Source organism: Rhinichthys klamathensis, unplaced genomic scaffold, assembly GCF_029890125.1.
Source record: "Rhinichthys klamathensis goyatoka isolate OS25496 unplaced genomic scaffold, OSU_Roscu_1.1 h1tg000015l_1, whole genome shotgun sequence".
Lineage (NCBI taxonomy): Eukaryota > Metazoa > Chordata > Actinopteri > Cypriniformes > Leuciscidae > Rhinichthys > Rhinichthys klamathensis.
The window spans coordinates 2,863,719-2,971,944 of record NW_026606567.1 but is presented as its reverse complement, the minus strand read 5'-3'; the positions used below and the strand labels follow the sequence as shown (position 1 = coordinate 2,971,944).

The window sequence follows — 108,226 nt, the reverse complement described above, 5'->3', positions numbered from 1 at the left end:
TAAAGGTACAATATGTAGGATTTTTGCAATAAAATATCCAAAAACCACTAGGCCAATGTTATATATTTTGTTTAGTTGATTACTTTACAACTATTTGTAAATCGTGAGAAAATTAAGATTTTAATCAAGGACACGGGACGTGTGAGCAGGGGTGAGGAGTCGCCAGTCAATGGTGTCATATCCGCGTTACCCTCAGTTTCCGCTGGTACTGCCATAGTTTTGGCATGGTGACAGACGTGGACAACTGGCTTAGCAGGACGCTCACGCTGTTGTTGTTTTGTTCAAACATTATGGACCATGGCAAGCAGACTTTAAGACAAAAAGAGGACTAAAACGAAGACCAACATCTTTCGAGATGCCGAGAGCTCCACGTCCGTGACTAACTTAGACGCGAGTGTTGCATGTACTTTATTAGACAGGTGAGCAAATGTACATAAAACTAATCTTATTTAGTTCAACATGATGAAATGTTAGAATATGATCTGTATGTTATTCTAATGTTGATCTAGCTTACTGCTAGTCTCATACAGCCAACAAACAACCTAACTAACAACATTCAACACACTCAAATGCCGTTTAGTTTGATAGTGTAACTGTTAGAGCAAGTGAAACAGCGCTGCATTACCTCAAGTTTAATTCATCTAATAAACTGACCTGTGTGAGTATTAATTCAGCACTTGCGTGTAGTTCGGTAGAATGAAATGTCCTTATTCCTTTATATCCGCGGGACTCGCGTTGCGTGTGGCGCTGGTATACGTCTCTCATTAGCAATCGCGCCCTGCTTCACACCACAGTCATAATAAAAACATCAAAGTATTCCCTTATCCATAAAAGATCCATCAGCTTGACGACAAGATCCATAAATCCGCTTAATGCGGAATAGTCATCATTATACGCTTTTGTTATTGTAAGAGGTAGCGACCCCTGGTGGCGAAAATTCCTGCTTATACTACAGGGCTGTTGAATGCTTGATTCTGATTGGTTGAGAACGTTCTAAGGTGTGCAATTATTTTCAGGGAAACGCACGGCTAAAGTAGTTCCAGGCAGGTTTGACCGCATTACAGTTCCATATCACTGCGCGTAATAACGGAAAATAGGATACAATTCATAACAAGAAAAAACATGCAGCCCCATGCACTTGATCTGCAATTTTCTATGTCTAACTTCACAATCAATGGACACATACAGTTTAATTTTAATAAATAAAGTATGTAGTCCTATCTATAGGCTAAATAGAAAATTAAATTGAATAGGCTATATAAATAAATTGATAGTCCTGCTGGGTTTTCGTAATTATTCCAGATAATATAACAAATAAATAATTATTGATAGGCCTACTTGTTAAAAGGGCTTTGTGTGTTTCATTTATTGGGTTATCTACTGTCAATTATAGAAAACAAGAATGAACGAATTAATTAAAACAAATTTAATTAATAAATAAATAATAATATTGACGCACATGCTTTTCTGTCTCATTATTGCAACATCTCTCTCTCTCTCTCTCTCTCTCTCTCTCTCTCTCTCTCTCTCTCTCTCTCTCTCTCTCTCTCTCTCTCTCTCTCTAAAAACGGCATTAATAACTGCATAAAGCCGGGACACACTGATTATAAGGCCAGTTATAAATGTAATTTGATACTTATTACATGCCCAAACAGGTGTTCAGCGCGTTCAGTCTGTTCACAGTCTGTGTGTAACAGCTGCTACAGTCGATGGAAACAGTCAGTCTTCGAATGTTTCAGCAAGTCGTAAGTGTGTCCCCATCATTAGTCTGCTATCAGTGGCTCAAACCTCCGTTACTAACTCTAAAATGACGTTTTGGAATTAGCAACGGAGGCATGGGATTAGATGCGTAAGAAATTAGTCCTACATTCAAGAGCGTTTTAATGACAAAAACTTGACAAACGTCTTGAAATGCATCATCTGAACAATGTTTTGAGGTGTGGTAACTGTAGTATAAGCGAAATAATTGACTTCAGGCCGTTGAATTATTAGAAAAATAATGCACACCGAGGTGTAACGGCCACTCCGCTTCGCGTCGTGACCGCATTACCACCTCGGGTGTGCATTATTTTTCTAATAATTCAACGGCCTGTCGTCAATTATTCCTTACATATTGTACCTTCAAGGACAACCTTAAAAAGAAAGATAAGAACATTCTTAAGAAAAGTTTTTGGGAATGCAAAAAAATCTTATCTTTTTTTCTTAAGTTAAAAAACAAGAAGAAAATGGCAGTTAATAAGAATTTTTTTCTTAAGAATGTTTCATGAACCCGGCCCCTGTTTGTAACAGAATTACACAATTGTGATGAAATGTATGAATCAAATTCACTCACCTTGAGTGTGGCCAGACTGGATGTTTGCAATCAGCACTAAAAACACAAAGTAAACAACCAATGATATATTATATGTATTTTAAATGTTCCTTGTAAAGATCATCAAACTCATCCATTGATTATCCAGATTTTTTATTTCTGTGGGATCTTCTTTGCAAAGTTCTTCTCGTGAAGTAACCGGCTGTGTTTCTCTTAGTTGTCCCTATGATGTCTTTTGTTTGTAAATAAGCTTTAGGTATAAAGGTCTGTCCCATAAACAGATATTTGGGTTCAGACTCTCTGAAGACAGACTAACATCATTGCTGAAGAATCTGCTGCTCTGATACCTTCAGTAAATTATTCTCTCCACAAGAACTTATTTTATGTATAAGAGAAATCTACTACACTGGCAAGCCACCAAAGTGACAGTTCAGCCAAATACAGGAACATCTCAAAACGATTACACTGTGAACATGGAGCTGATTAACTTTGTATTTTTCTTTCTTTGCTTGTGAAACAACATAATTTCACTCGTTTCTCAGCTTCACAACACAGAAATGTTTAATTTCTCTTTAAAGGGTTAGTTCACCCAAAACTGAAAATTATGTCATTAATGACTCACCCTCATGTCGTTCCAAGCCCGTAAGACCTCCGTTCATCTTCGGAACACAGTTTAAGATATTTTAGATTTAGTCCGAGAGCTTTCTGTCCCTCCATTGAAAATGTATGTACGGTATACTGTCCTTGTCCAGAAAGGAAATAAAGACATCATCAAAGTAGTCCATGTGACATCAGTGGGTTAGTTAGAATGTTTTGAAGCATCGAAAATATATTTTGGTCCAAAAATAACAAAAACTACGACTTTATTCACGATTGTATTGTCTGTTGTCGATCCGCTTCAGTGCCGCTGATGACGTAAGGCGCTGCTGATGTGTGTCTGGTGCGCCCGAGCTTCGTTTACAGTCTGAGGGAGACGCACGCTGTAAACAAAACAATCTTCGCAAACATGTCTAAGGATTTCGACACAGAGGAAGACTTGCATTCTTTTGCCCAGCCATATTTATTTGAACCCGAATACACGAACGCACCAGATACACGTCAGGAGCGTCACTGAACGCGGATCGACAACAGAACCGGAAGACAATACAATGCTGAATAAAGTCGTAGTTTTTGTTATTTTTGGACCAAAATGTATTTTCGATGTTTCAAAGATTTCTAACTAACCCACTGATGTCACATGGACTACTTTGATGATGTCTTTATTTCCTTTCTGGACAAGGACAGTATACCGTACATACATTTCCAATGGAGGGACAGAAAGCTCTCGGACTAAATCTAAAATATCTTAAACTGTGTTCCGAAGATGAACGGAGGTCTTACGGGCTTGGAACGACATGAGGGTGAGTCATTAATGACATAATTTTCATTTTTGGGTGAACTAACCCTTTAAGTCTTTCTTCTAATTGTCTAGATCTAGTGGCACCTGGATGAGTGTTTCTGTAAAAACCCTTTAGAGTCTGAAAACAGTGACAGTTATAACAATTAACTCATATAAACTCTTACTAAATGAATACTAGTGAACATCTACTGAAGAATAACAAGTGAATATCTACCTAGTGCATCTCGACAGCAAACTGTACAAAACTAACCAACAGATATGATTCAGCAAACTGCATTACAAAGCATTAAACCGAGTGAGTGACCAAACAGACTGACCCAAACACAACAGAGTGCATTTCTCTTTCACAAACAGCACTAACTGCTCAGACTCGTCTTTCACTCATATATCATGAACTAGAGCTGGATTTTAAGCTCTCAGAGCATGAAAATAAAAAAATCCAGGAACACAATCCTATTCATAATAAAAGTGCAACTATTTTCTGAGGAAATAATACTCACAGAGCAGAAGAGGAAGTTGACTGAGCTCCATACTGACTGAATAATGACTGACGGTTAAAGACAGACTGAGTTACTCGAGACTTCCTGATACATAGTCAGATCTTTAGGAACATAATGACAGATTAAAGAAGACATACAAATGTACCTCATGTGTTACAGAAAATCTTTAGATGAAGTTGATAATCTTGTAACACATTTTCAAAAATGTCACGCAAGTTTCCTACTGAAATGTTGTCAGGACTCATTTAATATCAAAGTGTATCCCTGTAATAATGTTATTCGATGTATTTATAACTTTATAAGTTAAGAAGCAGAAACTGGTGAACATCCGCTGTTCCTCCCACACTGGTTAATTCCACTGATCTGAAAGAGAAGAAACCAAACCACAACTATGAGCTCATCTCGATCTATTTCTAATCTACAAGGCCTCTAACAATAAAGGTGTCGAAGTGTGGCACTAATATATATTAGTACCTGTGACAAGTTTAGTATTCATACACCAAGACAAGGGATGTAACAATATTTATGCCTGTTCCTCTTTACACTAGAACTCCCAAGGCAGTCATTTTGACTGTTTTAAAATTTTGCAATGTAATAACTTTGTTGAAATAAAATAAAACCCATGTAACTATAGAACCCTGACTTTTCCTAAATGTGTCTATATTTTATTCTATCATTGTTATTTTATTAAAATTACAAGACACAAAAGAGTTTTGAGTATTTCTACCTTGAATGGCCATAACAGTCATACGGACCGTATGCATTACAGACCGTGTGTCGGTTGCTCCTTTTTCCCGCTCTTGAAGATGCATCACCGTTATAGCAACAATTTCTCTTGTTGTTTGTTTAGTCTATTGCAAAGCTGAGATCTAGCTTTAGCTTCGAGCTAAAACCAAATTGAAATATTGAAAACTAAGAGAATATCAGAACAATGTCAGCAAGAAGAATGACTGCCACAGAGGCTTTAGCCATGCTTCAGAGCCTTGATGAGGCTGAGTGGTTGTTGGTTAACTAATACATTTTTACATACATCATAATTAAAAGTGTTCTGATGTTTATTATTACCTATCCTAACATTACAGATCCATTTATTCTTAGATTTGATATAGCTTATTGAAATTATATGCAAATAATGTATGAGCAGTCAGAATGACTGCTATGGCCATTATAGTAGTTATAGAATTCCGGGAGTCCTAGTGTTAATATAGTGAATTCAGCTACAGTACAATTCAAATAACAAATTTGTTTGTACTTTTGAGAAAGTAACGTTTGAAAATTAAATCAGTCTAGTAGTTTGGATTCAGTTCTGTGTCGGAATTCAGACACTCATGCTCCGCGTGTTTGTATCTCTGTTGTGAGCGCACAGGATGAGCCTTCACTCATTCTTGTGCTCTCTGTCATGTCACGTGAGCGTGCGGTTTCGAATTCGCTCGGGTCGTATACACTCTTCTGTCTGCGTGTGTTGTTGTGTCCTGTGTAGGTGTCATGACAAGCACAAGACAAAAGGTGTCATGAAAGCACGCGGCTGATGTAAACACGAACCGCATGCTTTCATGACACCTTTTGTCTTGTGCTGTGTAGCACACAGCTTGTGTTTTACACTAGCTGTGTGATTTCATGTTGGCATGTTCTCATTAGCTACGTGTTAATGTCTCGTTTTGTGTGAGCACATGGCTGGCGATTTGTTTTACTATCCATGTGCTTGTTTTCTAGTCCCATTTGTTGTGAGCACATGGCTTGTCATGTGTGTTTCCTTGTGCCATGTGCTCTCCTGTCGATTGTCTAACCCTGCCCATCTTGTTACCTGATTATTGGTTAATTTGCCCCATCTCTCCTCCCTCGTTGCCTGCCTTGTTTGCTCCCTATTTATAAATGAAGGATTGAGTCCGCGGTGCCATGGATGACGGCCTGTACTAGGAAATATCAGATATTCTAGAGCACCATGTAAGAAGGTAGTATATTTGTCACGATGTGGTTGAAGCAAGGAGGAAGCAGGATCCACATGCAGCACACTTTATTCAATAAACTGAAAACTTCACAAAGACTCAGACTAGGAACAGGGCATCCAACATCGACAGTAACAACACAAGAACTCACAAGGACTGGACTAAAACACAGGGCTTAAATACAAGGCCAAACAAGCTAAACAAGATAACAAGGGGGCGTGGTATACATGAACACAAACGAGGAGCGGGAACACTGTGAACAGGACTGAACCAAAAGCACAAAGACAGGGGGAACACAGACAGACATTACAACATAGCCCCCCCTCTATGGGCGGCTCCCGACGCCCATCAAAACTGGAAACACAGTTCGGGCGGGAGGTGGAGCGGAGGCAGTCCCGGGGGAGGGATGGAGGGCCAGGTCCGTGCAGGGAACGGGACCAGGGTCTTACAATGGCGGGCCTGGGCCATGGAACGTGGGCGGACCCGGGCCATGGAACGTGGGCGGAGCAGGTTGCGCTGGAGACCAGGGCGGAGCAGGATGTGCAGGGACCCAGGGCGGAGCAGGATGTACAGGCGGCCGAGGTGAAGACCCTTCGGGCAGCCATGGCGGAGAAGACCCTTCGGGCGGCCATGGCGGTGAAGACCCCTCGGGCAGCCATGGCGAGGACCTACTGACCCCAACCCCTAAAATTATCTTGGGGGTAGCTACGGGGTCATAGGCTGAAGCAGGCACAGGATCGAACACCGGCTCGGGAACAGACAACGGCTCGGGAACAGACACCGGCTCGGGAACAGACACCGGCTCGGGAACAGACACCGGCTCGGGAACAGACACCGGCTCGGTCTCGGCAGACGCGACGCGAGCAGCCTCCGGCTCGGCAGACGTGACGCGAACCGTCTCCAGCTGGGCAGACGTGACGCGAACCGTCTCTGGCTCGGCGTGCACGAAGAGTTCAGTCTCTGGCTCGGCGGGCATGACGTGAACAGTCGCTGATTTGGCGGGACTGACGTGAAGGGCAGGCTCGGCGTGGCTGACGTGAAGCGCAGGGCTCTGGACTGGACGGGACCAGTGGTGAAGGCTCTGTGCTGGACGGGACCAGCGGTGAAGGCTCTGGTCTGGACGGGACCAGCGGTGAAGGCTCTGGGCTGGACGGGACTAGCGGTGAAGGCTCTGGCTCGTCGAGGCTGTCGTGAAGCTCAGGTTCGTCGAGGCTGACGTGGATCGCGGGCTCGGCTGGGCAGACGCGAAGCGCGGGCTCTGTGCTGGACGGGACCAGCGGTGAGGGCTCTGGGGGTACTGTGGGCTTGCGGGGTGTCTCTGCAGCCAAGCTTACAGTAAATGATGAACCGCTCCTGAAGAGGGCCAGGTTGACATACCCCTCTAGGGTCCAGCCGGTACAGTCATCCGGCATCAACTGGGCAACGTCCTCGTCCAACCCACTCTAAAACAAGTCCATGATCTCGAGGTCGTCTAAAGCCCCCAGACGACAGCACGACATAAAGTCCCTCACGTACCTCTCGATGGACTGGCCTTCCTGAAATATCGAGGCAAGGAAACTTCTGAGGGCCTGGTTGCTGACAACTGCTGGATCCATTTTCTTGGTGAGTTCTTCTGTCACGATGTGGTTGAAGCAAGGAGGAAGCAGGATCCACATGCAGTACACTTTATTCAATAAACTGAAAACTTCACAAAGACTCAGACTAGGAACAGGGTATCCAACATCGACAGTAACAACACAAGAACTCACAAGGACTGGACTAAAACACAGGGCTTAAATACAAGGCCAAACAAGCTAAACAAGATAACAAGGGGGCGTGGTATACATGAACACAAACTTGGAGCGGGAACACTGTGAACAGGACTGAACCAAAAGCACAAAGACAGGGGGAACACAGACAGACATTTTAACAATATTATTGATTCATCCGTTTTTTTAACAGGTCTCGCTGGCCTTAAGGTAAGTAGGCTTCAGTAGTGCTGTTTCAAAGCAGCTTTACAGTGATAATAGGAAATTAAAGTAACAGAGATTGTTTTGGCTTTACAGCAGCTCTAGAATAAAGTTATTGTCCAGCTAAAGTTAGTTTTGGATTGATTAATTTCCGTTGTAAAAAATTCTTAGTTATTAACTTTGGGGCTGCTTACATAACATATTTCAATTGAAAGCAGAACACTTTTAATGCGTTCTGGCTGTTCATTTACACGACAACAGCATTTTGGTGGCCTGAGAACGCAATCTTTGAAGTAGGTTTCAAAGTGCAAGTTTTTGAATGCAATTAGCAGTTCAGCAATTCCTCCTCATTTCAGTAATTGTTCATATACTTATTCATAAATGTTTTTGATTCACTTAAAAGAACCGACACGTAAGAGTCACTCATTCAGAAATCAGTCTACACTGGTCACTTTATGTTTCGCAGTGTAGCGACACTGTCAGTAGACTCTGGCAATTTTAGAAGTTATATTAGGTTTTTTCTCGGAAAAATAGAAACAGGTATACTACATCAGACATGAGTCAATTTGACACTGAGAGACTGGGGGTGAAAGAGGAAATACAGCAGGAAATTACTAAATTGGTGGCGTCACGATGCAATATAATCCAGAATGACAGAATGTGTAAAAGAATCACATGTGAATTGCTGTTGGTACAAAGGAGCTCCTCCGCTCATCATCAATCACGCCACCGGCCTCGCGCCGTTCTCCCACGGCCCTTGGCCTCGTCCTGCTCGCCACAATTATCTTACAGCGCCCTTGGTGACACTGCAAGATTTTAAACAAAGCATCAACTCTAGAATATTTTTAAAAAGGCATTGTTTGTTTATTGTATAAAATGAACCTTTAAAAAAAAAAGACAAATCTACCGAGTAGGAACCAGGTCATTACAGTTATTCATTCGGAAAGTATTCTACACTGGTCGCGCTGTATTATATCAATTCATTAAAAAAAAAAACTTCTCAAAAGAGTCGTTTGGAGAATCGGACTACACTGGTCGCCTGTATGTTTCACACTGCAGATTGAGTAGCATCACACTCTGTAAAAACCATAACTGTAACAAAAAAGGATAGAAAAATACATTAAAAAAAATCAACAGGAAGTCAATATTTAGCCGAGAGCCTGATGGTAAAAAAAATGCATTAAAGCTGAAGTCGGAAAGTCTGGCAGATTGAGTGGATTTACACAATTTTGAATGTTTACAACTCTCATGGCCCTCCCCCACTATCAACTAATACCCTCCCACCGTGACCGAGTTCATTTTCGTCAGTGCGTGTGCACCAGATTTTCAGTGAACCCGCCCGTCTCATCAGCATCCATCAACACCATGGAGTATTTGGAGGTATGCTGTCCTGGCTAATCTACCAATAGATTGCAATTGCTAACGTCATACTCTAAATGAGCTTACTTGATTTTCCGCCATCACTCTTCGTTACTGCGCGAACTTCCGCGAACTTCAGGCGTGTGCATGTGATTGTAACGTGCGTGAGGGGTGGCGTGTGCCCGATCTGTGATTGACAGTCAGATCTCACACCCCCCTGCGCTGATTGGACATGATGAACCGGGAGCTGTGGATTTTTGCAAAACAAATAACACGCTCCAGGTGGAGTTAGAAGCTCGGGTTTTTTTCTAAAACCACTTTATTTATGTTGTTCTGTCGGATTATAGTGTCGATTTCACTGAATATGATAAAAAAAATGTTGCCGACGGCAGCTTTAACTAAGCATAATGCTGGATGTACACTGTGTGAGTTTAAGTTGAAGCTGCAGTTTTTCCTCTTTGTCGCCATCTCTGTTTGAAATCTGCAATTGCAGTTATTCGCGGAATTATCAACTTTACGTGAGTTGTACTTTGACACGGCACAGCGCAGATGAACACAATGTTTTGAGGAGAGTGTGCGACTGTCAGTCACCGCGCCGGTGGGGATACTGGCATTCAGAATCACAGATTATTCTTTTTGGAAGTATGACCAACATAATAATTTCCCCCCGGAAAAATGTCATCTGAACAAGTAACATCCACGTTTGTTCTGGTTCTGACATTGCAGTAAAAACGCGCTGATTAAATCTAACAATCGCTTACCATATCACGCAAAACCGTGCAAATTATACTTTGTTCTCAGATTGTTAATGTCAACACCGTCAGCATTGCGTGACTACATGTAATGTCCTTCCGATATGTATCCTTGTTTTCACATGTGTCCGGTTGCAGTCTCTTTTTTTCTGTAGCCACTCCGAAGTCCGAACGAAGTCTTTTGCATTTTACAACGTGTGAATCTCTAGTTGTCACTGGTGATTGTCATTTTAACCTTTCTGGATCCGCCATCAAATTGATAAGTTTAATTATATCAAGTGCTGTGAGAAAAGGCTATAAATCTCCACCTCCCGCATCCTCACACGCAATATCATGTTTTATTAACAAAGTTCGGGAGGAGCACGCGCAGACAATTAACACGACTGGAGTGCACTCAGCAATCTACGATAAGAGGTATAGACTCAGCAGTCTCATCTCTTTCATCGACAGTTTTAGCAGCATCCCTCCACCACCCCTTCTCCACACTTTTTGTCCTAACCATTTACATACCGGGGGAGTACTCTGGGTTTGGGCCGATTTCCGAGCTCGAAGCCCTTCCCCCGGACAGCACGCCAAATATGCATTAAACTTTCTCTCTCTAATTGTATGTAAGTGTGAACTAGTGAAATAGCCTACTAGCCGAGACTCCTTCTTTATGTGTACAGATGTGACGTAATGACGCAAAGACGCTCGAATCTCCCGCGGAAATCCACCAGTACCACTGGAATTAAAAACATTATTACAAGCTTACCGCTTTGAATCGAGCTAAGGCAAGCAGATAGTTTTGAACACTGGCTGGTTATGTATTTTCTCAAATATGTATTTTGGATCATTTTTAACCCCAAAAAAGCTACAGACTGCAGCTTTAACCTGATAAACATGTGAAAGCCATTGGTACACGATAAAACCATAGACAGTAAAAGAAAGGATAAAACTGTTGGCTAATGCATAGCTAGCCACCATCAATCACGTGAGCTTTGGCGCTTAAACAGATATTGTTGTTTTCAATGTTGCTGCTATAGCTTCTGATAGAAAAAGAAAAAACAAATAAATAAAAACACAGCTGTGCAAGTGATAAGGTGAACAGCAGAGGATAGCATGGTCATTCTGTTCAACAAAAACAACTAGAGAGTGTAGGCTATTTGTGTGTGTATGTGCATACCAAAAGGTTGCTAGTAGTGGTTGTGATACATGATTTGGTAATAGGGAGCCTATACACTAGTCAAATTCGAGCTGTTAGGGGGGTAACAGTTATAAGACCCAAGACCAGATATGATGAAAGAAGACCAGGAGTCGTGAGGTTCAATCAAATAGATAAAAATTTACTGAGGAATACTTGGTGATTCATCTGAAACACCAATTATACCATTTTGCAAGGGCATGTATTACATCAGTGTCACTCCTGATTGGCTAAGAGAACATATAAACCTAAGCAATTTCACACATATGAGCAGATAAGGGTGGCTATCGCCATTAGTAAAGATAGTTGTCAAGATAGTCGTCGTCCGATCCTGGATTTAGGTCTGTGGTGACCTCGTAGGTTAGAGAAGGGCGCCTATGTGTTGTTCATCCCAACGTCCAGAATCTACATAGAGTGTCAAACGCACACACACAGAAAACCACCAAATAGCAGCTCACATCAAGGCTGAAGAGAACCTGAGCTCATTATTATCAATCCAGTCAACCAAAACAAGATGATAAAACATTCACTCCTTAGGAAGAAAGGCAGATAATGGACAACTTGCTCCCTAGAGAAATATGCTGGAGAAAATACATTTATGACAACAGGTAGAATTATGTAGAGCTTGATCATCCGACTGTCCAGCGAAGGGCCATATATGTCCACACCACTTTTAGGATTCCTCCGTGACCTTTTCTACTGATCCCAGAGAAAGAGACAAGCGGCCTCTATCCAACGTGCCGGGTGTCACGGTTGGTAAATCCAATGTCTTCTTCTTGTCTCCTGTTTCTGTTGTTGTATGTGTGTGTGCTGATTAGAGGGGCGTGGCCGCTCATCAGCTCTCGTTCAGCAATCACTCATTACCTCTTCACCAGCTGCAGTCTATCCATTCCTGTGTATATAATCTCATCAACTTCTCATCTCCATTGTCAGATCGTTGTTTGTTGGTGTCCGGTGTCTGATCCCTCGTTCGTTCCAGTTATCCTTCATTGTTCCTGTCTGTTTCCTGTGGATGTTCTGGATTCGTCTCGTTGATCGTCACCTCTCATCACTTCATGCACCTGTTACATCTGACCATCGAGTCCCTGCGTCACTAGCCTGTTGCCCTTTGGACAGAGTCATTTATCTTTCAATAAACTGTGTACTTGCACTTGCTTCTGAAGTTTATTCGTTACAGAACGATCTGACCCAAGATGGAAGCAGCGAGTGCCACTTCAGAAAGCTTGGAGGATTTTGTCAACCACAGCAGACAGCGAATGGAGAATCAAGAAAGAAACATCAACGACACAGCCCGTGCTGTTCAGACGTTAGTGACGCAGGTGTCCAGGCTCACCCAGCAAGTCCAACAGCTGCGCATTCCCACTGCGCCGGTCCCACCCCCGATTCCCCAAATACCACCAGTGGACCCCTCCCAGTCGGAGCCCCGCTTACCAGCTCCGGAGACATACTCAGGTGAACCCAATTTTTGTCGAGCTTTTCTAACTAGATGTTCCATGCATTTCTCTCTACAACCTAGAACCTTCCACGAGGAAAGAACCAAGGTGGCCTTTGTATTGACGCTGTTGACTGGGAGAGCGGCGCTATGGGGAACGGTGGTGTGGGAGAACCAGGACGACTGCTGCACCTCGTTCCAAGCGCTCTCCGCCGAATGAAACGTGTCTTCGACCGGGCATTGGCGGGCAGAGAAGCAGCCAGAATGCTGGCAGATTTACGGCAAGGACAACGATCCGTATCGGACTTCTCCATTGAGTTTCGGACTCTAGCGGCGGAGAGCCAATGGAACGAGGAGGCGCAGTGGGATATGTTCCTGCAATGGTTGGATCGGAGAGTACCCAATTATCATTCTTTGGCGGTATCCGTTGGTCAACGCGCTGGAGGTGGGGACGCGGTCAGCCCCGTCTACGATCCCGAGCCCATGCAGGTGGGTCGAGCCCGGCTTTCCCGGGAGGAGAAGGAAAGGTGAGGTTCCCGGGCCTTTGCATGTACTGTGGAGGAACGGGACACTTCGCCTATAACTGCCCATTAAAAGGCCCAGCCCGATAGTAAGTATGAGGCTACTATCGGGTGGGATCTCCGCCGAGAAGACCTCATCGACATCGACTCTCCTTCCGGGTAGACTCCGATGGTCCAACTACTGTCACGACTGTCACGCACTTCTGGACTCGGGCGCTGAAGGTAACTTCATGGATCACACCTTTGCACTCAACCACCAAGTTCCCCTCAAAGTTCCCATCAGATTGCAGTACACGCCCTCAATGGTCAAGAACTCCCCACTATATCTTTGGTCACTGAAGACATCACCCTCATCACGTCAGGCAACCACTCAGAAACCATCTCCTTTTACATCCTGGACACTCCGCTTGCACCCATCGTTCTTGGTCACCCATGGCTCACTCGTCACAACCCCAAAATAGACTGGCAGCTCAAATCAGTAGCGGCGTGGAGTAGTTTTTGTCATAAGTCCTGTCTTGTGTCTGCCTGTCCGTCTGTTTCTGTTCATGTGTTGCAGGAGGAGACAGTGGATTTATCTAACGTGCCCACGGAGTATCGGGATCTGAAGGAGGTGTTCAGTAAGTCTCGGGCTGATTCTCTTCCTCCACATCGTCCCTATGACTGTGCTATAGAGTTACTGCCAGGTACGTCTCCGCCTAAGGGCAAATTATATTCACTCTCCAGATGGGTTACTTCAACCACTGTCGACACCTTCGAGACCCTGGTCCCATATCGCACTGGATTTTATCACCGCCCTCCCACCCTCCCAGGGTCACACGGTAGTTTTGACCGTGGTGGACCGGTTCTCGAAGGCTGCCCATTTCATTCCCTTGCCCAAATTACCTTCAGCCAAGGAGACAGCGTTGATTGTCGTTGACCACGTCTTTCGGATTCATGGCCTCCCGACAGACGTGGTTTCTGACAGGGGACCCCAATTTGTGTCCAAATTTTGGCGAGAGTTTTGTAAACTTCTGGGGGCGACTGTCAGTCTGTCCTCTGGGTTCCATCCCCAGAGCAATGGTCAGACTGAGCGAGCCAACCAGGATTTGGAGCGAACGTTGCGATGTTTAGTGTCCAAGAATCCTTCCTCTTGGAGTCAGCAACTGTCTGTGGTGGAGTACGCCCACAACACGTTGCCAGTGTCATCCACGGGCCTATCACCATTTGAGTGTAGCGCAGGTTACCAGCCACCTATTTTTCCTAGTCTGGAATCCGAAGTCGCGGTCCCCTCCGCTCACGCCTTCGTCCAGAGGTGTCACCGCACTTGGACTAGAGCCCGTGAGACTCTACTCCAGGTGGGGGCGCGCACCAAGGCCAAAGCCGATCGCCACCGGCGGAGGCCTCCCGTATATGTCGTCGGTTCTAAAATGTGGCTTTCTACCAAGGACATTCCTCTCCGCTCCGTTTCGAATAAGCTCGCACCTAAATTCATTGGCCCGTTTTCTGTCACCAAGATCACCGGGTCCCAAGGGCAAGCTTGGAATGCACCTAAAAGAAGTGGTTAATTTACATCAACATGCATTAAGAGTATAATTTCACTAGCACAAAGAATATAGAAATGATTATGTGATAATGCATATATTTGATTATTGACTTTTATAGGAGTAATATATAAGCACTCAAAAGGATATGAATATAGATATATATTGAAGAGACAAGGGATTTTGACCAACCCTTTAGAGCTAACTCCCCGAATTTTTTTAACATGTTTAAAAATGATTGGTAGCTCGGGAGATGCCCGTAAGGTACTCAGTAAAAGTTTCTTTTGCATGATGCGATCCACAACCATATACGAACATCAACGATTTCACGATTTCTCCCAACGGGGAAAAAAAAAGAAATCACTGAAATTGAGCTTCTACAATGGCAAAGATTGCAACGTGTACACCTGGCAAATTTCTAGTTTATGGTGCCTTGATGCAAAATTAACCTCATGCAGTGTGAAAAGAAACATACACCAGTGGTCTTCAGATTTTGTTTTATTCATTCTTAATGCAGAACGAGACTTAACACATAACACATAAGAAATTGAATTAGTGGTGCTTGCTGTTTTCCCAATCACACCATATACCCTCACTCACTATTCCCTACATTCCCTACATAATATAGTCCACTTGACAGAGTGAATGAAAAGAAGTGAGTGAATTGAGACACTGATGAACACCCGATAAGCAGAATCACTGAAGGACAGAGAAACAAGAACAGAAAAAAGAGAAACACAAGAACTACAACTGACTTCCAGCCACTGTGTGTGTACATAGTTTACAAACCAGTTAACGATTATTTCTTTCATACATGTACAAAAGTTCTTGTAGATATTTAACAGATATTTAGTTGTTGATGTTTTATTGAATATAAGTTAGTCACCATGATGTACAGGTCCTTCTCAAAAAATTAGCACATTGTGATAAAGTTCATTATTTTTCATAATGTAATGATAAAAATTAAACTTTCATATATTTTAGATTCATTGCACACCAACTGAAATATTTCAGGTCTTTTATTGTTTTAATACTGATGATTTTGGCATACAGCTCATGAAAACCCAAAATTCCTGTCTCAAAAAATTAGCATATCATGAAAAGGGTCTCTAAACGAGCTATTAACCTAATCATCTGAATCAACTAATTAACTCTAAACACCTGCAAAAGATTCCTGAGGCTTTTAAAAACTCCCAGCCTGTTTCATTACTCAAAACCGCAATCATGGGTAAGACTGCCGACCTGACTGCTGTCCAGAAGGCCATCATTGACACCCTCAAGCAAGAGGGTAAGACAGAAAGAAATTTCTGAACAAATAGGCTGTTCCCAGAGTGCTGTATCAAGGCACCTCAGTGGGAAGTCTGTGGGAAGGATAAAGTGTGGCAAAAAACGCTGCACAACGAGAAGAGGTGACCGGACCCTGAGGAAGATTGTGGAGAAGGACCGATTCCAGACCCTTGGGGGACCTGCGGAAGCAGTGGACTGAGTCTGGAGTAGAAACATCCAGAGCCACCGTGCACAGGCGTGTGCAGGAAATGGGCTACAGGTGCCGCATTCTCCAGGTCAAGCCACCTTTGAACCAGAAACAGCGGCAGAAGCGCCTGACCTGGGCTACAGAGAAGCAGCACTGGACTGTTGCTCAGTTTTGCATGTCATTCGGAAATCAAGGTGCCAGAGTCTGGAGGAAGACTGGGGAGAAGGAAATGCCAAAATGCCTGAAGTCCAGTGTCAAGTACCCACAGTCAGTGATGGTCTGGGGTGCCATGTCAGCTGCTGGTGTTGGTGCACTGTGTTTTATCAAGGGCAGGGTCAATGCAGCTAGCTATCAGGAGATTTTGGAGCACTTCATGCTTCCATCTGCTGAAAAGCTTTATGGAGATGAAGATTTCATTTTTCAGCACGACCTGGCACCTGCTCACAGTGCCAAAACCACTGGTAAATGGTTTACTGACCATGGTATTACTGTGCTCAATTGGACTGCCAGCTCTCCTGACCTGAATCCCATAGAGAATCTGTGGGATATTGTGAAGAGAAAGTTGAGAGACGCAAGACCCAACACTCTGGATGAGCTTAAGGCCGCTATCGAAGCATCCTGGGCCTCCATAACACCTCAGCAGTGCCACAGGCTGATTGCCTCCATGCCACGCCGCATTGAAGCAGTCATTTCTGCAAAAGGATTCCTGACCAAGTATTGACTATTGAGTGCATAACTGAACATAATTATTTGAAGGTTGACTTTTTTTTTTTTTTATTAAAAACACTTCTTTTATTGGTCGGATGAAATGTGCTAATTTTTTTCGACAGGAATTTTGGGTTTTCATGAGCTGTATGCCAAAATCATCAGTATTAAAACAATAAAAGACCTGAAATATTTCAGTTGGTGTGCAATGAATCTAAAATATATGAAAGTTTAATTTTTATCATTACATTATGGAAAATAATGAACTTTATCACAATATGCTAATTTTTTGAGAAGGACCTGTAGATCAGTATTTGCTTAAGGTTGGCTCTTGACTTTTTACTATGAGTTGCTCTCTGGCTGCTGTAACTGTGAGTTTATAAAGCACATTTGTTATTGCAAGAAAAAGTCAAGAAAAAGTTGATCAGGTGTATTTGGCTGTTGTGATGATGCCGTGATCATCATGGACATGTCTGATTCACTGTACTCTTCCTGTGTATAATCTTTGAATTTAATATTTAATAATTTTATCTGTGAATCTACAACATGAAATTGTTTATTACATTTATTATGAAGGATATTGAAATAATATAGTGTATTAAAACATTTCGAACTCCTCCTTGACTTAGACACAGACATCAACAATCAGCATATGAATCTCAACAATGGTGAGGTGACAATCAAAAGTTTCATGTCGCAATGCATGCTGGGTTTCAGGATAGTACAAAACTCCCAGCATGCACTGCAGTATGAATTAAAAAAAATTAAAAATATTGCCACCATTGTTTAGAGACGTGCTGATTTTTGATATCTCTGTGTTTCTGCAAGTCAGTTTAGCTCTGTTTCTTTGGTTGTGCATGAGGTGTTAAAAAAATCATCATTTTAACTGATTGCTGTAGTTTCACAGTGGTGGTAATGTAACACTTTTGATACAGAATTAAACTCTGAATGAGATTAGTGAATGAATGGGCTATATGATGATTTTGTCATCATAATCATTATAACAAACTGCATTCACAAACCAAGTGTGGCTTGCAAAACACAGTTCAAGCAAGATAAAAACGTCTCGGTTACATATGGTAACCCTCGTTCCCTGAGGGAGGGAACGGAGACGTAGGTCAGACTGACCAATAGGAATCTCGCTAGAGAGGCCAATCTACTTCGAGTGAAACTAAAACAAGCCAATGCACATTGGCATGCAATCATTTGCATCAGCTGCGCGTCCTCGTCAGCGCGGGTATTTAACAGCAGCTGTTATGATTGCACGCTAGTTTTTTGCTGAGGAGCCAAACCTGAAAAAGCTGGCCGCCCCAGCGGGCGGCAGCAGATGTGGCGACGGGACCTACGTCTCCGTTCCCTCCCTCAGGGAACGAGGGTTACCATATGTAACCGAGACGTTCCCTATCGGTCAGTCACTACAACGTAGGTCAGACTGACCAATAGGAATCCCTACCAAAGCGCCACAGCTGCTGCACCCCATCCAGCGCCCCATGCAAGCCTCTACACCTTCTTGCCTAGAAGGACGATAGGAGGAGGCTACACACAGAGTGTATCTGTCACTGTTGTTCCGTAATAACCCATACAGTGAGATTATTGGATAACACTGAGAAAGCGTGCCCTTCAGTTAGGAAGGAGGACGCTGCGGAAGCCACTTACTTCAAGGAGTTATGTGGGGAATACATATGGACTAGCCCGAAGGCTGTACTACATATGAGATAGTGGGTGACTTAGCCCAAGGGAAAGACACGGGCTTCCGTTAGGAGCAGCCGTGGAAAATATACACATATGGGATCCCCGTAGGGTCACACATATGGAACCCAGCCCAGATCCGGTTCTCAAGGATTCAGCGGATAAAGGCCTGGCACCTGGACGCTCCGCCATGTCCGGGCCGAGGGGTTTTTGGAGGACTTAACAGGTTTTTCACTCTGGAGCAATAAGGGTGCACAGTAGGGTGCAGCAAGCCGACAGAGCCGGGCCTCTCGGTGCTTCTACCCGTTTAGGGTGAGAACACGGGAGGAGACCGGCTCTACACGTAGGCTATAATATCTAGCGAACGTGTTAGGTGTCGCCCAGCCCGCAGCTCTACAGATATCTGTTAGCGAGGAGCCACGTGCCAGCGCCCAGGAGGATGCGACGCCTCTCGTGGAGTGTGCATGCAACCTGAGCGGGCAGGGCACGCCTTGAGCTTGGTAAGCCAAGGCGATGGCATCCACTATCCAGTGGGCCATCCTCTGCTTGGAGACAGCCTTTCCCCTCTGCTGGCCTCCGTAACAGACAAAGAGCTGGTCTGAGGTCCTGATGCTTTGAGTTCTGTCAGCGTACATACGCAGAGCGCGAACGGGACAGAGCAAAGCCAGGGCTGGGTCTGCCTCCTCCAAAGGCAGCGCTTGCAGGTTCACTACCTGGTCTTTGAAGGGAGTGGTAGGAACCTTGGGTACATAGCCAGGCCGGGGTCTTAGTACCACATGGTTGTCACCCGGCCCGAACTCTAGGCACGATTCGTCGACCGAAAATGCGTGCAGGTCTCCTACCCTCTTGACAGAGGCCAGTGCAACCAGTAGCAAAGTCTTCATGGAATGAAGCTTTAAGTCTACTGACTGCAGAGGCTCAAAGGGAACATCCTGAAGTGCTCGAAGCACCAGGGAAAGATCCCAAGAGGGTATGGAGGGGGGTCGAGGAGGATTTAATCGTCTCGCCCCCCTAAGAAACCTGACGACCAGGTCGTGCTTCCCCACTGTTTTGCCATCTAAGTGGTCGTGATAAGCTGAAATAGCGGCAGCATGTACTTTGAGGGTGGAGGGAGACAGCCTTCGCTCCAACCCTTGCTGCAAGAAGGAAAGCACAGACCCTATCGAACATCTCCGGGGGTCTTCTCGGCGAGAAGAACACCACTCGACGAACAGGTTCCACTTCAGGGCGTAAACACGTCTCGTGGACGGCGCCCGTGCTGAAGTGATGGTGTTAAGTACCTCAGGGGGTAAGTCACCTAGAACCTCCGCGTCCCGTCCAGGGACCAGACATGGAGTTTCCAGAGGTCTGGACGCGGGTGCCATAGGGTGCCCCGTCTCTGAGTCAGAAGATCCTTCCTCAGAGGAATGGGCCAGGGAGGGACTGTCCCAAGGAGCATGAGTTCTGGGAACCAAGTCCGGGTGGGCCAATAGGGAGCCACCAGAAGGACCTGCTCCTCGTCCTCCCTGACTTTGCACAGTGTCTGTGCAAGTAGGCTCACTGGGGGAAACGCATATTTGCGTAGGCCCCGGGGCCAGCTGTGTGCCAGTGCGTCCGTGCCGAGTGTTCCCTCGGTCAGGGAGTAAAACAGCTGGCAGTGGGAGGTCTCTGAAGAGGCAAACAGGTCTACCTGAGCCTCTCCGAACTCTCTCCAGATCAGCTGAACCACCTGGGGGTGGAGTCGCCATTCTCCCGGAAGCACAGCTCGTGATAGCTCGTCGGCCACACGGTTGAGCACGCCAGGGACATACATGGCTCGAAGCGACCTCAGACGCTTCTGACTCCAGAGGAGGAGATGGCGGGCGAGTTGCGACATGCGACGGGAGCGTAGACCACTTTGTCGGTTGATGTACGCCATGGTCGCAGTGTTGTCCGTACGGACCAGCACGTCCCTGCCCCGTAGCGGCCTTTTCAGGCGGCTCAGAGCGAGATGTACTGCTAGCAACTCGAGGCAATTGATGTGCCAATGCAGTTGGGGAGCCGTCCACACCCCTGACACTGCATGCCCGTTGTACGTGGCACCCCAGCCGGTGGCAGAGGCATCTGTGAAAACCACAGCATGCCTGGAGACCTGTTCCAAGGGGACTCCTGCCCGAAGGAACGAGAGGTCTGACCACGGGCTGAAGGTCTGGCGGCAGGCCGGTGTGATTGCCACCCGGTGAGTGCCATGATGCCACGCCCATCTCGGGACTCGGCCGTGAAGCCAGTGCTGAAGCGGTCTCATATGAAGCAAGCCGAGCGGAGTTACCGCTGCTGCCGCTGCCATATGCCCCAGGAGCCTCTGAAAAAATTTCAGTGGGACCGCTGTCCTGCCTTTGAACGTGTTCGAGCAGTTCAGCACCGACTGAGCGCGCTGCTCTGTGAGGCGCGCTGTCTGTGCGACCGAATCCAACTCCATACCGAGAAAAGAGATCCTCTGCACAGGGGCGAGTTTGCTCTTTTCCCAGTTGACCTGAAGGCCCAACTGGCTGAGGTGCGTGAGCACGAGGTCCCTGTGTTCGCATAACTGATCTCGAGAGTGTGCTAGTATAAGCCAGTCGTCGAGATAGTTGAGGAGGCGAACGCCCTGTTCTCTCATGGGAACAAGGGCCCCCTCCGTGACTTTCGTGAAGACACGGGGAGACAGGGACAGCCCGAAGGGCAGGACCTTGTACTGATATGCTCGACCCTCGAACGCAAAGCGCAGAAACGGCCTGTGTCGAGGAAGAATCGAGACATGAAAGTACGCGTCCTTCAGGTCGATCGCTGCAAACCAATCTTGGGGACGGATGCATCCGAAAATGCGTCTCTGCGTGAGCATTTTGAACGGTAGCTTGTGGAGGCTCCGATTCAAAACTCGCAGATCCAAGATCGGTCGTAACCCACCACCTTTCTTGGGTACAATGAAGTAGGGACTGTAGTGCCCTGACCTCATATCGGCTGGAGGGACCGGCTCTATCGCGTCCTTCGCCAGTAGGACTGCGATCTCCGCACGCAAGACATGGGCATCGGCTGCTCTCACTGTAGTGGAGTGGATGGCCCGAAACTTGGGGGGACGCCGGGCGAACTGAATCGCATAGCCGAGCCTGATGGTCCGAATGAGCCAGCGAGACGGACTGGGGAGCGCTAACCAGGCTCTCAGAGACCGTGCAAGCGGGACCAAAGGGACTGTAGGCGTACCCGGAGTGGGGCAGCGAGGTGGAATACAGGGACGCGGCTCGGGAGGCTCTCTCTGGGAGGCGGCCCGTAGCAGGGTCTGTGTGTGCTGTGCAGCACTTACCTGGTTCCACGGGGCAGGAGGTGCAGGAGGCGGCTCGGTGGCGTTCTCGAACTGCACACTGCTGCTCACTGGCGACAGAGGAGGCGGATGAGAGTGGTGAGGATTCTGTCCCCCCACTGCTCTCCGGGTCCTCTTCGGACCCAGAGATGGTAGAAACTGCTCTTTTATTGAAATTTTGGGTACCGCTGGTTTTAAGGCCAGCGGCGGAACACAAACAAAACGAAACACAGGATTTTCCACCCGGCCCTCTTCCGGGGGAGGGAGCGATGCAGTCATCGTCTCCTGGAGAGCAGTCCCTTCCATCTCCGGGTCGCCCGTCCTAGGGCCGCTTACCCCTGGCTTTGCCGCCCCTCTTGGCGGGAGCCTGGACGGGCGGGGCGCCCTGCCTGCGACTGGCTCCACGGCGCCGCTTAGGTGGAGGCTGCTGCTGCGGCACGGGAGCAGGGGCAGACGCAGGCGGACGCCCTCGGCGACGAGCAGACTGAGGTGCCGCGGGCGCTGGGGTGGAGGCAGCAGCTGGCCGCCGCGGCAGGATGTGTTTGATGGCCTCCGTCTGCTTTTGTACAGCCGAGAACTGCTGGGCGAAGTTCTCGACCGCGTCGCCGAAGAGGCCGGTCTGGGACACAGGGGAGTTGAGAAACCGGAGTTTGTCAGACTCCCTCATGTCAGCCAGACACAGCCAGAGATGGCGTTCCTGGACCACCATGGTGGACATCGCACGACCCACCGACCGCGCGGTCACCTTCGTCGCACGAAGCGCGAGGTCCGTCGCGATGCGAAGTTCCTGAAGAACTTGGGGATCATGACCACCCTCGTGCAGGTCCTTCAGTGCCTTGGCCTGATGGACCTGCAGCAACGCCATGGCGTGCATGGCAGAGGCAGCTTCCCCACAGGCCTTGTAAGCCTTGGCGGTTAAATCCGACGAGTACTTACAGGCCCGGGAAGGGAGACACGGTTCTCCACGCCAAGTGGAGTTAGGGCACAGCTGCATAGCAACGGCCCGTTCCACTGGCGGGATGCGCGTGTATCCCTTAGCTGCCCCGCCATCAAGGGTGGTGAGGGAGGAGGAGCCACCGGAACGGTTTCTGGCAGTAAAAGGTGCCGTCCACGTTCCCGTAAGCTCCTCATGCACTTCCGGGAAGAAAGGCACTGGGGTGGGTTGCTGAGAACCAGCGCGCGCCACCCCGAGATACCAATCATCCAACCTCGAGGGTTCGGGACACGGTGGAGGATTCCACACGAGCCCGACCCCGTTGGCGGCCCGGGAGAGCATGGCCATCATCTCCGGGTCCGTCTCAGGCACCGCTGGCACCCCCGAAGGAGGCAGCGGTGCCGAGTCGTCGTCCGCAGAGAAGTCTGACCCACCCTCCGATGCAGCGATCGACATCTGGTCACTGGGAGCCCCAAAGAAGACAACCGGTACACACCTCGAGGATGGTCCAGCTTTCTCCAATGGAAGCTCAACTGGCTGCGGAGCATGAGAGGGGTGAGGGCTCCTAGGGGGTTGGTTCCCCGAAGGAGACGCGCTCACCGTGATCCTCAGGTCACCCGCGCCCCCGCCCGAAGCAACCCTCTGAGGAGGATTGGAACGAGGCAGAGGCACGGGGACTCCGCCCCTTTGCAGGAACAGGAGTCTCGACCGTAGCTCCGCGATGGTCATCTTCCCACAATGGGTACATGACTCATCCACAAACGCTGCCTCAGCGTGTTCAATGCCCAGACACACGAGGCAGCGTTTGTGACCATCCTGTGAGCCCAGGTAACGACCGCATCCAGAAACACACAAATAGAAAGTCATCTTTTTCTTTTTAAAAGACGCTCTCTATTTGTGTAAGCTCTTTTAGGGACTGCTCTCACTGGTGCTGAAACACGCAGGGGAACAGTCACTGCGAACACAGACAGGAATGTGCACCTGTCTGTGCGCGATCTCTCTCTCTCTCTCTCGCTGTCTTACCAGCTGTGAAAACAGCTTTTGAGCGCTCGTACGGCGCACCTTACCAGCTGTTACAACAGCTTTTTGGTTTTGCTCAATACCACAGACAGGAGAGAGAAAAAGACGACTGTTCGCGCTGCCGTGCTGTAACGCCCGCACCGGGAAGGAGAGGTCCAAAGAAGAGGCTCGTAGTCACACTCTGTAGGATTAAACATGAAGGGTTTGGCTCCGAAGCAAAAAGCTAGCGTGCAATCATAACAGCTGCTGTTAAATACCCGCGCTGACGAGGACGCGCAGCTGATGCAAATGATTGCATGCCAATGTGCATTGGCTTGTTTTAGTTTCACTCGAAGTAGATTGGCCTCTCTAGCGAGATTCCTATTGGTCAGTCTGACCTACGTTGTAGTGACTGACCGATAGGGAACTGATGTTAAAAAAAGTCAAGGGTCAGTGTAAGCCCGGTTCAATCGGCCCAATGGTGGCGTCCGATCAGCTGGTGAAGGAATGCGCGTTACTGTCTTTCCTCGTGGCAAAGTATTTTGATTAAATGAGATACATTTGCTCATATGTTATTACCTCGTTATTTCATCTGACTCCATAAATGAAAAGGTTTTAACCTGTTAACTGTAACCCCCCTTTTTTTTTGCATAGACATAAAAATTACTATCCAAACTTAAATGGTTGTAATTCAGGAATGCTTTGGAATATAGACCTATGGCTGGCCTTGTTGTAAAGAAGACATTTTCCACATTATTGTAGAAGTCTAGAAATTATAAAAAATGTAACAGAAAAAAAGTTGTATAAGTTTGAGTTTATGAAATTGTGTAATGTAAAAATATAATGATTAATATTTTATATAAAATATTTATATTACAAAATATATTTTACTCTAAAACTGCAAGAAAATTAAAGACAAAAATCCGAACAAGTTGTATTCCAAATTTTAGGTTGATATCTCAAAAAATGAGCTTTCAGTAAGATTTTATTCGGGCACAGTACCCAACTTTTTCACTAGGTGAACACCAGACTCCATTACTGCCCATATAAGGGCGCCTCCATTTTCATATGTTTTGAGTGATCTGAACCATGTATTTCCATAATTCTCATACAATTTATGAAGTAGACATCCTATTCAGAAGTAGTATGGGTGGTTTGGCAGTATTTGATTTGAATTAAACCTCTAATAAATGCATAAAAACTACGTTATAGCGTTATAGCTTGCAGCCGCATCACAAATCGAGAATCCATACATTTTTCTTTATATTTAAAACATTTTCAGACCTTTTTTCTCATAAAATGGAATTGGTGTTATCTTTTGAACTCATGGCATGAAAACAAACTGAGGTTTCTACCAATCTTTCATGATTTTTCATGTTTATTGTTATTTCAAAATAAAGGCCTAAATACTCCTAATGAATATGAAATATTCTTGTTGCAAATTGATAAATTTCTGCTCCTCTGTAATTTATTTTAGATAACAGCCACCAAATATGAAAACTAGAGATTTTAAGCTTTCAAATGATATATAGTTTGGCAATATTACTTTAGGTTTTTACTAAGATATTATTGTTTTAAACATGAAAAGGCAAATGGCAGATGACAGATCAGTGCATTATTAAAGGTGGCAGATAGTTCAGGATCACACACTGCAGATGTTGAGGTGAGAGAGTAATTATTTTTTTAAAATTAAAAATACATAATTCCCCATTGGCCTTTACTACATTTAGTACAGTTTTTTTTTACTCTGTGCTTGTGCCATCTCTTCTTGATCCTGTGCAGACCATGTCTCCATCTGGCGATCTTCGTCTTCAGCTGGATCCAGATGAAACGGCCAACATGGTGAGCTCTTCTACCAACCACACCTGCAGGCTTGTGTCACGTCGCTGTTGAAATTGTTGTCTAAACGTTACTCCTGGTTGTTCAGGCTTTGGCTTTCACCGGTGACCAGTGGGTTTTGATTAGCTTTGTTACTAAAGGGGCTAACATATGGTGTGATAAACTGATTTATACCATGGCTTGGTTAAATTTCCTGTTGTAACGTATTCTTTAGAACATCAATCTCAACGTTTTTCTATCGTCAAACGATATATATCGCCATATCGCACAGCCCTAGGCAGATGTAACATATCACACAATAAATAATAACCTCAATAGATAATGAGAAGTTGCATGTATCACAATCAAGCATTTGCAAGCATTTAAATGTAAAAAGCAGAATTCAGAGTCCTTATAGCAGCAGGAAAAAAGCTGTTCTTAAACTGGTTTGTTATGGTGGACAAAAACATGAAGTGTCTCCCAGAGGGCAGAGGCATGTGCATCCTCATGCATGTGGATAACACAAACAAAACAGGGTCCCACTCACTCATAAAAATATTCCATATCACAATTATATGTCAAAAACTCCACCAAGTACCCTTTTAAATCAAGCTTGAATTAGTCTGATCAAGGGTAACTCTTGCCAAAATTGAACCTAGGCTCTTTTTGTTAATCTACCTGAGTCAAACTTTTGTGTAAAAGCATAATTAGAATGGAAACACCACTTTTAAGATTGACCGTATTTTCGTTTTAGGTCAAATTGCCTTTTGAATGGGAGTGCATGGGGCACTTCTATGATAGCATCAAAATATATTTTTAAAACACTAAGAAGGCTCGACACAACATACAACTGTGCTCGAATCACCAGGGGCTCTACACGTTTGTGTACACAAAGTTTACTAAAAAGAAAGGTTTTGAACTCACTGTAGCTGTTGTTCGCCGACATTTTGTCAGTCAAAAATAGTCGATCTGTATTACTGAATCATTTCATTATATGAGGATCCTTTTTCAAATACAAGGGCAATATTGATTTTCACTAACGACAAAACAAATTATCCGTGAATTTATATGGAACTAAGCTTCAGAAGCTTTCCATCTTTACTCTCCTCCCTGTAGGCCTACATGTGACTGACACAGAATATCCTGACAGAGAAGCGAAGAAAATGCTGGCAGAGCAAGCAGTAGGACAAAACAGAGTTCAAGTTCTTTTCACATACATATTGTTACGGTTGGTGTAGGCAGAGGAAGACGAGGAGAACAGGATTTCCAAAGACAGACACTTTTACTAATAAATCAAAACAACAAACAGATACTGGCAGGCAGAAGGGCAAAGTATACACACTGGTAACATAGACAATAACCGACCAGGAGTGAGGGAGAACACTGGGTTTACATACACAGAGAACAGATTGGGGAACAAGGCACAGCTGGGGCAAATTAACTAGACACAGGTGAAGGAACTGAACAGAAACGAGGAGCGGGAAAACTGGAACACAGGACTAAACCAAATACACAATGAACGGGGGGAAACTCAGGACACACATGTAACATAACGCCCCCTCCAAAAAGGCGCGTCCTCGCGCCGTATAACTTCAATAGGGGTGGGGGGGCGGGCGCCCTGGAGGCTGACGAGGGCGTGGCCTACCCTGAGCAGGAAGCCTCCAGGGCGGAGCAGGCTGGTCAGGGGGCCATGGCGGAGTAGGAGACCACCCCTCGGGCGGTCCTGGCGGAGCAAGCTGGTCAGGGGGCCATGGCGGAGACGCCCCTTCAGGTGGCCAGGGTGGAGACGCCTCTTCCGGTGGCCATGGCGGAGACGCACCATCAGGTGGCCTATATCCCCCCCCCAAAATTTTCTTGGGGAGAGTGCCAGGCTCAGGGACGTGCATCAGGTCAGGCTTGGGAGGGCTGGATGGGACCCGTAGAGAAGGCTCTGTAGGGCTGGCTTGAAGCTCAGGCTCTGGCGGGCAGGCGACGGGCTCAGGCTCTGGCGGGCAGGCGACGGGCTCAGGCTCTGGCGGGCAGGCGACGGGCTCAGGCTCTGGCGGGCAGGCGACGGGCTCGGCAGGCGTGCGGGGAAGCTCTGGCTCGGCAGGCGTGCGGGGAAGCTCTGGCTCGGCAGGCGTGCGGGGAAGCTCTGGCTCGGCAGGCGTGCGGGGAAGCTCTGGCTCGGCAGGCGTGCGGGGAAGCTCTGGCTCGGCAGGCGTGCGGGGAAGCTCTGGCTCGGCAGGCGTGCGGGGAAGCTCTGGCTCGGCAGGCGTGCGGGGAAGCTCTGGCTCGGCAGGCGTGCGGGGAAGCTCTGGCTCGGCAGGCGTGCGGGGAAGCTCTGGCTCGGCAGGCGTGCGGGGAAGCTCTGGCTCGGCAGGCGTGCGGGGAAGCTCTGGCTCGGCAGGCGTGCGGGGAAGCTCTGGCTCGGCAGGCGTGCGGGGAAGCTCTGGCTCGGCAGGCGTGCGGGGAAGCTCTGGCTCGGCAGGCGTGCGGGGAAGCTCTGGCTCGGCAGGCGTGCGGGGAAGCTCTGGCTCGGCAGGCGTGCGGGGAAGCTCTGGCTCGGCAGGCGTGCGGGGAAGCTCTAGGCTGGGTTCATGGGCTGTAGTTGATGTGTGTGCTGCCCACACACACAAAACAGCCACGGACACCACAATAAGCGCTGTGTCTTCCAGAGCAGACTCAAGTGCAGCATGAATGGGCTCCGGCGCAGGATCAGCGGGCTCCGGCGCAGGATCAGCGGGCTCCGGCGCAGGATCAGCGGGCTCTGGCTCGGATTGGCTGGACAGAACCAGCGGTGCAGGCTTGGCTGGGCTGGACGGAACCAGCGGCGAATAGGGCTTGGTGCTGGACGGAACTAGCAGCGAAGAGGGCTTGGTGCTGGACAGAACCAGCGGTGAAGAGGGCTTGGTGCTGGACAGAACCAGCGGTGAAGAGGGCCTGGTGCTGGATGGAACCAGCGGCGAAGAGGGCTTGGTGCTGGACGGAACCAGCGGCGAAGAGGGCTTGGTGCTGGACGGAACCAGCGGTGAAGAGGGCCTGGTGCTGGATGGAACCAGCGGTGAAGAGGGCCTGGTGCTGGACGGAACCAGCGGCGAAGAGGGCTTGGTGCTGGACGGAACCAGCGGTGAAGAGGGCCTGGTGCTGGACGGAACCAGCGGTGAAGAGGGCTTGGTGCTGGACGGAACCAGCGGCGAAGAGGGCCTGGTGCTGGACGGAACCAGCGGTGAAGAGGGCCTGGTGCTGGACGGAACCAGCGGTGAAGAGGGCTTGGTGCTGGACGGAACCAGCGGTGAAGAGGGCTTGGTGCTGGACGGAACCAGCGGTGAAGAGGGCTTGGTGCTGGACGGAACCAGCGGTGTAGAAGGCCTGGTGCTGGATGGAACCAGCGGCGAAGGCTTGGCTGAACTGGACACCACCAACCCAGGATCGAAGAGAGGCCAGAGTGGAGAGTTGTGTCGGGACTCCTCTCGACCACCGCCTCCACTGCGGCCTCCACGGGTCCCACGGAACACAGCTTGGCGGGTTCCCACAAAGGCCTGCTTCCAGCTCTCCATCTTCCCTCTTTTCTTTACTTTTTGGTCGGTTATTCTGTTACGGTTGGTGTAGGCAGAGGAAGACGAGGAGAACAGGATTTCCAAAGACAGACACTTTTACTAATAAATCAAAACAACAAACAGATACTGGCAGGCAGAAGGGCAAAGTATACACACTGGTAACATAGACAATAACCGACCAGGAGTGAGGGAGAACACTGGGTTTACATACACAGAGAACAGATTGGGGAACAAGGCACAGCTGGGGCAAATTAACTAGACACAGGTGAAGGAACTGAACAGAAACGAGGAGCGGGAAAACTGGAACACAGGACTAAACCAAATACACAATGAACGGGGGGAAACTCAGGACACACATGTAACACATATATTATACACAACAATATTTATACACATACTACAAATTATTCAATATAAGCTCAGGTTATTATTAGCACTGTGTTTCTTTGTACCTCTGAAATATAATTTCTTTGCACATCTTTTTAAAATGGAATGTGTTTGGACATTGCTTTAACTCATTATTTAATTTATTCCACAATTTAACGCCACTGACAGATAGACAGAAACGTTTCCTAGTAGTTCGAAAACTGGGAGTCTTAAAATTTGACATTCCTCTTAAGTCGTAGCCCCCCTCTCTTTCAGAAAACCTTTTCTGTATATTTCTAGGCAATAAATTGTTTCTAGCCTTGAACATAATTACTGCTGTTTGAAATTCAACTAGATCAAGTAGTTTTAGTGAACTATTGTAAATTCTGACCAGAACCAAAGATGTTTGTGTTGTCTGCAAATAATACAAATTTCAGTAGTTCAGATACTTTACATATTATCGTTTATGTAGAGAATAAATAATTTTGGTTCCAATACTGACCCCTGGGGGACACCACACGGAATGTCCAAACATTCAGATGTATAATCTCCTAACTTCACAAATAGTTTCCTGTCTTTTAAATAACTGCTTAACCAATTCAGTTCTATCCCCCTCATCCCGAGCCTTTCCAGTTTATTGATTAATATTTCATGATTAATTGTATCAAATGCTTTTTTTCAAAATCAATGAATACCCCAACTCCATATTTCTTTTTGTCTGTGGAATTTGTAATTTCTTCAATGAGTTCAATTAAAGCTAGTGATGTTGACCCACTTTTTCTGAATCCATATTAGCTGTCAGTAAGTAATTTGTATTTATCAATGAATTTGTCCAATCTGTCATTGAAGAGTTTTTCTAGAATTTTTGAAAATCATGACAGTAGAGAGACAGGCCTGTAATTTGTGAAGTGGTGTTTATCTCCAGTTTTATACAGAGGTATGACTTTTGCTGTTTTCATTTTTGTTGGAAATTGACCAGTTTGGAACGACAAATTAAAAATGTAAGTTAATTTAATTGAGATCCCCTCAATTACATTTTTTACTATCTTCATATCTATTTCGTTACAATCAGTAGATGCTGTAGTTTTTGCATTTAACAATATCTATTATTTCTTTTTCTTCTACTGCTTTAAGAAACATCGAACATTGACTTATTTCAATAAGATGATTATATCTGTTATCGATTATCTGTGGAATCGGTATTTTTCCAGCTAAATCTGATCCAACATTTACAAAATGTTTATTAAAGTTATTGACCACATCCTCCATGTTATTAATGTTCTTTTCATTACCAATGAAATACTGGGGATAATTAGACTGTCTCGTGCCCCTAGCTTCTTATAATACTGTTTAGTATGTTCCATGTACCCTTCATAGTATTTTTATTATTATCTCATAGTTTACTATAGTATTCTCTCTTACAAGTTCTCATAATCTTAATTAACTTATTTTTATATTTCTTATATTTATTTTCTGCTTCTATAGTTCTGTGTTTAATAAATTCTCTATAAAGTGTATTGTTCTTTTTACAGGCATTTTGTAATCCTTTTGAAATCCACGGTATATCACTATATTTTTGTTTTCTGCAATATTGTTTTATCTGACTATTCTTATCATATAATAATTTAAATATTCTTAGGAATTCACCATATAGGGACATCCTGCGTGACGTCACGCCATTTGGCGCAGCCATCTTGATGGAATAGAAAATGCTAAACCGCCGGTGATAATACAGCTCGTCGCGAAATATTCCTATCATGCCCGAGCGATGCTGTGTTGTATTGCAGGTTCAAGTTTTTACAATATATTAATGTACTTCCCTTAAAGAACTCCTTGACGTTGCTAGCCTAATTTCTATTTAATTGTCTTCTATTTCAGTAATTTAAACGTAGAAATAAACAAGTAACTTCTTAAATGGACATTGTAAGGACTGGCTGCATAAATGTGTACAAAATAATGAGCTAAAATAAATCAAACAAAGACCTTGCTGGTAGACCAGCATCATTAATAATGAGACCTTGCTGGTAGACCAACATCACCAGCAAGACCATGCTGGTAGACCAACATCATTAATGAGACCTTGCTGGTAGACCAAAATCATTAATGATACCTTGCTGGTAGACCAACATCATTAATGAGACCTTGCTGGTAGACCAACATCATTAATGAGACCTTGCTGGTAAACCAACATCATTAATGATACCTTGCTGGTAGACCAACATCATTAATGAGACCTTGCTGGTAAACCAACATCATTAATGAGACCTTGCTGGTAAACCAACATCATTAATGATACCTTGCTGGTAGACTAACATCATTAATGATACCTTGGTGGTAGACCAACATCATTAATGAGACCTTGCTGGTAGACCAACATCATTAATGAGACCTTGCTGGTAAACCAACATCATTAATGATACCTTGCTGGTAGACCAACATCATTAATGATACCTTGGTGATAGACCAACATCATTAATGAGACCTTGCTGGTAGACCAACATCATTAATGAGACCTTGCTGGTAGACCAACATCATTAATGAGACCTTGCTGGTAAACCAACATCATTAATGATACCTTGCTGGTAGACCAACATCATTAATGAGACCTTGCTGGTAGACCAACATCATTAATGAGACCTTGCTGGTTGACCAACATCACCAGCAAGACCATGCTGGTAAACCAACATCATTAATGATACCTTGCTGGTAAACCAACATCATTAAAGATACCTTGCTGGTAGACTAACATCATTAATGATAACTTGCTGGTAGACCAACATCATTAAAGATACCTTGCTGGTAGACTAACATCATTAATGATACCTTGCTGGTAGACCAACATCATTAATGATACCTTGCTGGTAGACCAACATCATTAATGAGACCTTGCTGGTAGACCAACATCATTAATGAGACCTTGCTGGTTGACCAACATCACCAGCAAGACCATGCTGGTAAACCAACATCATTAATGATACCTTGCTGGTAAACCAACATCATTAATGAGACCTTGCTGGTAGACTAACATCATTAATGAGACCTTGCTGGTAGACCAACATCATTAATGAGACCTTGCTGGTAGACCAACATCATTAATGAGACCTTGCTGGTAAACCAGCATCATTAATGAGACCTTGCTGGTAGACCAACATCATTAATGAGACCTTGCTGGTAGACCAACATCATTAATGATACCTTGCTGGTAGACCAACATCATTATTGAGACCTTGCTGGTAGACCAACATCATTAATGAGACCTTGCTGGTAGACCAACATCATTAATGAGACCTTGCTGGTAGACCAACATCATTAATGAGACCTTGCTGGTAGACCAACATCATTAATGAGACCTTGCTGGTAGACCAACATCATTAATGAGACCTTGCTGGTAGACCAACATCATTAATGATACCTTGCTGGTAGACCAACATCATTAATGAGACCTTGCTGGTAGACCAACATCATTAATGATACCTTGCTGGTAGACCAACATCATTAATGATACTTTGCTGGTAGACCAACATCATTAATGAGACCTTGCTGGTAGACCAACATCATTAATGAGACCTTGCTGGTTGACCAACATCACCAGCAAGACCATGCTGGTAAACCAACATCATTAATGATACCTTGCTGGTAAACCAACATCATTAATGAGACCTAGCTGGTAGACCAACATCATTAATGAGACCTAGCTGGTAGACCAACATCATTAATGATACCTTGCTGGTAGACCAACATCATTATTGAGACCTTGCTGGTAGACCAACCTCATTAATGATACCTTGCTGGTAGACCAACATCATTCATGAGACCTAGCTGGTAGACCAACATCATTAATGAGACCATGCTGGTAGACCAACATCATTAATGAGACCTTGCTGGTAGACCAACATCATTAATGAGACCTTGCTGGTAGACCAACATCATTAATGAGACCTTGCTGGTAGACCAACATCATTAATGAGACCTTGCTGGTAAACCAACATCATTAATGATACCTTGCTGGTAAACCAACATCATTAATGAGACCTTGCTGGTAGACCAACATCATTAATGAGACCATGCTGGTAGACCAACATAATTAATGAGACCTTGCTGGTAGACCAACATCATTAATGAGACCATGCTGGTAGACCAACATCATTAATGAGACCTTGCTGGTAGACCAACATCATTAATGAGACCTTGCTGGTAGACCAACATCATTAATGAGACCTTGCTGGTAGACCAACATCATTAATGAGACCTTGCTGGTAAACCAGCATCACCAGCAAGACCATGCTGGTAGACCAACATCATTAATGATACCTTGCTGGTAAACCAACATCATTAATGATACCTTGCTGGTAAACCAACATCATTAATGATACCTTGCTGGTAGACCAACATCATTAATGAGACCTTGCTGGTAGACCAACATCATTAATGAGACCTTGCTGGTAGACCAACATCATTAATGAGACCTTGCTGGTAGACCAACATCATTCATGATACCTTGCTGGTAGACCAACATCATTAATGAGACCTTGCTGGTAGACCAACATCATTAATGATACCTTGCTGGTAGACCAACATCATTAATGATACCTTGCTGGTAGACCAACATCATTAATGAGACCTTGCTGGTAGACCAACATCATTAATGAGACCTTGCTGGTTGACCAACATCACCAGCAAGACCATGCTGGTAAACCAACATCATTAATGATACCTTGCTGGTAAACCAACATCATTAATGAGACCTTGCTGGTAGACCAACATCATTAATGAGACCTAGCTGGTAGACCAACATCATTAATGAGACCATGCTGGTAGACCAACATCATTAATGAGACCTTGCTGGTAGACCAACATCATTAATGAGACCTTGCTGGTAGACCAACATCATTAATGAGACCTTGCTGGTAAACCAACATCATTAATGAGACCTTGCTGGTAAACCAACATCATTAATGATACCTTGCTGGTAAACCAACATCATTAACGAGACCTTGCTGGTAGACCAACATCATTAATGAGACCATGCTGGTAGACCAACATCATTAATGAGACCTTGCTGGTAGACCAACATCATTAATGAGACCATGCTGGTAGACCAACATCATTAATGAGACCTTGCTGGTAGACCAACATCATTAATGAGACCTTGCTGGTAGACCAACATCATTAATGAGACCTTGCTGGTAGACCAACATCATTAATGAGACCTTGCTGGTAAACCAGCATCACCAGCAAGACCATGCTGGTAGACCAACATCATTAATGATACCTTGCTGGTAAACCAACATCATTAATGATACCTTGCTGGTAAACCAACATCATTAATGATACCTTGCTGGTAGACCAACATCATTAATGAGACCTTGCTGGTAGACCAGCATCACCAGCAAGACCATGCTGGTAGACCAACATCATTAATGATACCTTGCTGGTAGACCAACATCATTAATGATACCATGCTGGTAGACCAACATCATTAATGATACCTTGCTGGTAGACCAACATCATTAATGAGACCTAGCTGGTAGACCAGCATCACCAGCAAGACCATGCTGGTAGACCACACTGTTAAAAAAAACTGTGAAATTTACGTTAAAATACCGGCAGCTGTGGTTGCCAGTATTTTACCGTAAAAAATATGGTGGCAACCTTTTATGTTTTACGAGACTTAAATTTAAGGGCAAAAAAAACACAATGTAAAGAAAACCTGTGAAGTTTACGGTAACGAAAGCTTGGATGCCAGTATTTTACCGTTAAAAATATTGTAGCAACCTTACTTTGGACTTAAATTTACAGCAAAAAATAAACAAAACATCAGCTGTGGTTCCCAGTAATTTACCATTAAAATACAGTGTTTCATTAGCCGACAAATATTATTATTATTTTTCACTGAAATATAAAATTCTGCTTTATATCTTTGCAATACTGATAACCACCTAAATAATACAGGCGGTAAAAAAAACACACAAAAAAAAACACATTATGATTTAAAGTTCACCATTAGTTTTCCACAAGCTGGGGACACATTAATTTGTATATAAGGTGCACAGTCTCATACACATAAATACAAAACACCATCATGGTGACACACAGGACTCCAAATAATGCCATAAACATTTATTAAACAATATATAATGTAATATAAACCCCAAATAACTGATAACAAAAACAAGTTAGAAACATAATTGTTTAAATGAAATAACATCAAATGTGAAGTGGCACGCAGGGAATTCTGGGAATGTCAATATAGAGACACAACAAGAACTACAACTGACTTCAGCCACAGCCTTAGATGAAATCAACTGAAGAAGAGAAAAGAAGACATTAAATCTGTGAAGATCTCATCAGAGGATTAAACAACTCCACAAACAGCATTACCAGCTTCACTTATTACCAACCAGACTGACTTTATTTCTGTCAGATTTTAACAGTGTATAAAGAATATTAAAATCCAGCAGGAAAAAGAATAACTGTTGCTTTTGTATTTGTATGAAATAAAGATGACCGAATAAATTGTGAATAATTTGTGTGTATTTAACAGCTGTGGTGGTTACGGCACATATCGGACTATCCTTCCATCTGGCATCCTTCCATACAGTAATCTGTTTCATTTCGGAAGGTGCGATGATGGGAATATGCACGTCATCAATGCATCCAGCCACATTGGAAATCCTTAAGGAAATTCTAATTATTAGGTCACTTTCAGAGGTCACAGAAAGGGATTTTATCAAATGAATGTCATTTATCAGATTAGCCTCATTTAAACCGAATTCTCTCCACTGTCCTGCAATCCGAAACTCCTCTTTGATGGATCTGATGGGATTGTGTCCAGGAAACAACACAAAAACTCTCAGAAAGAGCGTGAGAGCGAGGCACACTTTCCTTCCCGCTACAGCAGCCTTGCTAACGTGCTCTCTCCGATGTTATATAGAAAAATGTGCAATGAATGATACTGCACTGCAAAAAAATGGCATGTTTGTCTTGTTGTTGTCAAAATATCAAAAGATTCTTAAATCAAGATGCATTTACTAAAAGAAAAACTCTGGGTTTCCATAAGAAAACCTGCTCCCGACCAGGTTAGGTTCACTTCACAGAGCAAGTTACCATGGTAACTGACTCTGAGTATAAGTTACCTCTCTTTCAGAAACGGGCTTGACTTACTCTGCTTTCTCGGGTTTGACATACCTCCCATTCTGAAACGAAAAACCCAGAGTTTCCCTCATTTCAGGGTTAACATACTCAGAGTTTTCACGGTTAACCTCCTTTCTGAAACAGGCCCTTGTGCTGTTTGTTGTACTTTAGCAATGAATGATTATGATGCCAGTCGGAGGACTCGTCTATTTAACAGCTGTCACTGTCGTCCAATCAGCGTCCGCAAATCCCGGAACCTTTGGTGTACTGACAAACCAATCCGCTTCCCCCAACGCGTCACTACTAGAGCTGTCTGAACAGTCTGGCGGGAGAGAGCCCGGCTCGTGTTGTCAGTCAGTTTATGAACGGTGTTCGCGAAATAATATTTGTTTTTACATCTACACGGTACTCTAGATCATATCTTGCGTTCTTTTTTTCTTTTAATTTGGGAGGAGAGACAACATAGAATTCTCTATTCTCCTGCTTTAACAGTATCATTGGACTTTCACAAGATAAAATAGCTCGCAAGCTAACAAGTGAACCCAAGGATTCGAGCGTTTACTTTAAAACGTCTGTTGAGTATTTAAATTGGTTTTCGGTCTATTGAGTTGTTTTGGGGGTCAATTGTGACGATTTCCTTTTTACTACAGTAACGTTAGAGCAATGGCAAAAGTACAAGTGCTAAATGTAGCTGTCCTGGACAACCCAAGTCCATTTGGAAACCCGTTTCAATTCGAAATAACGTTTGAGTGCATGGAGGACCTTCCCGAGGGTGAGTGTTTAAGTTTAATTTGATTTTGATGCATTTTCTCGATGTCCTTTATTGGCTAGCTAGCTAACGCGCTAACTCCCCCTGATGACGTCATTCGGAATGGCGGGTGATTGAAGCGTGCGAGGAAGCTGCTGTAACTTATCCTTTATTCTTCTACTCATCTCAATAAAGACAAGCTCACCATCACTCTTCATCTGACCCTGCGTCTTGCCATGTCGATAGAAGAAAGCTGTGTGTACTACTTAGAAAAACACCGTGTTAGTGTGCGTGGATATAATTATGTTATGATAAACCTGTCTAAATAACTAAAATATCATATGCAAGAATGATCCAAATTAAATCCAGTCCAAATGTCAGTAGTTTGAAAAGAGCATGTTTTTTGGTTATTTTAATAAGTGCTCTTTTAATTCCAATAATGGCATCACACACTACCGGTCAAAAGTTAGAAATAATTACGATTTTTTTATAAACATTGATTTTTTTTTTGTCTATTATGTTCAAAAAGTCTGCATTTATTTGATGAAAAATCCAAAAAAATATTAATATTGTGAAAAATTATTGCAATTTAAAAGAACTATTTTATATTTTAAAATATTATTTAACCCTGTGATGCAAAGCTGAATTTTCAGTATCATTACTCCAGTCTTCAGTGTCACATGATCCTTCAGAAATCAGTCTAATATGAATATTTGCTGCTCAATAAATATTTCTGATTATTATCAATGTCGAAAACAGTTATGCTGCTTAATATTTTTGTGAAATACTTTTCTGATTTTTTTTTTCCAAGATTCTTTTGATGATTCGTTTAAAAGAACAGCATTTGCTTAAAATAGAAATCTTTTGTAACATTATAATTTTCTTTACTGTCATTTTTGAATGGTAGTGTATCATGGTTTCCACAAAAATGTAAAGCAGCAAAACTGATTTCTGAAGGATCATGTGATGCTGAAGACTGGAGGAATGGCTGCTGAAAATTCGGCTTTATAATCACAAAATATATTAAACTATTAGCTTCTTTTTGTCTGAATAGTTAATTAATTGAGCATTAACATGTAATTAATTGTGTTTCTGTGTTCTAGATCTCGAATGGAAGATTATTTACGTTGGCTCAGCAGAAAGTGAGGAGTATGATCAGACTCTTGACTCTGTCCTGGTTGGTCCAGTTCCTGCAGGCCGACACATGTTTGTTTTTCAGGTGAGTTGATAACATTGTCATTATGAGCCACAAATAATCTTTTAGAAGTTTAACAGCCATTTTTGTAAAACTCAATTTCATTTATTCGATTGCTTTGCATTATATTTAAATGTATTGTAGCAAAAATTTTCTTAACAAACACAAATTCTTAACAAAAAGCTCATACGTGCTGCGTAACACGATAATGAAAACCTCATTGGTTCTTGTGGAAACTCAAACGTGCTGCGTAACATCCAAAAATTAACCTCATTGGTAGGGTTGGGTACCAAAACATATATTACCGATATATACCGGACCGAATCAGAGCGCAGATTTCAGTGCCTCGTTTTGATGCCGCTTAAATGCCTGAGCTGTCGAGGTCTTTGAGTGAGTCAATAAACCGTTCATTAAACTAACAAGCTCAAAAACGGAGATTAATTCAAAGATAGATGTAATGAAACAAGGTGTTGAAATTATTTTAACTTTGAGCGCCGCTTTACAAGGCTCGGCTGAGAAGCAATTAGAGGTGTAACGGTTCACAAAATTCACAGTTCGGTTCGATACGACTGTGGTGTCACGGTTCGGTATGTTTTCGATACAGCAAAAAGAAAGAAATGCCAGAGAAATTTCCTTGATTTTTTTCTTTATTTATTAAAACTAACATCATATAAAGTATGATCTTTTTTACTTTGAACAGCTGGAGCTATACTTCACCTGTCTTCTTTGCAGCATATAAAACAAAAACAGCTCCTTATAAAAAATGAAATGTAATATTTTAGTAGTTATAAACAAAGAAAAATAACAATTTTGTTTTTATATGGAACTCAGTGTGCTTTTACTCCTTTTAAGTGTTTTTTTTTTTTTACTGAAATATTTAGTGTCCACTAAATGCTGTGGGGATAGTTTGTAGCGTGTCTGTATCTCCTTGTTTTCGTCTTGTTCCAGTTAATGACCCACTGGGGCAATGTCGGCGTAAATGACTTGTTTGAAGTATTCCTACTGGTGTAGCCTATTGTCATGTACAGGGCTCCACACTTTTGAAAATTTTAGGCGCGCAAGCAGAAAATTTAGGGGCACACCTTAAATCAACCTGCAGCGTAGTTACTCACATTTCTCCTCATTTTGACTTTATTACTGACAAATGCCTTGGTAATAAATAGACTTAACTTACAGAAATTACAACGTGCAGGTTTATTTTAAGTTTGCAAGGCTCCAGATTAACATTTGAGGGCAGCATTTTTATTCATAATGTCGAAATAAGTCAAAACAAAACGATTCATTTTAATTTTTTATTTTTAAATAAGTGTGAGTTTTCCTACATCTTGAAACTTTCAGTTTTATAAACAGGGGTATTTGTAGAAGGATGAACAAAAAATTTTTTGGTCATCACATTAAAAATAACATTTAAATATGATAATATTTGAGTTTTGAAGTGCTGGAAAAAGATGTGAGACGTACTTGAAAGCATATTACTATTCCTGCCAAACGTCCATGGTTACAGTTAGTGCTACAACGTTACACGTGAACATGAGCTTTCCGTTTACCATAACTGTTGTGTGCGTTGATGAATGTTTATTTGTGAATAAAAGCCTAAATTTAATTGTTTGATCATTTAAAATGTAGGGCTGTAGGCCTACTCAACCAAAGAAAATCTTGGTCGACTGAAGTCCTGAAATTTTCGACTAAAAATCGACTATAATGACGTTAGAAAAAAAACATTAAATTAATTAGCTGGTAGCCTTGTTGTCAGCCTAAATTAATTATAAATAAACATAAACTAGTAGGCTTGCAGTATATTAAATTGTTTTTGACCTAATTATTTTGCACTGAAATGAGTCTGACACTCGAGTCTGTCGGCTCTGACAGCGTTGCATCACGTGCACCTGTGCAATATCATAGCCTATGATTTCCGAAAATAGTACTATGTTGTCAACTAGTGATATCATCACAAGAACTGTTGAGGAATATGCAACATCATTTAGACAATTATTTTTGTCATATATGTTATAATAAGTTATAACTGTCAGACACTATCATTTCAGCCGCTCTGTGCATGTCCTCGCACCGAGCGAGGCTGAACATCAGCTTTGCGGCTGAGACACGAATAGACTATTAACTTAAAGCTTTTACTCTTAATAAACACAAAAGGCACGTCCACTTTAACAAAAAAAAAATATCTATTAAACAAACCAGATCAAGAGCAGAAACGAAGTAAAGTGCATAACTGAAAAATAAAGCATCTTAGGCTCAAAACTCACAAACAGTGGGCACAGCGCAATTGCGCATTAGGCTCCAAATAAAAAAGTTAGGTTATCACACTAAAACATTGAAATATGCTAATTCTGATATGTTCATAGCCTACTCAAAACAGCCTGGGCAAGCTAACGCAGACAAGTGAGCTTACCACTTTTAGATGATATGTCATGTTTGTCGTCGAGCTGTGGAAAACTGTTGCTTGCAAACTTTGCATTCGACCTTTTTCCCGTTATCAGTTTTAACAAAATGCTGCCACACTGTCAATTTCTTTGTTGTTCACATGTTAGAAGAGGACTGACTATTAAACCCTCTTACAATTAAATAAATAATATTCAGCATCAAACCTTCTATAGCCTACTTATCTTTCTCTCTTGGGTTGGGCTAATCCAAAAAAGGTGAAAACAAGGGGGGTGTTCTGAAGACATACTGTTACCTGTGAAACAAGGGTACTCTGAAAACACCCCCATTAGCAGTTAGTGCTTTCCACCTGATGAAATGAACGCAGCAAAAAAATCGACCAATCAGAATTTTGGTCGAACCAGAATGTATCGACCAATTAATCGACTAATCGACTGGGACAGTACAGCCCTATTAAAATGATCGACCCTTTTCAGAAGATTTTTACTAAACCACTCAATTAATATGGATTAGTTTTACAATATCTTTGATCTTTATGAAGTGTCAAAGTGGTAGTGGTGTGGACTGTCAATAGAGGGACATAAATATTTTAAAAGCGATTTTTATCTGTAAAAGGGCTTTAAATGTAGTCACGCAATGCTGACGGTGTTAACATTAACAATTTGAGAACAAAGTATAATTTGCACGGTTTTACGTGATATAAGTGATCGTTCGATTTAATCAGCGCGATTTACTGCAATGATTTTTTTCCCTTAGTTGGTCAGTAGAACAAATGTGGATGTTACTTACTTGTTCAGATGACATTTTCCGGTGAAAATTATTACCGTATTTTCCGCACTATAAGGCGCACTTAAAAGCCTTTAATTTTCTCAAAAAACGACAGTGCGCCTTATAATCCGGAGCGCCTTATATATGGATTAATTGGATCAATTGGTTAATAACGCTCTGCGTTATTAAATTCGCCCGCGAACTCGAGCTCGTGTCCATCTTATGCCCGCTCTTTCACACGGCCAGTTCAACCTCGTATAAATCAGGTTATGTGTGTAAGTCACGTGCCCGCTCACGAGCGCTCACTCTTACTAACAGACACACGAACAGACACACTGTCCCCGGCGCTGCTCGCGCGTCACAGAATGTTCATAAAGCGCTCCCCGTTCACAGTAACCGGGTTGTCTCATTCAAAACAGCCAGCTGTTGCTGTCAGCGAGCCGCCGCACATGAATACTCATATGAGTCAGGCTGCGAATGTAAGTTACGTGCCCGCCCCAGCGCGCTCATGCTTACTAATAAACGCCTCGCCTCCGGCGCCGCGCACTCGGACCCCCGGGTTCGGCTGGAGCGCTGGTGAGGGTGGAGGCCAGGGCTGTGCTTGAGCTCTGGTTCTCTGAGTCGGGCAGAGGGTGGACCTCGTTGGGGGTCCACGCCCAGAGCTCTGGTTCTCTGAGTCGGGCAGAGGGTGGACCTCGTTGGGGGTCCACGCCCAGAGCTCTGGTTCTCTGAGTCGGGCGGAGGGTGGACCGAGTTGGGGGTCCATGCCCAGAGCTCTGGTTCCCCGAGGCGGGCCGAGGCCGGAGACACTCGGCCCTAGGGAACCGGGGAAAAAAAATACCCGGCCAAAACCTAAGTCGATTGTGGGTTACCAGTGGCGCGGTTCTTTGGAGGCGCGGGTTGGCTGGGAAATAGTACCCGGGCTTAAGAGTGGGACCCCCGGGTTCGGCTGGTGCTCGGGTGAGGGTGGAGGCCAGGGCTGTGCGCTACATTCCCTTTAGCACATCTAGTGTATGCATAACGCAAACCCAGTCAAACGTTTGACTGCAGTATCTTATGCGCTTTATAATCCGGTGCGCCCTATATATGAAAAATGTTCTAAAATAGGTCATTCATTGAAGGTGCGCCTTATAGTGCGGAAAATACGGTATGTTGGTCATACTTCCAAAAAGAATAATCTGTGATTGTGAATGCCAGTATCGACACCGGCGCAGTGATTGACAGCTGCACACTCTCCTCAAACATTGTGTTCATCCGCGCTGTGCCGTGTGCCCGTGTCGAGGTACAACTCACGTAAAGTTGATAATTCAGCGAATGACTGCAATTGCAGATTTCAAACAGAGATGGCGACAAAGAGGAAAAACTGCGCACTGCAGCGTTAAATGGTTTATTCAAAGCAATAAAGTAACATGACTGTAAAAAAAAAAAAGTTTAAACTAACATTTATAAATAAAATTTTATTGCGTAAATTGCATGAACAATTATGAACGAAACTGCATCTTGCATAGTTTAATACAAAGAGCTGAAGCGCCAATTACAGAGTAGCTAGCTACTGTTTTTGCGTTTATAAACATGAGATGCAGCGAAATAGGGAAAAAAAAGTTGAACTACTTTTAAGTTTACATGGGTTTCTAAACATGCGGCCCTCTTGTGTGAGACGCGAGTGCAATAGTCAAAGATTTTTTTTGTACGGTTTTGACGTAGCCAAGATTTTCTCCCCATTAAGCTTCTCGAATTTTGTAATGTTTTGAATGAGCAGCGCAGCATCTAGTAGATTCAACTGGATAGGCTAACAAAAACATTAAAGGGGTAATATGACGGTTCTAAAAAGAACATTATTTTGTGCATTTGGTTTAATGCAATGCGTTTATGTGGTTTTAGGTTAAAAAAAGTCATTATTTTACACATACTGTACATTATTGTTGCTCCTCTATGTCCCGCCTTTCTGAAACGCTTCTGTTCTGAAAAGCGCGGTGTGCTCTGATTGGTCAGCGATCTAGTGCATTGTGATTGGCCCACAAACCTAAAGCTTGTGACGGAAATGTCACGCCCCTTAATAATGTTGGCACTACCTTATCAATTCGAGCCCGAATCTGAATCTGAAAATGCAGATGTCTGAGCTGATTGATCAACTTTGCCAGCGCGACTGGACCAGAAAGTATCAGATTGGTAAGGTTTTATTTAATTGGCGACATAATTACTGATTATAATGACTTATACTGTCTTTTTACGCGTCGCGCCACACCGTGCTACGGGTGTGAGAACAACACTATGTAAACATAAAACCATGTCTGCATTTGTGAACGTAGAAACGACAAGCAAGCGCTACTCTATACTGCTCAAAATTCGCGTTTGAATAGTCAGAAAATTCTTAAAATATGAAAACATACTTACAGGCTGTGTGAGTCAGAAGCACCAATATGTACATGCAAAGATGGAATTGCCCCACTGTTTTCTAATTGTGTCCTCTTTAGGAAGGCCAAACAAAGTAATTTGGCTTTCGCAACGAATAAAACAGCGTCTCCAGACATGGCAGCAACAATAACACAGCAAGAAAAAAAGTTACGCCGCCTTTCTTTGCGTATACATTTGGGCGGTGTTATGAAACTGCCCCCACAACACTGACGTACATGTAGATTTGTGGGGGCGTGTTTTTGGAAGACGTGGCTTAGCCTTAACTTTTATAAAGAATATCTCTTTAGGTTTGACACTTTGAGCTATGTAACTCTGCAGATCTTATACTTGCACTAACAGCTACATAACACACTAAAGAAAAAGGAAAACAATAAATCCCACCATATGACCCCTTTAACATATTTAACACACATGCCACTGCTTGACACTAGGCCTGTAGCGGCGCGTCGATGACGTCGACGCTTCGACGTCAAAAATTCGTCGACGTCATATTTTTTTGTCGACGCTTCTTTATTTATTTATGTATTTATTTTTTTGCACCGTTCCCGGCGGTACAGCTCGCCACACACACGTGGGAGACCGAAACATTGCAGAATCGAGGACGAAACAGCAACCTCTTCACAGAATTCACAACAAAGCCATGCAAAAGTCCCAACAAAAGAAAAAGTCCTAAAAAAACCCAGCTCGCACTAAATCATCGAAGGTATGGGAATACTTCAAATTTAGTCCCAAACGTAAAGGTGTCGTTATTTGCGCTCTTTGTCAAATGGAGTTGACATCCCAAGTCTCCCGCATAGTGATAGACCCTCCCTGATGACCGCAAATTAGTTAAAATCTCCCGGAATCTAGAGCTCGCGAGCTCCAAACCGTGTAGCGCGCGCAGCGAGGGAGAGAGCGAGAGACCTTGCGCGTGTGTGTGCAAATGTGCGTGTGTGCCTTATGAAGCGCATGTAAACCCCACCCCCGTCAACAAAACCGAAAAATCAGTCCGGATGTTTTTTATGAGCACTGAAAACATTAAAATGAGCACCACATCCAAGTGTGATAGGGCTCTACCAAACATTTTACAGTGTAGATACTCTGTAAGAACCAGATCAAAATTGTTGTGCATTGAATGTGCACTCCTGCAATTTCCATGTTACAAAAAAGAATCGTTCAATTAGTCGTTAGATTAGTCGACTAATCGATAAAATAATCGACAGACTAATCGTTTAATTAATAATCGTTTACCCCAGCCCTACTTGACACACACCTAAGGTCCGTCGAGGTCGAAAGTGAAAAGCGAAAGTGATGAAAGCGTACAACAAAGTCAAGACGGCACAGGCAGAAGGCTGTTCTAAATTTTATGTCATCTTAGCTTTCCAATACGTGAATTGTTTCATAACATGAGCCGCCTGGAATGAAGAAAGTGATCAGCATTCAAAATGCTAAACAAGCGCTGCTTTAATGTTTTGTATATGGTTTGTATGCGGTTTCCCTGTTTGAATTTCCTTACACTCAGGCACTGAATGCACATGCTAGTTGACAGTCTCCTTTAGTCCTTTTGGTGTGTTCAAGCGCAGCTTTTGTCTGAGACGCAGCCGACGCAAGGCGACAACACAGCTTTCGTCGCCGCTAGTTCCTTTACATCAAATACGGTTCCTTTACATCAAACTCCTTTACGGTGGTTCAGGAGAGATCCTCTGAAATGATTATGTAGCGCTTTTAGGCCGCTGTCGGTAGCCTAAAAGAGGCCTAGAAATAGGGTTTCGTTCCACCACGTGGGGCACTACCTACTTTTTTTATATTTAACATCAGAAATATATAGAGATTCCTTAGGAAAAAGTTCTCCGCACACAACCTTGCAGTTTTTGAGAAAAATGATGCTAAAGGTGCCCATTTTGAAATAAAGGGAAAACATAGGGAATTTTGCACTTTCAAACCGGTTTATCATATAAACCCAAAAATGCTGAATTACCACTTGAGGTAAAAAATAAACCAGTTTAAAATATGTGATATACCTGAAGTTGCAATCTAGGCACAGTAAACATAAGATTATCAAGAAAACTTCTACTGTAGCATTAACATCCCAATTACTTCTCATTATGTTGTTCCAATTCAAAGGTAATATTTGAGGTAAAATCTGAATTACAAATAGAATTCAGCCAAAATATAATATATATATATATATATATATATATATATATATATATATAGGCTATATATATATTAAAAAAACACTTTTCAAAATAACGCATTTAATGGTGAATTGTCAATTCGCATACACGAGCAGTAACTGCACTGCATGTACACATTTTTTACATGCTATACTTAAAACAATTATGGTAACAATATTACACGTATTATATTTGAGTAGATTTTGAGGTTTTTTTTTGTGTGAAATCTACCCAAATAAATTAAGTAAAATTTCCTAAATTATTTAGTCTATGGCACATGATGCATTTAATATTATTAGTGAGGAATGTGCTTTTTTAATATAAGTTGTCTCAATAATAAATTAAGCAGAATTTACTCGTTTGTATTAATGAAATTGACTTAATTATAACATTTACTGCATTTTTCAGGTTAAGATAATAATGACTTCATAATGCACTTTTTGTAATCAAACATGCTTTTATTCTGTATTTTTTTGCACAAATAAAACAAATCTATATAAAATGTAAGACAGCAGTTTTAAGATATGAAAAATAAAAGCAAAAAAACAAACATTTTCCATGTCATTGAGAAAAATAATTTTGTTACACAAAAACATGTGCATACAAATTTCTGTTGGAAAAGTCACATTCTTGACTAAAACTTGTGAATAACTTGTAGCAAAACAAATCATTTGTACTTGCTGAAAGCTTGTAGAACAATATTAAACGTTCATCAATCAATGCAGTTTTTTTTCCACCAGAACTTGGTCATAATGCATTGTCTCAATCTAAGTCATGAGTTTGTTTTTAAGTGTTAGTAATTTCGGGGAAAACTTGCAAACATCCAGTTCGAAGAAGAGCTTCTGAAAGGCCTCAAAAGTGTGCCTCAGTTCTTTCGGGTAGGTGAGGTTTAGTGCATACGTGAGTCCAAGAAGAACAGCACAGGCTCTTGCCAGATTTTCCAAGCCAGCCATGACTTGCATCCCCTCTAAGATGATGCTGAAATCCTCCTGAGAATCCCTCTTGGAGATGGCAATTTTCATTATGTGCTACAGGATATCTCCATTGTCACACTGTAAAACAAACATTAAAGAAGTATTTTTATCTCGTCTGTCTCATAAGTCTGTCCATAATTATAAACTTGATTTGTGTACGGTTGTAAAAATTTCTTATAACAGCTTAAAATGCTAAGACACCATTATAGTTTATTTTCTTTGTAATCACTGAAACCACAAAGACCACCACTTTGCGGACCACAAAGACTGTCACAATAACATAAGTACAGTTTCACCAATGACAGAGGGTGTATTCAGGAAGAAAAAATTAAATAAATGTAAAATTACATTTGGTGACACTATTGTAGAGGGGGAAATTAAATTTCGCTGGTCCTCTATAGACATTCTACTAACTGTATAGTAACATGTCAACTAACACAGAGTATTAGTAGACTGCTAGGTTAGGGTTAATAGAGTAAGTTAACATGTAGTTGCAGTTACTTATAGTCAGTAGAATGTCTAAAGTGGACCATCAAAATAAAGTGTTACCTTTTTTCATATAAGTGGCTGACAAAAATCTATTTTGTGTTAAATATTTTCACATTAGCTTTATATAATTTAATTAGAAAAAAGATTATTGTTTAAGTTGCATTTCTATTTTTATAAATAAAAACGATGTACAAATACATTTCTCAAAACACCATAAATATATAGAATAATTCTTGTCACTTACATTGTACTCATGGATGAGGTTATCCTATTTTTCACCCAGATAACAGATCAAGCAACGGAGGACAACGTCTCTCATCGTGTCGATGTTTTTATCGGGATTCTGATCGGGAAGTTTGTAAATTAGCATCACCCAAAGATAATGAACAAATATTGATATGTTATGTAACTTACCTGCAGCATGGGATAGCTAGCTCCGTAGTGTCCGACGTTTTGAGCCATTCCTTCGCACATTGCTTGATTTGTTCCCATCGGAGTTCAGTAAAGGGCTGCAGTAAACCTTCCCGCCATCTTTTCCGACATGAAGAATACACTTTACGGGTGTTAATCGAGCTTGATCGCCGCCATCAGATGAAGATGCGCTGCTTACGTCCTCCTCAATGTTTACATGTGCGTAGTGATATTAGCTTGATTTTGGCTGTGACCTACTTACATTTTCGATGCTGATTGGTTGAAAATCTAGCTAAACAGTTTTATATGTCTCAATACGCAGTCAATATAGTGCGCCAATAAATTACACTTTTCTCATTAACTGCAGGATAATGCGTGGAGAACTTTTTGCTTGGATACCTTTTATTAACGTTGAACATATTGAGCAAAAGAAAATGTAGTGCCCCGTTTGTCGGAACGAAACTGAACGATACAGCTCACGTACAGCGGCCTATTTGGGTGTACAGTAGTACATAGTAAAGCGTTATTTGAATGCCTCATTTAATTTTAAATGGAAATTCACTCTTTTACTCACTCTCATGTCGTAACTTTCTTCACTGGAACACAGAGTTTTTTGTGTTGTGTATTTGAAACTACATGAGAGGTGTTTTAATGGGTAAACTGTTCATGTAATGTTGTTCTCTATTATAAAAAGTACACATGAAAAGACAATTAGTGCACTTATCCTGTAGTTACACACCCAGTTTGAGTCATGCTATTGTTCTAAGTAATATTTGTCTTTTTTTTTGCAACAGGCAGAAGCTCCAAACCCTGCCCTCATACCTGAGAGTGATGCTGTGGGTGTTACTGTTGCTCTGATCACATGCACATACAGAGGACAGGAGTTCATACGCATCGGCTACTATGTTAACAATGAGTATACGGACGCGGAGCTTCGTGAGAACCCGCCCATTAAACCCAACTATGGACAGGTGAGAGATTCATTTCTTACAGACCCTGTGAAATTAAAACTGCAGTTTTGCAGCTTTCAGTCCATGCGTGTTCTATATCTGTCTATAGAAAATGTACAGTTTTTCTTTTGGAGAAACAAATTGAGAAAAATATTGTTGACTCATCTTGCACTCACATGTTTAATACAAATTGTTTTCCAATGAAGTGCTCTCTAGAAGAACAATGTCCTCCCCCTAAAGTCACCATAAAATAAAAATGGACAAATTAAAAATAAAAATGGACAAGTATTTAAATGATTCCTGTGTGCACATCCTTTTTTGTTTTTTATTCGTGTGCCCTTGTAATTTAAGTAAGGTTAAATTTTCAGATCTGCCTCTGTTTAGTTTACAATGCCCACTTTTCTACGATCCAATCAATTCCTAATGGACAAAATGAAGTCCTGTCCTTCTTTTTTTATTTTGTTTGTTTAGCAGTTTCGCTTGGATGTACGTCACAAAAGGGAAGAAGTCTGTCTTGGACTAGCAATATCCAAGTAGCAAACCTTAATTTATGGCTGTCACTTTTTTCACTGTTTTAAAATTGTTGAGCCCTTCAATATGTCCTGTAGCCTGGTTAAAACCAGACCATTCTCAGTTGTAACTGAGTTATGGTCTGGCAAAGCGTCATAGACAAATCATTTCCAGAGGGGCGTCACCAACGGACGTCGCGGATAGACCTAAACCCAATCAGAGCGATGAAGGAGATGACGTATGCAGAGCGGCGGAGATACATCTCCGAGTGTTGTTCTTTGCTCGGTTTTAACAAAAAGGAAACGTTCAGATCGCTTAAAACAGACGCGATAGCAGATTCGAACGAGTGATGTTCGACGGCGGCATCCATCTTTGTAATGTAGGCTACAAAATCTGCTTCAAAATCCCAGCGCTGTCGTCATCGTGTAAAGCCCGCCCCAACGTTGGAAATGGGCTTGAATGAGCTCTTTGCCATACTAACTTTCAGAGCAAATCTAAATTTGCCGGAAGTTGTCTGGGTTTTCCCAGGTTATATGTCCTGCCTCATCTTTTCTGTTTCATAGGAAGTACGACACCACAGGAAAGAACACCTGTACTAGTAAAGTTTCATCAGGTCTTTAATAGTTTTGTTAACAGCCATCTTTAGTGTTAATTGAATTTGTCATATACAACATACAACGATCAGACTTCAGTAATAGTTCAGGTGCTAATAAAGTTAAAGCAAAAAAGTATTTCTAATATTAGGGTCACCATAGCTAGCAGTGATTTGGAATTTCAATCAAATAAAATTGTCAAATTATTATTATTTTTATTGCTAAATACTCAATTCTCAAAAGAAATGACAGAGCAATAGAGAAATAGTGATAGATTCCCTATTTGTGTATGTGGGTTTTTGAGGTTGAATTCAAATAAAATCTTAACATTACTACTGATTAATGTCTACTTCATTAAAAAAAAAAAAAAATATATATATATATATATATATATATATATATATATGAAAATATATGATTCAAACCATATATGGAAATGGATGTGTCCTTATATGGTCACCAGTGGAGCCTGGATGTCATCTAGTGGAAAGATTTGGTAGTGCGCACAAACATTTTTTTTTTTTATATCGTCTAAAATTGGGCACACAACTGTTCAAATGTTTGGCTTTGATTAAAAAAAAAAGTTTTAGTTGAACATCTTTTGTAAAATATAAAATATTTTTATAAACTTAAACTTCTATAAAAAATAAAATGTTACTTAAATTACTTCTACAATAATCTGCCACGTGTCCCCTTTAAAAAGACACAAAACGTATCTCTGTGGTTCGAAATATTCAAGATTTATAACAAATTATATTTGTAAAATGTAATCTATGCTCAAAAAGCAGGATAGACAGTTAACGGGTTAAACAACTATTTTCACAAACTTTGAAAAAATGTGTTTGTTAAACTCAGCAAGAGACTGGCGCTTCAGGACTAGAGTTGAAGAGCTCTGACATACAGCAAAGAAATGTTTTGTATTTTGGGTTTGTACAGTTGCTTTTGAACAGCTCAAGATCATATAAAAATCCTATATCCAGATTTCACAACACATCAGCGTGTTGAAACTTTGCATGCATGTTCAGGACCCTAAATGAGAAAGTCACAACATTTCAAGAAAAACAACATAGGTTTAATAGTATTTCAGACAGCTTGAAAAAATGTATTATAGCTCATTTTTATCTGTGGCTGACACAATATTTTTCAGTATTGAAATAAGTGGGGAAAAGCTGCTTTTTACCTTCACAGGTTAGTAAAAAACCAACATAACAAAATATAACCAGAAAAGTTATTATTTTGGGGCTGTACATTAACCCAAAAACGTAATAGAAATGAGGTGTGTGTATGTCAAAACACATCAGCGTCAGCGTGTTGAAACTTTGCATGTATGTTTGAGAAAGTCACAATGTCAAGGGGGAAAAAAAACAGGCATTTCAGTCAACTCAAAACTCGAAACGGGTCAAATTAAAGTGCCTTTCTTCGTGTGCTTTTCTCTCAGCTTCAGAGGAACATTCTGGCTTCCAATCCTCGTGTAACCAGATTTCACATCAACTGGGAGGGATGTGCTGAGAAAATGGAGGATTCGGAGAACGTGGACCCCGCACCTAACGCCATGCTGCCGCCGTCCTGCACCCCAGGAAAAGCCCCTCCGCTGGGACTGGTGCCAGACAACTCAATGGACTGTTTGTAGTGACGCAGGCTCCTGTGAATAATCCTCACATCTCAAGGCTCATCCATGAGCTCAGGTCAATCTGGACACTGTGGAGGAGAGGCGGGAAATAACACATCAGAGGGGGTTATCTCATTTTGTTACAGTTGTCACGCCTGAAACAAATCAGTGGTGTGACTGTGCACAATATCCTCCGGTACGCAATAAACATACTTGCTTTTCCGTTTGAAACCTGAATGGAGAGCTGGTGAGTCATGTCTCTGAGACATGATTTAGGTATTAGGATGTGCTGCATCTAATGCCGTTTGATCCAAACCCGATCCATTCTCAAACTGAAAGGCATGGAAGATCAGCTCAGTTGATAAGATGTCAGATGCATAATTCATTTAACAGACACAATCAGCAATACTTGTGTGAAAGGTTGCAGCTACTCTGGATGATTTTTTTGTGGGTGGGACTGTATTATATTGTGTATAAATATATATATATCTGTCTTTTTGTATGCCAGTTCTCCTTGAAATAAATGTTTTGATACGTGACAATGCTCATTGAAGCCGTTTTACTTTGATTTGTGATGTGCTCAGAGTGGATGCAACTGTGCAGTCTTTTCATTCATAAAAAAGCTGTTGTGTTGCATTATGCAGGAGTGACAGAAGCTTGCTTGTTGTTGCTTGGCAACATGGATTATTGCAGCATCTGTGTCAAGACCTCAGAGTTTGGGGATGCACTGATATGTACATTTTGGTCAATATCGATAACCGATAATAATTTACATTTGAATGTCGATAACCGATATATTGGCCGATAAATAGAAATCCCTTTTTATATATATATATCATTTTTGAGAGCCTGAATACAAAAACAAAAGTCTCACCATTAAAAGCCATGTCCCAAGCACAGAATTATAATCTTCTCATAATTTTATGTAGTCTGTATGACAGACTTGCGGTGCACTTAACTGCATTTTCATTTTTGAAGTGATTTCAATCATATTTCAAGCAATTTAAAACCATCATGGCAAACATGAAGGAAATACATTATTGATCGGCTTTAATATATCGGCCAAAATTTCTTATCGGGGTGATAACATTAAAAATTATCATATATCAGCCGATACCTATAATATGGTGGCCGATATATTGTGCATCCCTACTCAAAGTATCATTTTTTCATCGGTGTTCAATAATATCAGTGTCCCCTTATGGGGTTTACTCCTTTATTTTATTGCACAGCGTTATTAATGCAGTTGCTATGCCCGTTAAAGCACGCACAGGTTTCCATCTCTTGCATGCCGAATCCCTTCCTTGCAACTGATCGCGCAAATTTGTTGCCGAAATGCAATACCTGCGTAAATGACCTCAGTGTGGTTGTTTTGCAGAAGACAGACCTCGTTTTAATATTCCATAGACGTAGGGTGTTCGCGCGTGCCTCAAATTCTGACCAACTTTCTAAAAATAGACCATCTTGACGTCATACAGCCTATCACGGATTAGTCTAGCGGGAGGGGTCTGCGCGGCCATTTCGCTAACAAACACAACCGCAGAGGATCATCAAAGGATTGTGAATGAAACCGAATCCGTATTGAGAGACCAAAATACCGCAGCCGCTTACAAAGACGAAAAGCGAACAGAGAAACTTGTGTTATTACAATGAAAATAGATGACGTTATTTGTCAGTTTGCGGGGGTGGGATAAAATTCTACAGATAGATATAAGTTGGCCAATCATCGCTCTCCCTGCGCTGGATTGATGACCTCTTGTCCAATCAGCTTCTGACTCTGCTAGCGCGTCATAAGCATAGCGGCCAATAGGCATCGCGTTGGGGCGGGTCTCATTGAAGCAGGAGTTCCCTCTAGCTGTGGATAGAGGATTAATGGAGGGGGTCTGACTGTCGAATTATGCGAACTACATAGTGCACAAGACGGAATTGCTTTATCAACATAAACAAGCAAACGTTCACGCTACCGAAAAGGTACGGAGAAGTGGGCGTGCTGCGACAGGAATCGCGCACGGACGGTGAAAACAAGGGCTTGTGTCGCTCAAGTCGAGGGCCTCGCTGGGGGTTAGCAGAGCGAGGAAGAGGAGCGAGAGAAGGAGACGAAGACGGGCTCTTAGTACTATTTCAACGGACTGGACCCGACCCAGAACAACTGAGAGACATTACCGAACCCGAAGCACAGCAATCGGACAGCTAATTACTGTTAGCTAGCTAGCGCTCGCTCGCTAGCTAGCTAACCAACGAACCAGCCACTATCAACCTCCAGACTTTATGTGATCTGACAGCATACTGTGATCCAGTGAGTTATGACCAGACATAGCTAGTGCAACGGCCGCAGAAATCGTATGATCATAAAGGGGACGGAGTCTGAAGACAGTTGGCGTAAAGAAAAGTCGATTTAGATCTGCTATACCTGGCCTGCAATCATGGGCAACGCGCCCACCGCCAAGAACAAGGGCAATGAGATGGAGAGCGGTAAGTGCTTGTGTGTGTTTACTTGAATCAGTCGCACTCGGGTTGTGTTTCAATGCAGAACGTTAGTGTTCCTGGACTCATCTTTTCCATTCATTTCCATTAAATGAATGACTGACATGATCTGACTGACATCATGGTTAAAGGGATAGTTCACCCATAAATGACCAATCTGTCCTCCATGTTCTTATAACTTTCTTATGTGGAGCACAAAAGGAGAGTTGCATTCACTTTTAAAGTATATATAAAAAGATACAATTAAAGTCAATTGTGACCGCGGCTGTCAGTTCATGATAACATATCTTTGGGTTGAGAGCAACATGATGGTTAATAAACTATAGTATGTTTTCGGGCCACACTTTACATTAGGTGTCTTTAACTACTGTGGGCCTACATATAAAATGTACTTATTGTGTTGATGTTGTATTCCAAACACTTGTGCTGCTATTGAAGTGGGGTATGGTAAAGGTTAGGGACAGGTTTGGTGGGTAAGGGAAGAGTAATTGTAGATGATTCATTACAGCTGTAATTACATGCAGGTATTTTTCAAATATAGTACCATGTAAAAACATGTAAACAATGCAAAAATGTAAAAATATGCATATTCCCCATGTAAACTGGGACCATTTTTTCCATTTTTCATTAAAGTCATGAAACAGATGTTACGATAGTCTATTCTTCCCTATTGTAACGTACATCCTAGTGAAATGGCTGCGTGAACAAGAATAAAAGTAGGGCGGGGCTTGATTTTGTCCATTTGGAATTGATTAGATGGTTGTGGTTTGCTATTGGTTGATCTCATGTGAGTGACAGGTTGATCCCGCCCTCACGCCAGTAAACGCATCATCAGAGAAGTCACTGCAAGAGGGAGGTGAAGTTATTTTGATTCAAGATTACAAGGATATGAATTAAAAAAACTATATATGTGCACAGAGATTTTATAACAAAAACTGTAATGTTTCATAAAGACAAGAATTGTCAATTTTGACTGTTAGCTAGGATCCTATATGATCTTCTAATAAAGTCACTTTCACTGACTGCTTTGAGATGTTACAGTTAAGTGTGATTGTCAAACCCGGCTTGTCCTTGATTATGACACTGAGAGTGTCTAAAAAAATTAAACAAATTACAAAACACTGCCTATTTTTCACATTCAGATTGTGCACTTCCTTTGAATCTAGTCATAACCATTTAATAACTTCTTTATAAACATCACTACCTTTGGATTTATAGGTGCTAGCGGTTATTATAGTGCTCAAGATTTTCACTCAGTTTAGCATTACATTTGATACTGCAGAAATATAATAATGGATTTACATTTTCTGCCTGAGAAATGGCTTGTAAGAGTGCATTTAGGGAAGTGTTTTCAAGGATTCTTTGTGTAAACACTTGAGATTGTCAGGAAGTTTTGGTGAATCTCTCTTGTAGTAATGTTGCACAAGTCAAGAACCTTTTAGGACACATTTGTTGGTTGCAATGCTTGGCAAATGCTATATTATGCTATATGTCTAGAAATGTTAAAGCTGTAGGTTTATTTCTTTAGTTCACCCAAATAGTTACAGTTTTGCCATAATTAACTCGCCCTCATTATTCCGAAGTTCGAACCTGTTTCTTTCGTTGAACACAACAAAAGATATATTTGAAAGTATATCCAAGTTGCACTTTTCCATACCATGAAATGGAGACTAGGGTTGTTGATCTCAATAAATGTCAAAAAGAAACATTAATCTAGTCCATAAGATTTGTGGGCTTCTTTATTCACTGATAATCTTCCCTTCTGTCACAGATCTCATTTCCCATTTCACATGGGCTTGTCTTCAAATATACCAGTGAAGACACTGTGTATTATGCCAAGCACTATCGGTTTTACGTGTCGCATTATGGCGCCTAGCCTGAATATTTGGAAATGTGTTATGAACCGTGATAGAAGGAAAGATTTTGTGCAAATAATCACTTAAATTTGTGTCTGTTTATCATACAAAGCTACCCTATGGCTTCAAAATACTTGGACTATTGTGCACAAGTCTATTTGATTGTGCTTTTTTGGATACATCTTTCAATGTATTGAAAACATAGGCTTGAAATGTTTGTGTGTGTGTGTGTGTTCCACAAAAGACACAAATTAAACCGTTTCAAAACAAAACTGAGGCGCGTTTGTTGACTGGTCTTTTTTCTTAGTCTACAAGAAGGTCATGTTTGTGCTGTTCTTTGGGAAAGTATCGTAAATTGAAATCAGATATGCAAGAAGATTTTGTGTATTGTTTACCTGTAAATGTCCTATTTATAGAGAGCAATAGCTGTGAAGGTGTGGTCACATTAGCAAAAATGTCATGTGCGAATGGAATCCATTGTCAATAATGTAAAGATGTACGAAGCACTACTCGCACAGAAGTCAATTTCAAACCAAGAAGCTTTCTGTTGGTTAATGCGGTAAATTCATAAAACTCCCCGATTGCATGTGTTATTAGAATGACTGGATTTCAACTGCAAATCTGTTTTTGTCATGACCGTGTGAACGGCACAAACCACATGAAATCTGATCTTTTCAATTCTGATTTGGGCCACTTCCATATGTGTTATTAAATCCGATGTTTTGAATGCGACCTCAGTCTAAACAGTCATATCGGAATTAATGCGACTTTTACGTCACTCGTCTAGAGCAACATTCATCACAATTCTGCGCTCATTGGAGTCACTTCAAAGATGTTACATACTCGATGTTATCAAGACCGTTGTGAAGGACAGTGATGTGTCAGAACTCACAAGTATTACAGCGACATGTACAAGCAAAACACGAGCGCTTCATAAATGTTTACAAACTCTGCTAGGGCTGGGCGATACAACGATAACGATAATTATCGCGATATATTTTTTCTCGATAAAACGATATCAAGAGGTCGATAAATGTTCGATAATGTGTATGCGCCAAAAGCGGAACGAAACTCATTTGAACCGCGCGCCACACGGACCGTTTATCCGCTCGGCTCAAAGTCCAAATGGCAGCGCAAGCTCACTAGAGCAGACGCTTTTACTCTGATCGGCCTCGGTCACGAGATCCAGTGAGAAGCGCTAAAGTTCAGCGAAGAACACAAATGTCCAGTTTAAATCAGTTTAAAGGCAGATGAAACACCGCTGACAAACAGGAGAAACACTACGCAGCGAAACAGTCAGAATCTGAATTGATACTGAATCCATTTAGCCTACCATGGATTTACTGTAAGGTTAGCCTAGTAATATTAACTGCACCATGAAATGTGGGATATACATATTGAATTGTATAATAGTATTAATGTAGACAATGTATTAAATGACTAATGGAATATAATTACAGTATTTAATGTATTTAACTGTTAGGCTACTGTTTTTCATACAAATACCATAGATACCATAAAGTTACATTTTGCCATGATAGTGAGGTGCTATAGGCTATGCCTGGTTTTATCTGTGGTTATCATGATCTAAATGCATGATACTGGATGACCAATGGTTAATTTTAATAAAACTTAAACAGTCAGAATATTACATTTTACAAAATAAAAATGTGGTCCTTAAATTTAAAAAAACAAACAAACAGATGTTACTGTTTTTGTTAATGAACATAAATTTAACATAGTAGCATTAGCTTGAGTTAGGATGTAGATTTACTGTCAACTCACTGTCAAATATACATTTCGAGACAAAACATGTAATTTGAATATTGCAGCCTGCACTGCAAACTGCTGAAGAAATATTTTTCTTTTCAGATATTTATTTTGTTAAGGAAAAATGACAAATGTTTGAATGTTCTACCTCAGATTTTTAAAACCACAACGCTCTGGTTTATACAACTTTCACTTAGGAGCAAAAATCTGCCTTTAAACTTGAAAGAAATAAAGATTTGACATTTATCGTGATAATTATCGATATCGACTGATATAAAAAAAAATATCGTGATACATTTTTTTGGCCATATCGCCCAGCCCTAAACTCTGCTCTCTTTTTCGCATCCTCGTCTTTTTTTTATTTATTGCCTGCGCATAAATTCGCTGGCTTACGCGGCGGATCACACTATAGATAAACGCGTAATCACTTACTTTAATGTCATCCGTGTTTACTTCCGTATGACAGTGTACTGCGTGACGTCTTTTTATCGTTCTTTTGCACATGTGGGTCAGTTCAGGACCGTGATCTGTTCGCACTGGAATCTGATATTGGCCACGTTTAAAACAACAAAGTGAGCAGCTGTACAAAAAAAATAAATCAATGCAATAAATCAGAATTGAGCAGTAAGGCTCGCAGTGTATCTCTTGGAACTTGGTGTTAGTTTATTTGGCAGTTGAAACAATGCTTAAACTATAATAAAGTCACAGGCAGTCCTCATAGGTGCAGTTCTCTTCTTGCATATCAGTTGAACACATCCCTCAATAAATTGAATTTATCTCTAAGTGTCCTCGCCCATTTTAACTTCATAGCGTGGCGATGATTGCATATCATCGTAAATGGAAGCTTGTTCCAGGAACAGCTGAGGAAAGGGGCCCTAATTCAGCAGCCACACTGGATTTCATGAGAAAGGAATCTCTGACCCCAGGGGTCAAACCAGCAATAATTGTTTTTATGAGGGGGATGTGAGTGAAGAGGACCCGAAACATAAACACAGGCCTGGCGCGGGTCTTCAGAGAGCACTTGGGAACCGTTGCGAGGAGGAGGTCTGGGCTGGTGAAGCCGTGGAGGCGGGGTCATATGATGCAGTCTGTGTGATCTAGCCAGCCGGGAGTGTTGATGCTGAACAGTCTCTTGAACATCATGTGATGACCACTGTCATGAACAAGACCACTTTGTGTGTGGCCTTCTGTCTGCATCTTCAGGCGATGTAATCTCTCTGCTTTGTCTTTTTCTTGTTGGAAAACTTGTTGGAAATCAGATGTCTCCAAGATATTCCTTTATTTTATAAGTGCTTTTTGCCTGCTAGGGATGGGTGGTATGATTATATTTGTATACACTGTGACAGTAGACCTGTGTTACCTGGTAGAGAATTTGCAATGCAGTTTTACCCCGGTACTGAACATATCAAGCAAGTCTGCTTGACTTATTTACATGTGAGAATAATCGGGTAACATAAAGTAATCCTAAAATACACACTGTGACGCGAGGAATTACTTAAGGTATTTGTTGGATGTAGCTGTTTAGTTGTTTATGGCTGTTGAAAAACGTTGCAATTTGCGGCATCAATGTACAATTCATCTGATGTCACCAAGTTCAATTTGTTTTTGAACCCGATTCATCCAATCAGAATTTAGTCTGAATTTTCTGTTTTATGATATTAGTTTTGTCTTTTTTATTATATTAGTTTGACTCTATTTTCTCTTATGCTGATTTAATATTCTATGAATAATCGCTTGACTTGAATTCAGTGCATGTATTATCCAATAATAGGCATTATCTGCTTAAATGTTTTCATAGGATAATGTGAAGCTCTATAAAGAAGAACCTTATTGAAGGAGTGTAATTTGGTGGTTTAGTGGGATATGCTGTACTTCACCTAAAACTATTTTAAAAAACAGCTTTTTTTGTTATATTTTAACAATGTTATAATTATTGTGTATGCAGCTTTTATGAACTCCTATTAATTATGAGTAGCCTACTTTTATGATGAATTTGTCGTGATGCCTTGAATTGCAAAAAAAAAGGGAATTCAAAATGGTGAAAAACTTAAAACAATCGATGTTCAATTACAGCATCTAAAATCTGTACGTTATACATTAATGGAATTATATACCCAAAAATGAAAATTTTCCTAATTTTCTCATCTTTTCTGCGGAGCTCAAAAGGATTTTTTTTCTCCTCTTCAAAGAAAGTGAAGGTTGAATATGCTAAACGTAAACAATAATTTCGACCTGTTCATCACATGTGTAGAAAAAAAAGAGCAGCATGATGGCATTTGGGATGGGGCCAATTTACTCTTTTATATATATATATTTATAAATATTTTTTGCTTTTTAGTGCATTATTCATATTTTTTTTAAACCTAAAGTTTGATGTCGGAAAAAGTTCAAGTACATGTTATTGGTCTACTACACAGTATACAATTTCTCTGCCATATATTTGATGCACAGTTTCATCCAAAGTCAAAGAACCTTTCGAGCCGAGCATGCAGCAGGCATAGTTAGTGTCGTCGGTGAAACAGATATGTGTGAAATGGATCTCAGTGGCATGCTGCTGCTAGAATCTATGTGTGAAGACTGGATTTCTATTTGCATGTGACTGCATGTCATTTGAATATGCTTGATACATTCAGTTGCAAAAATGGAGTGGGTTCTTTTTTTTTGGTGGGCTTTTGCACTCCCTCCCCTGGTTGGAATGGGGGACTTTGTTCACGCCGTGCTTCACATCCCTGTCTGCCCCATCACCGGTGGACTGCCTTGATCCCCAGAGACAGGTGCTGGCTGCCATCCGGGGCCATGAGCCAAGGAGGTCCATATTTTACTGTCTGGACGGACAACAGAGGACGACATGGCAGACAACGCTGTGGATCAGATCAAGGTACAACAGTAAGGGTTAACGCTAAGGTGGGCTGTGGTGGAAACAGAAGTCCCTGACTGTTCAAGGAAGCCCACGGGAGGAAACGGGGTGTGTGAGCCCGGCACAGGAAGGCAAGGAAACGGAGAAGGTTCAGCCCTGAGTCCCGAATCCGAGAGGTCAAGACAGAAGAGTCTCGTACAAGTAGGGACACTAACTTCTATTTTGTAAAAACAGTTTTGAAACGCCGCTGTATAAAGCCGGATGCCTCTGCGCCACGCTTGCTTTAACGGCTGTCTACGATGTCAGTGCTGCAGAGGTTGGCAGAGAGGCTGTTCCAGCGAGCCGGTCCCTGTCTCGGAGACTCTAGCCATGGGGAGGGAGGCTACTACCAGTCCCAGGAGGAGTCAGAGGCCTCTTGCTGGAGTGAGTGACTGACCTGAGGCATTATGGTAGTTAAGGCTGCTGGCACAGTGAGGGTTTGGATATAGCTGTGGAAGGTGGGGCTTGGCAAAGGGGCGGAGAAACCTGCATGTCTAAAGGTCTTAACTCCCCGTCTGAAGTGCTGGCCTGACTGTGTGTGTGTGTAAGATTAACTGATAATCATTTTAAATATCTCGCCTTTGATTATGGATAGTGATAGACTGGGGTATCGACCAGACTATTTGAGGTCAATTGAGGATAAACGGTTTCTTTTTACATTTAAGTAAGTGTTGTTTAAAATAAGTCTTACAGTTTATTTCTGAAAATTGCTTTCATAACCATTATATAATGTATGTGTTATTGTTCTGATTACCCTTATCTCTGGATGTTAGTATTACCCTTTGAAAACCCATATTGACTGACCAATAACTACAGATGTTTTTCATAATGGGATGTTGTAAACTTAAGTCATGGGTGATATGGAGATTGAGTTTAAATAAGCGCCTCTCTGTGTGCTTCGTGGATTGATGTGGGACTGCCGACACGCACATTCTGGGTACAAAGCCTTTTTTAATTCATCTCCTAATGTTTGTGCTGTTGCCTGGCGTTGGATGCGTCATACCGGAGTTCCAGGGAAGCTGGCTGTCTGTCTCCTGGAAACCTGTCAGTGAATCCCGCTTTTTTGGGGTCCCAGTGTTCTGCTGTTCATTCCTGCCAGTCTGAATTATGAACTAATGCTAACAGCTTTATCCATTCATATGATGCTTATAGGGGTGTAATGGTTCTTGTTTAAAAATCGAATCTTTGTTGAACTTTGTTCATCAGGAGTGCTGTATGCTCTAATATGATTATGACCAGTCATTTACGCCGTCATCACCCAGGTGTTGATAGCGCGCGAGCGCAGGTGAGACCTGAACAGCACACATTGCTATCTGTGTTTAAACTAAACTCATTTAAAGGTGCCCTATGTAAAAATCGAGGTAAAATTATCCAAAAAATGAGCTACACGCATCAAAAGAATGAGAAGAAATAAGTGCAATGATGTCATTAAAAAATTGACAAGTTATAGTGCTGCCGAGATATAAACCTAAATTAGCATGCTAAATTACTAGCGCCGGCCCGACTGGTGTCGTAATACCAGTTTCGGCCATGGGAGGCGGTATGCGGGCAAAATACATAACCACCAGCCAAACTGCAGTACACGAATAACTCGCACGGCTTGTGGGCGTACTTGAACCTGATGTCAATCGCGTCTATATGAGACCGGCCTTTAAAATTTAGTGTTGAGATGTTGTTCATTGAGTCTCTAATCTCTAAAAATCTCCAAATGAACTGCGGTCTTACTATCGTGTCAATTGATTTGATTAATATGCGCGAGGGAGAGAGAGAGAGCAGGAGGACTGCGCTCGTGTTGTTTGAAGACGTGAGAGTGCGCGCGCGCGGCCGGGGCTCTCTCTCTCTCTCTGCTCGTTATAAGCCCTGTCAAGCGCACCAGTCATTATATTCTACATCACTCACCGATCAAATTAGGCTTTGGCGGGACAAAGCGGACGATTTGACGGTTTTAGAAGATTAACAACCCGAAACTAAAAAACAGACTAGAGTAGGCCAACTTTCTGGAGGTATACTGCTCCCATCTGGTATGGAATATGTGGAGTATGAATTTCTTTTTTGGCAGACATTCCACATGGCACCTTTAAGCCTTGTCAATTTAAACATTCAAGCGCAAGAAGACGCGAAAGAGAGCTCGCACGCCGTAAGAAGATTTGTGTGTGCACTCATCTAAAGGGCGCACACGGAGAGAGCCACGTCTCAGACAGCGCGCAAATATTGAGTTCTTTTTTAAGTCTTGTGCTTGAACGGACAAATTCACAAAAAAATTCTCAACATGCCCGTTTTGGCGAGTATCCTAGCAAACATAGTAGGTTATGTCGTGAGTGAATGTAAACCGTTGAGAAAGACAAGGCATGTGTATCAGTGTACTGGATCCGTGTAGGGCTGCAACAAACGATTATTTTGATAATCGATTAATCTAACGATTATTAGAACAATTAATCGACTAATCGTCGATTATTTCGCAGACTAATCAGTAAGTTTGGAACGATTATTCAGCTTTTCCAATTAGTTAAAACATTGAGTTATACATATTCTAACTATAATATAAAAAAAGAAAATCACTTCAGCTTTTGAAATAGTTGTTTTAATGAACTTTGAGCCAACTAAACAGGTCATTCTCTTTAAGTTTTCAGATTTCGGTCCAACTCAAATCACACACAAATGCTCTCTAAGCATTGTTTAATAGGCCCACTGCTTTTCTTAGAACTGAAACAGAAAAAGGGACATTTACTTCAGGACACAAAGAATGGTAAAATATTAATCTGCAAACAATTATTATAAGTATAAAATTACAATATTTTTTTTACATGACAATTGAGCTGACAGAGACGTTCTCATTCACCTTTTAATTTATAGTATGATAAAGTAACTGCCATGATATTATTCCTATATCATATGAAGGATATAACATCTCGTTTTGTAAGTCTTCATGATTATTGAACAAAATACAGGCAAGTGATAAGACTATAATAATACCTAATATACTAATAGTGTTACAATAATAAAAACAGCCCTGACTCCTAAGCTCGATCAAGCTTTATTCTATGCAAAATAAGTCATCACATTACTGTAATTATATTACTATTGATAATATTATTACTATTATTAGTAGTATTGCATTCTCTAATAAAGAGAGATTTACCGCTGGTTAGTAAGCTCCAGCTGGAGAACACTCACTTCTCACCGGCTCCACTTTTGCCGGGATGTTTCCTCTTGCACTCCAACATGCATGTTGTGCTTTTTCACGGGAGAAAAGCAAGTTCCGCCTTGCATGTATTGCACACGACAGCATTCTTGATTTGAAGTTTTGTGAAACTTTCCCAAACCTAAACCTTGCTAGTTCGGATTCGTTTGCACTGTCATAATTCGCGCTGTGTTTTCTTCTACCGCAATAGCATTTGTAAGGGCTGCACTACACTCTAGCGCTACAGCGCCGTAGCGGTCAAATCGCGATATTGCAGGCCCTTACATTAGGTCACGTGAGATCAAACGACTACTCGACAACAAAGATATTTGTCGACAAATTTTTATTGTCGACGTTGTCGACAACGTCGACTAATCGTTGCAGCCCTAGATCCGTGCATTATTATTAAAGTGACAGCAGCCTAATATTCCTGCTGACTGTGCTTTTGAATGTTAATCAAATGACAAAAGACAAGGAAATCACTCACTGCTCTTGACTGAATAGCTTTTGTAACTTTAATAACGATGAATCTTTATTTAATTTATACAGTGAAGATTATATGCAGTGTTAGGACCCGATCAGACAGAATGCGTTATTTGCAATGAGAGGTGCCTTTTTTAATTGTATTCTATTGGCAGTGAGTGTTTTGCGCGCTGTTTCTGCGCCCCGGGCGCCTCGCGTTTTAGCCACCCGTTGCGCCTCGCGTTTTTGTAGGAGCACTCCGAGTGCCTGAAGTTGAAAATAAAATCAACTCTGAGCAGAAAAGCACCCGACGTAATTCGTGGGGGTGTTTTTTTCCTCATTGTCCAATCAAATGAATGGAGAGGCCGGCCTTCCATTGTGGTGAAGTTTACAGATTATATGTTTGTACACACCTCACCCTCGATCAAGGTCAGAGCCAGCACTCTGCTTTTCCATTTTTTTTTATGTTTCTGCTAATATGACAGTTTACCCTACTTAACAGCAAACCAATGATTCTAGAGCGCTCGCGCTATAATCCGTGATTTGACTGACAGGATGATTTGGTGGTTGCCTAGCAACATAAAAAAAAATGCAGCGCACTGCTCTTTTTAAAATTAAAATAAGTCAGTCAAAAAAAAGGCAGTGAGGTGTGCCTCGCATTTTCAAACCTGAAAAACGCGTTCTGTCTGATTGGGCCCTTATTTTACATTTGATTGCTTTATTCGGTGTCTGTAGCTAGAAACTACTGTTAGAGACCTGAAAAGCAGGTATTTTTTTATCTTTGCTCTTGTTTTTATTTGTGCTTTTGCTTGTAGTTTGATTATTTGTTCTTATTTTCCTTATTTTTATTTGGCAGTAGTCCTTTTTCCTTAAACATAGCACATACTGAACTGTACCAAAACCGCGACCCTGAAACCGTGATAAAAACCGAACCGTGAGTAATTTGAACTGTTACACACCTAGCGCTTACCCACTCTCAAAGGACTGTTGGGTGAGACTTTTTGAAAGTCTGCCGATTGCACTACAAGCACTTCATTTGTGGTTTGACATGTTTAACAGGTAGAGTCTGCATAGCTTCTGTTAAATCAGTAATTGTTTTGGTCAACTCTCCTATTTTCAACTGTTTTCTTTGGTTGACTGTTCTCTGCTCCCTGACACTTTAAAAGGCTCAACTTAAAAAAAAAAAAACACTAGAGAACATTGACGTTTACTTAAAATACCTCCTACTTTTACTAACTTTGTATCCACAAAGTCAGCCTGTGGAAGCATGCCAAATATCTGAGAGCTGAAAAGAGATTATACCTAGACCAGAGCAGCACCCATAGTCTTGAGAAATGAGGTCATGTAAGAGACTTACCAAAGGTGTCACTGTCCCTTGAGTCTCCACCTGGCCAGGGTGGCTGGATCTGGCTCAGTCTTTAAATCCATCTGTCCCTGACTCTTCCTGTGCCTCTGCCTCACTCTCGCAGTGCCACTGCATTTAGAGTCTGAAATGCCAGGCCTTGGGCTGCATGGTCTGCAAATGGGTGCTGTTCTCAAATGAGTGTGTGTGTTTTTGTGGACCAGCGGCACTCCTGCAGTCGATGCACCACTAGCCGACCCCCTTTGGTATGCGTCAGAGCGAGCAACAGCAGCCGAGGGCCACACTGATTGATCTGACTAATCAATTGTGGACTCTGTCCACTAGAGGACAATGCCAATGTTTAAGGGGACCAACGGGAGGCACTTTATGCCATACCCTTTACGTCCACTTTATTTCTCCACACGCTAGAGAAATCATAATAGTCTACCATTCCTTTGCTTCTTTAAGTTGATGGGAACTGCCACACTATCTGTGTATTGTCCATGCAACTCATTAGATGCAACATTGCTGTTATAGGTTTGTCCCTCCCCTTTGCGACCAGGTCCCTATTTGGATCAATCTGGTGCGTGTGTTTGTGTATGTGCTTGCATTTTAGGAGTGTGTGTTCCACTTGAGGGTGAGTGGAATGGCACTGTGTACAGAATAAATATTGATACAAACGAAGCATGAGGCCGATTGATTTACCAGGGTGATGTCCGCACAGAAAGCGAGGGCTTCAGTTCAGCATTCGGCGCTCGAGGAAGAGCAGGAGCAGCAGACTGAATCATCAGCCGCGCTTGAAGACAAAAGCAGCGTTGAACACACACACCCGTAGCCTTGTGCTAAAGTGGATGCGAGGGCCAGGTGTGCTGGGACCTCTTAGGAAGAGGCGTAGGGCTATGAGCCTGATGCTGTGAGGAAGAGGAGAAAGGAGGAACAGTCTCAGCAGGGCCCATGTGTGACCGAAAAAGCTCCAGAAGGCATGGTGGGAAGCGGGAATCTCGTTCTTCAGGAGGATCGGTGGAGGGAGGAGGAGGAGCAGGAGGGGGTGGTGGTGGTGGAGCAGTGGAGGGTCCCACGCTCCTAGTGGACGGTAAGGGCACGGCTAACTTTGTGTGGGAATCGGTTATTTCCCTCTAGTCATAGCACCCGTTTGTCAGGGAAACCAGCACTAAGGCAAGGATCATATCCTGAGCCATTTATGAAATTGTAGCTGGGCTATTTTTATGTGTGGTTGATGTAATTCTTTGATTTTTCTTTTGGGTTGTTTATGTGCTGTAGCTGTTGAGGCCTGACCTTTGTTTTGAATCTGTTTCAAGCACCTCTAGTTGTTTTATTGAGTGTTGGATCAACATCGAGTTTAGGTGAACTTTGGACACTGTCCTCTCCCCTGCCTCTCTATCTTCTACTGTAGTTCCTCTACAGATTATCTAAATGAAGTTGAAATATGACCCTGGAGTGTGTGCAGTCCCATCGACCACTGTGTTTGTGAGAAAGAAAACTCCTGAATCTCTCTCAGAGATAATAAGGCAGGGGAATTGACGGGAAGTTGTGGGGTGAGGCTCTCTCTCTCACTGGTTCTGCCTGGGGCATGTGGATCGAAGATAATGGCGGTAACCTCGCTTTACGCCATCTGACTCTTTCACCACTGAGATAGATCGTTTAATGCCCCTGCTTTGGATTTAAAAGCATTGAAAGGTGAGGGTGAATCGTACAGTAGGGTCCTCAATGGCAGGAATCTCACTGCGCTGCAGTTGCAACAGTTGGATCTTCTCAGTGGCAGTGACAGCTTGCGTTTCCCAAGAGAAAGCGCTGGTCGTGTGGAATGAGGAAGAGCCTGTAATCTTAACGTTCCCACACAGCCCCATAAGAAGAGAGAAACATGCTCGAATGCATTTGTGTAACTTCATTGGTGCACTTATCAGATGTCTGACTTGGTTCTTTCTCGCTGTTTCTGAAGCAGACATTATGATTCTGTGATAATTTTTTTCACATACATGCAAGAGATATATGAAGCGAGAAAGAGTCTGTAGATATTGATTTGGGTCTGAGTTCTTGTTCTGTCATGTTGGGCTCAGGAAGTATTAGATAACATGAGCTCAGTCGATGTGGTTTTAACAACAGTGGAAATTAGAACAGGCCTTACCACAGACAGGCAATGAAAGTGATTGCCACAGGCTCTGAACACACAACAAACATGATGAAAAACAGAAGTGCCCAATACGGGGACCAAAGTTTAGAAAGCCAATTTCTATAGATGGTAGTGTAGCTTTGCTCTGAATGTTATGTGTCTTTCCACAACGTCTGTGTAAAGCTCCACAGATATGCGGAATTCCACTGATTTTATACCTTAAATCAACATTAAAACATAATGAAAAGCATGCTGGAATGCCTATTGCGGAGTAAAAATGTAAACACTGTGGTATATTTGATACACTGCTTATGTGTAAAGTACTTTAATACACTGTATTGAATATCACTTTTGAGAATAATGGGAATCATTTTATTTATCTACAGTGAAATCTGACATGTTTTCACAAGATTCACTTTGTGTACATGCAGTGTGACGTGTAGAAAAAGTAGTACTTCTCAGCAGTCTTCAGACCGCACAGCTGGCTGAAATGCTGCAAGTTACTGTCATAAATAAGGGTAGACCAGTAACTCTGGACTTTAATGTGCTTTAGAGGCTGTAAAAGGTTAATGTTGACAGCCATACTGCTATGGTCACCTCTACTGTTTTTACATGTCCTACTTGTGTTGACATTTTAATAAATTCAATAGGCAATGCCCCCTTTAGACATTTGCTTAGGGCATAAGCATGTCCCTGAGTGCAACATGGTACATGTTGATCTGTTGTGCACATAATCTCACACCATTATTTCCCCCTTTCTCCTTGTACAGTTAAGGAGTTTCTCGCTAAAGCCAAAGAAGATTTCCTAAAGAAATGGGAGAACCCAGCACAGGTCAGTTAATCCCATTTTCTGCACTGCACACACTCACTTTGTCAGCCTGTGAGCTAATGTGAGAAGGTGTGCGCCTCCTTCTGGACACAAGGTGAACTGACCAGCTGTTCGTTTGTCTTTTTAAGTCTTTAAAAGAGTTTGAGTTCACATTTTGATGTAAAGTCGTGTGCTGTATTTCATTACATTTCTGAAAGTCCTTCTTTGAAATGTAGATCTTGTTGTTGGTGAACATTCAAATGATATAACAAGTCAAATAATCAGTCACCACATTAATAATCAGTATGTGTTTGACCACACAAGAACAGTCAGGGTTAAATTTGTCTTTGTACATGCAAAATGTATTTACCTAAATTACCATCTTCTTTTCTTCTTTATTTCTCTCAATGAACAGAATACTGCATCTCTGGACCATTTTGAGAGGTTGAAGACTCTGGGCACTGGCTCGTTTGGGCGAGTCATGCTAGTCAAGCACAAAGAATCAGGCCAGCATTTTGCCATGAAGATCCTTGACAAACAGAAGGTAAGGCACTCTAACAGAAATCATCGCTAAAAGGTGTATGTGTGTGTTTACAGGTTTGGCTATACTTGTATAGTTGCCAAATGTCCTCACTTATATAGTGAAATATTATGACCAGTGTTACAAGTAACGCGAACAACATAATCGGATTGCTTTTTCAAGTAACTAGAAAAGTAACGCATTACGTTTAAATTTCCAACAAAATATCTGAGTTACTTTTTCAAATAAGTAACACAAGTTACTTTGTTTCCCTATTTATTGAATGACAGCTCTTCTGTTGAGAGAAATTGGGAGTTATTTTGCGCCGTGTGAACATGATGGTTATTGTAGTTCTAGACTAAATGTGAGCAGGCATTTACTAATCACTTTGCACTTTTACATTTGCCTAAAATATAACTTTGTTTTGTTGTCTGAAGAGGTTAAAAAAGCAAGCAAGCCCATCCCAGGTGGGAAAAAGTAGCGCTAAAGAAACGTAATGCATTACTTTCCATAAAAGTAACATAATTAGTTACTTTTTGTAGGGAGTAAAGACATACTGTGACGCATTACTTTTAAAAGTAACTTTCCCCAACACTGATTATGACAACTGACAATTTGTTGGTACTCACTAGTTAAAAAGGCTTATAAATTGGCCAAAACATGTTTGTATTCAAATCTAGTGTTCTGCACAGGTTTCAGTGATGGGTATGGTTAGGGGTTAGGGGTTGGTTTAGGCCATATATCAACATGATATAAAATCAATGGAAGTCTATGCTATGTCCTTACTAATATAGTGAAACGTGTGTGTGTGTGTGTGTGTGTGTGTGTGTGTTTGTTGAGCTAATTCTCTCCTGTCTTTCAGGTGGTTAAACTGAAACAGATAGAACACACACTGAATGAGAAACGCATCCTGCAGGCTGTCAGCTTCCCATTCCTGGTGCGATTGGAGCACTCGTTCAAGGTATTTGCTGTGTGTGTGTGTGTGTGTGTGTGAGATGACAGTTAGGATTTGGAGAAGCATGAGATAGTCAGTTAATAAGTTGCAAATAATTACATTTTCTAATAAATTTCAACTTATCAAAGAATCCTGAAAAAAATCAAGGTTTCCACAAAAATAAGCTGCACAACTGTTTTCAACATTAATAATAATCAGAAATATTTCTAGAGCATCAAATCAGCATATTAGAAAGATTTCTGAAGGAGCATGTGACACTGAAAACTAGTTTAATGATGCTGAAAATCCAGCTTTGGATCAGAATTTAATTACATTTTACAATATATTAAAATAGAAAACGATATTTCACAATATTACATGGTGAGCAGAAGAGACTTCTTTAAAAACAATCAAAAATCTTTGTGTGTGTGTATCTAAATGTTTTTGTACTTTTTCTTTTGTGTTTTCTCCACTCAGGACAATACTAACCTGTATATGGTAATGGAGTATGTTCCTGGAGGAGAGATGTTCTCCCACTTACGCAGAATCGGCCGGTTCAGGTGTGTTTTCTCTATGCATATCACACTAGCTGCATAAGATTACTCTATCCAACCGTTAATTTGGTTTATCACTACATACGTACTACTACTAATTACTACATATTGCTTTCTTTTATTATAGCTACTTGTTGTTTTCTACTGTTTTTAGTGATGTACTACAAATTGGTCCACGTCATCTTTATGATGACACTCAAAACTGCATCATATTCAAAATACTACTGGATTATCTGCAAAGTTCAAAGACTTATTGGTCAAATGTGCAGTGCTGATGGTGAAATGTGTTGCTACATTTTGCAGTAAATCTTGCGTAACTGCAGACTACATCGACTGAATCCACTGAGTTGATCCACTGTCAGTCTCAGATGGTCGAGGTTAACTTGTTAAACCTTTGTAATGTATTCAGAGTTTCTTTCTGGAGGCACTTTGTAGCAACTAAACTTAAACTGATTCTCATACCTTAATTTTTGTCGGTACAACCTTCCTCAGAAACTGCTGCGCTGACTGATGGTTTGAAATGTGTGATATTGGATATTTTACGCCAGTCTGACTAAATTTCTCTGCCAATACTAATTCCTATTAAACCCCTTAATCTATTCCCTGTTCTCTTACTTTTATTTCTTTGCTCTCAATGCCTGGTCATTTTGCTGTCCAAGATGCTTGCTGAGGATGGCAAAGATTGAATGCTGTTTTTGTTTTCGGACGTGAGTGTGATTTCGGTCGCGATTCTGGTTGAAGAGATGGAATGCGTGGAAACGGATAGATGGCATGCGTTTATAAATAGTCTATTAAGTGTGAAAATTACAGAACATTGTCATAACATAAAGTAATTGCAGTCACATTGCATTCAGTCTTTCTTTTTTTTCTTACTGGGGCTCTCCTACGTTTTCTTTGAAACGTGCCTCTGCACTTTTGCACAGAAGGTAGCTTTCATGACAAATTTGTTCAAACTTACATATAAACAGTAAACAAGCTCATCGCTAGTGTTTTTATTACTAACTAACGAACTGTGAATATTGCCTGAGGTAAATACAACTTTAGGTGACATTGTTCACAAGCTGTTTTAATGACGTCTTTCTGCGGTTTAAATGCTGATTGAGAGACTACATGAGATCAGATACATTTCAGTAAGTTGTACTGTATCTTTCCAGATACCTTTTGATGTTCATGCATGTTTTTTCATGCTGTAACTTGTATTAAAGTGTATTGAACTGAGTCGCTATAGTGATCTGTCACGTCTTCATTTAAGAGCGTCAAAACGCCATTTATTGTTCGGATTTCGTGATAAAATGGCCAGAATTTGAAAGCTGAGACTTTGTTTGTTATCACAAGTAACAAAACACAAAGCTCTTTGTGATTATTGGATAGGAAGTGTGATAAATATATTTTGGTGTACGGAAAACCGCAGACCTGGCAACCCTGGATCGAACTATGGATGATTCATAGGGTCAAAAAGAGCCTGATTTAACGTTGCTGTTTTTAAACCGTTAATACGTTATTGTCGTGTTAACTTTGACAGCCCTAAATTCAACACGAGAGATTTTATACACACAGTGTGAGTCGCAGCTTTTTCCGCCCTCTTGGATATAATCAGCCCTGATCATCGGCTGTTTTTATCAGTAGAAATAATTATAGTGTTTTAATAGTAAATAATAGTGGCCAATAGTGAAAATAATTGCATTTATCAGCTGATATCGGTTATTAGCTAATACATCAGTGCATCCCTACTATTATTATTATTATTATTATTATTATAGAATAACTTGTCATTGTGACTGCAGCATGCAAGTGGATTCTTTTGCGTACTGCCAATTTTTCTGGCTAATTTTTTTTTTTTTTTTGGTGCACATCCATTAAAAAGCTTGCAGTTAAAAGATCTATCTTGATAGTTTTCTGTCTAAGTACATTGTTCTCGACCAGAAAACGTTGATAGTCAAAAGACATAGATAGATTGTATATTATCCTCATATTTGAATCATGAGCACAAGTAATTGCTGCCTGACATGTTGGTTGTGTCTGCTGAATATATGGCGTTAACCAGGCACACAACGTATCATATTATAGCTGTATATTACTGTTATTTTTCAAAAAGAACAAAAACAACGTGCAGTCCAGGTAATGAAATATTTTAGGGTAGTTGACATGACGTGTCAAACAGTGGCAACGGTGTCCTGACACGCTGTTTGCCCCGTTTCATCTGAAAACCATTCAAAATGATGTTTTTCACCTTTTTGAATAGTTACTATGCGTGCAGGTCCCATGACCTCTGTTTGTTTACGTTGTGTCTGTCTGTCTCTGTCCGGTGCAGTGAGCCTCATGCCCGATTCTACGCTGCCCAGATAGTTCTGACCTTTGAATACCTTCACTCGCTTGATCTTATCTACCGAGATCTGAAGCCTGAAAACCTGCTCATAGACCAGCAGGGATACATACAGGTAAACATGCAGATGGCTTTATGTAATGATAGCAACTACAAGACTGCAAACATGCAGGTTCTTTTTTAATGTTGGATTCTGTTCATATACTATTTTTATGGTCATTCTTCTTGCTTTTTCCCCTCAGGTAACAGATTTTGGTTTTGCTAAACGTGTAAAGGGCAGGACCTGGACACTGTGCGGCACGCCCGAGTACCTGGCGCCAGAAATCATCCTCAGTAAAGTTAGTGACAAAGCTGCTTTACTTGTTGATCATTGGCTAGTCCATTCCAGCATAACCTTGCCTCCTCTTGCTCTCTCTGTCTCTTAGGGTTATAATAAGGCAGTGGACTGGTGGGCTCTGGGAGTGCTGATCTACGAGATGGCTGCTGGTTACCCTCCGTTCTTTGCTGACCAGCCCATTCAGATCTACGAGAAGATTGTCTCTGGGAAGGTGAGCACAGAATATTAGGATTTCATTCACTGTGCACTGCACTAGGGTTTCATGAAAAACAAACCAGAATTGTATGTATTATTTAAAGGGGTCATCGGATGCCCATTTTCCACAAGTTCGTATGATTCTTTAGGGTCTTCGTGTAAAGTTTGTAACATACTTTGGTTAAAATTCCTAAATGGTTGTGTAAAACAACACCCTTTTTACCTCCTCAAAAACAGCTCTGTTCACAGCGACCCGTTTCGGTGCATGTCTCTTTAAATGATAATGAGCAAAAAAAAATCCCAAGAAATCCCCAAAAAGTGTCCATGTACTATCTTCCCTGAGATTTATATCTCCGGACCGGAACTCTGTTTGTCTGATGACAGTCAGAAGGTGTATAATCTTCTGGAAGACCCAAGGCCCCGAAATAACAAACAAAACAGTATTTGCAGTGGATCAAGACCTTTTATCAAAGTTATACATGGATTTTGAACAATACCCTTTCTGAAACTGTGTCATCTAGGTTTTTTGTCAACAGTTTCCATTGGTTTTATGGTTTGAGTGTGAGATATGCTGCGCTCTAAATTTAAGTAGTCAGTCACTGTCAGTTAATTAGGATTTGACAGATAAACTGACATGTTGCTTTGACTCGTTTATTAAATATCATTTGTGTCAATTGTGATAAGACTGTCTGGTGTTTCGGAAGTCAATGCGTCATGAATCCCAAGCACTGACGGTGTGTCTCGATCTCCCTGTAGGTCCGCTTCCCCTCGCATTTTAGCTCTGACCTGAAGGACCTGCTGAGGAACCTGCTGCAGGTAGATCTCACGAAGCGCTTCGGGAACCTCAAGAACGGCGTCAACGACATCAAGGGCCACAAGTGGTTTGCAACCACCGACTGGATCGCAATCTACCAGAAGAAGGTACCTGAATCAGACTGGGTTCTTTCAATGTTCTCACCTTTTCCTCAATCTTTAAAGCTGAAGTCGGCAAGTCTGGCAGATTGAGTGGATTTACACAATTTTGAATGTTTACAACTCTCATGGCCCTCCCCCACTATCAACTAATACCCTCCCACCGTGACCGAGTTCATGCTCGTCAGTGCGTGTGCACCAGATTTTCAGTGAACCCGCCCGTCTCATCAGCATCCATCAACACCATGGGTTATTTGGATGTATGCTGTCCTGGCTAATCTACCAATAGATTGCAATTGCTAACGTCATACTCTAAATGAGCTTACTTGATTTTCCGCCATCACTCTTCGTTACTGCGCGAACTTCCGCGAACTTCAGGCGTGTGCATGTGATTGTAACGTGCGTGAGGGGTGGCGTGTGCCCGATCTGTGATTGACAGTCAGATCTCACACCCCCCTGCGCTGATTGGACCCGATGAACCGGGAGCTGTGGATTTTTGCAAAACAAATAACACGCTCCAGGTGGAGTTAGAAGCTCGGGTTTTTTTCTAAAACCACTTTATTTATGTTGTTCTGTCGGATTATAGTGTCGATTTCACTGAATATGATAAAAAAAATGTTGCCGACGGCAGCTTTAAGTCAACCCGATATCAAAATTGGTCCCATTTTGTGAACAATCATCAGTACATGTGGATGCTGCACACTGGTGGTGGTTGAGGAGAGATGATTGTAAAGTGCTTTTGGTGTACAGTAGCATCACTGGAACTGGGAATGATTTTAGTTCTAGGAACGCCTTTTGTGGGGACTGAATTAGGTCCTACTTTAGAATAGTGTCTAACCCAGCACAATTGGAACTACCAGTGACGTAATTGTATGCCAATTGGCTGAACGCATGCGAAAATAGTTAAAAAGCTGTGCAAACACCGAGTTTATAGCCTATATATTTACTCCACGAACATAGAAAACAGCGATAGATAGACCGACGCCGAAGTCCAGACACTAGTCAACCTTTATGTTAAGGAGGAAATCCAACGTGACTTTGAAGGGACCAAGCGAAGCATGATTATGTATTTCTGCTCTGCTAGCGACATTGGCCATCAATCACATGGCGAACGCTATACTTTTACTTGGGGATGCACCGATACCAGTACTCGGTGTCGGTCCAATAATGTGCTCATGTACTCGTAAAATTACCCCGATGCAACCGCACCCCATAACACTTTAAAGGGATAGTTCGGCCAAAAATGATATTTAACACATGCATTACTCACCCTCAAGTAGGCCTATCGACGATCGACGCGCGTTCACGGGTGATGGAAGTCGGCGTACGAGGTATGACGTAGCGTAGGAACCGTCGTGACGTAGACGTTGTTTTGCTCTGCTCTCTGGCTGCGCAGGCGCGTTCGTTCTACGTCACGACGGTTCCTACGCTACTTCCATCACCCGTGAACGCGCGTCGATCGTTGCCGGAAGTCAGATATTTTCATTTATAAAGTTTTAAATATGTATATTTTTACGACAAAACCGCACGGATTACCCTCAGAAGGCCTTCGTTTATCCCCCTGGAGCCGGATGGATTACTTTTGTGAAGGATGTATGCACATTTTGGGACTTGAAGGAGGTGGACCCCATTGCTTCACATTATATCCACTGAAGGGTCTAAGACATTTTCTAAAATAACTGAAAATGTGTTTGTCTGAAACAAGATTGACATATGCATCTCGAACGGCTTGAGGGTGAGTAATGCATGTGTTAAATATCATTTTTGGCCGAACTATCCCTTTAAGGGGCCGCTCACATATTGCGTCTAAAAACGTGTGGAGAGCGCGGCCGCACTGTTTCTGTAAAATGTTTCTCCTTCTTTCAACAAGCACTTGCGCTCCCGTGGTGTCTGTCATTGCTATGCAACCATGAACATAGCGCGCCGGGAAAAACGAGCGAAAAATAGAATCGCTTCTATTATGAGCGGGCTTGCCGCGCGCCTACATTTGAAATGACGAATGTGAACTGCAACGGCCCCTTATGGCAACGAGACATTAGCCTAACCTCTCGTCAGTTGATTAGATAGTCGGAGGAGGAGTAATGTCAGCCGTTTGGAGATATTTTAAGATAAGCGATGATGACTGCAAACCAGGGGCGTTGCTAGACATTAAGCTCTACTGGGGCACAGGCCCCATTGTTTGTCTAAGATAGCAAGCGTAACTAAGGAGGGCGGGGCTTACCGATAGATAAATTAAATTTGTTTGTTTCAAAAACACTATGCTGGGTAGAGTAACTTAGGGGGGTTGGGGGACATGCTCCCCCGAGAAAATTTGGATTTCTCGGACCTACATATGTGCATTTTAAGGTGTTTGAATGCCAACAAATTGGATAACAATAGCTTTAAAATCATGTTACACGAATTTCTATTTTTTTGTGCCATAAAAGGCAACACTGTATGAAAATAGAAAACTTTAGAAAATAGAAAAGGTAGAGAAAACTTTCTTGCACATTTGCATTCTTCTACATTACACAATGTTAACAATGAATAATTAGCCTTTATATTTTTCAAGAATTTACAATTACATCATTTCAATAAATCAATAAAGAGTTAATATATAGGCCTACTATATAAAATAAAGAGCATGTATATTCTAAAAGAAAACAAAGTTCCCCAGCAAAGTCCAAACTAAGTTGATTTATTTGTTGAGCATTAGAACTGTAGGCGACCGCCTATGCTTCATTTTGGCAAAACGGTCAATCACTTGACTCTGACTCAATTTTACTTTTAAGAGTATTTGTATTATTTAGAAACGTTTGTTTCGTCATGTTTTCATAGCCTACCTCGCGTGCCAACACCGGACTTCAGTGTGCTCAGATGTGTGCGCGCTGCTGTTGCTAGGAAACACAGACGCGCGCGGATTTCTGTCGCGTGGGTCAGCTTCTGTTTCGGTTAAACTGCGTTGCTTTTACAAGCATTGATTGGTTTATTACTGCGTTGCAAATAGATCATTTCTATTACCCTATAATATAATTTATATTAAATACACTGACAAATAAAATAAATTGTTAAACTCAAACTTCAGATTTACTGGGGCACAGCACGTGCACGTGCCCCAGTAAAATGGGTCTAGCAACGCCCCTGCTGCAAACTATGCTCTGCTAAATTGTCAAGAGGAGGGGTGAGAAATAGCTCCTTTAACACAAGCAATTTGATTATACAAGTTGTAATTACTTTCTTTCAGTCAGAAAGTGAAAAACATCTGATGAAAATAGAACATTGTTAGAAGAACTGTATGGTATTATTTAGTACTCATATTGGTACTTGGTATCGGCAAGTACCCAAATGTAAGTACTTGTACTTGTACTTGGTCTGAAAAAAGGGGTATCGGTGCGTCCCTACTTTTACTTTATACTTAATACTTTTTCGTTTATGGCTTGCGTCTCATTTCAAAGTTCCAATTGGTGGTGCGTAGGGCTGTCACGATTAAGAAATTTGACTGCCGATTAATTGTCTGAAAAATAAATATGATTTATGCCGATTAATTGTCTGTTTTAAGGCTCTGGCTATTATGCAGATTAATTATAGGGCTTTGTCATACATTTTTTGTGTGCTTTGTTCATTAAATAATTGTTAAGAATTAAATTATTTTGTAAGTTATCATTTTGCAGTGTAAAATTACTATTAACACCTTTAGAGAGAGAGAGGAAGAGAGAGAACAATGTAGGCTTTTAATAATCTTTCAGTGGTCAAAACCACGATAACATGAAACGCTTCAAAACAGAGCAGCACACACTCCTTATGCGCATCGCGGGTGCAGAATAATGCGCTTAAATCAACATGCAGTCACAGCGCTACGCATTGAAAAGTTCACGGCACAAAGAGAAGAGATGTTGAGCGCACAAAATCCTTGTGTATATCTATCCAACAGTTTATTGATCTTTTGTTTCTTCACTGTTTTAAATTCCAGTTATTGTGTGTGTATGTGTGTGTGATGCCAATCAATAGTCCTTATGTTGTGTGATTTAACAGACACCCAGTTGCGATTACAATATCGTTTAGAAACAGCGATAAACTCCAGCAAGATAAAGACATTTTATGCAAATCCACAGTAGAAAACGCTCCCACTCCACTCCCATCTGCACTTTTTTTTAGAATTGCGCTCTCTCTAATTTGCCCTGATTATTAAATCTGGCCCCAAGTATTATAATGGGAATATATTATATTAAAAAGAGTCTCTTTTTGATTTATTGACAGCCGCAGCGAAGGGAAGACGAGTTTCCGTAAACTTTAATTCAACGATGTAAATATTCTTCTGCCCCTCACATTAAGCTATGGATGGTCTTTAGATGACTTTGAATATAGTGCAGAAAACTTAACTGGTGCTTGTCTATGACTCCCCCTTGTGCCGTATAAAAGAGCGTTACATCAAGTTTGTACCATACAACTGCTCTCCAGTGTGTTCATGTTTTCACTCGCGTCTGACCTCGATGGACTTGAGCACAAGAAATGAACCGGAGAACATTTCCATGTCAATTAAAGTGGAGCCTCAAAGCCACACCCACCTAATCTCCACGGACCAATGGAAAGGGTTTAACAGCCGGAGCGAACTTTTCCGGAAAGTTTTGAACTCCCAAGATGAACTTCGTTTTGGCCTTATGAATAACGTTCGTTCTTCGTGTTCGCTTGAAGAATATCGGGGCCTTTGTTAATATTTAATCAAAATGTAATAACCTTTTCCGCTGACTCATCTGTGTATATTTGTGTCTGTTTTCAGGTGGAGGCCCCCTTCATCCCTAAGTGCAAAGGCCCCGGGGACACCAGCAACTTTGACGACTACGAGGAGGAAGAAATCCGGGTGTCTATCACAGAGAAATGTGGAAAGGAGTTTGCTGAATTCTAGAAGCAGCAGGAGTGGAGGAGAGGGATGGAGAGAAATTAGATGTGGGGCAACAGTGAGAAGAAAACGTTTTCCAGGGTGAGATGATGAACTGGACTGAGCCTGTATCTGGTAACAACAACAACGACAACAACAACGTAGAGCCCTCACACACGGATGGAGGGAGAAGAAGATCAGAAAGTCCTGAGAGAGACGCCAGCAGTGTTGCCTTTTCAGATCCTTCGTCACTTGTTACTTGTCCATTTTCATGTTTTCCCTCTTGTTTGGTAGCCAGGGTCCATTGGGCAGAGATTCAGTCACTTCTCTGTGACTGGCTGGCATGGGGATATTTGTGACTTCTTCTTTCTTTTTTGTTTCTTTTTCTTTTTTCAGAGATATAGAGGTTACTTTCTGGTACTGAATTTTGGCTTCTCCAGAGAAAATTACCCCCCTTTTTTTTATCAGCAAAGGTGTCCTTGCTCTGTAGTTCTCCACTCTGTCACATCTTGTTTACTTCCTGTGCACCTATTGGCACCCAATACCAAATCAATCCCACTTACTCCGTTCAAGAGTTCTGGCTTTTTGTTTTAGATATCACACATTTGCCATTTTGAATTTCAAGCATCGCGCCACCATCCTTCAAATTTATCATCACATATTGGTTGGGTACAATTTCCCACAGTGCTCTAAGATCAGGCAGAATCAGCCACTTGGTATGAAGATCGTTGATTTGGATCATCATTCTCTAGATCATGTTATGGCGTTCAACGTGTCCTAAAAGCCCAGCTTGTCATACGAATAGAACTTGTTGGCTTCAAAATGGCCACCGATAAGACCGTAACACTACTTTATGTAACATGAACAAGCATACTTAAAGCTCCAAATCCATGATTTTACACTTTTTCTTAAATGGCTTTGATTCAAAGATGAATTTTCCAGGAGTAAATCAACAGGAAATGGGAAAGTGAAGGAATGCAGTGAATTGGCCGAGCACAAATGCTCCTTGTTTTTAGAATGATGCTTTTAAAGGAAAACGTTCAAGTTTTCTGTGGTTCCACCCGGTTCCTGGATAATGTTTTTTCGTTATTATTCGTTTCTGCCGTGTCACCTGCCAGTGACCAAACCCTTTCTGGCATTTCTCTTTTTTTTTTATCCTTACAGAAGACGGATATTCATTACGTTTTAACTCTCTACGGCTTCACGAATCAATCTCTATTTCTGCTTCAAATAAGCTTGTTGTTCGTGTAGACTTTATCGTGCATTATTAAGACCAGTTAGTGAAGCTCCATTCGGCCTTTTGAAATATCGTCCAACGAATTGATCAACTTTCTCTCTTGCTCTTTAACTCTAGGATGCAAGAGAATCTAAATGCAAACGCATAATTGTTTTGTTGTTTAGTTTGCAGAAGCGTGCAATAGTGCGTAGTGTGTTGCAAAGATTTTATTTCGTTATGCTCGGAAAGCTTCTCGTCAATGAAGATTTAATTAGATGTTAAAGGTGAAGTGCGCCACTAGTGGCACCAAACTGAACTGCAGTCTGTTGAGTAACCAAATGAAAAGGACATAATATATTAGCTTGAATGGATTGATAAGTCGTTATTTTTGCGTTTTTTTGTTTGCTGCCTCTAGTGGCACAAAATGTACTCGCTTCACATTTAAATGTGAGACGCCAATTATCGCTTGTTCTTCAGGAGTCGTCTGCTCATTAGGTGCTCCTCTTTCTCATGCAATTTTTTTTTTGGTTTGTTTTTTTTTTTTTTTATGATGAGAGTAGTGTAACTTAATTTTGCTGAATGTTACAGATCGGTGCCAGGTTAAAATGGTATTTCAAGCAACTCTCCGTGTGTCTTTTAATAATGGTAGCATCAATTGGACACTACAGGATGATGCCATTGATTTTACAGTATAAGATCAAATACCTGTTCATTTGCATTTCCCGCTCAGGAAATGATGTCACTGTAAGCTGCCAGGTGCACCGCCAAAACGGACCGGATTGGGTCCGTTTTTGATCATTCATACTTTTAGAAACGGAGACAAGTAAAAGGCAGATGTTTGTATTTCACACAACATTTGGATAGGTTTAGATTTCCTCTTCCTCACTCTTTTCCCTGCATGCCTAGCTATTGCTGGGACATTTACTCGCCCCATTTCTGGAGACTTCATAAAATGGGTGTACAAACAGGACAAACGGCTCCACCTTTTGGGTTTCAATAGCTGAAAAACAAAACAATCAGTGTTCAAATGATGCTTCTGTACATTTCGATTTGCCAGCAGGCTCTTCTGCACTGGTTTTGTGATGTTAGAAGCAACGTAAGACTATCTTTAACTGGTGCACTGAGTTCTAATGTACAGGTTGGCTTTCTTATTAGCTTTATCCTCGACTTTGAGCTTGATCGTGATATGGAAGGCTTCTGTTTTAAGCAACAGCGGTTTAAATCGGTGAAATTATGGCTCACCTTTTTTTTTTTTTTTTGTCAGAGCATGACATTCTTGGTGGTATTCATGTCATCCCTCCATGTCTGCCTGATTCTTGGGGCCCTGTCCCTCCCTTTCAAATACATGGGTGTCACACATCCTCCAGTCTCTCACTCATCTGTTCATTTACATTGTCAATCATGTGTGTGTGTGTGTGTGTGTGTGTGTGTGTGCGTGTGTGTGCGTGCGTGCATCAGTCCATGATACAGTTTGCCTTTCTACACATCCAGTTTCCTACACTCTTCTATTTGCTTTTTAAAAAAAGAAATCATGAAGAAAACATTTGATTTACTTTTGCATATTTTCTAAGTGTATTTTCAATAACAGGAGTCTCTTTCCTCCCGACATGGGTATGGTGATGGTGTAGTCTATTGTACCTTTTTCGGGAAACAATACTGTATATTCTCTGCCTTTAACAGTCTTAATTATTTTACCTTCTGGAGAAGTTGACGGATACCCGTAGGACACATCGAGTATGTTTAAAAATAAAAAATACACAGAATAATATTTTGCAACATGTATCATTCCAATAAAGTTTTAATTGTTAAAATTACAATGATGTGGTGCCGTCTGAAATGTTATTTTTCTGAAATTTGTCCATAAGTTTATATTTATCAGTTAGATTCAAGACTGCATCATATTTTATCATAGCAAATGTTTTACCATCTGTATGTGTAGCAAGAATTGGATTGTATTTCCCCCCTTTAGATTCATCAGTGTTGGCATGACATCATTTTCTTGCAAGTCTAGTCATTAGTCACATGACATTTTGTCTCAAAATGAGCTGGCAGCAGAGCTGAGCGCCCATGAGCAAAAATGGCGGATCACTTATGAATTTCAGGTGTTCTTGTACCAGACTAGCAAGCTCCCAGATGCATGGAAATGCAGACAGCTTTCTGCAGGAAATATGAATCTCCTTGAGATGCAACGGAGCACAATGCTCTATCCCACAATGCAATGCACATTACTTGACCTTCCATTTCTAGTGTCATCAATAACCTGGAATTTCAAATCCAATCTTCTCTAATTGATTTGGATTTCCAAAATTTGAAGATGTTTAACTCATAAAAAGCAACTTTTTAAATTATTCAATGAAACTGCCAAACGATTCTGGGATTATATTTATGTTTGTTGCCTGATTAAATGTCAGTGTGAAACAGAACTTGCAATATAGTCTTTTCTCCCCAATTGTGGCGTATGAAAAGGACTGTGGAAGGAGAAAAAAACGTTTGGTTTTGTTTATGGGGAATTAATTGGATGACTGCTTTGCTATTGGTGGATCTCATGTGAGTGACAGGTTGCCCCGCCCTCACAACAGTAAACACGTCATCAGAGAAGAGATGTCGCTGCAAGAGGGAGGGGAAGTTATTAAAGATTTTGAGGACACATGAATAAGACAAAAATAATGATGTGCATGGATAAATCATATATGATAAATGCAACATTCCAGAAAAAAATAAGAATTGTCCTTTTTGATTCAATGGTGACTTTAAACATGAAGCACAAAGCTCATCTGACAACAATGTAGCATAAGACTGTTTGAAATCTTTATTGTTGCAAAATGCCTTGTTTTGCTAACTTTAAGTATATAGCTAGTTGTTTTATTGGATTGCTAAACGTTAACAGATTTTTACTGAATAACATTTAAAATTCCAACGTTTTTTTTATTTTTATTTCTGAGATAACTGATTTAATTAAACAAGGAATGAGAAAATAAAACGGGTTTTTACCTACGAATAATGCGGACTTCGCGTATTATTAGCAAAACATGCAACATGCTGATGCTAGTCGCATTCCAAAACAGAACTTTATGCTGCACGTAGAACAACAGAACAGAACAAATCCTCCTTAAATCTCCTAGTGGCGGGACCCGCATCTCGCGCATTCCACCTTAAGCGCTCAATGTGATCAACGCACGCGTACAGTATGTTTCCGTTTTTTTTCTTTTTCTCCAGCGCGCTCGCGCCGCGACTCGAAAGACTGCGAGCGTCACGTCGAAGGCAACACTGACGCACTTCATCCACTCTATCAAGCTTGAAGCCCATTAGGAATAATGTCTAAGCCGTACCGAGAATGGATCCTGGGCTCCATAGACTCGCTGCGGTCGAGAAAAGCGCGACCGGACCTGGACAGAATTTGCAGAATGGTTAAAAGACGATACGGCTCGGACTGGGACCGAACCCGTTCAGAACTAGAGAAACTGATAGAGGAGCAAACGGTGCTGAAAGTCAACTATAAAGGCTCGGTGTCCTATCGCAACGCGGCAAAGGTGCTAAGAGGCAGGAGAAAAACCGAGCAGAGCAAGTGTGCGGTGAAACAGCCTTCTCTCGCGGACTGGAGCGCCGGCGACAGCGCTCTGGGTCCCGTGGATGAGGATCACATGGAGGATATGGAAGTAAGTAAACCTTAACCGAGCGCTGGCGCACTGAAAAGAGCGGCTGCGCTCCGACTAAAACCACACGCGCAATGGCAAGCATTAGTGTTTTATCACTAGTTTAACTGTTCTGGCGCATGAAACATGAAAGCAAGTGCACGCACAAACACACACACGCGCGCGCGGACTGGCGCAGACGGGGAGCGGCACGAACCTTCATGAGCGTCGGAAAATCGCCAACAATGGAAGCGCTTGATCTGATTCTGCGAGGTCGAGATCTTTCGGAGCGAGTTTTTGTTCGAGCGCAGACAGTCCCATAACTCAACTTTAGCGATAAAATCATTGTCCGTTGATCCAAACTAGCGGGGGAAAGTCACCAAAACATCACTGATCAGCCGACTGACGCATTTCGCACAAGGAGCGACACTATGGCACTTGCCATAGCGCATATTTACTACCGCGAGACCGCATTTGTCCACTTGTATGGGTCGTGACAAAGTAAATACGATAATTTATAGGGATCATTGAAGCGCAAGTCATTGCACGGGCTGATCTACATGATCCTTTATGTCCGTGCACGCGAAGTGCGAACCAAGTCGTCATTGCGGCTCGTGAACTTGCGCTACTTATTAATCATGTGCACTACGAAACGTTAGTTTTGGATGTGTTTTAAAGGAGGAAAATGTCGGCTATAGCCACGTTTAACATTGGCTTGCTTTGGGACGCGCTTCTCAGACAGGCAGCGCGCCTCAGAGCGAAGCGGGGCGGGATTATGAATATTAACTAGGCTGCGTGAAGTTCGCCTGTGGCGTGCCTAATTAATATACATAAACTCGCCACGCTTCTCTCTCAGGCCGCTGAGGAACCGCCCGCGCACTTAATATTCATGAGCCCTCTCGCTTCGTTCTATGCGACTAGAGAGCGTTACGTAACTTAATATTCATGAGCCCGCTCGCTTCGTTCTGATATGCTGTTGGAGAAGGTTACGCTAATTAATGTTCATGAGCCCGCCCCATTTCACTCGGAGGGCGCGCGGAGAACCGCGACTCGCGCGAGTTCAGGGCGCCTCCGTTCAGCAATCTCACTCTGTAATGTTCCTCATACTGTATTACTAAGTTATTTCGCTATGCTTACTGCTCTGGTAGCAACGTTCCTAATATCATAGCGTCAATCATCGCCAAAACTGGGGTTCAAAGTGTAGGAAAAGACGGACGACGAGGAATTTCTGTCTGAGTAAACTGCGCGCGGCCTTCAGACACCACTAAAGCTCGATTCGACGGTAATCCAGTTTTGCAGTGGGACGGTTTTGAGCATAATCACAAAGTGCAATAGTCGAAATATATTCGTTTAAATGTAGAAATGCAGGTATTTCTAGTATTGCTAAGCAGCATGGAGTGCTGTTTAAAGCCACTGAATGAATGCTAATAGATGTTTTCTTTATTCCTCCTGCCTGGCTGCTTATGATTTTTAGTGAAAATATTTCTGGGCTATTGAACATTCCACTGTTATTGCCCAGGACGGTTCACTGAACCCTTAGCAGGGCATGTTGGCACATTATATGGGTTAAGTTGACATAATGGGAGACTGCCATTAAATTGTTTATTATAGGCGTTTCAGACATTTTTTTACACAATTATAAAACACAAAAGAATGAATGAAACAAAAACAACTGAAATGGCAAATCCCCCCAATTAAACGGCATAGTATGAACTGCACTCTATGAATTACATATACATATATTCTTAATAAAGCTATGAAAGATATTCAATGAAAAGTAGTGAATGATTTTCTTTTTGTTTTTTGACTAACATTAACGACAGACAGCAGCAGGTAGTCCTATATGGCCGCATTTACTCTGCAGGTCTTGATGCCCAATTTCGATTTGTTGACTATATCTAATTATTTTGACGACCAGCTTACATCTTCTTTTAAAAGTGACCCATATCTGAGATCTGCATTTACACTATAAACTTGGCGAATCAACCCTAGGTAGACGTACTGATCTGGAAGAGCTTAGGCCAAAAAGGAAGTAAAAGCAGCTTGATTTGCATTGGACAAAGACAAAATGATAATAATACAAGCATTTGCTTTCCACAACATCATTAAAGGTCAGCAAAACGTTGGGTTGAGCCTTCGTCCTCCATTGCGCCATTGAAAAGAGTCATGTGATCGCGGTTGGTCTCCACCTGAGTTGACATCATTCGCCACCGTCGGTTTTTCAATGACGTACAATTCGTATTGACAGGAGAGTATCTGATCTGTCCTCTTGCAAATGCAGGTATCCGATTCATATCAGATTTATTTCCACATGAATGAAACCAATCGGAGAATATCGGAATGCCTTTTTCCGGCTTGCACGTTTGTGGGTCATATCCAGGGCTTGACATTAACTTTTTTGCTCACCTGCGACTGTGGCTAGTGGTTTTCCAGTTACCAGCGACTCAGCATTTTCACTGGACACAATTTTGGCATCGATACCATGGGGAAAAACTGCCATATAGATATTTGCCAGCAGGTATATTAAGCTGATGTCACTTTAAGACCTGACGCATGGATCCTTTATACTGTTACAAATTTGTTTTCTTTCTCAACTGTTTACGTTCACTTAAAACATAACTGACTGTGTTTATGTGAATACTCGCCAAGACCAGCATTTTGTCACTATTTTGTGTATATTTGACTGTTTAAGCGCAATAAGCACCGAAAAAAAACTCTATTTAGTATTGAGAGGCTTCTTAATGTGCCGCACATTGGATGTGAGCAGAAAATCTGCTGGAATGACTAAAATTATGCGCAATCTCATGCCAAAATTCAAGCCCTGTAACAGCAACAATATTCATCTGGAGCAAATGAAGCTGGTGAGTGAGGAGAGATGGGTTTGTGTGTAACTCGCTGTCTGAGAGATGAGAGAGAGAGAGAGAGAGAAAGCGCTGCTGGTATCCTATATCTATTCTGTGGAAAATGAGTATTGGAAATGTCTCAGATATTTCAGTATCTGTATGAAAAAAATTATATTTTTGACCACACTACTTAGTTTATTATTTCAGATTCCTTTTTAAAAGACTACAATTGAAAAATGTATATATTATAGTATATATCAATATCAATGTATACGCCAAAGTGGCTAGTAGGAATGACTGCGTTACACTGCTGAAATACACCCACATTTGGCGGGCTGGCGAGTGTTAATGTCAAGCCCTGGTCATATCTGTGCCCCATGGGAGGAAACAATCTGAATTGGGTCACTTGAACCATATAATGCGGCCTATAAGACTTCAGTCACTTTAAGATCTTATGCATTGATCCAATATTACGATAATTATTTAGAATCTATTTGGCCCAACTGTTTATTTTCCCTTTAGACATAACTGACTGTGTTTACGTGAATACTCGCCAAGACCGGCATTTTGACACATAAATGTGTGTATTTGACCGTTCAAGCGCAATAAGCAGCGAAAGTGAACTAAATTCAGCACTCGTGCGCTTCGGATGTGCACCACAGAAAGCCGCCTGTCGGTACCGAATTCTGTTCTCAGTCAAGGTTTATTGTTCTTTTAATAACTCATCATCATCAAGCATGTCCCGCTCTTTCTTCTCATTCATCCATGTTTCTTTGCTGCTCTATCGTGTTTAAGCAGTCCTATACTGCATGGATGTATTTACATACATACAGATAAACTATATCGAAAAATCTCTTATCGACCGTCATGTCGCCCAACCCTACTCCACACCTTGAAAATCCCTGAAAAAATATGCTGATTTGTTGCTCAAGAAACATTATTATTATCAGTGTTGAAAACAGTTGTGCTGCTTCATATTTTTCGTCTTGAAAAAATGCTATGTATTTAGTGTATATATATATATATATATATATATATATATACTTTATATATAAAGGTATGAAAACTGTTAAAAACACAGTTTCAGATGGCACACGTGATGCGTTCTGTTGAAGCCTCATGTTGCACTGGATTGTAGGCAGACTGATCAAGTAAAATCAAATTCTGCAATCTTTTTAGGACGAGATGTCGATGACGGCAGGGATGGACAGCAGTATGGATGAGGAGGGCGATGAGAGCAGTCTGGACGCCATGTGCGCTCAGAGCACCGCTGACTCGGGCATCAGCATGAGTCCCGTCACCAGCAGTAACACCAGTCTGCCTGTTCCTTCACCCACTTCCTCAAAGAACTCTCCTACCCATGATGCTCTGAGGCAGGACGCCGACAGCGCTTACACTCTGCCCGAGCACATACAACCAGCAGCCCAGCAGGACATGGGTATGTACTACTCAAGATAAAATACCAAACTGACCAGCATTTAAACTGAGACGCTAATTCACATACATTAGTTAAAATGATAAAGTCTGCATGAAATGGAAGATCTTTTCTTTCCTGTTGCGATGTACACTCACCTAAAGGATTATTAGGAACACCATACTAATACTGTGTTTGACCCCCTTTCGCCTTCAGAACTGCCTACGTGGCATTGATTCAACAAGGTGCTGAAAGCATTCTCTATGTTGGCCCATATTGATAGGATAGCATCTTGCAGTTGATGGAGATTTGTGGGATGCACATCCAGGGCACGAAACTCCCGTTCCACCACATCCCAAAGATGTTCTATTGGGTTGAGATCTGGTGACTGTGGGGGCCATTTTAGTACAGTGAACTCATTGTCATGTTCAAGAAATCAATTTGAAATGATTCGAGCTTTGTGACATGGTGCATTAACCTGCTGGAAGTAGCCATCAGAGGATGGGTACATGGTGGCCATAAAGGGATGAACATGGTCAGAAACAATGCTCAGGTAGGCTGTGGTATTTAAACGATGCCCAATTGGCACTAAGGGGCCTAAAGTGTGCCAAGAAAACATCCCCCACACCATTACACCACCACCACCAGCCTGCACAGTGGTAACAAGGCATGATGGATCCATGTTCTCATTCTGTTTACGCCAAATTCTGACTCTACCATCTGAATGTCTCAACAGAAATCGAGACTCATCAGACCAGCCAACATTTTTCTAGTCTTCAACTGTCCAATTTTGGTGAGCTCTTGCAAATTGTAGCCTCTTTTTTCCTATTTGTAGTGGAGATGAGTGGTACCCGGTGGGGTCTGTTGTGTGTGTTGTGGCTTCACAAATGCTTTGCTGCATACCTCGGTTGTAACGAGTGGTTATTTCAGTCAAAGTTGCTCTTCTATCAGCTCGAATCAGTCGGCCCATTCTCCTCTGACCTCTAGCATCAACAAGGCATTTTCGCCCACAGGACTGCCGCATACTGGATGTATTTCCCTTTTCACACCATTCTTTGTAAACCCTAGAAATGGTTGTGCGTGAAAATCCCAGTAACTGAGCAGATTGTGAAATACTCAGACCGGCCCGTCTAGCACCAACAACCATGCCACGCTCAAAATTGCTCAAATCACCTTTCTTTCCCATTCTGACATTCAGTTTGGAGTTCAGGAGATTGTCTTGACCAGGACCACACCCCTAAATGCATTGAAGCAACTGCCATGTGATTGGTTGATTAGATAATTGCATTAATGAGAAATTGAACAGGTGTTCCTAATAATTCTTTAGGTGAGTGTATATCCAAATGAAACGACTTCCCGCACAAGAACAAATGTGGGGCGGGGCTTGGTTTTGTCCATCAGTAATTGATTAGATAGTTGTAGTTTGCTATTGGTGGATCTCATGTGAGTGACAGGTTGCTCCGCCCTCATGCCAGTAAACACACCATCAGAGAAGAGAAGAGATGACGCTGCAAGAGGAGGGGAAGTTATTCTGATTAGATATTATGAGGAAATGAATTAAAAAAATAATGATGTTTATAGATGAATCATTTACAATAAACTGCAATATTACATAAAAAAATAAGAATTGTCCATTTTGATTTCATGGTGACTTTAACGTTATGGTTTTCCTGGCAGCCTCAGTTAAAGCTGGCATCCTACTAGCCGAATGTTAGTCGGTAAACTTCATTTATACAATTGTTTGAGAATCAGAGGCCCTGTTTACAGCTGGTATTAAAGGGATACTTCAGGATTTAGCATTAAGCTTTGTATTAGTAGAAAACCTGTAGTATTTTCGAATTACCGTGCTTTCCACCCTCATATCCCCCTGAGACGAGAGATTTATGTATTTTTTGTCTGGAAAAAATCCTCCGATGACGCAAAAGCGTCATTTTGCGTCATCGGAGGATTTTTTGGCCAGAGGCTAAAGACTACAGTCAGTAGTAGGGGCTGTCCCGCATGTTCTCAACCCGCCCATAGAGGGTGGGATCTCACTCACAGAATGTACACATAGTGTCAGACATCTTTTTTTTGGAAGCTAAGCTAGCAGGCTCTTGTTCTGTGGAGAAAGCTGAGTAGTAGGGGTTACTATCCTCTTTTTCCCGGACATGTCCGGCCGTCGATGTTCAATTCAATTCAAATTTATTTGTATAGCGCTTTTCACAATACATATTGTTTCAAAGCAGCTTTACAGAAAGTGCATTTCAGAAATGTACACAGAAGAATACAGTTAGTTAATCATCACGTATTAATTTAGGGCATAACATATCGCCGGCGTCGAGTCGTCTCTTCACAGGTGTTGGGGCATCTGAAGTCTCAGTGAGAGTCCGATGTCCGGGATTCTGCTTTTGCTTTCTGCAGTCGCCATTCATTGTTTACATGCACACCTTTTGTTTCAATCTAACTGAATTCATTCCGATTGGTGAATCTGAATGTAGTGTTTACATGAACGCTAAACAAGTGATCGGTTGATGTGCGTTTTAACATTGCTAAGAAAATTCCCGCTCCTCCGTGAGAGATATGAGACCGGTGCGTCTCACAGGTGTCGCTCATCAGTAATCACGCCACCGGCCTCGCGCCGTTCTAGCCTCGTCCTGCTGGCCACAGTAAACATAATGAATGGCGACTAGAACGCAAAAGCCGAATCCCGGACATTTTGGCCGATCTCGAAACACAGTTTCGGGCAGACTCATCACGGAGACTCACTAGTAGCCTAAACTTGTTGTTTAACTACTGCGGTCTGTTACCGGTAGGCGTGGCCTCCTAGGGCAGCGAAGCAAGTGCATTCTGGGAGTTGTTGTCTTTCATCCACATAAGCCAAAAATACATTTTCTGGCTTTTGTCAGTCTAGAAAGCTCCAAATTCAAAAATAATTTCACATTTCTTCTACATAAATGACCCATTTTAAATACACATTCATCTTCCCAGAGGTGAAGTATCCCTTTAAGATGCTTTTTGGTCGATTGGATCACAAGTAGACAAGAGAAACACATTCCCGTTTACACCTGGTGTTTTAATCTGTCTCTTTTGTCCACTTTCAACCACTTTTGTCCTGATTTCTTCTAGGGGAGGGTCTATGGGTCAGTAAATCTATGGGCTTTTTTCAGATCTTTTGAACTAATAGATGAAATAAGCTTGCGCAATTTACACATGAACACGATCTGAGATGACGGAAAAACATACGGAGAGCAGCAGCTTTTGTTTTAAAACTTTGAAGAAAATTTGAAGTAAAAGTCCAAAGAGACAAACATTCAATCACACATTTTGACGGCGTAAATATTCTACATGAAGCGATTTCAGCTGACGGTATTTGTCATTGTGGCCCACAGGGTCCGTGGAGTCCTTGCAGGAGGCACCGGCCATCTGTCTCTCCGCTCTTAAAGCCGAGGAGGAGCCTAGGGTGGAGGAGAGCGTGGCCACCCCTGATCCAGTCACGCCGGTGAGCACATCCGTCCTGCTTCCAGTCACAGCACATCTGTCATGTTCCTCTGCGTCTCTGTGTCATATTGTGCGTGTCTGTCTTCAGGACGAGGCGGTGTTGGCAGACGGAGGGCCTCACGCTGTCTCTGATCATGCTGAGGAGGGTGAGGATTGTGCCTGTGCTCCTTAACTTCCATAGCGCATCAGGGTCAGAAATTAAGTTTTCCATGAAAGGTGCAGTAAGCAATTTCTGAGAAACACTGTTGAAAGTGGATCGGACCAAGCAGCATAACACACTTGTAGCCAATCAGCAGTAGGGGGCATGTCCACTCATGATGGGGAGGAGAGATAGTGAGCCAATCAGCAGTGGGGGCATGTCCACTCATGATGGGGAGGAGAGAGAGTGAGCCAATCAGCAGGAGGGGGCGTGTCCACACATGATGGGGGAGGAGAGAGAGTGAGCCAATCAGCGGTAGGGGGCGTGTCACTCATGATGGGGAGGAGAGAGAGTGAGCCAATCAGCAGGAGGGGGCGTGTCACTCATGATGGGGAGGAGAGAGTGAGCCAATCAGCAGGAGGGGGCGTGTCACTCATGATGGGGAGGAGAGAGAGTGAGCCAATCAGCAGTAGGGAGCGTGTCCACTCACGATGGGGGAGGAGAGAGAGTGAGCCAATCAGCAGTAGGGGGCGTGTCCACTCATGATGGGGGAGGAGAGAGAGTGAGCCAATCAGCAGGAGGGGGCGTGTCACTCATGATGGGGAGGAGAGAGAGTGAGCCAATCAGCAGGAGGGGGCGTGTCCACACATGATGGGGAGGAGAGAGAGTGAGCCAATCAGCAGGAGGGGGCGTGTCACTCATGATGGGGAGGAGAGAGAGTGAGCCAATCAGCAGGAGGGGGCGTGTCCACATATGATGGGGAGGAGAGATAGTGAGCCAATCGGCAGTTGGGGGCGTGTCACTCATGATGGGGAGGAGAGAGAATGAGCCAATCAGCAGGAGGGGGCGTGTCACTCATGATGGGGAGGAGAGATAGTGAGACAATCAGCAGTAGGGAGCGTGTCCACTCATGATGGGGGAGGAGAGAGAGTGAGCCAATCAGCAGTAGGGAGCGTGTCCACTCATGATGGGGAGGAGAGAGAGTAAGCCAATCAGCAGTAGGGGGCGTGTCCACTCATTATGGGGGAGGAGAGAGAGTGAGCCAATCAGCAGTAGGGAGCGTGTCCACTCATGATGGGGAGGAGAGAGAGTGAGCCAATCAGCAGGAGGGGGCGTGTCCACTCATTATGGGGGAGGAGAGAGAGTGAACCAATCAGCAGTAGGGAGCGTGTCCACTCATGATGGGGAGGAGAGAGAGTGAGCCAATCAGCAGGAGGGGGCGTGTCCACTCATTATGGGGGAGTAGAGAGAGTGAACCAATCAGCAGTAGGGGGCGTGTCCACTCATGATGGGGGAGGAGAGAGAGTGAGCCAATCAGCAGGAGGGGGCGTGTCCACTCATTATGGGGGAGGAGAGAGAGTGAACCAATCAGCAGTAGGGAGCGTGTCCACTCATGATGGGGAGGAGAGAGAGTGAGCCAATCAGCAGGAGGGGGCGTGTCCACTCATTATGGGGGAGGAGAGAGAGTGAACCAATCAGCAGTAGGGGGCGTGTCCACTCATTATGGGGGAGGAGAGAGAGTGAGCAAGAAGTAGATTTGAAGAAAGATTGTAGAATGAGAGATGGCTGAGAGACATTACAAAAGATAAAAGCTCACTCAGAGGAATATCACTGGAAAAAGAAGGGTTATGATCAGGAAAGAGCATTAGGACCCAACTAGGGTTGGGTATCGTTTGGGTTTTATCCGATTCCAGTACCTACTCGGTATTTTTTAAACGGTTCCGGTGCTTAAACGGTTCTTAAATCGGTACTTAAGAAAATGAAACCGCACACACTTTATCAAAAAATAATACCCTTTAATTTACAGGGCCAAACTGGACACAATATTAACTTAAATCTTTAAACAATATAAATACAAGTAACATATGGTAATAATAAATCCAATATAAAATAAAAATTCATATTTACATAATATCAAATGAAACAATATTGTATCAAACAATGTAATAATACTGGAGATTAATAGAGATTACTAGCAGGCAGAGCTGCCAACTCTCACGCATTGACCGTGAGACTCACGCAAATGACCCTTTTCACACAGAAAAATCGCGGACAAAGAGGACACTGACAGACAAGACAGAGAAGGTTACTTTTGATATGGAACAAATCCACAGCTGTCAGATTCTGTCAATATTTTTACGAGATTCACACAATAAATAACGTTTTGGCTCTTTGAAATGTGACAGATCGCTGTAGCGCGTCAGTTCAAACGGCACGTGATACAGCAGCCTACAAATACAAATCCACTGCTTCTTCGCTACGCAGCGGTGAGTGAACCTATGAAAGAGAACATCTCTGGTTGGTGTAACATATCTCTCAATAGGGAACGGGACGCAGCCAAGCTCCTCGCGCTGTCGACCAGCTTCCTTTTTCGGCAGAGAAATCTGAGGAGCAGATGGCGCGCGCGCGCCAACATAGTATGACGACGTAAGTGCGTCGATGCGGCGCCATCAGCCAATGAATTGGCTTGATTCTATATGGGATTCAGACTATCGGCACACCCAGAGGGCGTTCTGACACGTAATTTTACACGTGAAATGCAGCCAAACCTTGCGAGAAAGAGCGCGCATGCGAGACAGAAGAAACTGTGCTCCAAACTGTGTAGCACACGCACGGCGGAGAGAGAGAGAGCGAGAGACCTTGCGTGTGTGTGTGTGCGCGTGTGTGCCTAATGAAGTTAGGCACCGAAATCAGGCACCGAAATTTTCTTTCTTATTCGGTCTGGTTACTACCGTTTACGTCGGAACCGGTTCCCTATTGGCACCGAGTTTCGGTACCCAACCCTAGACCCAACCCATGTTAATATTAGATAAGCTTTCCAGCGCTGGAGAGACTGAATCAGGCTGAGGCCTGAAAACAGACGCAGAGTTGGTTCTGCTCCATACGTGAGTAACATTGGTTTGCTGGCACTCGGTGCTGTAGCATGCATGGAAAGTCACAGAACCAAGATTATTATTATACCAAGCATTATTTTGCTTCGCCTCAGCTATGATAAATATCCACTCTTGCATTGTGTGTTCATGCATTTTGGGGGCGGAGCAATGAAGGGAGGGGTGTGTTTAAATTTCAAATATCAACAGTGTTTCTCACAAATCACTTACTGCACCTTTAAGGACCAATATTTGCCCCTGGAAGTGATTTCCAGAGGCTTTTTTTATTTATTTGTTATATATACCTTTGTAAGGGTAATTTTTATGTTTACGTATCTGTGTTGTCTTTTTTATGTGTATCTTGTTTATGTCAAATACTTACATTTAACCAATTACTACAACTAATTAGAATAATAGACTGTTGAAATAATAAACATCAACAAAAGCCATCATTTCAAAGGTGGAACGGAAGCTGCATAGGAAATGGCATTTATGTTTATTTACACAGACTGTTTAATGCTACTCATAGGTGGCATATGTGTATTTACAATATAAATGCATAATGAATAGCCTAGATGAAGAATATACTACATTATTAATTTAAAAATTATATATTTTATACATTATATATTATATATCTATATACATTATATATTTTAAAAAATAACATTACAGGGTAGGGCTGCAGTTTTATTACAAAAGATTACTGTCGATTTATTGCCTTTGATATTGTAAATGATAATTATTGTCAATTAATAGAATACAGAAAAAATGTTTGTGTTTGGGGAAACAGCGTGTCATATTCCTGTAGTCTGCACAGACAAAACAAAACGAAAACTGTTTATGAATTAGTTTTTATGCATTAGAAAATCAAGACTTCACATTGGTTGTTTTTTAGTAGCATGAAAAACAAACGTTTATTCAAATTAGGAATAAAGTGAGTTAGTGAGCGTTTGTTCTTTCACCTGTGACTAATGTAAACGCCACTGATTGGCCAATGCTTTCATGTGCTCAACAGTGATTGGTTGTAATGCTCAATGCTGCAAAAAAATCGAATCAAAATGCAAAATCTAAATGTATGACCACAATGAATCAACACTATTCAATCATGTTCACATTTCACTTCAATCACAACATGATAGGTTTAGTTTATTTGTGCAGGGGCATTTTTTGCCCCCTATCTTGAATTTGGGGGCCATTTCAGTGGCATTTTTGCCCCAAGTCCCCATTAATTTCTGAACCGGCACCGAATCTATCAACTCATTGTACATATATTTTTTTCAAAATTGTGCTTTCACAGGTGAAATGTGCAATAAGGAGCCCAAGAGCACGACAGAGGAAGAAACGATTAACAATGGAGAGATGAATAATGAAAAGTGAGTGAAAGTTAACATTTTCTTTGTATCTTTGGCAATAAACACTGAAATATTGAGACTTAAAGTTCTAGTGTGGTATTTCTGTGGCATCAAGCACAATTGGACAAATAATAAATGTTTTCAAACCCTTCATCATCCCAGCTAACAGGGAACATTCTCAGAACATTGGCTAACATTCTGGCAAGGTTCTCTCAAAGTTATGAAAAACCTTTCTTCCAGTTACCTGGTCTTCAATAATGCTCTCAGAACGTCATTAATGGAACTTTTTTTTTTTTTTCTGAAACATTTCGATCGTTACATTTTTTTAATGCATTACTACTTGTTTCAAAACATTCAAAATTCAAAAAGTAACATTCCTATGATGTTTGTTAAATCCTCAAATGGAACGTTCGCTAACTCTTTTTAGCTAATCTTCACATAAACACACAAAAAAAAAACATTTTTAAAACATCACAAACTGGACGTTTTGAACGTTCTGAGAACATTCAGAAATAACGTTTCCATAATTTTATCAAAACGTTCTTAGAACGTGCCATTGGTCAGGTAGTACCACCTCAAACTCACACCATTGGTTAATATATTATTGTTGTGATATGGAGAAGCCTAGTCTGTATTGCTCATGAACTTTGAGGTTTGAAGCTGTTTTTGTCCATTCTCAGTGATGCGGTGAAGGAAGAAGTTGTGCAGGACCCTTTGCTTTGGAGCGTGGCCGATGTGGCCCGTTACTTCACGTCCGTGGGTTTCCCTGAGCAGGCGCTGGCTTTCAGGACACAGGTTAGTGCTGTAGTCAAACAAACCGGTCAAGAACATGTGCTTGTTATAGTTAACCCAAAATCTAAAGAAAGAAAAAAGGTCTTAATTTTACAGTGTAAAAGATGCTGTTTTCATGATAATTAAGTACATTTCCCCCCTAATTCATATTACTATTACTATAAATGCCAGAAAAATGCACAAGGCGTTTCTTTAATTTATGATGATTTTAGACTTGCCACCGCCTTGGAAAAACAAATATTAGGACGTTTTTAAATTGCTATTTCCAGACCAGGAAATTAATAAAAATTAATTAAATTTCTGTACTAAATATAAATGCATTGTACTAGTTTCTAGCTCTAAAATATTTCACTACCTTGTTAAGTGCTTAGTCCAGATTTTAAATGATCGAAGCGAAAAAACAATCAAACTGTTTTACAGTATTTCTTTAATGAGAGTTATCATTGGAAAACAACAATGGCAATAGTTATTACAAAACAAAACCTTAGAAGTCAAACATCCTTTTTGTGCACATTGTGATAATGAGAATTAAGGTTGACACAAAAAATCTCTAGTCCGTACCAATTCCACTAAAATTTTACTGTTGTATTATTGTTATTTTCGGTACCATAGCAAAAAGTATGGTAACTATTTTATTTACATACGGTTATTTACAGAAAAGCGGGCAATGAGCGCAGGTTCTGACATCATTCCTTCACCACTCAATGGAATGGATTCTGACTAATTTAAACACCTCTGATTGGCCATTGCATTCACATGCTCAACAGATATGTCTGTGATTGGCTACCATGTTCAACGCTGTAAAAAAAAATTGTGAATAGAAACCTTTGACGCTCTTCACAGCGTGTTCACACAAATATGGAAAGGAGCGTTCAAAGGAGTACCGGATTGACCCGATACTCAATACTACCGGTACTGCAGAAAGGCAGATATTGTTACGTGTAAAAGATTTCTGTATCGACTTGGTAACAAACTTTTGACCGCCCTAATGAATATTTTACTTTTTTTTTCAGAGAATTTGACTATTTTTTACCAAAATTTGTCACTCCAGTAAACAGTGCCATTAAAATCCAACTTTTTGAACTTGTAGAGGTTCAAAAACTAGTTTGACAAAAAGGTTCACTGCGCTTTTTCTTTTCTTTTTGAAAGAAATAGGATCAATAGGAGTTAAATGTGTTTAATACTTTTATCAATCGATATTACAATCAAATGATGATATTGGCCAAGAAAACCTAAAACATGCTACAGTATAAGCTATAGACTACACTCTTAGGTTCACCAAGGCTGTGTTTATTTGATAAAAAATGTAAATTTATACAATATTACTGTAAAAACAGTAATATTGTGAAATATTATTAGTTTAAAATGAGTTTTCTACTTGAATATAATATAAAATGTCATTTATTCCTGTGATCAAAGCTGAATTTTCAGCATCATTACTCCAGTCTTCAGTGTCACATGGTCCTTCAGAAATCAAGAAATATTTCTGATGATTATTATAAGTGTTGAAAACAGTTGTGCTGCTTAATTTGTTTTTCAGGATTCTTTGATGAATAAAGTTCAAAAGAACAGCATTTGTTTGAAATAGAAACATTAGAAATGTCTTTACTCTCACTTTTTATAATTTTAATGTGTCCTTGCTGAATAAAAGTACTAATTTCTTTTTTTTTTTTAACATACTGACCCCAAACCTTTGAACGCTAGTGTAATTTCTTTTTATATTCAGAAATGAAATGTCTTGGATCGGTGCTGCGGATCTCCAGTAACCTTTGTATCTTCCAACAGGAAATAGATGGGAAGTCCTTACTGCTGATGCAGCGCAGTGACGTGTTGACTGGTCTGTCGATCAGACTCGGCCCCGCTCTCAAAATCTATGAGAATCATGTGAAGGTACTGCAGAGAAGCCAGTTTCAGGAGGACAGCCGCCTCTTCTCATAGTGCTGGTTTTCAGCCAAACGGACTGAAATGCTCCTGGTTCAGAGTGCAGGCCATGAAATGAGGGGAAACTTTAACTCTTTAAGACTTGATTTGCACAATCCTCCTCAGCCGATCTTCTCTTCTTCCTGGTGAGGACATGCCGCATGATTCAGCCCTGCAGTCTGTTCTTCTGTTCTGTCCTGTCGGCGTCCGTCTGTCCGTCCCTCACAGGGCTGATGGGACCATTCATCTTAGTAGAAGTGTTATTTGTTTCTATGGTGGAGCTTTTCATTCACCAGTGTTGAATATAATATGTCAGATATCATTTACAGTGTAGCAATATTGTATAAACATTGTTCTTGTCTAATTAAATGTACGATGTTAAGCGATGTTTTACAGCAGTCTTTAAATGGACATGCAAAGTTAGGAAATAAATTCCAGTTTCAGAATCTGAAACTGCACTTGTGGCGTCAATCTTTTCTGTTATGCATCGCGCCTGCCAAGAAGAGACATGGAGCGAGTTTCCAACCACCTATTTTTATGTGAATTTCGGGATATTGCATAAAAACTCGCTGGATGGAAATGCCAAGATATGTATAAATTCTATAAATTCTTTAAAAAAAAAACCGTATGTGCTCAATTGTGGCTGATACAATTTTTATCTGATAAGAAGCCCAGACAGCAACATAGTGTTGGCACAGATCCGGCCCACATCTGGTGTGCGTTGAATCCACGTACCAGATGTGGCCTGGATCTGGGCCGACGCTATAGGGGCTTTTGCACCGGGTACTTCTAGAAACTTAGTTCACCAGGGTGGTTCCCTGAGAACTAATGGTTCCCTCAGGAACATTTTCCTGGTTGCATTCGCAGCACCAGTAGGAACCAGTAGGAAGTGCCGAAGCCGCACTCGTTGTTACTTTTACTTTGACGGCGCTGAGAACGCCACAGCCTGAGCACACAGTCCTCGCATTCTCCGTGTTCATTAGTTTACGATCTAACAGTCCTGTCTAATACATTATTAGATAGAACTGTTATACATAGAAAGACATTATATGTAAAGCTATTAGCTTAAGCCGTGTGGTTGATGTCCAGTGTCACTAGCTAAACAGAAATACATAATCATGTTTGGCTTGGTCCCCTTAAAGGGTCATGAAACCCTAAACCCAATTTTCTGAGATTTTAACAGAAGTATGTGTGTTGAACACCATTGAAGACAATGTTAGCATCTGTTAGATTTAAAGGGTTAGTTCACCCAAAAATGAAAATTCTGTCAGTGATTACTCACCCTCATGTTGTTCCAACCCCGTAAGACTTTCGTTCATCTTCGGAACACAAATTAAGATATTTTTGATTAAATCTGAGAGCTGGATCCCTCCTCCATAGGCTTCGCTTCTTATAGGCTTCATGACACCACGTGGATCTTTCCATTTTCCAATGACAGACATGTCAAACTGTGATATCGTGCAGTAGATGAGCAAAAGTTCCAGTGCGTTGCATATCTTTCCCTGCGATGCTGGGGCTAGACTCTGGGTGCGGGTGGTTGGTTGGCCATCAACCACGGACACATCTATGTGTGTGTAGGAAGCATTTTTGTAGCGAGAGAGCTTCTAGAACTGGAGAATGGTGGACTTCGGCCTTGTTCACCAATCCAAGTTGCGTCTTGCGAGTGATGCGGTACCAAGTCCCGAGGACTTTTCTATCCCTTCAGAGGTGTGTGTGTGTCTAAAATGTAACCCTGACCGTTTTACTTGCCTTAGTTTTGTTAAACCTCTGGGGTCGACAAACGCGCCGGTGGTCAGCGGTGCGTTTTGCTGGATTTCTTTTTACATAGCAGCAAAATAGACTTAAAATACTCCGTTATTTGTGGTCATACAAACTTAAGAAATATGAAAAAATAAACTGTTAAATGTCTCCTTTTTTATGTGTCCACTTACAATCGAAACAAAACAGTGTGCTTTTATAAAATAAAGAAAATAAACAGGGTGTGCTTTCTGCCTCTCCGTCTCCGTGAACTTTTTTTCGGGACCACGTCTTTAAACTTAAACAAAACTCAGCGAATACTATTCACCCAGGCAAGAGCAGTATATCTTTATAATCATTTAAAATTAATTATTTTCAAATATATGCATTTATAGTGTGTATATAAACAAATATATATTTTATAATGACATTATAATTGTACCTGTACATTAATATGTTTTAAATAGAAATTACGATTACTGTAGGCTAATATAGGCAGGGCATTCAGTTACTTTTGAAAGGACAAAAATAAGATGTCACTGTATTTCATTAGACTTTAACTTTGCCAGCTATAAGAAATCTAGCATTTCCTCACGTTTTCCCACTGATTTTTTGTGACAGTTGATATGCATGGGCCGCTGGCCGATGACAGTTATCCTGCCCTCCCCCCTCCCCTGCCGTGCCATACCACACCCACTCCCCTCCCTTCTTCTCACAGCCATCCACGCCCATTTAAGTTGCATTTTTCAAAAAGATTGTGAGCTAGACTTGAGCTGAAAGAGGGGGGTTTCTTGACCCTTTAAAGTTGCGTTGGATTTTCTCTTTAGCGTAAAGGCTATCACTGTTTTCCATGTTTCTAGAGTTAGTTTCTGGAGTAAATATATAGGCTATAAACTGTGTGTTTACATGGCTTTTTTTTTTAAATGGCGGGTGCTGGTGTTTCATGTGCGTTCGGCCAATCAGCATATACTAACGTCACTGGTAGTTCCTATTGTGCTGGGTTAAACCCTACTCTGAAGTAGGAGCTAAATTAGTTCCTCCAAAAAAGGAGTTCCTAGAACTAAAATCGTTCCTAGTTCCTGCGCTGCGAACACGCCGAAATCCAGTACTTCCCGCCAATAGTCTGGTGCGAAAGCCCCTTATGATGTTGCTGTCTGGGTGACATGCATAAACCATGATTGAAATACATTTACCAATTAAATGCTGCATTCACGCCATGTCGTAAAATTTCGTGATGACAATGCGTAAGTTCCACTCTAAGCTGTTCATGTCCTCGGACTAGGAATCAACACCTAAATTCAGGTGCGTTCACGCCATGTTATTACCGTAATTTCCTGATTTTTAAAAAGCTTTCACATCCTCGTAGAGCTCGTAATTAGAGCTTGTAAGATGGGAATTGTCTGAGAGCTTATACCACTTGACTATCCACGTCTAAATGAATCTGCAGCAGAGTTGCCATAGAAACGCATAACTCCCAGTCCGAGGACATAAATAGCTCTGAATATACGTATTGTCATCTCGAGACTACGGTAATTACGACATGGCGTGAATGCAGGATCAATTTGCAGTGGTCAGGTGGTACAAATAGGAGCTCTCCGAAAATTAGCAGTGTTCGCATGTCGTAAGCATGGCGTTCGTAAACATGGCGTAAGATCTTTATTTACGCCATGTCGTAATTGGCGTAAATAAAGATCTGTATGCTTTCGAAACGCTCGCGCGGTACTTTAGTGTCATACACCGATCGGTCTGCACAGCGCCGCGTCAAGTCGAACACACCTTAAATCTGCAGTGGCCACGTAAAGCAAGTCGTAGCTTTAAGAAAATTACGAGTTTACACGTTGTAATTACAAGTTCTACAAGCATGTAAAGGCTTTTTAAAGTTCAGAATCGTTACAATAATTATGACATGGCGTTGAACGCACCTATTGTCAGGTTACAAGTTCTACGAGGACTTGATCGCTTTTTACAAGTTGTAATCTCGTAATTACGGGTATTACGACATGGCATAAACACCTAAATCACTCGATGCGCTACAACAAATTCATGTGATTTTGCCTCAACAGAGGATGTGATTGGATAACTGAACTAACCAGCAGACCAATCACATCACAGCATCTCAAATGTCCTTCTGAAATGCCTGAGCCAAAGTTTGTCATGGTTTAGTTCCCTCCCAGAAGCGTCTAATACAGGGCTGGACTGGCCATCGGGCATACGGACTCTAATATGATTGCGTCAGGCTCTGGATTGCGTTACCAAACATCAGGCATGTGAATGCAAGATAACATTACCGTGTTTATTGCGTTTTGTCTGTGCGCTCTGAGACGCAAGTCATTTATGATAGAGGAAAAAAAGAGCCTCCGTTTCTTCCCCTGATTGCAGCAACTTCCTTTTTTATTACTTATATTTTGTGCCAATTTCCCAGGAAGTGACAATTTTGCTCTTGAACGCATAGGATGGAAACACTGCTTTTATTTGTGAATGTTTTATGTGACATTCCAATTTTGCACACAAGTTAAATTTGCATCTTTGGATGGAAACTTAAATAATGAGGCTTTGATTCCAGCACTGCACAGCAAATTAATTTACTGCGAGAGAAGCGTTCATTATTGGATAAAATAGCTGGAGAGAAAGCATAGTTGATTGTGATTCAGGTGGCCGAATCTCACATAAACAAGTCAGCCCAAAGTCAAAAGAAAAAAGTAAGAAATTACACTACTGTTGTTCAAATTGGGGTCAGTAAGATTTTTTTTTTTAAACTAAATAAATTAACACTTTTATTCAACAATGATGCATTAAAGGTGAACTATGCAGGTTTTTTACCTCAACCGAACAGCTTCGGAGTCATTGGAATGGTTATATTACTCTTTTCGGGTTGAATGGTGGTCGTTTCGCACCCCCCTATCGCATGTGAGCGGAAAAAACACACTTCCAACTTTGAGCCAGCGGGCCGCCGGCCGCAGCATCAGGAAGTGTCGCCTGATTTCAGCAAGGGGGTAATCCATCAGCCGGAAGTTGAAGCTGCCTCCGGGAGCCGCCATTGTAGCTGGCTATCACCTGCTGTTAGCATCCCATTGACTCCCATTCATTTTGGCGTCACTTTGACAGCGAATAACTTTACATCTGAGGCGTCCAAAGACTCCATTTGTCCATTATTTATTTCTCAAGAAACGGGACAATGGATAAAAGGCTCCATTACTTTGTATCTTACGTTATGGCCCCGTAGAAGCCATTCTTGTAAAAATAGGCTAACGATTGCGTCATAACTACGGGACGCTCTGTCGCACAGTAGAGAAATTACCGTATAGACAGAAGGAGAAGCTCGTAGGCAATCGTTTACTGTCTATGAGGCAATCGGGTGGACATGGAGGCATAAAGTCAAGGGAGAAGCCCATAGATAGAGAGTTCATAAAAGCAACGGGACAACATATTTCAACAACAGATTTGTTTCAGATTTCAATTCAGATTTGTCCCGGCACAGCTACTAGGTCAGAACGGTTGCTCACGTGACAACTACGTCGTCAAGCTCAGTTTGAGCCTGCGCAGAACGCTTGGCTATCAGGAAGTGAGTGCCCATGTTGGGCTTCAACTCTCTCCGTTGAAATCAACGGGGTCGCTGTGTCCATTTCTTTTACTGTCTATGGATATCAGGTCTCGCGATGTAACAAATTGCTTTACGGCAAAAAAGATCTGATAAAATTCTGATAAAATAAGCATCAAACAGACATAACTCGGCGCCGTATACATGTGGTGTTCGAGGCACACATACAATACAGGCTGCCGACAGTTAAACAGGGCGCGCAGCTCTTAAAGGGGCCACACCTTATTTCAACTCGTTACAGCTTCCATCCTACTGAACAGGTACCGGTGTACAGGGGGAGGGGATCAGGTCGTGAGTGCAGAGCCATCTCAGCGGAGTAGGGGGAGGCTGCAGACCTGGAGCCGGCAGATATACGCCCCTGGCAGTTTTACGCCCCGGCAGTTTTACGACCCTGTTGTTCCTGATGCGTCCAGTAGAGGGATATACTGCGAAATAACATCATTAAATCGACGCTTAATAACCCGTCCATAGACTTGACAATTTTGTGTTTTTTGTTCATTTAAATATAAACGTTATAGTGTAGATCTGCACGGATTAAATTATCTGTTTAACAAAAAAACAAAGGGGGTAAACGGACATCAAAAGAGATTGAATTAGGGTACACAAATATGCAATATTACATTTTGTCAATATAAAAACATGTAAGGTTCTTTACAACAGACTCAATGATATTATTTGTTTTATAAACCTTTGAGTTTAAAGGTTCTGACATTTTCTTAAAGGAAGAAAAAAAATGAACTTTATATCAGAGGAGAATATTCTAGAATCAGGATTACTTTGAATGGTTCTGTCTTTATGAAGATGAAACTTGCCCAGAAGACAAAGTAATAATACCGTATAATCAAGATTAACATCGTTAGAATTAAAATCTGACAAAAATAGATTCTGTCATTTGTATGTTAAATAATCTGCTAAAGTTATTGTTTTTTAGCAATGATGCAACATTTATTATTTATAAACGATTAGCTCGATAGAGCTAGGGTAGGTAGATATCAATTCATATATAATAATGGATGGGTCTATAATGTATTTTGACAGGTTTCTGTTCTATCTGGCTTAAACTTAACTAACCACGTGTAGGTTTAGCTTCCCCTATCTTCTCTACTCAATTTAAAATTAATTTTAATTTTAATTTTCTTTTGTTGCCTGTCTTCAGCTTGGCCTCTTCTGGTAAGACTCTGTTTACTCCTTGCATTAAAACATACTCCACATGGTTTATAGAGCAATATTACAGTAGATAATGGAAATATGTGAATTTTTTTTACAGTCTATGGTGTGAACACACAAAAGACACATTTATAATAGGTATGTAAATCTCTCTCTCTCTCTCTAAGTACAGAGTTAAACTGCACACTCACTCAAATACGTTAAAACACATTACAAACTTTCCCCATATGGTTTGAATGTAGATTCTGGTTGTTTCTTATAAATGAGATGATCTAATTACCTCATTTACATCTTAATATACATTTTTTCTTAAAATAGCTTACTGATCTGGACTCAAATGTAGGGTATGTGCACTTAATGTGGGTTTTATCATACTCTGTCTTTACCAAGTTCTCTTTAACTTGGATCTCATAAAGGTGTGTTTGCTTTAGCTACTTAAGGAAACACACACACACACACACACACACACACAGGGACAAGGTCAAATTCACCATGGATGTCCTTTTTAACTTTTTTAATGTTTCATTTTTTAATGTTTCATCAGTGAGCAGGAGCAGTTAAAGAAAAAAAAAACAGTTAAAGAAGAGTGGCAAACCATAGGGGAGTCATCATAATTCATAAATGGTGTTAATAAATATTTTTTTGTGAACAACAATATTGTCTATATCTTCTAAATGGCCCATGGAATTTTAGAAAAGGGATAAATTGTGTTTGTCTTCATAAAATGCTGTGTAGGACACTGTTTTGTAGCTGTATGATGACCAATAGAATAGTACAGCAGATATTTAATCGAGGATCCACATTATTACACGGTACTGCATGTCTAATGGGCTAAATATGGTTAATATCTAAATGTGACTTTAAATAAATTCACAAAAACATATTTCACTCAGTCTCCTGTATATAAAAACCTATGGTGAATTGGCCTATAACTGCAGTAGGTCATAGCATCACCTGTCATAACACATAGTTGATCCAACTATGTGTATTTTTAATTTTTCAATTCACAAAAACAAATAGTCTTCTGTAGGTTGAGTGAAGAGAGGCCAACTGAATATCTACAGAAAATTGAATCCGTGGAGATCTACACTGTAACGTTTATATTTAAATTAACAAAAAACACAAAATTGTCAAGTCTATGGACGGGTTATTAATGTGTAAGCGTCGATTTAATTATGTTATTTCGCAGTATATCCCTCTACTGGACGCATCAGGAACAACAGGGTCCTAAAACTGTCGGGGCGTAAAACTGCCAGGGGCGTAAATCTGCCGGCTCCAGGTCTGCAGCCTCCCCATATAGTCTCAGCGTGAGTGCTATTTACGACAGTACAAGTACTCCACAGCGACTCTAGGGGTCGCTGTTTGACAAAAACGGAATTCCTGCATAATGCACCAAATTTATGAACAAACAAAATTTGTTCTTTTGAACCTTATATTAATCAAAGAATCCCCCCCCCCCCCCAAAAAAAAATGCATCAACAAAAATATTGTGCAGAACAACTGTTTTCAACACTGATAATAATGTTTCTAGACAGAAATGTTTCTATCTTGAGCATCAAATCATTAGAAAAATTTCTGAAGGATCATGTGACACTGAAGACTTGAGTAATGATGCTGAAAATTCAGCTTTGATCACAAGAATAAATTACATTTTAAAATGTATTAAAATAGAAAACAGTTGTTTTAAATTGCAATAATATTTCACAATATTACAGTTTTACTGTATTTTTTTATCAAATAAATGCAGCCTTGGTGAATATAAGAGGCTTACTGACCGCCAAAAACTTACCATAAACTTTTGAACGGTATATAATTTGCTTTAGAAAATGAGGATGATTAAGATGTTTTGCATTATGCAATTATTTTCATAACAGTTAAAGGGATACTCCACCGTTTTGTCATATTAAACTATGTTATTCCCTTAACTAAGACGAGTTGATACATACCTCTCTCGTCTCAGTGCGTGCACTAAATCGCTCTGTCTTGCGGCGAAACTTTGTTAGATCTTATCTCAGCCCTGTTCATTCAATACGTGCCCAGAAGAGAAGCGACCAAACACCTCCACGTTTCCCCTATTTAAATACAGTTACACGAGTAGTGTAACTCGACCAAGAATGGTGACACAAAATAAAACGTTGCGCTTTTCTAAGCGTGTAAAATGGATAACTATAATGTATGGCGGAATACCACAGAAAATGCTTGGGAGCACTTTGACTCGGCGCAGTAATATCATCTCTCGTGAAAAATCTCCCTGTCCGGAGTGATGATATTACTGCGCCGAGTCAAAGTGCTCCCAAAACGGTGGAGTGTAAAAAAGAGGCTACACTTTTAAAGCAAAATATGCGTTTCTTTGAAATATACCCTTGACATGTTCATCAGATTCACCCAGGTAAAGTAAGCCAATCTGATAAAGGATTACCATAAATTCACACAATAAAAAAAAAGCAATAGCATAAAATTGTTGCCACG

The 108,226-nt window shown here is 41.7% G+C and overlaps 3 protein-coding genes across 6 annotated transcripts; all 3 read left to right on the top strand.

Moving 5' to 3' along the window:
• Window positions 1-37,354: 37,354 nt before the first annotated feature.
• Window positions 37,355-52,579, top strand: asf1ba (anti-silencing function 1Ba histone chaperone). The gene is made up of 4 exons (XM_056232877.1): window positions 37,355-37,594; window positions 38,674-38,789; window positions 49,170-49,346; window positions 51,867-52,579. The coding sequence occupies exons 1-4, from the start codon at window positions 37,486-37,488 to the stop codon at window positions 52,056-52,058; spliced, it is 594 nt and encodes a 197-aa protein (XP_056088852.1). The 5' UTR covers window positions 37,355-37,485; the 3' UTR covers window positions 52,059-52,579.
• Window positions 52,580-53,562: 983 nt separating this feature from the next.
• prkacaa (protein kinase, cAMP-dependent, catalytic, alpha, genome duplicate a) lies at window positions 53,563-79,855 on the top strand. 4 transcript variants are annotated; one of them, XM_056232860.1, is made up of 11 exons: window positions 61,190-61,205; window positions 61,311-61,427; window positions 68,930-68,991; window positions 69,383-69,511; window positions 70,350-70,448; window positions 70,899-70,981; window positions 73,287-73,413; window positions 73,541-73,636; window positions 73,724-73,846; window positions 74,587-74,751; window positions 79,499-79,855. In XM_056232860.1, coding segments are annotated over exons 1-11 (1,128 nt in total). In that variant the 5' UTR covers window positions 61,190-61,204; the 3' UTR covers window positions 79,625-79,855. The 4 variants fall into 4 exon arrangements, with proteins under 4 accessions (XP_056088839.1, XP_056088835.1, XP_056088834.1 ...); XM_056232864.1 differs by lacking the exons at window positions 61,190-61,205; window positions 61,311-61,427 and adding an exon at window positions 53,563-54,509; XM_056232859.1 differs by lacking the exon at window positions 61,190-61,205 and having other exon boundaries at window positions 61,289-61,427.
• Window positions 79,856-84,008: 4,153 nt separating this feature from the next.
• On the top strand, window positions 84,009-99,726 carry samd1a (sterile alpha motif domain containing 1a). The gene is made up of 7 exons (XM_056232730.1): window positions 84,009-84,469; window positions 88,468-88,726; window positions 92,071-92,180; window positions 92,268-92,325; window positions 96,489-96,564; window positions 97,224-97,338; window positions 99,121-99,726. The coding sequence occupies exons 1-7, from the start codon at window positions 84,128-84,130 to the stop codon at window positions 99,271-99,273; spliced, it is 1,113 nt and encodes a 370-aa protein (XP_056088705.1). The 5' UTR covers window positions 84,009-84,127; the 3' UTR covers window positions 99,274-99,726.
• The last annotated feature ends 8,500 nt before the right edge of the window (window positions 99,727-108,226 follow it).

Excerpts from the sequence above, each read along its gene's own strand:
- prkacaa (XM_056232858.1), top strand. The coding sequence starts at position 66,983 with ATGTGTGACCGAAAAAGCTCCAGAAGGCATGGTGGGAAGCGGGAATCT. Across the intron at positions 73,637-73,723 it reads CAGAAATCATCCTCAGTAAA|GGTTATAATAAGGCAGTGGA; the intron begins GTTAGTGACAAA and ends TCTGTCTCTTAG. Across the intron at positions 74,752-79,498 it reads TCGCAATCTACCAGAAGAAG|GTGGAGGCCCCCTTCATCCC; the intron begins GTACCTGAATCA and ends GTCTGTTTTCAG.
- samd1a (XM_056232730.1), top strand. The coding sequence starts at position 84,128 with ATGTCTAAGCCGTACCGAGAATGGATCCTGGGCTCCATAGACTCGCTG. Across the intron at positions 92,181-92,267 it reads CCCCTGATCCAGTCACGCCG|GACGAGGCGGTGTTGGCAGA; the intron begins GTGAGCACATCC and ends GTCTGTCTTCAG. Across the intron at positions 97,339-99,120 it reads CGCTGGCTTTCAGGACACAG|GAAATAGATGGGAAGTCCTT; the intron begins GTTAGTGCTGTA and ends ATCTTCCAACAG.
- asf1ba (XM_056232877.1), top strand. The coding sequence starts at position 37,486 with ATGGCAAAAGTACAAGTGCTAAATGTAGCTGTCCTGGACAACCCAAGT. Across the intron at positions 37,595-38,673 it reads CATGGAGGACCTTCCCGAGG|ATCTCGAATGGAAGATTATT; the intron begins GTGAGTGTTTAA and ends TCTGTGTTCTAG. Across the intron at positions 49,347-51,866 it reads TTAAACCCAACTATGGACAG|CTTCAGAGGAACATTCTGGC; the intron begins GTGAGAGATTCA and ends CTTTTCTCTCAG.